We start from the raw sequence: 119,863 nt of genomic DNA, 5'->3' as shown, positions 1-119,863 counted from the left end.
GGAGACAAGACTCCGCCTCCTTGTTCTTTTTTTACTAAATTAATTAGATCCTCATTTAGGGCCGTAGTTTACCGTGACCAACTCAATGGGAGTCTCGGCTCGATTGATGTTGATGTGTTAGGATGTTCTGACAATGCAGGAGCCTTGTACGGACTCTTGAAGACACCTTAATTAGGCGGTTATAACGAATGGATTATTTACAGATATATTAGTCCAGTTCCTATTCTATCATCAAGCAAACTGTTGACCCAGCAGATAATCTCTCAAACAGGTTTCCAGCCAACTTTTTTTACACGAGTAAAGTAGTCAACTTGTCGGATAAAATGTCATGACGGGTCTGATGGAAACCGAAAAATGTATGGTAAACTTTCCAAATGTCGAGTATTTTGTTTTGTCGACAAGGTGGGATCTTTTTGTGTCGGTATAATTAATTATGGGAAAAATATTGATATAATTGCCATTATATTGAAGTAAATCAGGAAAGCATGCAGTTTATTAGGCTGCAGATTAAATACATTCTGAACTTCACAGGGTGGTGAAAGTGCCATGTGATGAGTTTGATACTCCTTTCCAATAAATATCGAGTCTTGTTCTAGTAACATGATCATCGATGCTTGGTTGCCGTTTGATAAATGCAAATAATCTCGCTCTTTAGTACATCATAAACTCATTATGTAGGCAAAATGTGCGCTGTTGGCTAGACCACATGTGCCAATACCGAAGTGTGAAAATAACTCAACGTGTTTTTTTTTTTTAAAACCATCAGCGTTGAAAATGCGATGTAAACCATTTCACTTTATTTTTTTGTGACCGCAAATGGTATTTTTATGTGCACTACGTCATCACACACAGTCTTAAATTCAACAAGTTAAATTAATCGAAACATCTCTGGTGGGATAATGCGGATATTGTTTTTAAGTTTATTTTAGAATAGTCGCATGAAAATCTGTCGCCAGTTGGATGGATACCTAGCTAACATTAAAGGCTGTGATTTGAATGCCGACTATAAATACACACATACATTGATTAGATAATGGGTTTCTTTAGCAGCCCAACCTGTAATACTGTAATACCAATGTTATGTTTAGCAGTTTTGCGTCATGTACTATTTTGCCTTGCCAAATAGTACATTTGGTCGAAAATGAGTTAATGTATTTTTTGTTACATTAAGTTGTATGCTTAATCATGTGGACAAGTATCCTGCCTCTATAGTGTTTTGGAGAAAATGGAGGTATCGTCCGACGAGGCCACAGTGTCTCCCGACCCCTCCTGTCTCAGCCTCCAGTATTTATGCTGCAATAGTTTATGAGTCGGGGGGCTAGAGTCAGTCTGTTATATCGGAATATTTCTCGTCTATCCGGTGTCCTGTGTGAATTTAAGTATGCTCTCTCTAATTCTCTCCTTTTCACTCTTTTTCTCTCTTTCTCTTTCTTTCTCTCTCTTGGAGGACCTGAGCCATTGGACCATGCCTCAGGACTACCTGGCCTGATGACTCCTTGCTGTCCCCAGTCCACCTGGTCGTGCTGCTGCTCCAGTTTCAACTGTTCTGCCTGCAGCTATGGAACCCTGACCTGTCCCAGACCTGCTGTTTTCAACTGTCTAGAGACCGCAGGAGCGGTAGAGATACTCTGAATGATCGGCTATGAAAAGCCAACTGACATTTACTCCTGAGGTGCTGACCTGTTGCACCCTCTACAAACACTGTCATTATTATTATTTGACCCTGCTGGTCATCTATGAACATTTGAATATCTTGGCCATGTTCTGTTATAATCTCCGCCCGGCACAGCCAGAAGAGGACTGGCCACCCCTCATAGCCTGGTTCCTCTCTAGGTTTCTTCCTATGTTCTGGCCTTTCTAGGGAGTTTTTCCTAGCCACCGTGCTTCTACACCTGCATTGCTTGCTGTTTGAGGTTTTAGGCTGGGTTTCTGTACAGCACTTTGTGACATCAGCTGATGTAAAAAGGGCTTTATAAATACATTTGATTGATGTTAGCAGTAACTGCATAAAGTTACTGTGAAACCAAGGTAAATAAAATCAATTTTTCTCAGTTCCACACTATGAGCAGTTACTGCCTTTTTCTTGGTAGGGCTGTATTGTGTTGTAACTCACTTGTAGTGTCTAGGATCTATACACATCCTGATCATTCTAGATACAGTGCCTTCTGAAAGTATTACACCCCTTGACTTTTTCCACAGTTGTGTTACAGCCTGAATCCAAAATTGATTAAATTGAGATGTTTGTGTTACTGGCTTACACACAATACCCCATAATGTCAAAGTGAAATTGTGTTTTTTGAAATTTGTACAAATTAAGTACTAATTAGGCAATAACGATTCCAACCCTTTGTTTTGCCAAGCCTAAATAAGTTCAGGAATAAAAATGTGCTTAACACGTACCCCACACATACAACTATCTGTAAGGACCCTCAATCGAGCAGTGAATTTCTAACACAGATTTAACCACAAAGACCTGGGAGGTTTTCCAATGCCTTGCAAAGAAGTTTCAAGTTATGTCATGTGCACAAGTACAATGAAATGCCTTGCAAGCTCTAAACCTAACTGTGCAGTCAACAATAACAATGTAATACTAAAAATACACAAGGTAGAACAAAAACACACAAAAAATAAAAATAAGAAGAACATGAGAAAGTTAGTAAGCATACTATATACAAGGTCAGTCAGATCCAGCACCATATTTACAATTTGCAGGGATACTGGAGTGATAGAGGGAGATATGTATAAGGGTAAGGTGACCTGGCATCAGGATATATGATAAGAGCACCTTTGGCAGATTGGTAAAAATGTTAAAAAGCAGACGTTGAATATCCCTTTGAGCATGGTGAAGTTATTAATTACACTTTGGATGGTTTATCAATACACCCAGTCACTAGAAAGATACAGGCGTCCTTCTTAACTCAGTTGCTGGAGAGGAAGGAAACCGTGTAGAGATTTCACCATGAGGCCAATGGTGACTTTAAAACAGTTACAGAGTTTAACTCTTGAGGATCGGACCTTTTTTTACAATTTTACTCTAAAATGACATACCCAAATCTAACTGCCTGTAGTTCAGGACCTGAAGCAAGGATATGCATGTTCTTGATACCATTTGAAAGGAAACACTTAGATGTTTGTGGAAATGTGAAATTAATGTAGGAGAATATAACACATTAGCTCTGGTAAAAGATAATCCAAAGAAAAAACTAGTTTTTTTTCATCATCTTTGAAATGCAAGAGAAAGACCATAATGTATCAGTCCAGGTTAGGCGCAATTTAGATTTTGGCCACTAGATGGCAGCAGTGTACGTGCAAAGTTTTAGTCTGATCCAATGAACCATTGCATTTCTGTTCAAAATGTATCAAGACTGCCCAAATGTGCCTAATTGGTTTATTAATACATTTTCACATTCACAATTGTGCACTCTCCTCAAACAATAGTATGGTATTCTTTCACTGTAACTTCTGTAAATTGGACAGTGCAGTTAGATTAACAAGAATTTTACCTTTATGCCCATATCAGATATGTCTATGTCCTGGGAAATGTTCTTGTTACTTACAACCTCATGCTAATCACATTAGCCTACATTAGCTCAACCATCCCGCAGGGGAGGGACACTGATCCTGTAGAGGTTTTTAATGGCTGTCAAATGAAAAAACTGCAACAACATTGTAATTTCTCCACAATATTAACCTAATTGACAGAGGGAAAAGAAGGAAGCCTGTACAGAATAAAAATATTCCAAAACATACATCCTATTTGCAACAAGGCTCTAAAGTAATACTGCAGAAAATGTGGCAAAGCAATTTACTTTTTTGTCCTGAATACGAAGTGTTATGTTTGGCGAAAATCCAATTAAACACCTTACTGAGTACCACTCTCCATATTTTCAAGCATAATGGTGGCTGCATCATGTTATGGGTATGCTTGTAATCATTAAGGACTGGGAGTTTTTCAGGAAAAAAAAGAAACAGGAGCTAAGCACAGGCGAAATTCTAGAGGAAAACCTGGTTCAGTCTGCTTTTCAACAGACACTGGAAGATGAATTCACCTTTCAGCAGGACAATAACCTACCAAATGTGCTTCTACAAAGTATTGACTCAAAGTATTGACTCAAGGGTGTGAATTCTTATGTAAATTAGATATTTCTGTATTTAATTTGCAAACATTTCTAATATGTTTTTATTATTGGGTATTGTGTGTGGATGGGTGAGAAAAAAAGTATATTTTGTCAATTTAGAATTCAGGCTGTAACACAACAAAATGTGGAATAAGTCAAGGGGTATGAATACTTTCTGAAGGCACTGTATATCCTGCATAGCTAGCTATAAGGAAGGAAGCACAGTTCCCGCTCAGCCCAGTCAAAACTGTTCGCTGCTCTGGCACCCCAATGGTGGAACAAGCTCCCTCATGACGCCAGGACAGCGGAGTCAATCACCACCTTCCGGAGACACCTGAAACCCCACCTCTTTAAGGAATACCTAGGATAGGATAAAGTAATCCTTCTAACCCCCCCCCCCCCCCTTAAAAGATTTAGATGCACTATTGTAAAGTGGTTGTTCCACTGGATATCATAAGGTGAATGCACCAATTTGTAAGTCGCTCTGGATAAGAGCGTCTGCTAAATGACTTAAATGTAAATTTGTAAATGTATAAGTATAGTGTGTTGTACTGCATGTTGGTGAGTCTCCACATGATCTGTGCTCTCATGGACACCACACATATTCTTCCACATGCTCTATCCCAACTGTTCTGGATGCATGGTAGGAGCACTGACACCGACAGTGTCCCCACGCCTATGGACTGGCAACCCTGAAGAGGAGGAGAAAGTCTTCCACTGCCATCCACGGTGTGGTGAGTAATTCAGCCGTAATCCCCCTTTCTCCTCCTTTCTCCCTCCCCCTCTCCCCCCTCTCTCCTGTGGTTCCATTCATATTCTAATCACAGCTTTCCCTTCTCCAGCTCACAGGCACTCCATCAGAGCCCCCAGCCTCAGGCTTTGCACTTTTACTTCCCCCCTTTGTGGCCAGCGCTCTCCTCCGAGGCTCACTAAAATAAGGTTGCCTCAAGGAGAGAGGGAGTATGGGGAAAACTGAAAAAAAATCATACTTGTGCTATTTATGACTAATTTCTAGTGTGTAGCTGATCAAATGTCGATGGTTTTCGGTAGGCGACTTTTTTGAGAAAAAAATAAAAAGGCATCTTAGCAAAGATGGGGGATTGAAATGAGAAAGTGATCGTAATGTGTGAAAAAATACAATCTAAAGTAGCACTCTCTGTAAGTAGTTTCCTAAAAATCTAATCCTGTGGGCATGTTGGAGTTCCCAGGGCCAGTGGAGGAAGACACAGATCAGAAAAGTTCTGAAACTGGCCAACAAGTGTTCATAGGAGCTGGGACTTTAAATAAGAGGGGTTAGAGGAGTGTGTGTGGGGCGGGGGGGGGGGGGGGGGGGGGGGTATAAAAACGTATTAAATGCTATAATGGAAGACGGGGAGGCCACAGTGCTAGGATTGCGTAGATCTAAGCCTCTTTTTTTCTTGGGGAGGGAGCCTTTCTTATTCAAAACAGCCCCACAAAAGGCTTCCAGTGAGCCTTGCCACATCCCCATCTGACTCGAGGCCATTCATCAGCCTTCCGAGCCTATCAATGACATGTCCCCATCAGGGCTGCTATAAAATCAGACCCTTTCCCATGAAACATCAGCAAACATTTTGACGGGTCTGGCTTTCCCCCCCGCTGGATTTCTGGAGTCTCTACCCTCCTCTCCTCTCACCACCTCCCCTCACCATCACTACTGACACCCACCCCTCTTTCGGCGGAGCCCAGACCCTCACCATCTCCTGCCACGGATAGGCAGTGGTCACGGGGAAGCGGAGCCAGACAAGGGAAGACCTACTGAGGAGGGGGAGCTGTACACAGAGCCATTTTCTTGGAGGAGCCAGTTTGCCATTGATGGGAAGAGGATGCATTGTGGGCTGCTGGAGGAGCCTGATATGGATTCCACAGGTTGGTCCTGCTGTCCTGCAACCCTGGTGCTTTGCCTTGACTTATCGGGATGCATGGGGAACCACTCTATGTTGTGGATCACTATAACTGGGCCCCTGGGAATTTGTGACTTTCTCTACAACCATTTTAGAGAACGTTTTTGAGTGAATTGTTGATGAATGCATTTGTTGTTATTGTGAGGGATTACTCACCATGGCATTGCATTTGTTCGATTTTGGTTTCTTCAGATGTCAACAAAGTGGCCTTGTGGATTTGTGCCATTAATTCATGATATATCTATACCAACAATAATACTATTTTGAGGGATGGTTTGATTATGTAAGGACATTAGGGCCTTTAATTTGTGCCACAATCTTGATTAAGGAGCAGTAATTTCATCTCTTAGACAGACCTACATTCAGCAATTTAATGCAATCTCTTTGGGGGGAAAACATCTTCCAAGCCTTCGAGGCGCATGTAGCCTGTGATGCACCTGCTTCTTGTAAACAACTTATTGGGGGAAATAAGCTGCCAGTCCACTGAGGTATGGTGCCCGGAGCAGGATAGAGTCGCATGGCATGACGCAAGAATTAGCCTAAAGTAAATTCAATTTAATATTAAAAACGATATGTTTACGGTAAAGTAATGAATGTTGCTGCTTTAGCTACGAGTTTTTCTACTTGGGCTCTCAATCTAACTTCCTACCGAATAACTTTATTATGGGCTCATTTATTTTACTTTATTGAATATTCATCAGGGAGTTTTTTCCCCTGATGTTTATACTAATTCACTGTCTGGTGTTGAGTTGGTTAACATGAAAGAGTGTAGTCCTTAAATACATTATCAGAGATCCGTTTCGTCCATTGATTGAATTTAATCCAGTTATTTAGAGCTCTATCTTATCTGTGCTCATGGCAAATGATTCAATTACAACCTAAGGATAAGTGCTACAATAGAGAATTATTGTCACCTCAGTGGACTAACTTCATCAATGACTGGGGAAACCAATTTGAAGTATCAGCTAGGCTAATGCACAAGACATTGAAATAAGTTACAAGTCTTCCTAATAATGTATTTCAATTAATTGTAATAATTGGTCTAATAATAATAATTAATTATGTTGATTATAAATAGGCCCATGATGATGATGATAATAATAATAATTTTAGTGTGTTAATTTGATAATACCGTTAAACTTAGGCCTATATGGAACTGATGACAGCGTGTTCTTTGGTCAACGATATTAGGTAGCCTTACCATAATTTTCTGTTCTTACAATTAAAACCTAATGCCTGGCCTTAGGCTATTGAATATAAGAAAGAGCCTTGCAAAGATCAGAGCAGATAAATTAGGCATAGGCTACACTTTTTATTTTATTAATGAGATAAAGCATTCTAGCCTACTTTTAGGCAATTTATTCTAACTGAGCATGTCACTCATCAGCCAAAAGGTGTCGAATATTCATTTATCCTAAAAGTTCGCAGTCTCTAAACTTTTCTATTTCCATGACCTCTTCTCTATCCCCTTCTGATGGGATGGAACCTGTATATCATTAGATGGAACAGGTTGCCTTGCCAACAGTCAATCCTGGCAACTGCTACTATGATTGTAGTCATGGCGGGAAACAGGATCTACAGGACTACGATAAATATAAGTTTTTCTGTCCCAAGAAAGGACACCAGTTGAGCTATTTCTAAGTAGAAATTCGAATGGGACAAAGGCTTCTGTGTCGCTCGCGAGGCTGCTCTAGCAATGAGCGCGGGCTGAATTGGGGCAAGTGTGCGCGCTTGTAGTCCCCCCAAGAACAATGAAGGATTCCTGCCGTTTTGGTGAAAACATTTCAAATAGAAACACAGCTGCGCTAACACCCCCACAATCGATTATAGTCCAATTGCCCTGTCACATATTTTTTTGCATTTGGCAACATTTGTCTCAAAATGTATTTATAAAAAAGACAGCTGTTGCAGATGCAGCTTGAGTAAAGTACACTTTTGATAAACCTATCCGAATATGATTGTTAGATCTAGTCAACCTTTGTATAATATAGGGCCCTATATTGATTAGGGCCAATAGAGTAACCAAATATTGGACAAATCATACCGTCGCCATATAGACCTTTAGCCAAATTAATAAATAGGCTATGCGAATTAATCTTTATGTGGGCCACAGAAATGAAACCTACAATTGTAAATTCCTGTAGGCTTTTCTCTGATGTGTGGGCCATCTTGCCTTTTTCTAGAGAGCTGGATTGAAAGATGCCTCAACGAGAGCGAGAGCAAGCGGTATTCCAGTCACACATCCCTGGGGAATACGTCCAATGACGAAAGTAAGCAGTGACCGTGTAACGCTTTAATGTTGTATTACTGCAAGTCATAAAGTAATGGATAAATATATGTTGAAATAATCTATTGTCATAGGCCTAAAATAAGACTGCTATTGATTAAAATAAATTGATATTTGCTATAATAAGGTGCGCTATAATAGGCTTGGTGCGCAAATTATGGCAACGTTAGTGTTTTTCACTTGTCGACTATGTTTGGAATTTGATCAAATAGAGCACACCTTTATTTACAAAACATCACAAAACATGTGTCAATAAGATGTCCCTGATAATCCACTGATTTACATTAATCATAATATTGTTGCACAATAGAATTGCTGGATAAAGAGAGAAATTATAATTGTTTTTGTGTGCTGCATCAAACTTCAACCTTTTTGAACCCTGTTCAGTTTAGATCAAAGATATCTGTTTTTTGATATTCACAGCAATTGATTATTTTTTATATATATTTTTATTGCCCATTACTTAATTGAAGATATTGATTTGAAATAGTTGACAAGTTTCTTTTTTGTCTATAAAAGATGAGGAGAAAGAGAACAACAGGGCTTCTAAACCCCATTCAACACCAGCTACCCTACAATGGTAAGTGTTGGTGTTAATTCACCTCTTTCCCAACTGTTTATATAATGTTGCATAATCCTAAAGCTCTTATTCTAGAGCTGTAATGCTGTAATTTAATGTTCTCAATGCATAAACTATACAACACATTTATTTTCTATTATTTGGGGCATTTACACTTGAGCTTTTTTTTGTTGATAAAGTTTACAAGTGCATTTCCCTATTTTGTTCTTATATTGTTTGCTGTTTAAGGATTGTATGCAGTCTTCTCATGTAGGGGCACATAATTTGATCATGTAAAGATGAAGGACAGAATTGTACCTTTGAGCAGCACCTTTTGAGAAGAGAACTGTCAACTTTAGCGAGCATCGTGAGGGTGCTTACAGTTTACATTTACAATATGACATGGCAGGCCGCTGTTGGGCTGGAAGGATAGTTTAGTATAAAGGCTTTTTCACCAAAATAGCAGTATCTGTTTACCTTCATAGAACCAGAGACCTGTGCATTTGCACCTGTTATGTTCAGAAGATAATAATATGTATTAGACTCAGTTAAAACAGGAAGCTGGCTATATCAATACATTATTTTTCTTTTAATCATTTGTTGTCTATATTTGATATTGCATTCCCTCTGGTGGAAATTCCACACTGGTGAAATACTTGATCAGTCTCTTCCTTGGAGACGTCATTTTTTGAAGGGTGACGATTGAGTTAGTGTTCTTTAGTCATTTTCATGTGACTTTCGTGGAGGCGCGTTGTTTTGTGTAGTGTTGTTGTCAGACACATATATTTCTATTTAAATACACATACCTGGTCTACATAGACAGTCTGAGTCCATGGGAATATTATGTAGAGTTGTGTTGTAGGTCCCCAGGGATTACACAGTCCTTCACACGTCAACAGCAGTAATGGAACTTCCCATTTTCAACTCACTTCTAAAATGGCCTGCTTTATTTTGGTGTATTGCTTGAGGCAGGTGTTCATGAGAAATAATGTTGAGGGTCCTTGTAAAATATTCATATTTTACGTTGCTCTGAAATTTGACAGATGAACAAACAGTCTTTTCTTTATTTTGCACTCAAAATACAGGTGTATTTAGAGTTATTGAGTAATACAGACATCACGTTTCTTTTTATGTTCACGAGATGTTCAAAATAGCTTTTCTTATCATACTACATTTGATAACATACTGTATGTATACTATTAAGGGTGCTTGATCACAACTTTATATTCCCAAATGTATCTATTTTCCATTTATTATGGGAGCAACTGATGTGTTTTCTAGCACTTTGAAGCTCCTCTCTCACATTGTAATGCTTCATTTTGTGAGGTATTTAGGCTATACAGTAGAGACATATTCACTGAACTGATGGTTGTAGTTCTGCCTTTCCCAGATGGTATAAAATAAATCCACATATGTACTTTCACATAGTAGCTCCTAATTTAGGTTAGATTATTTCTCTAATCTCGTCCACTAGTAAATAACCTGCCCTTGACTGAATAAGTACAGGAGTAAACTGGGTAACAGTTTATTTTGATACCGGTAGATACTGTAGATGCCAGTCTAGAGATGTCTTTGTGGTCTGTAAAGAGTCCATGTTATTCTATGGGGATTGATTGACAGGTCTGCTTTTCACCTACAGGCTGGAGGAGAACTATGAGATTGCAGAAGGGGTTTGTATCCCCCGCAGTGCTCTCTATATGCACTACCTGGACTTTTGTGAGAAGCACGACACACAGCCTGTCAACGCCGCCAGCTTTGGGAAGGTAGGACACAGTTACTGACCACTTTAACAGGACATTTAGGAGGGACTGTTTGATTGAGCCCAAACTAATTTTGTGAACATAATACTTCACAGAAAGAGTACATGAAATGGTCCCTTTGGTGGAGTAGGTTATACCTGCGTAGGAAGGTTACCATCTATCAGTATAGTAAAACATGAAAGGGAGAAATAAGTATAGCATTGAAAAAGTATGCTTACTGATGCATGTAGATCAGTCTCATGGCATGTTACGGTGTGTTTGAAAAGTAAAATCCATATGTAGTTATTGGGGAGCAACGGAACGGCCCACTGATGGTTCCCCTGAAAACCACTAGACGGGTTACACAGCTAGAAGAAACATGCTCGTCTCTGTTCCCACAACCCAGAAAAGCCCCTACCCACATACTCCCAGCCACCCCCCACACCCGGACCTAGCCCCCCCCCCCCCCCCCATCCGTCCTCCACACCACCCCTCCCCAGCTCCTGTCGGAGGATATTGAAAAAGAGAAGGGGCCTGGATTAATGTGTAATTAAAGAAAATTTGGAAGGGTGAGATGTTGCGGAATGTTAGATCAGTGGCTAGAGCAGTGTGGGGTGTCCTTTAGGAAGGCTTCATTGATTCGGGACAAAAAAACGAGTGAGGGCCCCGCCTGCCTCCCTGTCTGCTCATTTATCAAGCGGGGCCTGACAGAAACTTCACAGCTTGGCCTCTTTTTTCATCCCGCACAATGGAAAGCTCCACTGTTTGCTAAAGTTTCTGTACCAGGAGCTGGACCAAGGAGCCAATCTCATGGACAAAAAGAAAGAGAGAGAGAGACAGAGGGGAGGAAGGAGGAGAGGGAACAAGGGGGAGAGGGAGAGATTTTGGAGAGGTTTTTAATGTAGAAAAATAATATCCCTGAACGTGTCAAAAATGGATGGCTCCCAAAGCCTTTTTCTCCCACAGCCAGTGGAGACCTCCCTGGGGTTAAGGCTCTGGGAACTCAACAGCTCTTCACGTCTAGAATAGACCATACTTTCACTTGATTCATTGATATGTTCAATGTGGACTTTCATGTCATTCTGTATGAGCTGTACATGGTTAGAAATCATTCTGGATAGGGCAGTTACTTCAGCCGTTAGCTGAAATATTTGTGGACTTTTAAGTGTACAGTATCTCTTCCCTTACATCTACTGTATGATAGCACTGTCAAGAGTGAAAACACATTTTCATCAGGTGCTTTACATAGGGGATATACACATACAATTGCATGAAGAATCTCACAGAGAAAGAAATCACTGATATACTTATTCTAATTCTCGGATTCTAACAGATTATTAGACAACAGTTTCCACAACTGACCACAAGAAGACTGGGCACCAGGGGCCAGTCAAAGTAAGTCAAAGTTGTCTCCTACTTTTCTTTATTTCTTTCTGCACACTGGTTTTGATTTTTGTGTTCCACTATTGAAAGAGGAGTATCATTGTGTTAGTGGAGGGCCTGTTTTTAATGATTCTTCAAGCCAGTAATCTTCACCATGTCTATGATTTGAGGATGTTACCTCTCAAAATCACATGATGACAAGCCACTGTCTCACACCCTGATGAAGAGTCCTTAGCTGAAATGTTGGTTATCCCCTATAGGTACCACTACTATGGTATCGCTGTGAAGGAGAGCTCCCAGTACTACGATGTGATGTACTCCAAGAAGGGGGCGGCGTGGGTGAACGAGACAGGCAAGAAGGAGGTCATCAAGCAGACAGTGGCGTATTCACCACGCTCCAAACTGGGGACGCTCCTGCCAGAGTTTCCAAATGTCAAAGACTTAAATCTGCCCGCCAGTCTGCCAGAGGAGAAGGTAAACAGGACTCTAAAACGTTCCAGACCCACAACCCCCTCCTCCCTTATCCAACCAACCCCTCGCCCCTCTCGCCCCCTCTGGCTATCCCCTTTTATCTGCCCTGGACCTTCACTGACTCTGAGTTTAGAGAAGAAGGACCTTGAGGATTTATATGCTGCTGGCTCCTCACTAACTCTTAATCTTGTGGGGAGATAATAAGATCCAGTGCCAGACAAAGACAGCCACTAACTGTCTAGCTTTAAATGAGGGGGCCATGATTTTCAATGGTTGGTCAGTTGCTGAACTCTAAAGACGGTTTTATGTAGTTTTGGTGTGTGACCTGTTGCAGGTATTTATTGGTGCCGATGTTTTTGGATAAGATTTATTGTCTTGTTTTTCGTATCAATCCATTGATGTATGATATCACTTGAAAACACTAGCTACCAATTACACTGTGTGGTAGACAGTAGAACCCAGTTCTCAGATTAGAATGTGTCTTAACTGAAGCAGCATCCTGGTCATTCACTAAGAATATCACTAGGAAACAATATGTGCCTTTGATCGAGAGCTTGGTACTATGGATTCTATCTGCAAGAATATGATTCTGAGATAATTGGCTTTAACATTCGGAACACTCCTTGGTTTGAATGGTGGCAGTGATTTTTATCTTGTATTCTTTTGAACTTAACAACATGAATTGGGGTATTTAGAGTACTATATAGGTAGAGAACATTGAACAGAACAAGACTATGTCAATAGCTCAATTTTGACTAAAATGCAGATAGAACCTTATAGTCCCAAGCTCTCGAAGTAGCAGTGTGATACAGACTTGGACCTCGTTACTGCCGTTCATTTATACTCAGCCTTCTTTATGTTTTCCCACAGGTGTCAACGTTCATCATGATGTACAGAACTCACTGCCAGAGGATACTGGACACAGTAATACGTGCCAACTTTGACGAGGCAAGACACTTTTCATATCTGTCCATATTTTGCACCTTTATTTACCAGTCCCATTAAATGTGACAGGACTTTGTTTAGGATTTTTTTTTGACTGTAAAACTTAACTCTCTTGTTGAATGTGGTCACAAAAATGATTACGAGCTAAACGTTCTTGGACTTCTAAATAAAGATATCCCATTTTCATGAGAATCGGTTTAGTTCTTACCTAATCTCGGAACACGGAACCAAATGTGTTGTGCTACCAGTCTGCCACAATAAACCACTTCTAACCTAAATGTATCTCATTAGAAAAGTTGGGTTAGTGTCTTTAGTCTCTTAAGTTGTATTGTACGTGACGTTGAGAGAATGACCCTCCTCTCTTGGGTGTCTCCAGGTCCAGAGCTTCCTGCTGCACTTTTGGCAGGGCATGCCCCCCCACATGCTCCCTGTCCTGGGCTCCTCCACTGTGGTCAACATCGTGGGCGTCTGTGACTCCATTCTTTACAAGGCAATCTCTGGGGTTCTTATGCCCACCGTCCTGCAAGCACTCCCTGATAGGTGAGTGCGTGTTTAGTGTAGTGTAGCTCGCAAAAGCCACAATCCTGAGTTTTTGTTTCATTCCATTTCAAATTCATAGACATAGATATAAATGCAAAGACTGACAGTCCATGAGATCCACATAATTGTTCTAAACATATTTGACATGCATATTGTTTGTTTAAAAAGACTAAAACGACATGCACTGAGTTACAGCCTCTATAGAGAAAAAGGTCTATGAGGAAAGCTTGACTTTTACCTTTGTGTTATACAACCTTGGTTATTTGTGATGTAATGTAGATTTGTTCCAGTTTGACCCAGGTGATCCGGAAGTTTGCCAAACAGCTGGATGAGTGGCTTAAAGTAGCACTTCACGACCTGCCTGAAAACCTGAGGAATATCAAATTTGAATGTAGGAGTCTGCATTGAAAAATACAGTCATTACTCTCCTGGTTTTATAACAACGATGATATACTGAGTCTTGGAAAAAGGAGAATGCACCAATTTGAGGTTTTAACAGGTTTTAATAAGCAAATTTTATACTGTAGAAAACATAACAGTTAATATTTCCTCTCCCTTTTATCCACAGTATCTAGAAGATTTTCTCAAGTTCTCAAGAGGCAGACATCTTTGAACCATCTATGTCAGGTAGCTATTTCACTGTATAAATGTAATGAAATCCATATGAAAATATGACTGATAAAGGTATATGCGGTGTGTATCACTATCTAATAATGTGTGTGTTTGTTGATCTGTCTCTGGGCAGGCGTCACGGACGGTGATCCACAGTGCAGACATCACCTTTCAGATGATGGAGGACTGGAGGAACGTGGACCTGAACAGCATCACCAAGCAGACACTTTACACCATGGAGGACACATGGGAGGAGCACCGGCGGCTCATCATCCACTGTAAGGCCACAGACACGCACACACGTACGGATGCAGACACACAAATGTACACACACACACACACCACACACACACACACACACAATCCCTGTAGTAGCATTCACAGTAAGTTACGTTAAGTCCAAAAGCCTAGAATCCACATTCCAAAAAACCCTATTGTGCTCCAATACTTTTAACTTAAATTGCTTGCTCTCCTTCATAGCATTGTAGGAGAGAAATGCACTTCACACACAGCTGTCAATAACACACAGTAGATGTCAGCCATTGGACAATCATTCCCACGGCCAGGAAAGTCAAGCCTTAATGATGAAAGCTAAAAGGTTAAGCAAGATGACTCTTCTCTGAAACACCCTGTGGACCATTTCAAATTCATTTCAGCGTCAACACCCTCAAATGGCCGTGCTAGGGTCACAGTTCACAGATTGGCATAAAGAGGCCATTTCCACGTCCCACTCTCATTCTGTTCTATTAGACAGAGAGAAATTATGCACAATTTTTTAACATTTTATTTCACCTTTATTTAACCAGGTAGGCCAGTTGAGAACAAGTTCTCATTTACAACTGCGACATGGCCAAGATAAAGCAAAGCAGTGCGACAAAAACAGCAACACAGAGTTACACATTGGATAAACAAACATACAGTCAATAACACAATAGAAAATCTGTAAACAGTGTGTGCAAATGAAGTAAGGAGGTAAGGCAATAAATAGACCATAGTGGGGAAGTAATTACAATTTAGCAATTAACACTGGAGTGATAGATGTGCAGATGAGGATGTGCAAGTAGAAATACTGGTGTGCAAAAGAGCAGAAAAACAAAAAACAAATATGGGGATGAGGTAGTTAGATGGGCAATTTACAGATGGGCTGTTTACAGCTGCAGCGATCGGTGACTATGACAACAAATAAGACACAGCCTCATATACAAGACATACTGTATATGCTGCTGGTTTTGGTAGTTTGATTGATTTAAGTAAGGGTAGTTTAGGTCCATAGTCACACACGACAATTATTCAACCTTTTCATTTGATCCAAATTGCTATCTCCCAAGACTCTGATCTGTGTAGACAAGTATGGAGCTTTCTCCACCAGTTACAAATATATGTCCCCTGAAGGATGACATAGGCTATGTGTTGACAAACTGTGGCTAAATGCAGCTCTCGTCTCCTTCCTCTCTCAGTGTACCAGGAATTTGACCATCTGCTGGAGGAGCAGTCTCCTATAGAGGCCTACATCGAGTGGCTAGACTCCATGGTGGACCGCTGTGTTGTCAAGGTCAGTTGAGGATGTAAATACTTCATATAACTCAGCAAAAAAAGAAACGTCCCTTTTTCAGGACCCTGTCTTTCAAAGATAATTTGTAAAAATCCAAATAACTTCACAGGTTTTCATTGTAAAGGGTTTAAACACTATTTCCCGTGCTTGTTCAATGAACCATAAACAATTAATGAACATGCACCCGTGGAACAGTCGTTAAGACACTAACAGCTTACAGACGGTAGGCAATTAAGGTCACAGTTATGAAAACTTAGGACACTAAAGAGGCCTTTCTACTGACTCTGAAAAACACCAAAGGAAAGATGCCCAGGGTCCCTGCTCATCTGCGGGAACGTGCCTTAGACATGCTGCAAGGAGGCAGGAGGACTGCAGATGTGGCCAGGGCAATAAATTGCAATGTCCGTACTGTGAGACGCCTAAGACAGCGCTGCAGGAAGACAGGACGGACAGCTGATCGTCCTCGCAGTGGCAGACCACGTGTAACAATACATGCACAGGATCGGTACATCCGAACATCACATCTGCGGGACAGGTACAGGATGGCAACAACAACTGCCCGAGTTACACCAGGAAGCACAATCTCTTCATCAGTGCTCAGACTGTCTGCAATAGGCTGAGAGAGCCTGGACTGAGGGCCTGTAGGCCTGTTGTAAGGCAGGTCCTCACCAGACATCACCAGCAACAGTCACCTATGGGCACAAACCCTCCGTCGCTGGACCAGACAAGACTGGCAAAAAGTGCTCTTCACTGACGAGTCACGGTTTTGTCTCACCAGGGGTGATGGTCAGATTCGCATTTATCGTCGAAAGAATGAGCTTTACACCGAGGCCTGTACTCTGGAGTGGGATCGATTTGGAGGTGGAGGGTCCGTCATTGTCTGGGGCGTTGTGTCACAGCATCATCGGACTGAGCTTGTTGTTATTGCAGGCAATCTCAACGCTGTGCGTTACAGGGAAGACATCCTCCTCCCTCATGTGGTACCCTTCCAGCAAGCTCATCCTGACATGACCCTCCAGCATGACAATGCCACCAGCCATACTGCTCATTCTATGTGTGATTTCCTGCAAGACAGGAATGTCAGTGTTCTGCCATGGCCAGCGAAGAGCCCGGATCTCAATCCCATTGATCACGTCTGGGACCTATTGGATCGGAGGGTGAGGGCTAGGGCCATTCCCCCCAGAAATGTCCGGGAACTTGCAGGTGCCTTGGTGGAAGAGTGGGGTAAGATCTCACAGCAAGAACTGACAAATCTGGTGCAGTCCATGAGGAGGAGATGCACTTCAATACTTAATGCAGCTGGTGGCCACACCAGATACTGACTGTTACTTTTGATTTTGACCCCCCCTTTGTTCGGGTATACACTATTCCATTTCTGTTAGTCACATACAGTATCTGTGGAACTTGTTTAGTTTATGTCTCAGTTGTTGAATCTTGTTATGTTCATACAAATATTTACACATGTTAAGTTTGCTGAAAATAAACGCAGTTGACAGTGAGAGGACGTTTCTTTTTTTGCTGAGTTTATATAAAAATCAAATCAAAATCAAATCAAATTTTATTAGTCACATGCACCGAATACAACAGGTGCAGACCTTACAGTGAAATGCTTACTTACGAGCCCCTAACCGACAGTGCAAAGCCCTTTTAACATCTAGGATGTATCATTAGAAAACCTCCAGCCATCATCTTTAGGCATTTGCTTTCTACTATGGCTACAGTATGCTGTAGGCTAATCATAAGTGGAAACTATAGAAAATAATTTCTTCAATTGCACCCTAAAATGTTCCACAGTGATGTTTGTGTTGCATTTACTAAGGCCATACTGGACCGTTCGTGTGTTATTTTATTGTTGAAGTATATTTGTACAGAAAATCAGTAAGGATTTTGTCCCTGAAAAATAACCATGCATTTTAATGGCATCCGTCTCTCCATGACTTGCTGACGCAGAGCCACTCGAGCTGCCATCCTAGTTAATGCTGTCTTCATGGCTCCCATTTGCGGCCATTATGCTCCAGATATGGGCTTGTAAAATGTGGTTGCCCTGGCAACGTCACGGACTCCCCAGACAATGGTTCAATGAGAAGGTGTGTCCCCCGGGGCAAATGAAATAGTTGACTTGTTGACATGTTTTTCGTTCCTGAGGGTTAAGCCCCAATACGGACCCAGTGGTTAATTCTCTCCCCCCTCCCTCTCCAACTCTTCCCTTCCCCCTCTTTTCTCATGGAAATATCTCTTTAAGGTGGCAGGAAAGAGGCCCGGGTGCCTGAAGAAGGTGGCCCAACAGTTCCTGCTCATGTGGTCGTGCTTCGGGACCCGAGTCATCCGGGATATGACCCTCCACAGTGCACCTAGCTTCGGTGAGTGTTGAATCTAGCATTGGGCTGGGGCATGTATCAGCCAACACCAGGAAAGTTGTTTTTAGGGGGTTATGTAATGTTATTGAGCCATATTTCTGGTGTCACGAGTGTCAGACAGAAGTTGCCTAGTTCTAGTTTTGGTCCAAGTAACTAAAATAGTTTGTGAAGAACATTGCCCCAAAACTGCACCAAAACTTACTGAACTGAGTTATTTGAATATACTACTATGCATGTAGGTCCAAAAGTAGTTTAAGCCCCTCCCCCCATTTTGTGGAAATAGGAATGTTTTGCGCAGACTCAGCAGATAATTGCCTTCCGATGTTCTCCCAATCCAAAACGGGGAAAGCGTGGTGGTAAGATGGCTGCCTTGCTGGTATGGCCCCCCTAGCCTTTACTTTACTAGCTAGCGGTGCATGACCAAGGCACTGAAAGAGATAGGAGCTGTAAAAAAGAAAGAAAGTGACTTCCCTTCCCCCTCTTCTCCTCTCCCCTTCAGGCTTGTCTGTGAATATCAAAGCCACAGCTGGTTGCAATGTTTTGATAAAGCAGCTCTCTGTGCGAAAACAGCTAATTAACAATGGCTACCCCCCAGCCCTCTCTTCCCCAATGTTTTTTGTTGTTGTCTTTTCCAATTTATGACCAGGCAGTATTGCACTCCTCTGTTCCCTGAAAAGCCGCTGGTGTTTATTATGCACACGGTGGCTGGAGTGACCAGCACAATGTCATGATTGTGTCACGCTCCTTCCTTCTCCAGCCACAATCTCAGTCATCTCCCATACCCGACCCAGGGGTCGGCCGTCATATTTGGGGCAAGGACTTTGTACCAGGAAACAAGAAACAGCCCCCCTGTCTCTTTTAATGGCAATGGCCGCCCAGTCGTTCTGCTTCCTCACACTGCCTTTTGAGTTGAGTGTGCTGCTAGGAGGCAGTCTGTCAGATGTTTGGAAGGACTAGTAACCCTCTACAACCAGTGTGATTATTGTTATCTGACTCTGCTGGTCATCTATGAACGTTTGAACATCTTGGCCATGTTCTATTATAATCTCCACCCAGCACAGCCAGAAGAGGACTGGCCACCCCTCAGAGCCTGGTTCCTCTCTAGGTTTCTTCCTAGGTTCCTGCCTTTCTAGGGAGTTTTTCCTAGCCACCCTGCTTCGACATCTGCATTGCTTGCTGTTTGGGGTTTTAGGCTGGGTTTCTGTACAGCACTTTGTTACATCGGCTGATGTAAAAAGGGCTTTATAAATATATTTGATTGATTGATCAATGAAACACACAGTCTGATCTTTCAGGCTGTTTTGTAAACGGTGTTTTCAAATGTATAAGTGTATGTTCATAGCTTTGAATGGATGATTTCTAGGCCCACAACCACAGACAACACTCAAATACACTGCACATCTTAGAATCTTCATTTGAACTTTATATAGCTCATTACTTCCCTTTAAAATGATTAGACTTGTTGGTTGGATGATAGGGACACTGATCCATCCTGGCAAGGACTGTTTCCTTAGTTACTCTCTCGCTCTCTCTCGTTCTTTCTTTCTTTCTTTCTTTCTTTCTTTCTTTCTTTCTTTCTTTCTTTCTTTCTTTCTTTCTTTCTTTCTTTCTTTCTTTCTTTCTTTACTGGCATGGGAAACATATGTTTACATTGCCAAAGCAAGTGAAATGGATAAACAAAAGTGAAATAAACAATAAAATACATTTTACACTATAAAAATCAAAGACATTTCAAATATCATATTATGTCTACATACAGTCTTGTAACGATGTGCAAATAGTTAAAGTAAAAAAGGGAAAATAAATAAACATCAATATGGGTTGTTTTTACAATGGTGTTTGTTCTTCACTGGTTGCCCTTTTCTTGTGGCAACAGGTCACAAATATTGCTGTTGTGATTGCACACTGTGGTATTTCACCCAATAGATATGGGAGTTTATCAAAATTGGATTTGTTTTCAAATTATTTGTGGGTCTGTATAATCTGAGAGAAATATGTTTCTCTAATATAGTCATACATTTGACAGGAGGTTAGGAAGTGCAGCTCAGTTTCCACCTCATTTTGGGGGCAGTGTGCAGATAGCCTGTCTTCTCTTGAGAGCCAGGTCTGCCTACGGCGACCTTTCTCAATAGCAAGGCTATGCTCACTGAGTCTGTACATACTCAAAGCTTTCCTTAATTTTGGGTCAGTCACAGTGGTCAGGTATTCTGGCACTATGTACTTTCTGTTTAGGGCCTAATAGGATTCTGGTTTGCTCTGTTAAAAAAATATACATATTTCCAATGTGTCAAGTAATTATCTTTTTGTTTTCTCATGATTTGGTTGGGTCTAATTGTGTTGCTGTCCTAGGGCTCTGTCGGGTCTGTTTGTGTTTGTGAAGAGAGCCCCAGGACCAGCTTGCTTAGGGGACTCTTCTCCAGGTTCATCTCTCTGTAGGTGATTGCTTTGTTATGGAAAGTTTGGGAATCGCTTCCTTTCAGGTGGTTGTAGAATTTAACGTCTCTTTTCTGGATTTTGATAATTGGTCTCTCAGCTCGTTCACATCTTTTTGGAAGTTACCTGTGGCGCTGATGTTGAGGCCGAGGTATGTACATTTCTTTGTGTGCTCTAGGGCAACGGTGTTTGGATGGAATTTGTATTCGTTGTCCTGGCAACTGGGCCTTTTTTGGAACACCTTTATTTTTGTCTTACTGAGATTTACTGTCAGGGCCCAGGTCTGACAGAATCTGTGTAGAAGATCTAGGTGCTGCTGTAGGCCCTCCTTGGTTGGGGACAAAAGCATCAGCTCATCAGCAAACATTAGACATTTGACTTCAGGTTCTAGTAAGGTGAGGCCGGGTGCTATAGACTGTTCTGGTGCTATTGCCAGTTAGTTGATATATGTGTTGAAGAGGGTGGGGCTTAAGCTGCATCCCTGTCTCACCCCACGGCTTTGTGGAAAGAAATGTGTGTGTTTTTAGCTAATTTTAACCGCACACTTGTTGTTTGAGTACATGGATTTTATCATGTTTTCCCCCCAACACCACTTTCCATCAATTTGTATAGCAGACCCTCGTGCCAAATTGAGTCAAAAGCTTTTTTGAAGTCAACAAAGCATGAGAAGACTATGCTTTTGTTTTTTTTGTTTTTTTTTTGTTTGACAATTAGGGTGTGCAGGGTGAATACGTGGTCTGTCGTACAGTAATTTGATAAAAAGCCAATTTGACATTTGCTCCGTACATTGTTTTCACTGAGGAAATGTACGAGTCTGCTGCATATCCCACAGTAGTTAGTGGGGTCAAATTTGTCTCCACTTTTGTGTATTGGGTTATCAGTCCTTGGTTCCAAATATTATAAGATTCCAGAGTTGAGGATGATGTTAAAGAGTTTAAGTATAGCCATTTGGAATTTGTGGTCTGTATATTTTATAATTTGATGTAGGATATCATCAACACCACAGGACATTTTGGGTTGGAGGGTTTGTATTTTGTACTGTAGTTCATACAATGGAATTGGAGAATCCAGCGCATTCTGGTAGTCTTTAATAGCTGATTCTAAGATTTGTAATTTATCATACATATGTTTTTCCTGTTCATTCTTTGTTATAGAGCCAAAAAGATTGGAGAAGTGGTTTATCCACACATCTCTGTTTTGGATAGATAACTCTTCATGTTGTTGTTTGTTTAGTGTGTTCCAATTTTCCCAGAAGTGATTCGATTCTATGGATTCTTCAATTACATTGAACTGATTTCTGACGTGCTGTTCCTTTAATGTATTTCTACATTGTTTTAGTGATTCACCATAGTGAAGGCGTAGACTCAGGTTTTCTGGGTATCTATGTTTTTGGTTGGATAGGTATCTACATTTCTATCTTAGGTTTTTGCATTCTTCGTCAAACCTTTTGTTAATTTTCTTATGTTGTCTGCTTGAATTTTTTTTATTTGATAGGGAAGCTCAAAGGTCAAATATACTGTTTAGGCTTTCTACTGCCAAGTTTACACCTTCACTATTATGGTGAAATGTTTTGTCCAGGAAGTTGTCCAAATTGGATAGAATTTGTTGTTGCCTGATAATTTTTTGGCAGGTTTCTTCACTACTTTCCTTCCATCTATAGCACTTCTTAATATTGTGCAGTTCCTTTGGCTTTGATGCCTCATGATTGAGTATTGCTCTGTTCAGGTAGACTGATTTTACTGGGCTGACTGTGAATGCTCTGAGAGACTCTCTCTCTCTCTCTCTCTCTCGCTCACTCTCTCTTTATCTCTCTTCTTGTTTGTAGGCTCGTTCCACCTGATCCACCTGATGTTTGATGACTATGTGCTGTACCTGCTGGAGTCCCTGCACTGCCAGGAGAGGGCCAACGAGCTCATGAGGGCCATGAAGGCAGAGGGCAGCACAGGTTAGACCTCCACCCTTTCAACAACTACTACTGGAGCTGCTTTCAACACTGCTACTACAGCACTGCATTACTTCTGCAACTATTAGTATTACTACAATCACAACAACAACAATTCCTACTACTACGACTACTGCTACTACTACTAGGGTTGCAAAGGGTTGGAAACTTTCTGGTAAATTTCTGGAATTTTTCCATGGGAAGTTAAGCCCTGGAATTTGGGGAATTTTGCTTAAATTCATCAAAAAAGTTAGCTTATAACAGTGAACCTTTTTTTGTGGGATACACATAAGGCAATTCTAGGTCTTGTGGCATATTTTGATTAAACTATCCCCAATTCAATGAAATTGCAACCCTCTGCATGCACAGTGCATTCTTCCATCACATGTACAGCTGATTCTCAAGATCTTGCACACTACTACACTGTCTGAGCCAAGGACTACATGCTTTCTGGTAAGTTTTGATTACAATACTGGGTGGGGTGAATATATTGTATATGACATACATGATTTTTTGTTAACTAGTCAATAGTAGCCTACCGAAAAGTGTGTTTAAATAATTTCTAACTTGTTAACAATTTCTGCTAGTTAGTTTTTGTTACCATGTGGTTTTAGCTTGCTTGAACCTGCTAACTGAGGAGTGTTAATTCACCTGTTTCCATACATGTTTCATTTTAAAACATTTATCTTACAAAGGAGTTGTTTAATCTAACTGCTTAGCTATTTATCTGTACATGGAATTGTATTTGGTTATCTTTTACTCATTTTTTCCCTAATCTTTACAGGAAAATGCCATGGGTACTATTTGATGTGTGGAGACATTTCACTGCAGCTAATGTAGAAGGAAAAGCTGTGTACATTTGCAAATACTGTGCCAAATCATATGTGAAGAATGCAACAAAGATGCAGAATCATCTGGCCAAGTGCATAAAGTTCTCTCAGCGCTCACAACAAGCAACCTCTGCAAAGTCCCTTTACTTCTTTTCGAGGTGAAAATGAGGAATCATTTATATCGATAGCAACAGCTCATGGTCCTCCTGGAATCAGACATTTCTTTGACTCAATGGAGGAACGTAGTCAGAGAAATACTGATGAATGTCTTGCTCGAGCTGGTTCACCTCTGATGCTCACACCTCTGATGCTTCTTCGCCCAGCATACCCCCCTCAAACCAGACATGCTTTATCTACTAATTTTCTGGATGCCAAGTTCAACAGAGTTCAAGTGAAGGTCAAGCAAATTAAAGAGAAAGCAGACTGTATTGCAATTATCTCTGATGGGTGGTTGAATGTTCGTGGGCAAGGAATAATTAACTACATCATCTCCACCCCTCAACCAGTATTCTACAAGAGCACAGACACAAGGGACAACAGACACACCGGTCTCTACATTGCAGATGAGCTGAAGGCAGTCATCAATGACCTTGGACCACAGAAGGTATTTGCACTGGTGACAGACAATGCTACGAACAGGAAAGCTGCTTGGTCTAAAGTGGAGGAGTCCTACCCTCAATTCACACCCATTGGCTGTGCTGCTCATACATTGAATCTGCTCCTCAAGGACATCATGGCACTGAAAACAATGGATACACTCTACAAGAGAGCCAAGGAAATGGTTAGGTATGTGAAAGGTCATCAAGTTATAGCAGCAATCTACCTCACCAAGCAAAGTGGGAAGAATAAGAGCACCACATTGACGCTGCCCAGCAACACCCGTTGGGGTGGTGTTGTCATCATGTTTGACAGTCTCCTGGAGGGGAAGGAGTCTCTCTGCTGATATGGACAGCCCCATCAAGAGGACCCTACTGGATGATGTATTTTGGGAGAGAGTGGTAAACAGCCTGAAACTCCTGAAACCTATAGCAGTAGCCAATACACGGATTGAGGTAGACAATGCCATTCTGTCTGATGTTCAGACTTGCTTGCAGATGTAAGAGAAGAAATCCGTCCTCCCCTGCTCACTTCACTTTTGCTCCAAGCAGAGGAAACTGCAGTTCTGAAATACATTCAAAAGCTTGAATACTGCCTGAAGCCCATATACGATGCAGCGTACATGTTGGACCCCAAGTATGCTGGCAAGAGCATCCTGTCTGGTGCAGAGATCAACAAGGCCTATGGTGTCATCACTACCGTGTCTCGCCACCTTGGCCTGGATGAGGGCAAGGTTCTTGGCAGTCTGGTGAAGTACACTTCCAAGCAAGGGCTTTGGGATGGAGATGCAATATGGCAGTCGTGCCAACTTATCTCATCAGCCACCTGGTGGAAGGGACTTAGTGGATCTGAGGCTCCTTCCCCTGTTGCCTTCATCATCCTCCAAATCCCACCAACATCAGCCGCCTCAGAGCACAACTGGTCCTTGTTTGGGAACACACACACACCAAAGCACGCAACAGGCTGACCAATACAACAGTTGAAAAATTGGTGGCCAAATTTGAGGCTTTTTGAGCCTGACAATGAGCCATCCTCAACAAGGTTGGAAAGTGACAGTGAAGATGAGCCTCAGAGTCTGATGTTCAAGATGTGGACATTGAGGAGGTCCAGGGAGAAGACATGGAAGCCTGAGAGGAAGACAACCAAAGCTTTAGTTTGTAGACTATCATTTTACGGATGTATGTTGAAAATGTTTTTGGGAGATGCGATGGATCAATGGGGATGATTCAATATTTGTAAGGGTTATCGTCGGAAGAAGACCAAGGTGCAGCGGAGTTAGTGTTCATCTTGACATTTAATTCACTCAAAGAGAACACTATACAAAAAAAATTCGTTACAGTACCCCCCCCCCCCCCCCCCCCCAAGGTGCGGACTCCAGCCGCAAAACCTGACACTGAAGGGGAGGGTCCGGGTGGGCCTTCTTACGGCGGCGGCTCAGGTGCGGGACGTGGCCTCTGTTCCACCCTTGGCTTCGCCCTCTTAGGTGGCGCACCTGGCCGCGCCGAAGGTCTGGTGGGCAACCCTGACTGCGCCCGGCTGGCGGGCGGCGATGGCTGCGCCCGGCTGGCGGGCGGCGATGGCTGCGCCCGGCTGGCGGGCGACCCTGGCGGCTCCGGCGGCACTGACCCAGGATTCACCAGGCTGGGGAGATATGAAGGAGGCCCTGGGCGCAGGCACAGGACTCACCAATCTGGCGGGCGGCTCCGGCGGCTCTGGGCTGGCGGGCGGCTCTGGCCCAGGATTTACCAGGCTGGGGAGACATGAAGGAGGCCTGGCCCTGGGCACAGGCACAGGACTCACCAGGCTGGGGAGACATGAAAGAGGTCTGGCCCTAGGTGTAGGCACAGGACTCACCGGGCTGGCGAGCGGCTCTGACTGTTCCGGACAGGCGGGCGGCTCTGGCGGCTCCGGACAGGCGGGCGGCTCTGGCGGCTCCGAACTGGCGGCTCTGACGGCTCCTGACTGGCGGGCGGCTCTGACGGCTCCTGACTGGCGGGCGGCTCTGACGGCTCCTGACTGGCGGGCGGCTCTGACGGCTCCTGACTGGCGGGCGGCTCTGACGGCTCCTGACTGGCGGGCGGCTCTGACGGCTCCTGACTGGCGGGCGGCTCTGGCGGCTCCGGACTGGCGGGCGGCTCTGACGGCTCCTGACTGGCGGGCGGCTCTGACGGCTCCTGACTGGCGGGCGGCTCTGGCGGACCAGGATGGGGAGACCCACTGTAGGCCTGGTCCGAGGAGGCACAGGATAAACCGGGCTGTGGGGGAGCACTGGAGTTCTGGTACGGACGCCCTTTACCCACACTCCAGGCTGAATGCCCACTTTGGCCCGGCACGGGCGGAGAGCAGGCATTGGGCGAACTGGACCCTCCCAGCGCTCTGGAGACACAGTGCGCATCGCCGGCGCAGGATAACCTGGACCGAGGAGGCGCACTGGAGACCAGACGCGCTGAGCTGGCACCATCTGCCCTGGCTCGATGCCTGCACTCGCATGGCACTTGCGGGGGGCTGGTATGAATCGCACCGGGCTTTGAACGCGCACTGGGGACACCGTGCGCTCCACAGCATAACACGGTGTCTTACCAGTACCACGCTGCTTCCGGTAAGCACGGGGAGTTGGCTCAGGTCTACCGCCTGACGCCGCCAATCTCCCCGTGTGCCCCCCCAAAAAACATTTTTGGGGCTGCCTCTCGTGTCTGCTGCGCTCCCTTTCCTCATACCAACGCCTCTCAGCTCTCGCCGCCTCGATCTCCCACTGCGGGCGGCGATAATCCCCAGCTTGAGCCCATGGTCCACCTTCGTCCAGTAATTCCTCCCATCTCCAGGAATCCTGAACGATCCTCTCCATTTTCTCCAATGTCCATGAGTCTTTCTCCTGGTGCCTCTCCTTCCTCCTCTGCTTGGTCCGTTTTTGGTGGGTAATTCTGTAAGGGCTGTCGTCAGAAGAAGACCAAGGTGCAGCGGAGTTAGTGTTCATCTTGACATTTAATTCAAACAAAGAGAACACTATACAAAAAAACAGGAAAACCGACAGCCAAACAGTACTGACAGGAAACACACTGAACAGAAACAATTACCCACAAAACCCAAAGGAAAAACATGCTCCTTATGTGTGACTTCCAATCAGCAACAACGAGCTTCAGCTGTGCCTGATTGGGAGCCACACACGGCCCAAAACAAAGAAATACAAAAACATAGAAAAAGGAACATAGAACGCCCACCCAATGTAACACCCTGGCCTAACCAAAATAAAGAATAAAAACCCCTCTCTATGGCCAGGGCGTTACAATATTCCCTTTCTTTTGTTGTTCAGTGAAATCATCCTATGTGAAGAGTCAACTCATTTAATTAAAGTTCAATTCGTAACTACATTATTTTTTTCGATTGGAAGGATTTAATCATTTGCAATTATGTCTACTTATGATAAGGTAAAAGGTTTGTGTTTCTGTCTCCATATGGTATGGTAAATGTATCCAATGCCAAAAACATCTACATTTAAATGGTATTAATATGAATTTGCATATATTCCCATTAATTCCCATATATTAATAATTCCCATGGAAAGTTTCCACCTCTGAATATTTCCCAAAATGTGCAACCCTAACTACTACTACTACTACTACTACTATTACTACTACTTTATAAGACTTTGGAATAACCTTTCCTGCTGCCATCAGTATTGTTGCTGCAGCAACCACAAATGCATTTTAACAACAACAAAAAAATGTACAGTACCTGTCAAAAATTTGGACACACCTACTCATTCCAGAGTTTTTCTTTATTTTTTATATTTTCTACATTGTAGAATAATAGCGAAGACATCAAAACTATGAAATAACACATATGGAATCATGTAGGAACCAAAAAAGTGTTAAACAAATCAAAATAGATTTTCTATTTGAGATTCTTCAAAGTAGCCATCCTTTGCCTTGATGACAGCTTTGCACCCTCTCTATTGACAATACTAATATTGATTGCTGTTTAATACACTGACTCTTGAGGACATAAGAACCTGCTGTCTCTTTAATAGCTTATTGACCTGTGACTCCTTTAATAGCTGAACAAGAGGAAGAGATGATGCTGACGGAGACCACGCCCACCTCCACGTCCCCAGGGCCATTTTCCCCACCGAAGTCTGTCACCTCAGTTGGGGTCCCAGCCACCAGCTCCCCCACCGCTGCCCAGTCCCCAGAGTACACAGGGGCCACAGCCACCACAGGTGAGAGAGACAGACAGCAACACTGGGGGACTGGGGAGGGAACCTGTAAGTGGGGAGGGTTGCTTGGATATAGAGCTATTACTATACTGGAGCTACAATAGAAGCAATGTCACTCGTCAGTGGTCATGTTCTGTAGGTAATGTTATGATCATGTCCAACATAATATACATTAATTAATACATGACAGTTGAATTAAATGGTTAATTAGAATAGGCCTACCTTGCCTGTGCTCATGCATTGGGTTGGTTTCTAAGGGTCACGGCATGGTAAATTCCTCTGTGCCAATCCATTTGTCTCTGTCTGTGTATGTGTTACGTGTGTGTGCCAGGCGCTGTTCAGTCATATACCTGGTCCCTTACGTACACAGTGACAACGTCAGGCGGCACTCCTCCCGAGGGCGGACAGCAGCAGCCCTGCATGCGCAGCGGTGCACCCGTGCCCCCTCCCTCCTCCACCCATCGACTGCCAGTCTACGCCCACAGGGACGAGCACGGGTGAGCTCTCATAGGGGCGTTATGAGCTTACATAGAGGGGTTATGAGCTCTCATAGGGGGGTCATGAGCTCTCATAGAGGAATTATGAGCTGTCATATAGGGGTTATGAACTGTCATAGAGGAGTTATGAACTGTCATAGGGAGGTTTTAAACTCTCATAGCAGGGTTATGAACTCTCATAGGGGGTTATGAGCTGTCATGGGACTATGAGTTCTCATAGAGGATTTATGAGCTCTCATAGATGACTTATGAGCTGTCATAGGGTGGTTATGAGCTCTCATAGGGGGATTATGAGCTCTCACAGGGGAATTATAAGCTCTCACAGGGGAATGCTGAGCTCTCATAGAGGGGTTATAAACTCTCATTGAGATTTTCCGATCCTTCAGAAAGTACTCAAACCCCTTGACTTTTTCCAAATTTTGTTGTGTTACAACCTGAATTTAAAATGGATTAAAGTGAGATGTTGTTTCACTGGCCTACACACAATACCCCATAATGTCAAAGTAGTATTATGTTTGTAGAAATGTTTGCAAATTAATAAAAAATATAAAGCTGAAATGTCTTGAGGCAATAAGTATTCAATCCCTTTTTTATGGCAAGACTAAAGTTCAGGATTCACTCAGTGAGTTTAACATGATTTTTGAATGACTACACAAACAATTATCTGTAAGGTCCCTCAGTCTAGCAGTGAATTTCAAACACAGATTCAACCACAAAGACCAGGGATGTTTTCCAATGCCTCGCAAAGAAGGGCACCTACAGGTATATGGGAAAATATTTTTGAAAAAGCAGACATTGAATATTCATTTGAGCATGGTGAAGTTATTAATTCCAAATCCAAATCAAATGCAAACTTTATTTGTCACATGCGACGAATACAACAGGTGTACAACACCTTACCATGAATTCTTACTTACAAGCCCTTAACCAACAATGCAGTTCAAGAATTAGATTTACCAAATAAACTAAAGTAAAACATAATAAAAAGCAACACAATAAAATAACAATAACGAGACAATATACAGGGGGTACCGGTACCGAGTCAATGTGCGGGGGTACAGGTTAGTCGAGGTAATTTGTACAGTACTTGTAGGTAGGGGTAAAGTGACTATGCGTAGATAATAAACAGCGAGTAGCAGCAGTGTAAAAACAAATTGGGGGGGAGTTGTCAATGTAAATAGTCTGGGTGGCCATTTAGTTAATTGTTTAGCAGTCCTATGGCCTGGGAGTAGAAGCTGTTAAGGAGCCTTTTGGTCCTTGACTTGGTGCTCTGGTACCGCTTGCCGTGCGATAGCAGAGAACAGTCTATGACTTGGGGACTGGAGTCTTTGATAATTTTTTGGGCTTTCCTCTGACACTAGTATATACAGTTGAAGTCGGAAGTTTACATACACCTTAGCCAAATACATTTAAACTCAGTTTCACAATTCCTGACATTTAATCCTAGTAAAAATGCCCTGTCTTAGGTAAGTTAGGATCACCACTTTATTTTAAGAATGTGAAATGTCAGAATAATAGTAGAGAATTATTTATTTCAGCTTTTATTTCTTTCATCACATTCCCAGTGGGTCAGAAGTTTACATACACTCAATTAGTATTTGGTAGCATTGCCTTTAAATTGTTTAACTTGGGTCAAATGTTTGGGTAGCCTTACACAAGCTTCCCACAATCAGTTGGGTGCATTTTGGCCCATTCCACCTGACAGAGCTGGTGTAACTGAATCAAGTTTGTAGGCCTCCTTGCTCGCACACGCTTTTTCAGTTCTGCCCACAAATTTTCTATAGGATTGAGGTCAGGGCTTTGTGATGGCCACTCCAATACCTTGACTTTGTTGTCCTTAAGCTATTTTTCCACAACTTTGGAACTGTGCTTGGGGTCATTGTCCATTTGGAAGACCCATTTGCGACCAAGCTTTAATTTCCTGACTGATGTCTTGAGATGTTGCTTCAATATATCCACAGAATTTTCTTTTTTATGGCAGTTTTGGAGCAGTGGCTTCTTCCTTGCTGAGCGGCCTTTCAGGTTATATCGATATATGACTCGTTTTACTGTGGATATAGATACTTTTGTACCTGTTTCCTCCAGCATCTTCACTAGGTCCTTTGCTATTGTTCTGGGATTGATTTGCACTTTTCGCGTACTATTGTTTGTACAGATGAACATGGTACCTTCAGGCATTTGGAAAGTGCTCCCAAGGATGAACCAGACTTGTGATGGTCTACAATTCTTTTTCTGAGGTCTTGGCTGATATCTTTTGATTTTCACATGATGTCAAGCAAAGAGGCACTTAGTTTGAAGGTAGGCCTTGAAATACATCCACAGGTACACCTCCAATTGACTGAAATGATGTCAATTAGCCTATCAGAAGCTTCTAAAGCCATGACATCATTTAAAGGCACAGTCAACTTAGTGTATGTAAGCTTCTGACCCACTGGAATTGTGATACAGTGAATTATAGGTGAAATAATCTGTCTGTAAACAATAGTTGGAAAAATTACTTGTGTCATGAACAAGGTAGATGTCCTAACCGACTTGCCAAAACTATAGTTTGTTAACAAGAAATTTGTGAAGTGGTTGAAAAACACGTTTTAATGACTCCAACCAAAGTGTATGTAAACTTCTGACTTCAACTGTAGGTCCTGGATGGCAGGAAGCTTGGCCCCAGTGATGTACTGTGCCGCACGCACCACACTGACAGGTCTCTGACCTCCTCCCTATAGGCTGTCTCATCGTTGTCGGTAATCAGGCCTACCGCTGTTGTGTCATCAGCAAACTTAATGATGGTGCTGGAGTCATGGGTGAACAGGGAGTACAGGAGGGGACTTAGCACGCACCCCTGTGGGGCCCCAGTGTTGAGGAATAGCGTGGCAGACGTGATGTTGACTACTATTACCACCTGGGGGCGGCCCGTCAGGATCCAGTTGCATCGGGAGGTGTTTAGTCCCTGGGTCCTTAGCTTAGTGATGAGCTTTGCTGGCTCTATGGTGTTGAATGCTGAGCTGTAGTCAATGAACAGCATTCTCACATAGGTGTTCCTTTTGTCCAGGTGGGAAACGGCAGTGTGGAGTGCGATTGAGATTGCGTCATTTGTGGATCTGTTGGGGTGGATTACTTATTGGAGTGGGTCTAGGATGCTGTTGATGTGAACCATGACCAGCCTTTCAAAGCACCTCATGGCTACCGACGTGAGTTCTACGAGGCAGTAATCATTTAGGCAGGTTACCTTCGCTTCCTTGGTCATAGGGACTATGGTGGTCTGCTTGAAACATGTAGGTATTACAGACTCGGTCAGGGAGAGGTTGAAAATGTCAGTGAAGATACTTGCCAGTTGGTCCGCGAATGCTTTGAGTACACGTCCTGGTAATCCGTCTGGCCCCGCGGCTTTGTGAATGTTGACCTGTTTAACCTGTTGAGGACAGATGTTCCGCTAGCGGAACCCCGTTCCGCCTGCGGAACCCCTAGCCAACAGCCAATGGCATCGCACGGCGCGAAATACAAAACCAACTAAAATACCACAATTCAATTTTCTCAAACAATCGACTATTTTACACCATTTTAAAGATAAGACTCTCGTTAATCTAACCACATTGTCCGATTTCAAAAAGGCTTTACAGCGAAAGCAAAACATTAGATTATGTTAGGAGAGTACATAGACACAAATAATCACACAGCCATTTTCCAAGCAAGCATATATGTCACATAAACCCAAACCACAGCTAAATGCAGCACTAACCTTTGATGATCTTCATCAGATGACACTCCTAGGACATTATGTTATACAATACATGCATGTTTTGTTCAATCAAGTTCATATTTATATCAAAAAACAGCTTTTTACATTAGCATGTGATGTTCAGAACTAGCATACCCACCGAAAACTTCCAGTGAATTTACTAAATTACTCATGATAAACGTTGACAAAATACATAACAATTATTTTAAGAATTATAGATACAGAACACCTTTATGCAATCGCTACGCCCGATTTTCAAATAGCTTTTCGGCGAAAGCACATTTTGCAATATTCTGAGTACATAGCTCGGCCATCACAGGCTAGCTAATTTGACACCCACCAAGTTTGGGGCTCACTAAACTCAGAATTACTATTAGAAAATTTGGATTACCTTTGCTGTTCTTTGTCAGAATGCACTCCCAGGACTTCTACTTTAACAACAAATAATCCATAGTTATATCCAAATACCGCCGTTTTGTTCGTGCGTTCAGGTCACTATCCGAAGGGTAACGCGCGAGCGCATTTCGTGACAAAAAATGTCAAAATATTCCATTACCGTACTTAGAAGCATGTCAAACGCTGTTTAAAATCAATTTTTATGCTATTTTTCTCATAAAATAGCGATAATATTCCAACTGGTTAACGTTGTATTCATTCAAAGGCTGAATGAAAAAAAATGGAGAAGTCTCGTGAACGCGCATCTCAGTCTCACTGTCCCCAGGCTGACCACTTACAAACAGAGCTGTTGTACTTTGCCCAGAGACAGCAGACACCCCATTCCACTTTCTGGTGGCTTTAGAGAGCTAATGGAAGCCTTAGAAAGTGTCACGTTACAGCACAGATGCTGTAATGTCGATAGAGATGCAACAGAAGGACAACAAATTGTCAGAGAGGGCACTTCCTGTATTGAATCTTCTCAGGTTTTGGCCTGCCATATGAGTTATGTTATATTCACAGACACCATTCAAACTGTTTTAGAAACTTTAGAGTGTGTTCTATCCAAATCTACTAATTATATGAATATTCTAGTTTCTCGGCAGGAGTAGTAACCAGATTAAATTGTGTATGTTTTTTATCCGGCCGTGAAAATACTGCCCCCTATCTCAAAGAAGTTAAAGGTTTTGCACACATCGACTACCGAGAGCATTATCACACAGTCGTCTGGATCAGCTGGTGCTCTCATGCATGCTTCAGTGTTGCTTGCCTCTAATCGAGCATAGAAAGCGTTTAGTTTGTCTGGTAGGCTCGCGTCACTGGGCAGCTCGCGGCTGGGTTTCCCTATGTAGTCCGTAATCGTATTCAAGCCCTGCCACATCCGATGAGCATCAGAGCTGGTGTAGTAGGATTCAATCTTAATCCTGTATTGACACTTTGCCTGTTTTATGGTTCGTCTGAGGGCGTAGCGGGATTTCTTATAAGCGTACCGATTAGTGTCCCGCTCCTAGAAAGCACTAGCTCTAGCCTTTAGCTCGATGCTGATTTTGCCTGTAATCCATGGCTTCTGGTTGGGATATGTACGTACGGTCACTGTGGGGACGACGCCGTCGATGCACTTATTGATGAAGCCAATGACTGATGTGGTATACTCCTCAATGCCATTGGATGAATCCCGGAGCATATTCCAGTCTGTGCTAGCAAAACAGTCTTGTAGCGTAGCATCCACGTCATCTGACCAGTTCCGTATTGAGCGTGTCACTGGTACTTCCTGCTTTAGTTTTTGCTTGTAAACAGGAATCAGGAGGATGGAATTAGGGTCAGATTTGCCAAATGGAGGGCGAGGGGGAGCTTTGTATGCGTCTCTGTGTGTGTAGTAAAGGTGGTCTAGAGCTTTTTTTCCTCTGGTTGCACATGTGACATGCTGGTAGAAATGAGGTAAAACAGATTTAAGTTTGCCTGCATTAAAGTCCCCATTCACTAGGAGCGCCACTTCTGGATTAACAGTTTCTTGTTTGCTGAACTGACCAGGTAAAAATCTGGTGTTCTGCCCCTGAACAACTGTTCCTAGGCCGTCATTGTAAATAAGAATTTGTTCTTAACTGACTTACCTAGTTAAATTAAGGTTAAAAAAAATCTATTAAAAACATTATGGCCTTATACAGCTCGTTGAGTATGGTCTTAGTGCCAGCATCGGTTTGTGGTGGTAAATAGATGGCTACGAATAATATACGCACACTGAAGTTGCTTACCAAGACAACAGTGAATGTTCCTGAGTGGCCTAGTTACAGTTTTGACTTAAACTGGTTTGAAAATCTATGGCAACAACCATATTGACAGAGTCTGAAGATTAAAAAAATTATAATAATCTGTTAATATGTTACAATCTTGGTGTGTAAAGTTCTTAGAGATTTACCCAGAAAGGCTCACAGCTGTATTTGCTGCCAAAGGTGATTCTAACATATATTGACTCAGGGGTGTGAATACTTATGTAAATTAGATATTTTTGTATTTTTTTTTATTTTTTAATTGCTAACATTTCTACAAACATGTTTTTTTCACTTTGTCATTATGGGGTATTTTGTGTAGATTGTAGAGAAAAAAATATGTTTAATACATTTTGAATTCAGGCTGTAACACTGTGGAATAAGTCAAGGGGTATGAATACTTTCTGTAGGCACTATATCTGATTTCTTACTCAAAAATATACAGAAGACATTTAAAGTACTACATTAAAATTGTTGTCATCTTATCCAGAGTGACTTACAGTAGTGAGTGCATACATTTTTATACTGGTCCCCCGTAGGATTTGAACTCACAACTCTGGCATTGCAAGCATCATGCTCTACCAACTGAGCCACATTGAACACATGATGTTGACCTGTTTTTGTGTACTCTCTCCAGGTTTACTGGGAGCTATAACTACGGGAGTTACTCTAACCAGCACCCCCACTCCATCCAGAGCCAGTACCCCAGTCTGGCCCACGAACCTGGCATCCCTGCCCCCCTCCACTATCCCGCATACCACCGCACCTCTGCACAGGTCAGTCCCAACTTGGACTCCCAATCACAAATCAGGCCATAGCACCTACTGTACATTCACCTGAGGATTTACTAACAGTGTACTTAATGGAATCACAGTGGAGATAATTCAGTGACATTATACTACGCACATCCATTATACTACTCACGTCCATTATACTAGGCACGTCCATTATCCACTAACCTTTTACAATCTCCATCAGATGACACTCCTAGGACATTATGTTAGACAATGCATGCATTTTTAGTTCTATCAAGTTCATATTTATATCCAAAAACAGCGTTTTACTATGGCATTGATGTTGAGGAAATCGTTTCCCTCCAATAACCGGCAGTCAAGTCAGCACCACTAATTAAATAATTAAAATTAGAAAACATTGGTAAAATATTATATTGTCATTTAAAGAATTATAGATTTACATCTCTTGAACGCAATCAACTTGCCAGATTTAAAAATAACCTTACTGGGAAATCACACTTTGCAATAATCTGAGCACTGCGCCCAGAAAAATACGCGTTGCGATACAGACTAGACGTCATGTTGGGGAGATCTAAAATCGAAAATACTATGTAAATAATCCATTACCTTTGATTCTCTTCATCAGATGTCACTTCCAGGTATCACAGGTCCATAACGAATGTAGTTTTGTTCAAAAAAGCTCATCATTTATGTCCAAAAATCTCTGTCTTGTTAGCACATGATCTAAGCCAGCCGGACTTCTCGTCATGAACAAGGGGAAAAAATATATTTAGGTTCGTTCAAACATGTCAAACGTTGTATAGCATAAATCATTAGGGCCTTTTTTAACCAGAACATGAATAATATTCAAGGTGGACGAATGCATACTCTTTTATAACGTATTGGAACGAGGGTACCCAACATGAACTCGCGCGCCAGGTGTCTAATGGGCCATCATCGTTCCATGGCTCTTGTTCGGTCAGATCTCCCTCCAGAAGACTCAAAACACTTTGTAAAGGCTGGTGACATCTAGTGGAAGCAATAGGAAGTGCCAAAATATTCCTCAGCCCCTGTGTTTTTCAATGGGATAGGTTTAAAGGTAATACAACACATCAGGTATCCACTTCCTGTCAGAAAATGTCTCAGGGTTTTGCCTGACAAATGAGTTCTGTTATACTCACAGACACCATTCAAACAGTTTTAGAAAATTTAGGGTGTTTTCTATCCATATGTAATAAGTATATGCATATTCTAGTTACTGGGTAGGAGTGGTAACCAGATTAAATCGGGTATGTTTTTTTATCCAGCCGTGTCAATACTGCCCCCTAGCCCTAACAGGACTAGGCACGTCCATTATACTAGGCACGTCCATTTACTAGGCACGTCCTTTATACTACGCACATCCATTATACTAGGCCCGTCCTTTATACTACACACGTCCATTATACTACACATGTCCATTATACTACGCACGTCCATTATACTACGCACATCAATTATACTACGCACGTCCATTATACTACGCACGTCCATTATACTACGCTCGTCCATTATACTACGCACATCAATTATACTAAACATGTCCATTATACTACACACATCCATAATACTACTCACGTCCTTAATACTACGCACGTCCATTATAATACGCACATCAATTATACTACACATGTCCATTATACTACGCACGTCCATTATACTACGCGCGTCCATTATACTACGCACGTCCATTATACTACGCACGTCCATTATACTACGCACGTCCATTATACTACGCACGTCCATTATACTACGCACCTCAATTATACTACGCACGTCCATTATACTACGCACGTCCATTATACTACGCACGTCCATTATATTACGCACGTCCATTATACTACGCACGTCCATTATACTACGCTCGTCCATTATACTACGCACCTCAATTATACTACGCACGTCCATTATACTACGCACGTCCATTATACTACGCACGTCCATTATACTACGCACGTCCATTATACTACGCACGTCCATTATACTACGCACATCCATTATACTACGCTCGTCCATTATACTACGCTCCTCAATTATACTACGCAGGTCCATTATACTACGCACGTCCATTATACTACGCACGTCCATTATACTACGCACGTCCATTATACTACGCACGTCCATTATACTAAACATGTCCATTATACTACACACGTCCATAATACTACTCACGTCCATAATACTACGCACGTCCATTATAATACGCACATCAATTATACTACACATGTCCATTATAATACGCACGTCCATTATACTACGCACGTCCATTATACTAAACATGTCCATTATACTACACATGTCCATAATACTACTCACGTCCATAATACTACTCACGTCCATAATACTACGCACGTCCATTATAATACGCACGTCCATTATAATACGCACATCAATTATACTACACATGTCCATTATACTACGCACGTCCATTATACTACACACGTCCATTATACTACGCACATCCATTATACTACGCACATCCATTATACTACGCACGTCCATTATACTACGCACCTACATGTCCATTATACTACACACGTCCATAATACTACTCACGTCCATAATACTACGCACGTCCATTATAATACGCACATCAATTATACTACACATGTCCATTATAATACGCACGTCCATTATACTACGCACGTCCATTATACTAAACATGTCCATTATACTACACATGTCCATAATACTACTCACGTCCATAATACTACTCACGTCCATAATACTACGCACGTCCATTATAATACGCACGTCCATTATAATACGCACATCAATTATACTACACATGTCCATTATACTACGCACGTCCATTATACTACACACGTCCATTATACTACGCACATCCATTATACTACGCACATCCATTATACTACGCACGTCCATTATACTACGCACCTCAATTATACTACGCACCTCAATTATACTACGCACATCAATTATACTACGCACGTCCATTATACTATGCACGTCCATTATACTATGCACGTCCTTGATACTACTCAAGCCCATTATACTACGCACGTCCATTATACTACGCACATCCATTATACTACGCACATAGCCTTATATAAGTCTCCCAGAGCACACACGAGATTTGGTTCTGGGTGCCGAGATTGGCTTTATATTTACTCAACACATTAAGACCCTTTGTCAAACTTCCAACATACTGTATATCTTTATGGCCTGTTTGATGATGGTGACATTTAGCCACAGAGTCTACAATTCCTGCTTTTTTACACTGTTCACCACACCTGCAAGACTTTGTTGGTGGCAATAGTTGTTCTTGGCTTGGGTCCTGGAGTGGACTCCATGGTATTTAATTGACGTCAGAGCAGAGCAGGAAGAAAGGCAGTGCAACACTGTATCAAATCCATTACAAAGAGACTGTTGAAAATGAGGCTGTTTGCTGGGTTATTTGTGTTATAGAAAAGCCTGGAAATCACCTAATCACCATAGTACATCATTACAGAGGCGCAAGAACCACTGAAATATTAGGCATTGAATCAAGCAGAATGAATCAGAAGTCATGCTAAGTTATGAACATTTTTAACGTTGATTCTTGTTTATTTTTCTTCAACATGCCATTATAATGACCTCCCTCTCATATCTATCCACTTATATCTATCCACCTCCCTATATAATACCGAAGAGTGATAGTTTATTCCCGGTTGGGTTGTAGGCGGGACATAAATTCCATCCTAGCTTTTGTAAGGTTGAATTTTTCACAGGCAGTAAATCAGAGAGGAATGTTAATATGAACAGGAAGTGAAAAGGAGAACGGGGCTTGTTAGTATGCAAAACACATTTTATAGCGTTGGTGCCAACAGTGTGGCATGCTCTGGGGATAGACAGACAGAGAGAGAGAGAGGGAAAGAGAGAGTTAGAACTGGTGTGGCACCAAGAGTGGTTAGTTAGAGCCAGGAGAACATTTACCCTGGTGCGGGTGAGAGAATGAGAATGAGAATGAGAATGAGAAAGAAAGAAAGAGAGAGAGAGAGAGAGAGAGAGAGAGAGAGAGAGAGAGAGAGAGAGAGAGAGAGAGAGAGAGAGAGAGAGAGAGAGAGAGGAGAGAGAGAGAGAGAGAGAGAGAGAGAGAGAGGAGAGAGAGAGAGAGAGAGAGAGAGAGAGAGAGAGAGAGAGGAGAGGAGAGAGAGAGAGAGAGAGAGAGAGAGAGAGAGAGAGAGAGAGAGGAGAGAGAGAGAAGGTCAACAGAAGAAAAAAGAAGAGTAAGAGCAGGCGAGAGGTGGAGGGGTGCAGCAGCAGAGTGGTGGTGGAGCTCATACACTGTTAGCCACAGCAGCAAATGGTGTGAGTTGACCCTTCTGATGGTAATTTCCTTTAAAGGGCCCTCCAGCCTCCCTGTCTTTGTAGTGGGAGGAGATCCGCTGGGCCTCAGCAGTCTGAATCCTCCTCTCCTCTCCTCACCAGCGGAAGCAGCAGACAGTGGGAGGTGATCTGGCTGGGGGCCCGGGACCCAGCCCAGAGGGGCCCAGCTCTGTGCTCCACTGTGCGTCCCCTTCCCACCACTCAATAGTCTCTTCATCTCTCTGAGCCAGTGGCCATAGAACTCATAGACCAGGGCAGAGGGGGCGTTTATTAAAATATTGTTTTTCAATGGTCTCTTTTCTGCGCGTGAACAAGAGGTCGCTGAACCACCCATCCTTCTCCCTGACCTGTGATGACGGCCTCTTTCCATGCCACCATCCCTCATAATAGAACTGACTGTTGCCTGTGTGTTTATATTTAGTGGAATAAAGAGGAAATACTTTTACTTCCACTTTTTTCCACCCTGCTCTGAACTTAAATCGGGCACAATGTGTGTGCTTTGTGTAAGAGGGTCTAAGAGGGTCTCTCAAGAGGAAGGGAAGGAGATGACACGAAAGGAACACTTTGTTGGATTTCCCGACCAGTCCCAAATATTTTGTAAGAGGAGCTGATTCTGTCCTCGCTGTTAGTCGTCGGTCACCCTGGGCAACGAAAATACTACCGGCTGACCACTTATCCTAGTCCAACAGTTCCAGGAAGTGTCTTATTTATGTCTACCATTTACAACATGCATTGTGGACTACAGGAAAAGGAGGACCGAGCACGCCCCCATTCTCATCGATGGGGCTGCAGTGGAGCAGGTTGAGAGCTTCAAGTTCCTTGGTGTCCACATCACCAACAAACTAACATGGTCCAAGCACACCAAGACAGTCGTGAAGAGGGCACGACAAAAACCTATTCCCCTTCAGGAGACTGAAAAGATTTGGCATGGGTCCTCAGATCCTCAAAAGGTTTTACAGCTGCACCATCGAGAGCATCCTGACCGGTTGCATCACTGCCTGGTATGGCAACTGCTCGGCCTCCGACCGCAAGGCACTACAGAGGGTAGTGTGTACGGCCCAGCACATCACCGGGGTCAAGCTTCCTGCCATCCAGGACCTCTATACCAGGCGGTGTCAAAGGAAGGCCCTACAAATTGTCAAAGACTCCAGCCACCCTAGTCATAGACTTTTCTCTCTGCTACCGCACGGCAAGCGGTACCGGAGCACCAAGTCTAGGTCCAAGAGTCTTCTGAACAGCTTCTACCCCCAAGCCATAAGACTCCTGGACATCTAATCAAATGGCTACCCAGACTATTTGTATTGCCCCCCCCCCCCCCCCCTCCCCCGCTCTTCTACGCTACTGCTACTCTCTGTTATTATCTATGCATAATCACTTTAATAACTCTTCCTACATGTACATATTACCTCAATTACACCGGTGCCCCCGCACATTGACTCTGTACTGGTGCCTCCTGTATATAGCCCCGCTATTGTTATTTTACATCTGTTCTTTATTTATTTGTTATTTTTATCTCTTACTTTTTTAGGTATTTTCTTAAAACTGCATTGTTGGTTAAGGGCTTGTAAGCAAGCATTTCACTGTAAGATAAAATTGTATTTTATTTGATTCATTGTGAATTATAAACATCATAGTGTTACAGAGAAAGTAAGGATGTGTTATTATGTTTCACATCAATTATTACATCAGGGCCAGGAGTTTTGCCTGGTAATTTTACGTGACCAGGAAAATCTCTGGAGTTCAGCTATAGCCTAACTAGGGGCTGGTGTTTCTCCTGTCAGGTCATGGATTCAGGGAAAAGCCCAGCCCTAGATATGATACATACATGTTACATATCACCCTAAAACCCAATATTCTCTTCTGTTCGGCAGTACCCGCTCAACAGCCAGATGTCCCGGATGGAGCCCTGCTTGATGGGAGGTGCTCCTCGGCTGCACCCTACGCCCGTGGCCCCACGGTGGGCGGATGTCTCCCCAGCCAACAGCTGTTACACCAGTCCCCCTATGCACTCCTCCCGCTACGCCGCCTCTGGAGACATGTACTCCCCCCTGGCCCCTCGCAGGAACTCTGAGTACGAACACTCACAACACTTTCCTGGCTTCGCTTACATCAATGGAGAGGCCACCACAGGCTGGGCCAAGTAGGCTTCCTATTCAGCCCTCAGAGAGCGGAGCTGTCCTGGGCACAGTCATGCCCATGCAGCCTGCCAAGCCTATAGATGCAAACGTCCCACTGCCTTTCCCCAACACGACCCAGAGGCACCTAATCAGGAGTATCAGTGTAATGGTAGGGGACAGATGCTGGAGAGTAGCAAAACTGGGTAACCTTGTTAACTTGACCCGCAGGCCACAGCACAGACAAACAAGATTCAGGACTTCTTCTCACATTACACAATCAGAATATTGTGGCGTAGGCCTAGTCTGTTGAGGGCAATAATCGCCTCAATGGTGGTGCTGTTTGTTGTTTGCAGAAAATGGCTGTGCAAACCCTTTGGGATTATAGAAACAGAGGCAGTCGGAAGAATCTCACATGTGGAAGTGTGCAGTGTGAGACTGCCCAGCTGTGCCTTTTCAATTAATGAACACCCATCCCTGCCTGGCAACCTGCCAAGTCAACAAACACTGATCATCACCCCTCCCTCCCTGTACTGGGACACTAATGTACGCAACTCTGTTTACATTGTATACTGTGGCTGACGTCAGTACAGTATCTTAACGATGCACACCATTTTCTCTTGGTCAACACTTACTCAGAGTAGGCCTCTGAGACGTTGTCCAGAAGACATGCTAGCCTGCTGCAGAACCAGGGTCATATTCATTAGGGCACACCGTAGCAATACATTTTGGAACGGAAAATGAACATGAATGTTTCTTATGTGATAAGTTAAGGTTGTCGCTCCCTGTTTGTCTGTTTTCTTCCGTTTGGTGCCTAATGAATACAACCCAGGATGGATTGCCTTAATGTTTCACCACTGGAGCCCATTCGTCAATTGGCATACAGCCAAAAATCTATGAGAGAAGTTTATGGCTGAGACAAAGCTAAACATGTGGAGAGCCTTTATTAGCTTGTCAGTTTCACATGAATAGTTTTTTTTAATGATCAAGTGCTGTGCCTCAGCCAGATTATTTGTGTGCTGTGTCACAAACTCTGTTGCTGTATTTGTGGGAGGAGGAAAACACTATAGATATATTCTCTGTAACTTTGTAACATTGTGCTCTGTTTTGTTTTCTGTGTTACAGTTGGTATTTTGTTTTGGTTTTTTTATGGATATAGTGAAGGAAACATTAACCTAGTTGTGTGTGTTTTATAATGCACTCAAAGCTACTGTGGACCTATTACCCTATGGGTAGGAATAAAAAGGAACAAATATCAAAGTGTAACACACATGAACTATAGTCACTTTTTTCTGTAAATACAAGCACTCGACAACTTCAGTGGTGACAACTGTTACAGTTTAAACTGATATGCATGTGGAATTATTTGTTGCCACATAAATAATTTCTAAAACCCCAATGCAAATGTGAATTGTGTTCTCATTTCTTTCTTCTTTTCTCTTCTCTCAAACACATACCATTGGTAATGAATATTTCACTGTTCTGAAGTCCGTTTGTGTATAGCCTACAAACCTTGTTCAACCTCATAGTTTTGGCCAGGCTAGTTTCTTTCACTGAAATTCTCCAATGTAACTTGTCTGACTGATAAACTGTCACTGTTATTTATTGATATTGATGATACACAGATCATTCTTTGGAAATATTGATCAATACATTTTCAGGGGAGTGTTCACTATTAAAATGCAATGACACACCACACACCTTAAATGACTTGCAGTTTGGCTTGTGTGAAAGGATCACCACATCGTAGCTCTTGGTTGAATGTTTGGCGTTGTATATCTGGCGTTGTATATCATTGCACAACTCCCCCTGCCTTAAAACCCAATTTGAGTTTGATGTTGACAAAGGAGACCAAATCTTTTCAAATCCTCTGAGCTGATTTTTTACTCCAATCACTTGCCAGCATTGGGAAGACTGGGAACCCAGTGGGGGCTGGGCGAGAAGCGAGAGCCACACTGCGGAAAGAATTACATTTCTATAAAGAGCAGCTCCTGCTGGGGTGTGGTCATCACACGTCAGTCCCGTAACCTTTGACCTTCAAGTTTTCTTACATTTTTTGGAATGCAGATCCCCTGTGCTGTGAGCCCATTTTCCTGGACACCATAAAAGTTCACAACCAAGGCTCTGCATGCTGGAGGCCCGTTCGGTACAATGGTTACAAATGCAATGAACATGGGAAAAGCACACTGTCCTGAAAGACTATAGGCCTTATCACAAACACTTGACACCAGCTTAGAGCAGTCTGGGCCATTGGGGAGGTGTCAGAATGCAGATGAGAACCAGAACTATAATATCATACCCCCTTGGCACTTGCTTACCATATCTAAAATCCTTTGCCCCTTGTAGGGGATGAGTTAATTTAGAAAATTTCAAATTCAAGAGCTATGAGAATGTCAATTTCCAGTTCCATAATGGGGTTTGAATTCATGAATGACTAGCTTGCCGGTAGGGCGCAAGGGAAGGATAAAGACACCCTCCATCCAGTAGCGGTGTGTGGGTAAAATCACTGGGGAAGCCAAGCCCCCCCCCAAAAAAACATATTACAACCTATGTGTTGTGATAATTGTGCTGTTTGCTCTATAACCGGTTAGTTCATATGCCTTGACACCGTGATATATAGGCCCAAGGCAGAGGCAATAAGAAAACAGAATAAATTCACCCACAAATTTGTTTCATTACAAAACCAGAAATCAATATCTGTCCGGTTAAGTCCACAAAACATATTGCATGTAACAAACAGTTACATTACCTACAGCATGGTCAAGCAAGGTAATATCTCAGACATTTTTGAACTACTAAAAAACAATTGATTTAGAACCACGGAGAGTTACCGCAAGTTGTAAAGAAAACAGGAGCTGCCTCCAGTATTCCAGCACCATTTCAACTTCAAAAGAATCTAATCAGCTATGCTTAGTCTAATACAGTGTCAACTAAAAGATACCAAAAATGATTTAGTCCAATCAACATAAGCTAAATATGATGTGGCTGTCCATGGTACTGATTTCTGTGTGTGTGTGTTTGTGTGTGTGATGTGCAAGTAGAAAAAACATGTTGACTCATCCTACTCGTAGAGAAATGCCAATGCCATCCTCCTGTTCATGTTGCCTAAATGTTCTATGACTGTTATACAATACACATTTTTAGTTTTTGATTGTCCTAGGCTACCTGGCTAAAATACTTGCTTGCTAGCCTAACTTTCTTTCATGGGAAACATTACACCAGGCCAGCTCGTAAACATTAGCATACTACATCTAGCTACATGTTGAACTTCTATCCTCTCAGGCCAGGGGAACAATATGAACTCATTGTTGGATTTTAGCTAGCTAGCTAGGCACCAGAGGACAACGACACAACAAGATGCAACAATTCAAGTTTTTTTCTGTCAATGATGTTTGGCTTCTGATGTAATTGGTCTGAAGCCAAATCCAAACTGACAGCGCTTGCCACTTTGTTTTGGTGCACTAGGACTATTTACAGCTGAGCTCTCTCAGTTTAGCTCAATGGTGATTGGCTATTATGAAATTATAATTTTTTATCAAGGGAGGCCAAATGCTACAATGTCATACTCTTTTAGACCAGACAGCATCAGATAGATAGGCTACACATACCGAGACTGGGGGGGGGGGGGGGGCGCTATTTCATTCGCTCGGATGCTTTCTCTGGTAAGATACATTCGGCCTGATGCAAATCGAAGGAAATGTATGAAACACAGAGAGACGAAAGATGCATGATTTTGTATGTTTTTTTCTTTTTTCTTGGTCAATTTTTTGGGGAAGCCTGGCTTCCCTTGGCATCCATGAATACACACCACTGCCTCCATCATAAAAACTAATATGAAGCTGTAATTAATTACAGATGATGTACTGGCATTACATAGTCCTGGCACAAACCGTTATCAATCAAATGTATTTTATAAAGCCCTTTTTACATCAGCAGATGACAAAAAGTGCTATACAGAAACCCAGCTTAAAATCCCAAACAGAAAGCAATGCAGATGTAGAAGAATGGTGGCTAGGAAAAACTCCTTAGAAAGGCAGGAACCTAGGAAGAAACCTAGAGAGGAACCAGGCTCTGAGGGGTGGCCAGTCCTCTTCTGGCGGTGCCATGTGGAGATTATAAGAGTACATGGCCATTTAGAGCTAGATTGTTCTTCAAGATGTTCAAACGTTCACAGATGACCAGCAGGGTTATAGAAGGTGCAACAGGTCAGTACCTCAGTAGTAAATGTCAGTTGGCTTTTCATAGCCAAGCATTCAGAGGTCGAGACAGCAGGTGCGGTAGAGAGAGAGAGAGTCGAAAAACAGCAGGCCCAGGAAAAGGTAACACGTCCAGTGAACAGGTCAGGCAGGGTTCCTTAGCCACAGGCAGAACAATTGAAATTGGAGCAGCAGCACGAATAGGTGGACTAGGGACAGCCAGGAGTCATCAGGCCAGGTAGTCCAAAGGCATGATCCTAGGGCTCAGGTCCTCTGGGAGAGGAGGGAGAGAGAGAATTAGAGGGAGCATACTTAAATTCACACAGGACACTAGATATGACAGGAGAATTACACCAGATGTAACAGACTGGCCCTAGCCCCTGGCACATAGACTATTGCAGCATAGATAGTGGAGACTGAGACAGAGGTGGGTCGGGGGACACTGTATCCCTGTCCGACGATAACCCCGGGTAGGGCCAACCAGGCAGGATATATCTCCACCCACTTTGCCAAAGCACAGCCCCAACACCACTAGAGGGATATCAACAGACCACCAACTTACTACCCTGAGACAAGGCTGAGTATAGCCCACAAAGACTTCCCCCACGGCACGAACCCGAGGGGGGTTACCAACCTGGACAGGAAGATCACGTCAGTGACTCAACCCACTCAAGTGACACACCCCTCCTAGGGACAGTATGGAAGCACTAATAAGCCATTGACTCAACTAATAGGGTCAAAGGGAGAGAATCACAGTAGAAAGATGGGAGCCGGCCAGGCAGAAAAAGCAAAAGCAGTTCGTCGCTACAGTGCCTTGCCGTTCACCATCGCACGCCTGGGCCAGACTACACTCAATCATAGGACCTACTGAAGAGATGAATCTTCATTAAAGACCTAAAGGTCGAGACCGAGTCTGCGTCTCTCACATGGGTAGGCAGATCATTCCATAAAAACTGAGCTCTATTGGAGAAAGCCCTGCCTCCAGCTGTTTGCTTAGAAAATCTAGTGACAATAAGGAGGCCTGCGTTTTGTGACCGTAGTGTATGTGTAGGTATGTACGGCAGGACCAAATCGGAGAGATAGGTAGGAGCAAATCCATGTAATGCTTTGTAGGTTAGCAGTAAAACCTTAAAATCAGCCCTATCCTTAACAGGAAGCCAATGTAGAGAGGCTAGCACTGGAGTAATATGAATTTTTTATATACATTTTTGGGGGTTCTAGTCAGGATTCTAGCAGCCGTGTTTAGCACTAACTGAAGTTTATTTAGTGCTTTATCCGAGTAGACGGAGAGTAAAGTATTGCAGTAATCTAATCTAGAAGTGACAAAAGCATGGATTCGTTTGTCTGCATCATTATTGGACAAAAAGATTCAGATTTTTGCAATGTTACGAAGATGGAATAAAGCGGTCCTTGAAATATTCTTGATAAGTTTGTCAAAAGAGAGATCATGCTTGCCTTCCTATCCTGAACAACGCAACAATTTATTTGTTATTTTTATATTTTGGCAACTCCATTGCAATTCCCCGGGTCTCGACCCCGACTTTGAATACTATGAATTAGGCTATGAATGATTTGTGATGCCATTTATATGACCATGTTATGCCCTTGATTCTGTGATCTACTGGCCAGTATTGAAAATGCCTGGAGTGTAGACAAAGACAATTGAACATGAGCAGATCTGATTATCCGGTGTCCTGTGTGAATTTAAATATGCTCTCTCTAATTCTCTCTTTCTGTCTTTCTCTCGGAGGACCTGAGCCCTAGGACCATGCCTCAGGACTACCTGGCATGATGACTCCTTGCTGTCCCAAGTCCACCTGGCCGTGCTGCTGCTCCAGTTTCAACTGTTCTGCCTGCGGCTATGGAACCCTGAGCTGTTCACCAGACGTGCTTGTTGCACCCTCGACAACTACTATGATTATTATTATCTGACCATGCTGGTCATTTATGAACATTTTAACATCTTGACCATGTTCTGTTATAATATCCACCCTGCACAGCCAGAAGAGGACAGGCCACCCCTCATAGCCTGGTTCCTCTCTAGGTTTCTTCCTAGGTTTTTGGCCTTTCTAGGGAGTTTTTCCTAGGGAGTTTTTCCTAGCCACCGTGCTTCTTTCACATGCATTGCTTGCTGTTTGGGGTTTTAGGCTGGGTTTCTGTACAGCACTTTGAGATATCAGCTGATGTACGAAGGGCTATATAAATACATTTGATTTGATTAGGCCTACAGTGAACATAGATACGGATAACAGGAGACAGGAAATGCTGAAATAATTCATAGACATACATGAGAGACAATCGCTGCCTATTCTACATAATGATGACAAGCGCGTGCATAGACCTTTTCATATCAAAGTCTGTCGGCAGCATGGTTAGAAGGGCAAAGAAGACAAGACAAAACCCCATTAAAATAAAAATGTAGTAATATTGACGCACTTTTACTGCACATCATTGCACATCTTGAACGCCGCGTGCACTCGTTCGATGAGAATGTGACGTTTACAGGTGAAAGTTGAAACACGAAAGAGGGGTGTAGCTAGCCCATAGAGAATGATAGAGGCCTCTAGTGGCCAAACATTGTGGGCGTCCACCATGCTTCTGCTATTTTAAAGTAGTCAAAGTAGTCAACAGTGTGAGGATTCCTATGGGTTGTAGACTCAATGGTGAGTCATGGGTAATTGCATACATGGAGTGTGTCTGAAAGTAGGTGTGGCAAAAGAAGAGGGTGGATCTACCAAATCCACTAATTGGGCAGATTTGTTTCCGCTCAGGAATGTTTAACCTGGCTTATTGGGCTGCAATGACGAGTTGATTGTTGACAATTGTAGAATGTTAGCAAAGTCTAACCCTTTTGTTATTAGTAAGCATTTTACGGTAAGGTTGTATTTATTTATTTATTTATATTTAACCTTTATTTAATTTAACTAGGCTTGTCAGTTAAGAACAAATTCTTATTTACAATGACGGCCAAACCCTAACCCGGATGACGCTGGGCCAATTGTGTGCAACCCTATGGGACTCCCAATAACGGCCGGTTGTAATACAGCCTGGAATCGAACCAGGGTCTGTAGTGACGCCTCCTGCACTGAGATGCAGTACCTTAGACCGCAGCGCCACTCGGCGCATGTGACAAATAAAATTTGATTTTTCTAAACTTATCCTCATTCTCCTAACCTGCCACTTTAATTTAGCTAACCTGCTGCATTAGTTCTCCTAACCTGCCACGTTAATTATCCTAACCTGCTACATTAGCTCTCTTAACCTGCTATGTAATCATTAAGCTGACCGGCAGTGCCCTTGGCTATGGCCGGTCTAACCAATAACAGAGCGCTGATGTTACATTACATCCACCACTGTTGATCCACCCACTTCTTTTGCAACGCCCACTTCAGACACAGTCCAAGCATGCATTTAACCATACTTTCAATGGCCTACCCATGCTGTCACATGCGCTATTGTGGCACAGATATAAACATGAGTCCTCTATCTATCTCTATGAGCTAGCCTAACCGGAGCCAGCTGTGTCAGATGAATAGAGAGAAATAGGTTGTCATTTGTTCAGAAACTTACTCTGACGTTACAATTATTGAATTGTCATCGAAATATTTGAATAATGGATTTAAACAGTGTCCTGTTGCAGCTTGAAACTGACAATGAAGAGGACATTGAAAGGCTTTTGCACCAGTACAACGGAGAGGTGGGTGGATTCTCCTCGCTTTGACGTTTACCAAAACAAAGGCATTAGCTAGCTAATTTAACGTGCTAGCTAGCCATCTAAAAACATTTACAGAATCATAGCTGCTAAAATGAGTACTAAAACGATATGTCTAGCTAGAACTTGCATTTCCACTCTGCATGGAATCAACGAGTTTAATGCCCATTGCTGTGTTGCAGGAAGTGATTAACATATTTTCATCGTGGCTTGGTTGCTGCTGGTTGATTGGGTGGTGTTGTCCAAATATTGCAGGGTATCTCTTGCTAACCATGTGTGCATGCAATGACAGCATGCTTAATGTTATTTGGTAGCTAGTTAACTTTACAGTTTAATTATTTTGTGTATCTAGCTCCCATTTAGTAACAGCTGTTGCAGCTCTTCCTGCTGTAACTTGAGCTTGGTAGCCAACGCGGTTGGTGGCTGTCACTTATACCCAGAACAGAGGTTGCTGATGGAAGGAGCTATAGGAGGATGGGCTCATTGTAATGGCTGGAATGGAATAAATGGACCGGTATCAAACAAATGGAAACCATTTTAGACTCCGTTCCAATTTATTATATTCCAGCCATTACAAACAGCTCTTCCCACCATCCTCTGACCAAGAGTGTCTGATAGGATATAATTTGCATTACGATCTTATAGGTCATGCACTTGTAGTTCTGATCAGTTTGCACATCTCTAGTTATCAATGACCAGCAGCCTCTTCTGCTTATCTGTTACTGTATTTTAGAAGCACATTTATTCCAGATAACATTACTGAGAATATGCTACTTTCTTCATGCACTGTTGCATAGATGAAGGTGACAAAGCACATTTAGCAAAGGAATATGCATTTGACTTTTGTCTCATTGGGCATTGTTTTGTATTTTCAGAATAATCTCACATTCACCTTTGACCCAAAAGGGGAGGATCTACGAAGTGTAAGTAAACGCTCTTTGCGTTGTCTGATGCTTTACTTTCACTTATAGGCTGATGCTTCTACTCCCTTGTGTGTTTGATGGTGAACCAACAGTCTCTCTCTCCCTGTGCAGAGGCTGTGTCAGGGCCTACTGACTGTGCTGGGGAGGCAGTTTGGGCCCCGCTGTCAGAGTACCTGCCTGGAGACCCTCCGCATTCTGTCCCGAGACAAGCGGGTCCTGGGCCCTGTGGGAACCCGGGAGGGTATGCTGGTCCTGGCCGGGCTGGCCCGGTTGCGGGGGGGAGTGGAAGGGGGTGACAGCCTGCAGGGGGAGGTCCAGATAGAGGAGAAAGAGAGGGTAGTGGTGGAGGCCCTCAAGTGCCTGTGTAATGTGGTGTTCAACAGCGCAGCGGCGCAGCAGGTGGGCGCCGATGTGCAGCTGGCACGGGGTCTGTGTGCCCGCCTGCACGCCACCCGCACTGGGCGCCACGAGGTGGGCCTGTTCTCTCTGCGCCTGCTCTTCCTCCTCTCGGCGCTGCGACCAGACGTCCGGGGGGCACTCCGGAGGGAGCTGCGTGCCGTGGGGCTCCTCACAGAGGTGCTGGAGTGTACCCTGGATGTACGCTGGGTGGGCCCCTACGAGGCGGCCCCTCCGGACCCCCAGGCCCTGCCCATCCCTGCTGAAGACAATGAGAGGGCCATGGAGGCCCTGAAAGCCCTGTTCAACCTCACGCTGTCTGACACTAGCGACGAGGTGAGTTTACACGGTTACACTCACTGTCTGTTAAACATTGATTTTCTGCTTTGTAGTTGTTTCATTTTTAAAGAGGATATGTACTCAGTGTTTGTAATGTACGCTCGCCGGACAGTTTATTAGGTTCACGAAAATGGATCACGTGGCCGTGGCTTGCTATGTAAAGCAGGCATTGAGGCATTCAGTTACTGTTCGATTGAACGTTAGAATGGGCCAAACAAGTGACATAAGTGACTTTGAGCGTGGTATGATCATCGGTCCAGGTGCGGCAGATCCAGTGTCTCAGAAACGGACGCCCTCTGGGCTTTTCACGCACGACAGTGTCTAGGGTTTACAGAGAATCATGCGACAAACAAAACATCCAGTCAGCAGCAGTCCTGTGGGTGAAAACAGCTCGTTGATGAGAGGTCGAAGGAGAATGGCAAGAATCGTGCAAGCTAACAAACCACAAACAGACAAATAATGGTGCAGTACAGTGGTGTGCAGAACGGCATCTTAGAACGCACAACACGTCGATCCTTGTCACAGATGGGCTATTGCAGCAGACGACCACACCGGGTTTTACTCCTATCAGCTAAAACAAGAAGAAGCTGCTCCAGTGGGCACGCCATCACCAACACTGGACAATAGAGTGGAAAAACATTGCCTGGTCTGATGAATCCTGGTTCCTGTTGCGTCATGCTGATGGCAGAGTCAGGATTTGGTACAGGCTGTGGTGTACTGGTGTTGGAATGTTTTCCACGCACACTTTAGGTCCCTTGATACCAATTGAGCAACAAATGTTTCTGACACCTTGTACAATCCATGCCCAAAGAATTCAGGCTGGTCTGGAGGCAAAGGGGGGTTTGAGCTGGTACTAGATGGGTGTACCTAATAAACTGTGTGTATTCAGAGCTCACAGAAGGCTAGACACTGCAGCCATGAGCACAGTGCATGTGTTTAGAGATACTGCATGAACATAAATGCATTGCATCACCTTGGCTGTGGATGGACACATCTCCCCTGTGAATATTTAGAATTCAGCATTGAAGCCACCAAACTTCGCATGCTTTGGTTGAAGGCTACTATTTAACAATGGTGTATCAACAAGACTTGGCTTTGTTGAGTGACTGTTGATGCTAGCTCATGGGAACAGACAGCTTCTCTATCCCTTAATGGAAAGACCTAACTAAACCTATGCAGCAATATGAGGTTTATCAGCGATCTGACCTCCCTTAAGCCACTTTGGCACCTTCACAACTTTCTCGATTAGCCATGGGGGGCTAGTGAAATTCTTATGTCACTCAGCCCCTTCAGCATTCGCTCAACCTATAGCATCACAGAATGAACACGTCCCCCTGCTAAATTAAACCTGTTATGGCTAGGGGGCAGTATTTTCACGGCTGGATAAAAAACGTACCCGATTTAATCTGGTTACTACTCCTGCCCAGTAACTAGAATATGCATATAATTATTGGCTTTGGATAGAAAACACTCCAAAGTTTCTAAAACTGTTTGAATGGTGTCTGTGAGTATAACAGAACTCAAATGGCAGGTCAAAACCTGAGAGATTCCTTTACAGGAAGTGGCCTGTCTGACCATTTCTTGAACTTCTTTGCCATCTCTATCTTTTACAAAGGATCTCTGCTCTAACGTGACACTTCCTACGTCTTCCATGGGCGCTCAGAGCCCGGGAAAAACCTGAATGTCGTCATCCCAGACCCAGGCTGAAACACATTATCGCCTTTCTCAAGTGGCCGATCAAGGGACTGTGGGCTTAGGCGCGTGCCCTGGCCGCCCCCGTCTTTGTGATTTTTTTTTTCCCTCTGTTTGCCGAAAAGAAGATTCCCGGTCGGAATATTATCGCTTTTTTACGAGATAAATTGATTTTAAACAGCGGTTGACATGCTTCGAAGTACGGTAATGGAATATTTAGAATTTTTTTGTCACGAATTGCGCCATGCGTGCGACCCTGACTTACCATTTCGGATAGTGTCAAAACGCCGCTATTCGGATATAACGATGGATTATTTTGGACCAAACCAACATTTGTTATTGAAGTAGCAGTCCTGGGAGTGCATTCTGATGAAGACAACAAAAGGTAATCAAACTTTTATAATAGTAAATCTGATATTGGTGAGTGCTAAACTTGCCGGGTGTCTAAATAGCTAGCCCGTGATGGCTGGGCTATGTACTTAGAATATTGAAAAATGTGCTTTCACCAAAAAGCTATTTTAAAATCGGACATATCGAGTGCATAGAGGAGTTCTGTATCTATAATTCTTAAAATAATTGTTATGCTTTTTGTGAACGTTTATCGTGAGTAATTTAGTAAATTGTTAGCAAATTCCCCGGAAGTTTGCGGGGGGTATGCTAGTTCTGAACGTCACATGCTAATGTAAAAAGCTGTTTTTTTATATAAATATGAACTTGATTGAACAAAACATGCATGTATTGTATAACATAATGTCCTAGGTGTGTCATCTGATGAAGATCATCAAAGGTTAGTGCTGCATTTAGCTGTCTTCTGGGTTTTTGTGACATTATATGCTTGCTTGAAAAATGGGTGTCTGATTATTTCTGGCTTGGTACTCTGCTGACATAATCTAATGTTTTGCTTTCGCTGTAAAGCCTTTTTGAAATCGGACAGTGTGGTTAGATAAAGGAGAGTCTTGTCTTTAAAATGCTGTGAAATAGTCATATGTTTGAAAAATTGACGTTTTTGTATTTTTGAGGAATTTGTAATTCGCGCCACGCCTATCATTGGATATTGGAGCAGGTGTTCCGCTAGCGGAACGTCTGGATGTAAGAGGTTTTAAGATATGAATCTGTTGGATCTGGTAATGAATGTCTCAGTGATATGACATGCCAATCGTGTCTTTTGATATTTATTTATTTGAGTATAGTTCTCTAATTCAGGCTGGTTAGGAGAGCTGTCTGCTTTAACTGCTAGCTCGTATTGTGCTTCAAAATGTTATTTGTCCAAATACATTTTCTCCATTCTTGCCTCTCACCATTGTAGCTGACATCTTGTTGAGTCCCTCCCACCTCAGCATTAATCAGAATAGCCCTGTGTTCACCTCAAAAGTCAATCCTGCATGTGATTCAGGTTTTTAGGTCTGACCTCAATCTCCATAGTAAGTCTCTCTTTTTCTTCTTTTTGAGATGACCCCTTCCCACTTCTCCCACAGCAAATTTTATCCTGCTTACCCCTACTTGCTTAGACCCTCCCCTCCTTTTGTTTTAACCAATGAAATGCTTCTGTGAGGATCATGCTGTTGTACATCCTTCATTTGATAGGATGGTGACCACCAGCTCCGCCTCATCACCGCCATCATGCGCCATCTATTGATGCTAAAGACTCAAACAGAGGACAAAACAGAGGAAGCACACAGGTTGGAAACCCTTCTGCTCATTGCTCTCCACACAACAGAGCTAAACTGCATCCTTAAAGTATCAAAAGATATTCAAGTTAGGGGAGTTCGTATCCTTGCTTGTTTTTAAGACTCTGATTGACAACACTTTTTTGTGATAGCTGCAGTTGTTTCTAATCTTCAAATGTATCTAACTTGTGACTGTCTTGTGTGTTTTTTGTATTTTTTGTCTTGTAATATTTTATGTATACACTGCTATTTCTCTGTTTTGCCTTCTTGCCAGGTCGCCCTCACAAAATAGGTTTTTATCCTCCAATGGGTCTTACCTGGTTAAATAAAGGTTAAAATAAAGTACACATTCATCAGATGGTTTGTGAGAATTAGGCTAATTAATTACCATCCAATGATTACTCTTGATTATTCGGGGCGGCAGCGTAGCCTAGTGGTTGCGTTGGACTAGTAACCGAAAGGTTGCAAGATCGAATCCCTGAGCTGACAAAGTACAAATCTGTCATTCTGCCCCTGAACAAGGCAACCCACTGTTCCTATGACGTCATTGAAAATAAGAATTTGTTCTTAACTGACTTGCCTAGTTAAATAAAGGAAAAAAATAAATTACTCTCTGTAGTCAAGTGACAGAATCCAGTTCATGAGAAAGTATAAACATTTCAAGCAAGACTGTTTTTAGAAGTAATGTACGCTGAGTGCACAAAACATTAAGAACACTTGCCTAATATTGAGTTGCAACCTCCCCCACCCCCCTTTTGCCCTCAGAACAGCCTCAATTCATCAGGGCATGAACTCTGCAAGGTGTCGACGCGTTCCACAGGGATGCTGGCCCATGTTGACTCCAATTCTTCCCACAGTTTTGTCAAGTTGGCTGGAGGTCCTTTGGGTGGTGGACAATTCTTGATACACACAGGAAACTGTTGTGAAAACCCAGCAGCGTTGCAGTTCTTGACACAAACCGGTGCGCCTGGCACATACTACCATACCCCGTTTGGCACTTAAATATTTTGTCTTGCCACTTCTCCCTCTGAATGGCACACATACACAATCCATGTCTCAAGGCTTAAAAATCTTTCTTTAACCTGTCTCCTCCCCTTCATCTATACTGATTGAAGTGGATTTAACAAGTAACATCAATAAGAGATCATAGCTTTCACCTGGTCAGTCTATGTCAGGTGTTTTTAATGTTTTGTAAACTCAGTGTATATGGCATTGTCTTATCTGGACATCTCGTTGATGGGAATTAATGACACAGCTTTCTTTAGAAGGATATACGAGAATGTTTGGCTAGATAGTGGCACTGAAGGAGTGTCATGTAGAAGTGATTGATACACCCTGTGGCCCTATGGATTCTGTTGTGTCCCTCTGGTCACGGGGGTTTAGCCCATTGTCCAGACTCCAGAGCAGACCTTTAGTACTAGTCTGTTTATACTGAGGAATTAGGTAACCATTTCTTAATGACCATTCATAATAACCAGTACATTAACCACTTTCCTTCCTTCTCCTCCAGCCACGCAATCAATTTGCTTAGTAACCTGCCTGTGTCTTGTCTGGATGTGCTGATTGATGTGCCCGTCCAGGGGGGCCAGGAGGAGTACAGCGGGAAGAACATGGACGTTGTGCAGGTGCTACTGGACTTCATGGAGAAGAGGATAGACAAGGTAAGAACAGGTGGACCAGAGACATTGTTGCCTATTTGAGATCGACTACATTGTGGTCAGCAAATTAAAAGATGTGGAAATCCTGGCCATCCTATTAGTAGCTGTCCCCACACCATAGAAATAGAATTGCTTTAATTCCTGAATAATTAGTATTTCTATGAACCACACCACTTCTACAGTGCCTCTGTGGGAATGCTCGTCGTCACATGCCTCATGTGTGCCCCATTCCAAGCAGGGCGCCAACTACAAAGAGGGGCTGACCCCAGTTCTCAGCCTGCTGACCGAGGGCTCCAGGTACCACAGGGAGATCCGCAGATACATCAAGACACAGGTGCTGGAGTGGGAGTGGCCTCAGGCAAACGTACTTTCTGTGTATTTTGTAATCTGTCCTGATCCTGACACACAAAGTGATGCCAAATTAAGATCTTTAAAACCTCTTATTGAGTGGGATTTGAAATGCATATTGATGACAGATCTTGGTGACATTTCATATTGATATTGTAAAAACATGTCTTCTAACTAAATCCAGCTGTGACACATCATGCGCTGGCCTGATCACTCCGTTCAGAAGTCTAGTGTACTACCGTGTTAGTTTTCATTGTGGCTCAGCCGCCGTTGGCTGTGTGTGTTTCCAGGTGCTGCCCCCTCTGAAGGAGGTCAAGGTCCGGCCGGAGATCGGGTCCACCGTCAGGAACAAGCTGGTGCGTCTCATGACCCACGTGGACATGGGTGTGAAGCAGAGCGCAGCAGAGTTCCTATTTGTCCTCTGCAAAGAGAACGGTGAGAAAGCGAAAGAGGGAGATGGAGCACGCTGTATGAGTTGGCGAAGTTGAGTTTCACACTGAAATGTGTTAATGTCAATGCAACCCTGATGTATAAATCCTACATACAGTAGTGTTGTACTGATCCCCTGCCCCCCTCTATTCTTCCAGTGAACAACCTGTTGAAGTACACAGGGTATGGTAACGCAGCAGGACTCCTGGTGGCTCGAGGCCTGCTGGCAGGGGGGCGAGGAGAGACAAAGTATTCAGATGACGAAGACTCCGACACTGAAGAGTACAAATCGGCTAAACCTTTGTGAGTAGGCAGGAGCTTTAAATGTAGGACCATAGACACGCATGCATTGATTTGAATCGCTAAATGTAGGGATGAAATGTTGGGTTGGCTTTAGGGTGTGTCATTGAAGTGACCAGTATATTGATTTACTTTTAAATACAGCATAATCCATAGGGCCAAGGGGTGTATCATCAATCACTTTTACATGACACCCCTTCTGTGACACACTCAATCTAAAACATTCAGGACAGCCTAGCATTGGGTCATAATCACTGAAGTCTTCCCTGTCTTATCTGTTCTGTTGTCTCTCTTTCTGTCTCAGCATCAACCCCATCACGGGCCACGTGGAGGAACCCATGCCTAACCCCATAGAAGAGATGACTGAGGAGCAGAAGGAGTACGAGGCCCAGGAACTAGTCAACATGTTCGACAAGTTGTCAAGGTAAGCCAACCACCATACAACCTCATCATGTATGAATGCAACAACAACCGCTTTGTTTGCCATAGTAACTCATTGTAACACTCTATGCCAGATGATTAACCTCTCTGGACTATACAGCTGTGTATCCTGTTTGAATGATCCCCTATGGCTTATTATTTATCCCCCTGAACGTCTGCGGTCTTCATTCACACTGACCTTTCCTTAGCGAACAGAACCTAGCGCTAGTCAAAGAATGATGCGGATGAGAGGCTGAGCGACACTGAGTGCGCTCCCTGCCAACCAGTTCATTAGAGAAAGAATCTCCTGCCGTTAGCCCTGGTGCACAATTAGGCCCCGGCCTTAACGCCGCCTCCGTCCCTGCATTCAGCTGGAGTCGATGGAAGCCGTCGGCATGTCGCTGCAGCATCATTACCAGCACGCCATTAATTAGTGTCCTAATTAGACCACACAGTGGGGTCGGCAGCCATCGGCTCCTTTCTACTCCTTTGTGTGGCGCTTTGTCAGGGTTTATAATAACATATACGTGTCTACCTCCCTTTATTCAGCTTTCTCATTCAGCCCAGGAGCCAAACATTGTCTGCTAACTGACAGGGGAGTGGGACTGAGACATAGGTACAATTATAGAGGGAGGCATGGGGGTGGAGGGCTGAATACATTTACAGGCACAAGAAAAGCTGACATTGTCATTGTTCAGCAACAGAGTGGGGGTTGAGTCGTAATGAGACGCGTGTGCCTGTCTACAAGAGGCAGATTCCTTTCCTCTGAAGCCAGATCCATCCTCCTCTTGTATCTCTATTCTGCTGTGTTTCGGTCGGTGTCAAGGAGACATGGCGAAGAGGGAGAGGTTCATGACAGGTTGCATCCCAAATGGCACCCTATTCCCTATATAGTGCACTACTTTTGACCAGGGCTAAGACTATATAGGGATTAAGGTGCCATTTGGGATGCACCCACAGTGGCCAGCCACTGCCCTACCTACCCAACATCCCACGATGGGCTCTCAGGAGATGGCTCAGGGCCCCGTAAGAATGTGCTTTCTGTCGCTGCTTAACTGCTCCTACAATTAGCACATGCTCGGAGTCTGACCCCCTACACACGCACCCTCCCTCATAGTTACATCTGCTGGCCTGTGTCCTCAGTGCAGAGTGGGGAACAGGATGGGATGCACCATGGGTCCTGGATGGCAGGGAGCTTGGCCCCAGTGATTTACTGGACTGTACACACTATCCTCTATAGCGCCTTGCGTTCGGATGCCAAGCAGTTGCAATACCAAGGAGTGATGCAGCCAGTCAAGATGCTCTCAATAGTGCAGCTGTAGAACTCTGAGGCGTTGTTGTGCCTTCTTCTTCGTGACTGTGTTGGTGTATATGGACCATGATAATTCCTTAGTGATGTGTACACAGAGGAACTTGATGCTCTCGACCCACACCACTACAGCCCTGTCGTTGTGGATTGGGGCGTGCTCGTTCATCTGTTTCTTGTAGTCCACAATCAGCTCCTTTGTCTTGATGACATGGAGGGAGAGATTGTTGTTCTGGCACCACCCTGCAAGGTCACTGACCTCCTCCCTATAGGCTGTCTCATCACTGTCGGTGATCATCAGCTAACTTAATTATGGTGTTGGAGTCGTGCGAGGCCACAAAGTTGTGGGTGAACTGGGAGTACAGGAGGGGACTAAGCACTCACCCCTGAGGGGCCCCCATGTTGAGGGTCAGCGTGGTGGATGTGTTGTTGCCTACCCTCACCACCTGGAGCCGACCAGTCAGAAAGTCCAGCATCCAGTTGCAGAGGGAGGTGTTCAGTCCCAGGGTCCTGAGCTTACTGATGAGCTTGGATGGCACTATGGTGTTGAATGCTGATCTATCGTCAATGATTAGCATTCTCATGTAGGTGTTCCTCTTAACCAGTTGGGAGTGGGCAGTGGGCAGTGTGGGCAATCGAGGTTGTGCAATCTGTGGATCTGTTGGGGCGGTATGTGAATTGAAGTGGGTCTTGGATGATGGTGTTGTGAGCCATGACCAGCCTTTCAAAGCATTTCATTGCTACAGGGACTATGGTCGTCTGCTTGAAACATGTAGGTATTAGACTGGGTCAGGGAGAGGTTGAATATGTCAGTGAAGACACTTGCCAGCTGGTCAGCGCATGATTTGAATACAAGTCCTGGTAATCTGTCTGTAAACTATGTGGCCTCGACAACGGTGCCAGATCAGTCGCCAGGAACAGCTGGTGCTCTCAGGCATGGTTCTGTGTTGCTTGCCTCGAAGCGAGCATAGAAGGAATTTAGCTTGTCTGGTAAGCTCGCGTCACTGAGCAGCTCCCTGCTAGATTTCCCTTTGTAATCCGTGATAGTTTGCAACCCCTGCCACATCCGACAAGCGTCTGAGTCGGTGTAGTAGTATTCCATCTTAGTCCTGTATTGATGTTTTGACTGTTTGGTGGCTCGTCAGAAGTCGTAGCGGGATTTATAATAAGGGTCCGGATTAGTGTCCCAATCCTTGAAAGCGGCAGCTCTAGCCTTTAGCGCATGTAATCCTTGGCTTCTGGTTGGGATATGTTCATACGTACGTACGCTCACTGTGGGGATGACATCGTCGATGCACTTATTAATGAAGCCGGTGACTAATGTGGTAAACTCCTCAATGTTATCGGATGAATCCTGGAACATATTCCAGTCCGTGCTCGCAAAACAGTCCTGTAGCTTAGCATCCCTTTCATCGGACCACTTCTGTATTGAGCGCGTCACTGATACTTTTTGTTTGAGTTTTAGCTTGTAAGCAGGAATCGGGAGGATAGAGTTATGGACAGATTTGCCAAATGGAGGGCGAGGGAGTGCTTTGTATGCATTTATGTGTGTAAAGTAAAGGTGATCTAGTTGCACAGGTGACATGCTATTAAAAATTAGGTAAGACAGATGTTTCCCTGCGTTAAAATCACTGCTGCCTCTGGATGAGCATTTTCTTGTTTGCATATGGCCCTATACAGCTCGTTGAGTGCAATCTTAGTGTCAAAATCGCTTTGTGGTGGTAAATAGACAGCTACAAAAAATCTTGGTAAATAGTATGTTCTGCAGTTTATCTTGAGGTATTCTAACTCAGGCAAGCAAAACCTTGAGACTTCATTCAGATTAGAGATTCCACACCAGCTGTTGTTAACAAAGAGACCCACACACCTCCCCCTTAACCTTACCCAAAGCTGCCGTTTGGTCTCAACGATGCATATAAAAACCAGCTAGATGAATATTTTCTATGTCCTTGTTCAGCCACGACTCCAAGAAACATAGGCTATTACAGTTATTCAGGTTCTGTTGATAGGATAGTCTCGAACGGAGCTTGTCCAGTTTGTTCTCTATTGATTGTACGTTCGCCAGTAGAATTCGGTCTGAGAGATGCTGAAGTGTTCTTGGGAACCGTTTGGTTGTTACTGTTTTCAATGCGTCTGTTTTTCTAAAGTAGGCTAAACTTCGAAGACAAAAGGCATTAGATAACATTTCCTTTGTTCTGTATTCATACCACACAAACAAAATATTACTTGGCTCCCCTCCCAGTCTTACCAAGACTTCTTTATCATAGTCCTCCTGAGCTTTACTGTTTTTGGGGGAATGATATGTTCATTTGTGTTTGAATAGTGCAAATGGGGCCTTGGTTTTAAGGCTTTGATTGGCTAATTCTGTGACTGATATCACATCTGAGAGGGAGCTGGTGGCACACAGTGCAGATATAATTGGATTAGGATAGAGGGCCTGGTGTGGCTTTGAGGAGATCAGACAGCACACTGATCCTGTAATTAAACTGATCCGCAGAAGAGGGGGGGGGGGAAAGGGAGATGACCAACAAGTGTGTGTTTGAGTGAATTAAGGAGGGAAGGGTCGTCATCCAGAGTTCTTGAGTGCCGGATGTAAGAGAAAAGAGATGTACCACTCAACAATGGGCCTGTTTAGAAAGTGCAGAATACTTACCACAAAAGGTGTTGGGGTTCAAAGCAGCACAGGTGGATTTTGGCAACAGATTGGTCCACCAAATTAAACAAGTGGGCGTTGGACACTCCATTGTGTCATGTGGAAGAGGATGATGCCTGAATCCACACCTGGGACTAAGCGTCTGCTGAATGACTAAACATGTATATATTTGTGGAATGTCCCAATTCCCTGTAAGTGTCTTTGTATGGTTCCATAGCTCTTGTTTTCGGCATCATTTTAAGAAGACTGGCCTTTACATACAGCAGCAGAGTTTTGCTGTATTTGTTATGTAGTAGCGAAGCTGTAGAAACTGCATCCTCTTCTCAGCCATGAGTGACTAGTCTGACACTGTTTTCTCTGCACTCCCCCTCTGTTTGTTAGAAGTGTAACGATCAGCTCCACAGTGAATATTTGTTTTCTCCTGCAGTGGTTTCCAAACTGTCTGTGAATCACAGTCATATCATATTCTTATGACCCCGCAAATGGACCCAAACATATTTCTAATCACCATCAAACACTGTCGTGTTCATTTTGAAACCTCAACTTCAGGTAGTCCCGGCCTGCTTGTCTGTTTTGTTCCGTTTGGTGCCTAGAGAATAGTGTTTGTAATGTTTGTGTTTCTGTGCTCCACAGGCAGCAGCTGATTAGGCCCATGGGGGTGAGGCGGGATGGCTCACTGGCGCCCCTAGAGGAGGCTCTGAGACAGCCCACGACTGACAGCTGCAGCTCAGACTCAGACTAGAGGCACTACCACCCCAGACCCCATATACCTATAATAGGCTGTGTCCAACACAGTTCCCCTTTCCTCACACCCCTGTCTGTCTGTCGTCCTCTGTCTGTCAGACTGAAGGGGCCTTGCCCCGGCCTTTCCCCATAGCCTGTTCTGTTCTCTAAAGCTGACTTATGCCTGACTTGATACGACACAGGAAAGGACAGGATTAAGGTCGAGCACATGTTCCAACCACACCATTGTTACTACTTAAACGTTTATTTATTTGATGTACCATTTCTCTGCTCAGTGTCCTCAAATTTGATAGAATGGAAGATTAGCTCTTAATCAAATTGTACTGTAAGCTGTATAGATGTGAATCACTGAAAGCATGGTAGCCGGGGTGGGGTTTGACCAAATTGTACTTTGATAAGAAATCATTCCTTAGATATAATTATGTTGATTTTGTTCTTTATATGTTGAAAGTGTCAATATTTATAAGGATGAGAAGTGTTTTCATTTTTTTCTAATTAATTTTGTAATTTTTATTGTTTTGTTGTTGGTAACATCAAGTGCCACGATGATCAGAGCAGTAGCCACTGGTTTTACAGTACCAGTCAAAAGTTTGGACACACCTTCAAGGGCTTTTCTTTATTTTTACTATATTCTACATTGTAGAATAATAGAAGACATCAAAATTATGGAATCCTGTAGTAACCAAAAAGTGTTAAACAAATCAAAATATATTTTAGATTCTTCAAGGTAGCCACCCTTTGCCTTGATGACAGCTTTGCATACTCTTGGCATTCTCTCAACCAGCTTCACCTGGAATGCTTTTCCAACAGTCTTGAAAGAGTTCCCACATATGCTGAGCACTTGTTGGCTGCTTTTCCTTCACTCTGCGGACCAACTCATCCCAAACCATCTCAATTGGGTTGATGTCGGGTGATTGTGGAGGCCAGGTCATCAGATGCAGCACTCCGTCACTTTCCTTCTTGGTCAAATAGCCCTTACACTTCCAGGCTGTGTGTTTTGGGTTATTGTCCTTTTGAAAAACAAATGATAGTCCCACTAAGTGCAAACTAGATGGGATGGCCTATTGCTGCAGAATGCTGTGGTAGCCATGCTGGTTAAGTGTGCCTTGAATTCTAAATAAATCACGGTGTTACCAGCAAAGCCCCCCCCCCCCCACACACACACACACACACACACACTATCGCACCTTCTCCTCCATGCTTCACGGTGGGAACCACACATGCGGAGATAATCCATTCACCTTCTCTGCGTCTCACAAAGACATGGTGGTAGGAACCAAAAACCTCAAATTTGGACTCAAAGGACAGATTTCCACCGGTCTAATCTCCGTTGCTTGTCTTTCTTGGCCTAAGCAAGTCTCTTTTTCTTATTGGTGTCCTTTTAGTAGTGGTTTCTTTGCAGCAATTTGACCATGAGGGCCTGATTCATGCAGACTCTTCTGAACAGTTGATGTTGAGATGTGTTACTTGAACTCTGTGAAGCATTTATTTGGGCTGCAATCTGAGGTGCAGTTAACTCTAATGAACTTATCCTCTGCAGCAGAGGTAACTCTGGGTCTTCCTTTCCTGTGGCGGTCCTCATGAGAGCCAGTTTCATCATAGCGCTTTATGGTTTTTGTGACTGCACTTGAAGAACTTTCAAAGTTCTTGAAATGTTTACATTTTAGTCATTTAGCAGATGCTCTTATCCAGAGCGACTTACAGTATACATTTCATACATGTTTTTCCCGTAAATGTTCTGTATTGACTGACGTTAATGTCATAAAGTAATGGACTGTCGTTTTCTCTTTCCTTGCCATAATATGGACTTGGTCTTTTACCAAATAGGGCTATCTTTTGTACCTTGTCACAACACAACTGTTTGGCTCAAACGCATTAAGAAGGAGAGAAATTCCACAAATTAACTTTTTAACAAGGCACACCTGTTAGTTGAAATGCATTCCTGGTGACTACCTCATGAAGCTGGTTTAGAGAATGCCAAGATTTGTGCAAAGCTGTCAAGGCAAACGGTGGCTACTTTGAAGAATCTAAAATATATTTTGATTTGTTAAACACTTATTTTTTATTTTTTTTGGTTACACATTATTCCACAGTTCTGATGTCTTCACTATTATTCTACAATGTAAAAATGAAGAAAAACCCTTGAATGAGTAGGTATGTCCAAAAATTTTTTGACTGGTACTGTCCATGGGAGTGTCTGAAGTCAATGGAGAGAAATCATGCATCTCATTAAGTCGGCAGTAATTTAGCCACCAGTACGATATGTAAGCTTCTGAAACAGTACACGCAAAGGAATTATTATTATTATTTTATATCAGTGGACATGTATCACAGCTGTATACGGTTTATTTTAAACCTGAACTTTAGATGTTGCAATTTCTTCAAGTGTGTCATTTACTTGATAAGCACACTCAAGACCCAAGGACTAGTCAAAGTTAAAGGGAAAAACTGCAACATATTCCAATTTCCTATGGTGGCTGATTTAGTATTTGGATGGTTTCTGCCTTACCCATTGGGGACTCTTGACATTCAGAAATGTGTGTTAAAATAACTGTTTTCTAAATGTAACTTTTCATTTGCCAAATTCTGCATGGTGTTAAAATAATAGTTCAAAATCTGTATGATTTTTCTATTTTGAAGATGCCATTGATTTTATATATGTATAATCTACTGGTGTGTATATAGATAGTTACATTTCCTTGAATATTATATATTGCTGCATATCGAATAGATGCATAGGCCTTCTGTACAGGTTGAGTTTATAACATTGTTGACCATCTCTCCATTTGAAGAAAATGGGATGGTTGAGGTATGGTTCTTTGGTTAGTGCACAGTACCGCTGTCTCAAGTGTGTCCCTTAGATTTTATCTGGCAGTCACCACTTAATTTTTTTCTTATATATCTGTTCAGTCAGTAATTGACTACAACCATTGCGTCAACCAAAGGTTTTGCGCCACCTCATCGACTTTGCAGTCAGGCACCAAATTCCTATCATATGACGTGGTTATCTATGTTAAACACCTATCCAAGCATTGTGAGATCTGGCAGGCATCTGCAATGTATTCGGGCAAGAATGCCACCAAAGTCAGATTATGGGCTCTTCAATCTGCATACTAGGTTTGGTTTGCTCCTAGCGCAACTCGACAAGGCGAAGTGAGCACCTGTGCCTCGCATATTTCCTTAAAAGACCTTCGCAATAGCACTGTTTGTCCCTCTTGAGACGCCGTAGCCAGTATATATGTCCTCAATAGTCTGAATTAATCTAAAATGACTCAAATGTTAGTAATTTTGACATTTTTGCCTAGGAGATCTTAGTCACGCAATTTTACATCGAACTACTGTTAGGTTCAGTATTTCAAGTGAAAATTAATTGAAGAATCCCTACTGTTGACCAATCACCGACAAAGGGGTGTGAATTTAGGCTTGCCTCAAGAAAAAATGTGGATGAACAATGTCGTCATATATGCACAAACTGTTTCAGATGAGAAGCATGCGGACGCCTTTACGCGCTAGAAATGTAAAGGTCATTTTCGATTGAGCCAACATATGCAGCGTTAACCGTGATTGCAGTCTCCACGAGTGCGGGAACATTGCATTTAACTTCCACAATACAGATTGAATAGAGCCCTAGAAATGTACTAAGTACACTACAATTAATGTCTCATTCCAAAATCATGGGCGTTAAATATGGAATTGGTCCCCCCTTTTGCTATAACAGCCTCCACTCTTCTGGAAGGCTTTTCACTAGATGTTGGAACATTGCGGCGGGGACTTGCTTCCATTCAGCCACAAGAGCATTAGTGAGGTCGGGCACTGATGTTGGGCGATTAGGCCTGGCTTGCAGTCGGCGTTCTAATTCATCCCAAAGGTGTTCGATGGGGTTGAGGTCAGGGCTCTGTGCAGGCCAGTCAAGTTCTTCCACATCGATCTCGACAAACCATTTCTGTATGGAACTCACTTTGTGCATTGTCATGCTGAAGCAGGAAAGAGCCTTCCCCAAACTGCACAGAATCGTCTAGAATGTCATTTAAGATTTCCCTTCACTGGAACTAAGGGGCCTCGCCGGAACCATAAAAGACACCCCCAAACCAGTATTATTCCTCCACCAAACTTTTTACAGTTGGCCCACCTTCCTTCGGGCAGGTAGCGTTCTCCTGGCATCCGCCAAACCCAGATTCATCACTCCAGAGAACGCCTTTTCACTGCTTCAGAGTCCAATGGCGGTGAGCTTTACACCACTCCAGCCGACATTGTGCATGGTGATCTTAGGCTGCTCGACCATGGAAACCCATTTCATGAAGCTCCCGACGACCAGTTCTTGTGCTGATGTTGCTTCCAGAGGCAGTTTAACTCAGTGAGTGTTGCAATAGAGGACAAACGCACTACAGTACTCGGCGGTCCCGGTCTGTTAGCGGCTGAGCTGTTGTTGCTCCTAGATGTTTCCAATTCGCAATAACAACACTTACAGTTGACTGAGGTAGCTCTAGCAGGGCAGGAATTTGACACTGACTTATTAGACTGGTGGCATACTATGACAGTGCAGTGTTGAAAGTCACAGCTCTTCAGTAAGGCCATTCTACTGCCAATGTTTGTCTATGGAGATTGCATGGCTGTGTGCTTGATTTTATACACCTGTCAGCAATGAGTGTGGCTGAAATAGCCAAATCCACTAATTTGAAGGGGTGTCCACATACTTTTGTGTGTATATATAGTGTATGTTGGGTAGGCTGTTAAACAAAAAACACACTGGGATTTGAACTGGGAACCTTGTGTTGCAACCCACATTTTAACGCCCTCCAATCTACCTATCTGCAAGCCTTTTCTTTATTTCACTCTCACCTACTGACCTTTCACGAAGATCTGCTCACTGAGCTTTCATCCACCAATCAGTCCCGGCTACCTCCGGAGGTGGTCGGAATTATTTGATCATAATCCGTTTTTTTATGTCTACTGTTCTAAAAATGTGGGCACAATCAGAATGTGGGAAAGGACACCGGACCAATGTTGGCCCCGGGTGGTAAACAGGGCTCATGAGGAAAGAAAGTGTTAAATTAAATAGTTATTCTCACTCTGTAATAATTCAGTTAATGAGAACAGAGATTTGAAAATGGTTTTCCTTGGCAAATTACCACTACTACCTGCTCACTCTAGCTAGAACATAATGAACTTGTCAAATAATATTGTAACTATACTCCTTGTCAGTTGTTGCCTGGCTACCCAAACTCCTTTCTGCTGCCAAACACAACGCCACGACCATGGACATTAGTTTCTTCTCCGCCATGAGTCTGGATCTGATGCTGTGTTCAAAACAACTGGGAACTCAAATCGCTGACTTCCGAGTGAAAAAACAGATTGGGGGGAAAAAAGTTTTTGAACGGTCATCCTAGTTGGAAACTCTGGCATCTTTCTAGAGCTCAGACTTTCTGACCAGAAGAACACTGACATGATTTGACTTAGTTTTTTTCAGTTCCCAGTTTTGAAAGCACCAAGACAACCCTCCAAGATGTTTTTAGGAGAGAACTTTCTGATTGGGTTGGGTTAGTGTGAGAACACACATGGGTAAAGCAGAGGTTTGAAAATGTGTCATTGGCTTTGCTACTCTGATTGGTTAGAGATGATCCAATCAATTATAACTTTTTGTACAATATCCCTAAAATGTTTGTCACTACAAACAACTTCAGTGATGGCAGTCTCAGACTGAATTATGTAGCGAACGATAGCACAGCGGAAGAATTTATTTTGAGTCGGGCAATGTCAGTTGCACAAAAAAACAATGGAGCACACACACGATCACTTGGGTTCCCGTTTGGAAGGAAAAAAATGTATGTATATTTAATGTGGCTTTTTATATATATATATATATATATAAAGTCAGGCCTCTTTCAAAGTCATTAAAATATGAACAATCCTGAATTGTATTTTTTTAACAGATTTTATGTACCAATCACAGAAATAGACATGAGATAGGACTTTGCATTTTTAGCACAATCATTTCTCAGTTGAATACAACACAGAAGACAAACGCAAGGCTAAGTTTAATTTATTAAATGTCTTTTTTTGTACAATTAATATAACAATACAGTCCTGTCCAAAATAAATCTAACCAAATGGAATACATGAAGTATACAGTTAAAACCACATATGAATTTGAAGGACAACCCTTATCCTGGCATTGAAGTTGTAAACTTCTGAACATTTCATGAGGATGATGAAAAAGGAAACAGCCCTACTTAGGCCATTCATAAGTCAAAACATTTAAAAAAGGATCATTAAGTCATTTAACTTTTGTCTTGAAAATATAAGTGCTCAACGGTCTTTAATTCAAAATGTGAAGTGTTGAATCCCAGAGGGGTACTGCCTAGACGGGTGTACAATTGACCTGTGGAGAACAGTGTGCAATGAGTTTGTGCAAAATGGAACACTTGCATTAGGCCAACATTGACAGAGCATGGAACCTGTCTCTCAGAGCAAACTCTGCATACGTTTCAAATGCGCACATACACAGATATTGGGTCCTTGACTCCTTTGTTGAGAGGCAAAGACATTTATGAGTTTTGGATGGAGCCCCCCACTCGGTGGCAGCGGTGTCTGAATACACACAGCGGGACACTGCAAACTCGGGAGGTCACGTCTCCCTTGGTAATTTACCACTGTCCTCTACGAGCTGGGCATAAGCACAAGTTCCTGCCCCAAGCCTGAATACCCATTTACACCCCCCCTCCACCCCATTTAGACAAACCCCTGAATCCTCACTTTGCCCGCCATTTCAGACAACGAGGAGGTTCCCTTATGTGCTGAAAATTTCAATTTGCATTGATTTGAAACATTCATACTGTACACATCAGCAGACGATGACAAACTTTTTCCCAGTATTTCCTCGACCAATTGAAATGAGTGTATTTTTGGGCGGGGGCCCAGGGGACATGTTCAGTTTCATTTACTTGGGCTGGATGAAACTATGCTCTTGCTGTCTGACTCGGAGTCGCTCTCACTGCTGCCGTTGGTGGGGCCCCGGGCCCCTGGCCTGGACTTAGGGGGCAACCTTCCTCGGGGCTCCGACGCCCCTCTCCTCCCCAGGCCAGTGGCTTTAGTCTGGGTGGGCCCTTCTCGGCCCCTTCCTGATGAAACATTGCTTACTGGAACACTGCTTACCAGAGTAGGGATGGTCTGCAGAGAAATGACACAACCAGGTTTGTTCACAACACATACAAATACTAATCTAAACCCATGACAAACCAAGAGAGCAAGCTAGTCCAAACAGCCTATATTTTAAGCAGATGCCACTAGAAATAACACTGGCCTAAACTGAATAGATATAGAAAGTGTTGCATTGTACATACCCCATTTTCCTGACTGGTCATCAGGTCTTGGATCTCGGAATGCCACCCTAGGAATTCAGCAAACCTCCTGACCGTGTCCACCAGGTCCCCCAGCTCTATGTAGTCGCCCCTCCTCAGGGGCACCTTCTGAAAGGGACCCACTGCGTCCCGGTTCAGGAGCAGCCGCGGAACCGTGGACCTCACTGTGTTCACCAGGCTGGCAAAGGGCTCGATCTGGCAGAAACCACATAATGTGAGACAGTGAGTCAGATCCACAGAAAGAACGCTGATGTTATGACATTGGTTCACTATTTTGTGCTTATTTTCAAGTCTTATGGTGTTGTTGTTTCATCACAACTGTTTTTAAGTTTGTAATCTGGTTAAGATCAGCTAAAATAAAAAGTGAACCAACACTTTTAGGCAACTGAAGTCAAGTTACAAATAGTGTGGAGTAGTTGGCCGTGTGGTGCGGTACTGTGTTAGTATCCAATATAACATTTCTGTAGCCGCTTAACAGTTTTGAGGGTTCACCTGTAAAGACGTGCCCATGATGATGAGCAGGTCAGCTTTAGGGAAGTCTTTAGAATGCAGGAAGTACTTCTCAGGAAGGTCCTCTCCAAAGAACACTATGTCCGGTTTGACCGTGGCCTGGCAGAACGTACAGACCGGGACCTTGTCACTCATTATGGCACTCTGGAAGAGACGGCCATCCAAGAGAAGTTGGTCAAAGATTTACCAGGACTACTTTAGGCTGTTTAGCTCCTGCATTTGAATGTCTTGAATATTCTTAAAAGCAAACCCTGAATCAAGTCCATATTCATCTGTGTTACAAACTGGTGGCTTATTATTGCCATCTCTTTGTGGGTTTTGTGAATTAAGTTATTTTCATTTCTGATATTTTGCTGACCACCTGTGATTGGCATGGGTTGGTGACCTTTGTCCCGGTTTACCTTGGCCTCCTGGGCAGGGAATGGGGTGTAGCACAGGTGACAGGAAGCAGTCGCAAAACTCCCATGAGCCTCCACCAGCTTCTCGTCTGGGATGCCACTTACTGTTAAGGGGAGAGGAGGGGTCAGTTTCAATGACATTCACTAACATGGATTGTGATGTCCTTTCTCACGTCTTAATGTCAGTTGTTTGAGATGATTCTGCCTGTTTAAGTTTCCCCTGCCCCTGTTCTGTCACTATGAATGGCATGCTGAAATTCTGTGCAGCACTGAAACCCTGTGCTTTCTTTCTGTTTTCTACCACACATTTTATTGAAGGACGAGTAGACTTCAAATATAGCTAATGTCCTTATAAACTTAGATATGAGCAGATTCACTTTCCCAAAAGAGCCACCCAGTCCCTCCCCCCACACCCACTCTTCTCCAGGCCGTCAATGTTCTGGGTGTACATGCGGAGCAGCAGGCCCTTGTGGTGCAGCATGTGGATGAAGTAGTGGATGTAGTTGGGTCGGTGGCTGCCTGGGTACAACTCCTTGGCCAGGGAGAAGAAGGGCCGAGGGTCGTTGGAGAAGTACTCGATGTTGAAGATGGCCTCCGGGTAGGGGATGTTGTACTTGGCCAAGTTGGCGTACAGCCCTGTGCCCGGGGTCCTAGTGGGAGGGAGGATAGAAACACAAATTGGAGTGAGACAAAAATGAGAGCGAGAGAAAGGGAGCAAGTATACTCTAGAACCCATAGGACTTGCACCCTCAACCCCACCTAAAGTCTGGGATACCGCTGGCCGTACTGATGCCTGCGCCGGCCACCACCACCACGTTCTTACAGCGGCCCAGTTTCACCAGTCGAGACACAGCAGCCAGGCCTCCCCGGGGAGAGGGATTCATTGCCGGCCCAGAGGGGGAGCTCTGTGTGTGCTTAGAGCCAGAGGACGACGGACCCCCCTGGATGGGGCCACTGCTGCCCTTAGACACCCTCCCTTTCCTGAAACACAAAGTTAGAAAATCATTATTCAATCTTATTGTCACATCTGTGACCCCACAATCTCCAATTTTTTGTTTTGATGTTCTCAATTTTACAAAAGATATTTGCTGTGAAATGGAATAGAAAGCAGAATACATCTTCAATTCAGTTCTTCCCAAATGCAAGAGGTACAAGTATCCATCCAACTGGATTACTGAAAATATGCTTCTTGACTGATGTAACTGGAATTACCGTGGTAGTGAGGTGTCCTGTCCACTCACACTCATTTGACTGAGGTCCTGGGCCAGAGGTAGGGCTGAGTCTGTCTGCTTCCTCTGCTGGGTCCCATGTGGGCCAGGCCCAGAGTCCTGGGGCTGGGGTGGCTCTGTGTGCCAGGCCTGGGGGGTGGAGCTACGGGTCACCCTGGTGAGAGCAGGCCCCTGGGGGTCCCTCTTGTCCCAGCTGGATCTGGCCTTGCTCATATCGCCACCTGCCAATGGAAATGCAGGACCATCCAAATGTCTTGATACTTCGGTCAGAAGCTAGCTCACATTTTCATCTGAAAATCAAATAGTCTTTACCACTATGGGATGTGTTGGATGAAAAACATTTGGAAATTAGGGGGGAAAAAAATCTGAATTTAGGTGAAATATCATGCACTTGTTTGTTCAGCCACTTATTTTTTTAAATGTTACATTTCTTAATCCATTGACTCCTTTTTTTCTATTAAAGGGTTTCTTAAATTGTAATATTTTCTAAATTGTATCTATGAAATAATACATATAGAATCATATAGTAACCAAAGAAAAGTGTTAAATCAAAATATATGTTAGATTTAAGATTTCTTCAAAGTAGCCACCCTTTGCCTTGACAGCTTTGCACAATCTTGGCATTCTCTAAACCAGAATCATGAGGTAGTCACCTGGAATGCATTTCAATTAACAGGTGTGCCTTGTTACAAGTTAAATAGTGGAATTTCTTCCCTTCTTAATGCATTTGAGCCAATCAGTTGTGTTGTGACAAGGTAGGGGTGGTATACAGAAGATAGGGCTATTTGGTAAAAGACCAAGTCCATATTATGGCAAGAACAGCTCAAAGCAAAGAGAAACGACAGTCCATCATTACTTTAAGACATTAAAGTCAGTCAATGCAGAACATTAATAACTTTGAAAGTTCTTCAAGTGCAGTCACAAACAATCAAGCGCTATGATGAAACTGGCTCTTATGAGGACCGCCACAGGAAAGGAAGACCCAGAGTTACCTCTGCTGCAGAGGATAAGGTCATTAGAATTACCAGCCTCAGAAATTGCAGCCCAAATAAATGCATCACAGAGTTCAAGTAACAGACACATCTCAACATCAACTGTTCAGAAGAGTCTGCATGAATCAGGCCCTCATGGTCGAATTGCTGCAAAGAAACCACTACTAAAAGGACACCAATAAGAAAAAGAGACTTGCTTGGGCCAAGAAAACACGAGCCATGGACAATAGACCGGTGGAAATCTGTCCTTTGGTCTGATTTGACATTTTTGGATCCAACCTCCATGTCTTTGTGAGATGCAGCGTAGGTGAACGGATGATCTCCGCATGTGTGGTTCCCACCGTGAAGCATGGAGGAGGTGGTGTGGGGTGCTTTGCTGGTGACACTGTCAGTGATTTATTTAGAATTCAAGGCACACTTAACCAGCATGGCTACCACAGCATTCTGCAGCAATACGCCATCCCATCTGGTTTGCGCTTAGTGGGACTATCATTTGTTTTTCAACAGGACAATGACCCAACTCACCTCCAGGCTGTGTAAGGGCTATTTGACCAAGAAGGAGAGTGATAGAGTGCTGCATCAGATATGCCTGGCCTCCACCCAATTGAGATGGTTTGGGATGAGTTGGACCGCAGAGTGAAGGAAAAGCAGCCAACAAGTACTCAGCATATGTGGGAACTCCTTCAAGACTGTTGGAAAAGCATTCCAGGTGAAGCTGGTTGAGAGAATGCCAAGAGTGTGCAAAGCTGTCATCAAGGCAAAGGGTGGCTACCTTGAAGAATCTAAAATATATTTAGATTTGTTTAACACTTTTTTGGTTACTACATGATTCCACGTGTTATTTCATAGTTTTGATGTCTTAACTATTCTACAATGTAGAACATTTTAAAAAATAATGAAAAAACCTTGAATGAGTAGGTGTGTTCAAACTTTTGACTGGTACTGTATAACAAACGACTTAATTGTTTTTAGCTCCAACAGGTTTCACACAGCCTTACGCGCTCTGAACCCCCTCCCTCTGAATTACACTAGCTTTCTGAGCCATATTTAAAAATCAGGTTCAATAGAATCATAGTGGCGCTCCTTTGTGCTCCCTCCCTTGAAGGCCCAGTGAAAAGCTGAAATGTTTTAAAAACTGTCACCGCTCAAACAAAAGGTAATGGCTGTAATATATTTAGCACCCCCCTCTTCAGCGGCTATGCTAATACAGTCCACAGCTGTGGCAGCTTTCATGTTCTGAGAGAGAAGAGAGGGGTCGAGGAGAGGTGGGGTGAGGGGGACGAGGGTAAAAAGCGGGGTGGTGGACAGGGGTGAAAGAGAACCCTAGATTGACTGTGTGTCAACAAACCCAGCTGGGAGAGAAAGGAGGATGCCCCTTCCAGGCCCCCTCAAAACAGAGGAGAAAAGGAGAGGGGGTGCAGAGAAATGATATGGAGGGAACGAAGGAGAAGAGAACGGAAAGGAGGGAAGGAGGGTGTGTGTGTCTTTTGCAAACCTTTTCTGGGCCTTCAAAGAACTTGCATGGGCAATGAGTGAGTGAGAGTGATCAGGGGAGAGAGAGAGAAAGAGAGGAGACAAAAGAGCTACTACCCATAAAGCAGGGCCAGCGTCAGAGCATGGGGTGGAGATAAGACCAGGCTTTTCACTAGGGCTCCTTATCGGCCTCAGGAGGTGGTGACATGGGGGGTCTCAATGTAAGCAGTTCACATGACAATGATGTAATACACAACAAAGCTATAAAAACATTTAGGCTACTGACTGATGGAAGGGGGAGATGAGAGCTCTGTTCTAAGTGTCTCTATGGTGGGTAGCTAGCATCGACATGGTAGAAAGAAAATCTTGTAGGCCTACTCTTAAAGATATTGAACAGGATCTTAAGCACTTACAAATTCTTAACATGTTGTACAATTGGAATTGGTAACATATCTTTTTTTTTTCAGGACGTAAGATATCATACGAAATGGATGACGTACAGAATTTTCAGGGACCCGTTTAGACTTGCGAGCGCCACTTTCAAAACTACTGGCTAAAATGATTTAAAACATCTGTAGCATAACTTTAACTCTTTAAGACAAACGCATCAAAAAGGAACTGCAACTTGACTTTCAGATCATATTTTTTAGCCAAGAAAACTATGAGCTCATTTTCTGGACATTTAATCTTTTTAACCACCAGACCAGTGGCATCTTGTCCTGAAAGGCTTCAGCCCCCACATCACCACTGCTTCCATGCATGTTCCTGCAGTTCTATTAAAAAACACAGGGGGGGGGGTATTGACCACCCGTTACGCGAGCGCAGCAAGGAGCCAAGGTAAAATGCGAGCTAGCATTAAACTTATCTTATAAAAAACAATCAAATCTTAACATAATCACTAGTTAATTACACATGGTTCATGATATTACTAGTTTAACCAGCTAGTCCTGCGTTGCATATAATTAATTTATCATCGAATCACAGCCTACTTCGCCAAACAGGTGATGATTTAACAAAAGCACAATCGTTGCACCAATGTACCTAACCATACACATCAATGCCTTTCTTAAAATCAATACACAAGTATATATTTTTAAACCTGCATATTTAGTTAAAAGAAATTCATGTTAGCAGGCAATATTAACTAGAGAAATTGTGTCACTTCTCTTGCGTTCTGTGCAAACAGAGTCAGGGTATATGCAGCAGCTTGGGCCACCTGGCTCGTTGAGAACTGTGTGAAGACCATTTCTTCCTAACAAAAGACTGTAATTTGCCAGAATTTTACATAATTATGACATAACATTGAAGGTTGTGCAATGTAACAGCAATATTTAGACTTAGGGTTGCCACCCATTCGATAAAATACAGAATGGTTCCGTATTTCACTGAAAGAATAAAACGTTTTGTTTTAGAAATTATAGTTTCCGGATTTTACCATATTAATGACCTAAGGCTCGTATTTCTGTATGTTTATTATATTATAATTAAGTCTATGATTTGATAGAGTAGTCTAACTGAGCGGTGGTAGGCAGCAGCAGGCTTGTAAGCATTCATTCAAACAGCACTTTCCTGCGTTTGCCAGCAGCTATTCGCAATGCTTAAAGGACAGCGCTGTTTGACTTCAAGCCTATCAACTCCCGAGATTAGGCTGGCAATACTATAGTGCCTATAAGAACATCCAATAGTCAAAGGTATATGAAATACAAATGGTATAGAGAGAAATAGTCCTATAATTCCTACAACCTAAAACTTCTTACCTGGGAATTTTGAAGACTCATGTTAAAAGGAACCACCAGCTTTCATATGTTCATGTTCTTAGCTTTTTTACATGGCACATATTGTACTTTTAGGTTTCTTCTCCAACACTGTGTTTTTGCATTATTTAAACCAAATTGAACATGTTTTATTATATTAAGTTAAAATAAAAGTGTATTGTTGCTATTGTCATTATTACATACATACATACATACATACATACATACATACATACAATTGTTAGATTAATCGGTATCGGCTTTTTTTGGTGCTCCAATAAATCGGTATCGGCTTTTTTTGGTGCTCCAATAAATCGGTATCGGCGTTGAAAAATCATAAATCGGTCAACCTCTAGTGTCAACGTTTATGATCACTATGTTTGATGTAGTTACAAGATGACATGGCGTTATACCCTGGGTTGTCCTGAACAATCAAGCATTTCACTACACCCGCAATAACATCTGCTAAATATGTGTAGGTGACCAATAGCATTTGATTTGAATTGCGTTGTGAAAGCCCAACACTAAGATCGTATTTTATACTTTAGCTAGTCATGTCGGCAATAGAACATGCCTTCAAATGATGCTCACCTGACCCAGATTGTGATTTACAAGGGACTGTATTTGGATTGGGTAAACAAAAGTAATTGTGGACGCAGGGTTGTGTCGTCAAAACAAAAACTACACGTGTGCTTGCTATAGTTCCTCAACGACACAGCTAGGAAAGCACCTTCTAGTTGAAAACTCTTCTTTGAGTCAGAAAAGTACATTGAAATTACTTAGGAACTGTGCACACTTTGGAGGTGTGTGGCCACGTGGAAACACAAGTTACTCCTCTCACTCAAACCCTTGTAATTTTTTTTGTCTTATGTTGGACCTACCAAACATTGTCCAATAATATTCTTATGTTACTGAATGTATCCAGAGTATTTTCAGATTTCGTTGTCATCAAATGTGGCAAAAAGTGCAATAAAATGTCAAATGCACATAAAATCAACAGTGTAATGTTTGGATTCAATCTTGTATCAGGTGAACTGTTGTGTCCTCACCTTTAGTCTAATAATTTTCCAACAATATCCAAACTGTTCCCTTTTAACTGCTACCATGTTCATTCATGTTTCCATATTTCTTCTGTAAGAAACATTTACATTTAGCCCCATCCATATAGGCCAATTCCCACGAGTGTAAGGGTTTAAGAATGGTTGAGTCTGAAGTTAAGTATGAATCAAATAAAACAAAAACTGTATTTGTCACATGCGCCGAATACAACAGGTGTAGACCTTACCGTGAAATGCTTACTTGCGAGCCCTTAACCTGTTTGGGATAGGGGGCAGTATTTTCACAGCCGGATAAGAAACGTAACCGATATAATCTGGTTACTACTCCTGCCCAGAAACGAGAATATGCATATAATTAGTAGATTTGGATAGAAAACACTCCAGTTTCTAAAACTGTTTGAATGGTGTCTGTGAGTATAACAGAACTCATATGGCAGGCCAAAACCTGAGAAGATTCCATACAGGAAGTGCCCTGTCTGACAATTTGTTCTCCTTCTGTGGCATCTCTATCGAAAATACAGCATCTCTGCTGTAACGTGACATTTTCTAAGGCTTCCATTGGCTCTCAGAAGGCGCCAGAAAGTGGAATGACGTCTCTGCAGTCTCTGGGCGAAAAACAGCAGGAGTTTTTGTGAGTGGTCTGGCTGAGAACAGTGACACTGGAGATGCGCGTCCACGAGGCGACTCCATTTTTTCCTTTCAGTCTTTGAATGAATACAACGTCGCCCGGTTGGAATATTAATCGCTATTTAACGAGAAAAATAGCATAAAAATTGATTTTAAACAGCGTTTGACACGCTTCGAAGTACGGTAATGGAATATTTTGACATTTTTTGTCACGAAATGCGCTCGCGCGTCACCCTTCGGATAGTGACTTGAACGCACACACAAAACGGAGGTATTTGAATATAACTATGGATTATTTGGAACCAAAACAACATTTGTTGTTGAAGTAGAAGTCCTGGGAGTGCATTCTGACGAAGAACAGCAAAGGTTATCCAATTTTTCTTATAGTAAATCTGAGTTTGGTGAGGGCCAAACTTGGTGGGTGTCAAATTAGCTAGCCATGATGGCCGGGCTATGTACTCAGAATATTGCAAAATGTGCTTTCGCCGAAAAGCTATTTTAAAATCTGATACAGAACTCCTTTATGCAATCGAGGTATCTATAATTCTTAAAATAATTGTTATGTTTCTTGTCAACGTTTATGAGTAATTTAGTAAATTCACAGGAAGTTTGCGGTGGGTATGCTAGTTCTGAACATCACATGCTAATGTAAAAAGCAGTTTTTTGATATAAATATGAACTTGATTGAACAAAACATGCATGTATTGTATAACATAAGGTCCTAGGAGTGTCATCTGATGAAGATCAAAGGTTAGTGCTGCATTTAGCTGTGGTTTTGGTTTTTGTGACATATATGCTTGCTTTGAAAATGGCTGTGTGATTATTTTTGGCAGGGTACTCTCCTGACATAACCTAATGTTTTGCTTTCGCTGTAAAGCCTTTTTGAAATCGGACAATGTGGTTAGATTAACGAGAGTCTTGTCTTTAAAATGGTTTAAAATAGTCATATGTTTGAGAAATTGAAGTTATAGCATTTGAGGTATTTGTATTTCGCGCCACGCTCTACCATTGGATATTTGTAGCGGAACGTCTGTCCCTAACAGGTTTTAACCAACAATCAAGAGTTGGATTTTTTTTGGAAAATGTTGCTAAATAAACTAAAGGAAAAATAGTAACACAATAAAATAACAATAACAAGGATAGATACAAGGGGTACCGGCGGTACAGAGTCAATGTGCAGGTGTATGGGATAGTTGAGGTAATATTATCCACATTGTTACGCTACAGCCTTATTCTATAATGGATTAAATAAAAACATTTCCTCAATCTACACAGAACACCCCAGAAAGTTTTGCAACTTTATATTTAAAAAAAAGTTGTATCAAGTTACAGAAGTATTCAAACCCTTTGCTATGAGACTCAAAATTGAGCTCAGGTGCATCCTGTTTCCATTGATCATCCTTGAAATGTTTCTAAAACTTGGAGTCCACCTGTGGTAAATTCAATTGACTAGACGTTATTGGGAAAGGTACACACCTGTCTATATAAGGTCCCACAAATGACAGTGCATGTCAGAGCAAATACCAACTCATGAGGTCGAAGGAATTGTCCGTAGAGCTTCGAGACAGGATTGTGTCGAGGCACAGATCTGGGGAAGGGTACCAAAACATTTCTGCAGCATTGAAGCTCCCAAGAACATAGTGGCCTCCATCAGTCTTAAATAGAAGAAGTTTGGAATCACCAAAACTCTTCCTAGAGCTGACCACCCGGCCAAACTGAGCAGTCGGGGGAGAAGGGCCTTGGTCAGGGAGGTGACCAAGAACCCAATGGTCACTCTGACAGAGCTCCAGATGTCCTCTGTGGAGATGAGAGAACCTTCCAGAAGGATAACCATCTCTGCAGCACTCCACCAATCAGGACTTTATGGTAGAGTGACCAGACAGAAGTCACTCCTCAGTAAAAAAGGCACATGACAGCCCGCTTGGAGTTTGCCAAAAGGCACCTAAAGGACTCTCAGACCATGATAAACAAGATTCTCTGGTCTGATGAAACCAAGATTTAACTCTTTGGCCTGAATGCCAAGCGTCACGTCTGGAAGAAACCTGGCACCACCCCTGTGGTGAAGCATGGTGGTGGCAGCATCATGCTGTGGGGATGTTTTTCAGCAGCAGGGACTGGGAGACTATTCAGGATCGAGAGAAAGATGAACGGAACAAAGTACAGAGAGATCCTTAATGAAAATCTTCTCCAGAGCCCTCCGGGCTTTAGACTGGGAGTAAAGGTTCACCTTCCAACAGGACAATGACCCTAAGCACACAGCCAAGACAACGCATGACTGGTTTTGGGACAAGTCTCTGAATGTCCTTGAGTGGCCCAGCCAGAGCCCAGACTTGAACCCGATCGAACATCTCTGGAGAGCCTGAATATAGCTGTGCAGGGACGCTCCCCGTCCAACCTGAGACCTTAAGAAAATCTTCAGAGAAGAATGGGAGAAAGTCCCCAAATACAGGTGTGCCAAGCTTGTAGCGTCATACCCAAGAAGTCTCGAAGTTGAAATCGCTGCCAAAGGTGCTTCAACAAAGTACTGAGTAAAGGGTCTGCATACTGTAATTGTGATATGTTTTTTTATTTTGAATAAATTTGCAAAAAACTTAAGAAACCTGTTTTTGCTTTGTCATTATGGGGTAACGTGTGTAGATTGATGAGGAAAAGAAACAATTGAACTCCTTTTAGAATAAGGCTGTAACGTAACAAAATGTGGAAAAAGTGAAGGGGTTTGAATACTTTCCGAATGCACTGTACAGGTAGGGGTAAAGTGACTATGCATAGATAAACAGAGAGTAGCAGAAGCGTATGTGAAGATTGAAGGAATGTGTGTGTCATCAATATGCATGTGCGTCATCAATATGTGTGCGTGTTGGAGTGTCAGTGTAGTATTTGTGACAGGGTGGTTAGAATCCAGTAAGTGTACATCAAGCCTGTGCAAGAGAGTCAGTGCAAAAAATAAGAATAAATACAAATAAAATAAGGGGGTCAATGTAAATAGTCCTGGTAGCCATTTGATTCACTTTTCAGCAATCTTGTGACTTGAGGGTAGAAGCTGTTAAGGAGCCTTTTGGTCCCAGACTTGGCTCTCTGTACTGCTTGCCGTGCGGAAGCAGAGAGAACAGTCTATGACTTGGGTGGCTGGAGTCTTTGACAATTTTTAGGGTCTTCCTCCTATTTCTCCTCCCACTTTAGCACAGGTTAGCCTAATAAATTCTAAAGTAGAGCAGAAAACAACTGCTGCAGTGGAAGGGTAATGTCCAGCTGATATGTGCTCCAGAGGTCAGCTCCATTGTGAGTGAGGGGGGAGAAAGTTGTCTTGCGCTAAAGAGAGACTTAACAAGCCTGAACATGGGGGCTTAACGCCAAAGGGGAGGGCAAAAACCAACATGATCGCCGGGGTTGGAGGAAACCATGGTGAGGAGGCTAGCAACGGCCTCTCAGTAATGGAATGAGCAGCCTGACAGGAGCTGTCGGTAGCTAGCCACTGGGGGAAATACACAGAGTTAAGTCAACAGAAGAGAGAGAGAGGGGGAATCTTCGTTCAGCGACTTGTGTTGACAAATGTATTGCAATTAGTTTACTATGGGCCTGAATGGCAGCACAAGTGCAGTTGGTGAAGTCCAATTCACCGTGTTCAGTGGATGTAACCATCCATAACACCTCTTAATATCAATGTATGTGCAAGTCCCATACAACATTTTGTGGAAAATATATAGCCCCAGTTTGGAAAATATATCATTACCCAGTGCAACAATGAATGGCCAGAGAGGGTTTGTATTTTTTTCTATAATAAAAAAAACTATTCTTATACGCAATTATGCTACTTGATGCTGCTCTGATACCATGATTGTTCTTTAATGACAAATAAATCCCTGTATAAATGATAAAAGATTGAGAGGATTTAAGAGCCCTCCCCTCGACATGGCCTTTGAGTTGGGGCAGCTCTCCCACCTCTCCCCAACCAAAAACTCAGTCCCCGCAGTCCAAATCCTCTCCCCAGTGCCCTGGCCCTGCCTCAGCGTTGGGATGGGGTGCAAGGACCACCAGGTGTGAGGTGGCCCCACGTATGAGGGTTACAGTAATCTAATTAGAGCTGTCCCTCAACTCTGCTCACCAGCCTTACCCTGCCTCACCCCCCCAAAACAGCCCAGCTCTATAATCATTTTACAACTCAGAGACCAACATCTCCTGTAGATCCATCCAGAATCCCACCACACACGTCTCCTAAACATAGCCTTCACCTGCTACTCTGCAAGAGGTCCCAAGAGAAAAATTAGGCTTATGTGAAAAAGAAGTGGCACACTAACTAGTACCAATGCTGGAGCTGAACACCGTGTTCTACCATGGACACCGTTTGAAGCTGTGTCTTTAATAACCTCAAGGCTACAGTTACTGAGAGAGAGTGAGCCCTGCAGAATCCTAGTGGGTTTTAACAGCTACTCAGCCTGATACACAATCTGAGACAAAGAGACAGGCAGTAAAACGTTTAACTTAAAAGTATTAACCCTCTGCTTGCTGCCAAACTCTACTTTTCCCCTTGGTCCACCTGTCGATCAATGCTGCCCCTCTATGGCAAGGATTGGAATTGACAGGCAGCTGAGTCACCATGGAGACCTCTTGAAGACTTCTGAAGAGGCAAAAGTGTCTGTTCTTTCCCCCCACCCCTGCACTAATGACATTTCACTTAGTGTTGCATCTTTGTTGGATTCTCAATTGGCACAAAGCAACTAATTTGTGTTGGGTATATATTGTTTGCTCAAAGAGAGAGTGAGAGAGAGAGACAGGGGGGGGGGGGGGGGGTCGAGCCTTGTTGCTTAGTAGTGTGATTTCCAAGTCAACACAAATGACTACATTTACATTTTTTACATTTTAGTCATTTAGCAGACGCTCTTATCCAGAGCGACTTACAGTAGTGAATGCATACATTTCATACAATTTCATACATTTTTTTCTGTGCTGGCCCCCCGTGGGAATCGAACCCACAACCCTGGTGTTACAACTAATGACTCGTCAAGTTACTTTTTCTAATGAAGTACTGCCAGCAGAATTATTCAAAGCATGCATTTTCTTCCTCTCTAGGTAAATGACAGAAAAGAGCAGTAAAATGTAGGCAACACTCAAATCTTAATGAGATTGGACAGAGGAAATGGAGGTTCAAAGTGTAAGATTAAGTAAGATTGTCATTGGTCATCTGTTTATGCTCGTCTCAATATGGTAAACTCCTTTGGAAAATCTTTTTAAAAATGCTCAAACTACTACATGAATTATTCAACCACCAAATCTAAATCACACTAGCTACACGTCATATGCTACTGGATACTACCAATGACTTAAATATACACTAGTTTTTATTTAACTAGGCAAGTCAGTTAAGAACAAATTCTAAGAGGGTTTTATAAATAAGCATCAACCAGTGGGTCTTGTGACGGGTATACAGAGATGACCAGTTTACAGAGTAGTATAGAGTGCAACGATGTGTCCTATAAGGAGCATTGGTGGCAAATCTGATGGCCGAATGGTAAAGAACATCTAGCCGCTCGAGAGCACCCTTACCTGCCGATCTATAAATTACGTCTCCGTAGTCTAGCATGGGTAGCATGGTCATCTGAATCAGGGTTAGTTTGGCAGCTGGGGTGAAAGAGGAGCGATTACGATAGACAAAATCAAATCTACATTTAACCTTAGCCTGCGGCTTTGATATGTGCTGGAAGAAGGACAGTGTACCATTTTTCTAAAAATTTTTTTTTATCTAACCTTAAATTTAACTAGGCATGTCAGTTAAGAACAAATTCTTATTTACAATGACAGCCTACCTCAGCCAAACCCTAACAACGCTGGGCCAATTGTGCACCACCCTATGGGACTCCCAATCACGGCCGGTTGTGATACAGCCTGGAATCGAACCAGGGTCTGTAGTGATGCCTCTTGCACTGAGATGCAGTGCCTTAGACCACTGCGCCACTTGGGAGCCAGAATCCCACCATCTGGCCACACTCCCAAGTACTTGTATGAGGTGACTACCTCAAGCTCTAAACCCTCAGAGGTAGTAATCACACCGGTGGGGAGAGGGGCTTTCTTCTTAACAAACCACAAACTTGTTCTGAACACCTCCAAAACAAAGGTTAAGGGCAGAGAATGCTTGTTGGATACTAAGAAAGCTTTGTTGTAGAGCGTTTAACACAAAATCCGGGGAGGGGCCAGCTGAGTATAAGACTATAATCTGCATATAAATGGATGAGAGAGCTTCCTAATGCTTGAGCTATGTTGTTGATGTGAATTGAGAAGAGCATGGGACACAGGATCGAGCCTTGGGGTACAGGCAGTGGCTGAGACAGCAGATGTCAGATGTTCTGACTGCACTCTCAGAGGTAGTTAGCAAACCAGGCCAAAGACCCCTCAGAGACACCAATACTCCTTAGCCGGCCCACAAGAATGGAATGGTCTACCATATCAAAAGCTTTGGCCAAGTCAATAAAAATAGCAGCACAACATTGCTTAGAATCAAGGGCAATGGTGACATCATTGAGGACCTTTAAGGTTGCAGTGATACATCCATAACCTGTTAACAATACCACTGAAAAAAAATATATATATAAGATTCAAGTGTCTTCGACAGAGGATCAAGCTGATTCTATACCAATTTACAGAGGCCAGGTCATTAAAGTTTTTTAGCAAGCGTCTATGACAAATCAGGACAGGTTGTTTCACTGAGCACCAATTACGAACACAGGCTGTAAAACAGTGATCACTAAGGTCATTACAGAAAACACCAGACTGATACCTATCAGGATTATTTGTAAGGATAACATCAACAAGAATAGCCTTTTCTGGGTGTTTGGAGTCATATCTTGTGGGATTGGTAATAATCTGAGAAAGATTTAGGAAGTCTAATTGCTTTAGGACTTGGTCAGGTGGTTTAAGCATGTCCCAGTTTAGGTCACCTAGCAGGCCAAATTCAGACTTCGTATAAGGAGCCAGGAGAGAGCTTAGGGCAGGTAGGGTACAGGCCGGTGCTGAAGGTGGCCAATAACACCCAGCAACAGTCAACAAAGAGTTACTTGAAAGTTCAATGCGTAAAACCAGCAAATCGAATTGTTTGGGAACAGACTTGGTGGAGACGACCGAGCACTGAAGGTGTTCCTTGGTAAAGACTGCCACTCCACCACCTTTGGAAGATCAGTCTTGCCTAAAAAGGTTATAACCAGAAATGTTAACATCAGGTGTTCAAAACACTCTTCCTTAACCACGTCTCAGGATGTGGTTAAGACACATCTGGATTGGAGCTGTGAACCCACACTTTCAATTGATCCATTTTAGGTAATAAGCTTCTAGTGTTAACGTGCAGAAAACCCATGAGAGCAGAAATCAGTGAAGCAGATTTTTTTTTACTATTCTTTTTTTAAATTATGTTTACCTTTATTTAACTAGGCAAGTCAGTTAAGAACAAATTCTTATTTTCAATACGGCCTAGGAACAGATTTTTACCATGTCAGCTAGAGGATTCGATCCTGCAGCCTTTTGGTTACTAGTCCAACGCTCTAACCACTAGGCTACCTGCCGCCCCAAATATGAGAGCACAAAATCAGAATTGGGGCAAGCAACAGTCGATGGGCAAAGGTGTACATGTACATTTCCAGATATAATCAGCAGTAGTACAATCAGGGCACGGCAGAAGACAGGGGGAGCTCTGCAGTGTTGATTTATAACATTTGAATGTGCATTAGATGGCAACAAGATCATATTGTACAGCAATTTCATCAGGTAACATGAATAAAAAGCCAGTGAGAGGTGGTTAGAATAGTTTGGGAGACCAAGAGTCCATGTAACCAATAGTGAGTCAGAGTTCCGATTATGGGAACAAATAGTCTGTCCCACAGTTGGGTAAACAAGCAAGTTCATAGTCAACAAAGCACGCAGGAGTCATGAGGCAAATAGCATAAAGCACAAGAGCAAAATAATGCATACTTTAAAATATGAGCTAAACATACAAATAAAAAATGTATAAAAAAAGCTTTAAAAACCTGAAATGTGTAACTTTTTAGGTGACCCAACCAAATTCACATAGAAATGTGAGTTAAAGATCTGTCACTCAAAGGCAAATATAAGAAGCGATAGAGCACATAAATCTGTTCTATGTCTATGCTTCCCATTCTTAAGTTTCGTTTTTGCATCTTTTACATTCGGTTTTGTACACCAACTTCAAACATCTAGAAATACAATATTGCTGGTTATTGAAAAGTTATTTCACAGAGGTTTAGATGATTCAATGATTCTCTAAACAGCTTGTTTTGTCAAAAACTGAAATTGGTGCAGCTGGCTTCTGGGTTAAGTGAGCAGTGTGTCAAGAAGCAGTGCGGCTTGGCAGGGTCGTGTTTCAGAGGATGCATGGCTCTCGACGTTCGCCTCTCCCAATGAGTTGTTATTTATGATGCAAGGTGATTTGTATATCAGTCATTAGGCAGTTGCCTACACTGTCGAATAAGCCCTTAGCTGATAACAGAGGCTGGACTCTTAGGCTGCACTGCCATCTACTGGCTTCCTAAGATATTACCGGTGAAGCTGTAGATATTGAGTATGAAGATGGCTAGCGCAGATGTAAACTCAGCAAAAAAAAGAACCGTCCCTTTTTCAGGACCCTGTCTTTCAAAGATAATTCGTCAAAATCCAAATAACTTCACAGATCTTCATTATAAAGGGTTTAAACACCGTTTCCCATGCTTGTTCAATGAACCATAAACAAGTAATGAACATGCACCTGTGGAACGGTCGTTAAGACACTAACAGTTTGTTAGACGGTAGGCAATTAAGGTCACAGTTATGGAAACTTAGGACACTAAAGAGGCCTTTCTACTGAATCTGAAAAAACACCAAAAAGAAAGATGCCCAGGGTCCTTGCAGCATGCCTATGTGGCCAGGGCAATAAATTGCAATGTCCGTACTGTGAGATGCCTAAGACAGCACTACAGGGAGACAGGACGGACAGCTGATCGTCCTCGCAGTGGCAGACCCCGTGTAACAACACCTGCACAGGATCGGTACATCCGAACATCACACCTGCGGGACAGGTACAGGATGGCAACAACAACTGCCCGAGTTACACCAGGAACGCACAATCCCTCGATCAGTGCTCAGACTGTCTGCAATAGGCTAGACTGAGGGCTTGTAGCCCTGTTCTCACCAGACATCACCGGCAACAACATCACAGGACTGGCAAAAAGTGCTCTTCAGTGATGAGTCGCGGTTTTGTCTCACCAGGGTTGATGGTCGGATTCGCGTTTATCGTCGAAGGAATGAGCGTTACTCCGAGGCCTGTACTCTGGAGCAGGATCGATTTGGAGGTGGAAGGTCCGTCATGGTCTGGGGTGGTGTGTCACAGCATCATCGGACTGAGCTTGTTGTCATTGTAGGCAATCTCAACGCTGTGCATTACAGGGAAGACATCCTCCTCCCTCAGGTGTTACCATTCCTGCAGGCTCATCCTGACATGACCCTCCAGCATGACAATGCCACCTGCAATACTGCTCGTTCTGTGCGTGATTTCCTGCAAGACAGGAATGTCAGTGTTCTGCCATGGCCAGCGAAGAGCCCGGATCGCAATCCCAATTGAGCACGTTTGGGACCTGTTGGATCGGAGGGTGAGAGCTAGGGCCATTCCCCCCAGAAATGTCCGGGAACTTGCAGGTGCTTTGGTGGAAGAGTGGGGTAAGATCTCACAGCAAGAACTGGCAAATCTGGTGCAGTCCATGAGGAGGTGATGCACTGCAGTACTTCATGCAGCTGGTGGCCACACCAGATACTGACTGTTACTTTTGATTTTGACCCCACCCCCTTTGTTCAGGGACACATTATTCCATTTCTGTTAGTCACATGTCTGTGGAACTTGTTCAGTTTGTCTCAGTTGTTGAATCTTGATGTTCATACAAATATTTACACATGTTAAGTTTGCTGAAAATAAACACAGTTGACAGTGAGAGGACATTTATTTTTTTGATGAGTTTACATCACAGGAGGATGGTGGCACCTTATTTGGGGGAGAACAGGCTCCTGGTAACGACTGGAGAGGAATGAGTGGAATGGTATCAAATACAAAACACATGGTTTCCATGCGTTTGATGCCCTTCCGTTCGCTCCGTTCCAGCCATTATTATGAGCCGTCATCCCCTCGCAGCCTCCACTGCTGTACATTAGTATTATTGGTGTGACAGTCATTTTATCTGGCTGTGGAAAACCATCTCCCATGAACTCCCAGCTTCCTTCATTTGTTTTTGTTTGTTTTTTTAAAAGCAACAGATCCGTACGGGAGTTACAGCGATGGGACAAGACTGCAACTTCCAATTGGATATCACGAAATTGGGGTAAAATTATTATTATTATTTTTTTACCTGTTGGGGCTACAGGTTAGCAATGAACCCCGAGACGGGATTGCTAACAAGGCTGGAAATTCAAAACATCAAAAATCTAATAATTTCAATTCCTCAAACAATCAACTATTTTACACCATTTAAAAGATAAACATCTCCTTATTCCAACCACATTGTTCGATTTTCAAAGAGGCTTTACGGCAAAAGCATAAAGTTAGATTATGTTAGGACAGTACATAGCCACAAAAGTACAAACATCCATTTTCAATTCAAGGTCAGGTGTCACCAAAAGCAGAAACCAGCTAAAATTATGCACCAACCTTTGGCAATCTCCATCAGATGACACTCCTAGGACATTATGTTATACAATACATGCATTTTTTGTTCCATCAAGTTCATATTTATATCCAAAAACAGCATTTTACAGTAGCGGTGAAATTCAGATTTTTTTTCTTCTCTGAAATGCTTCCGTTGAACAACGTTACAATTTACAAAATTACTATTCGAAAACATTGGTAAATTATAATATTGTCATTCAAATAATTATATTTGAACATTTCGTAAATGCTACTGTATTGCCAGATTTCAAAATAACTTTACTGGGAAATCACAAGTTGCAATAAACCGGGTGCTGTGCTAAGAACAATAGGCTAGGCTATATAGGTTAGCATCATCTTGTAACCATCTAATATCAATAATACTATCGTCAATAATCCCTTACCTTTGATTATCTTCATCCATTGGCACTTCCAGGAATCCCAGGTCCACTACAAATGTGGTTTCTTTTGACAAAGTTCATAATTGATGTCCAAATAACTCCAAGTTGTTCCATGTTGTTAGCGCTTCGGTGGCTACTCAAAAGTAGCGCGGGCGGGGGGGGGGGGAGTCACGGCGAAAAGTTTAAAAAGTTTAAAAAATAATCTATTTACGTTCGTTCAAACATGTCAAACGTTGTTTACCATCAATCTTTAGAGCCATTTTTAACGTGAAACATCAGTAATGTTTCAACCCGACCGCTCCTGTGTCTAGAAAAACGTTTTTGAAAATTGTCTCGCGTCACATGATTGAGCAGGTGCAGGCAATAATGGAAGTGACGACATCCCAGGGAGGTCAACTTCCCTTCCTTGTCATCCGGTCTCTGTTGACCATTGACGTTTCAAACAACTTTATAAAGATCGCTGACATCTAGTGGAAGCCGTAGGAGTTGCGAAATGAATCCTTTCTCACTGTGGTATCTATTAAACAATGATAAAAAAAAATAGTACAGCCACAAAATTCTTTTTTTCTCTCAGGTTTTCTCAGGTTTTTGCCTGCCATATGAGTTTTGTTATACTTACAGACACCATTCAAACAGTTTTAGAAAATTCAGAGTGTTTTCTATCCAAATCTGGTAATAATATGCATATCCTAGCTTCTGAGTTGGTGTAGGTGGCAGTTAAAAATGGGCACATATTTTTTTCAAAATTCTCAATACTGCCCCCTAGCCCCAATAATAATTAGAAATTGTGTTTAAAAAAATGTTTTACATTGTGTAAAAGTACTGACTCAGAGCTAGAAAATGGTATTTCATACACTGCTGTTGAGGAACAATGGGAAAGTGATTCTGCTTTGAAAAAGTTGATCAACTTGTAACCCCACTTTGGAGAAAATGGCCCATGAATGTTTTGGTGCACTTCCTGGAGAGCTCTTCTTTGTCTACACCCATTCAGCACCGTTCACAGCCTCTTAAGCCTTAGCCCCACCCATGTCTTTAAGAATTCACATGTGAGGCCATGTGCTAAACAGTGTGAGTAAGGCACTGTAGTAAACAACCAAAGATTAAGACTAAAAGTGGTGAAAGTAGTAGCGAAAATACACACTAGGCCTTGGCCTATATCCTAATCTGACTTTGGTGCAGGATATGTTGTTCTTAACATTATTGTCTCTGGTAAACACACACACACTATATCAATAAAATCGAAGTTTGTCACATACACAGGATACAGAAGTGAAACGGTACAGTGAAATAATTACTTGCAAATTTGCAATATTATTGCACCTTTAACGTATACTTTTTGTTGAGATAAGTAATGTTTCTGTCCCCACTTCAACTAAAAAAATAAATGTAACTTTGTCCATGAAATCTTTAATTGAAATGCTATAGAATTCCATTCATTCCTATGGAGGACTGTTCCTTCTGGGGAGTGCCAATTAGGGTTCGGTGATATTTGGGGAGACCTCTTTGTCGATATGCTACTCCAAATATCGTGATATCCGTCAGAATTGGTTCGCACCGTTAATGACTAGACAATTACAGACCTCAATTTGTGCTTATTTACGATATTATAGTCACATTTTAATTAAAATAACCTTAGTATGGCAAAACATAAGGCTTATTATTTTCATTTAGACTTACTTTTCAACATATTGATACAGCTTATCTGATAAAACTGCCCTGTTTTGAATTGAAAAATTCAAATAGAGTATAGTGTTGCACATCATGATATATCGTTTTGTGAGTCACGATGTATCGTCAATGTCAAATATCACGATATTCGATTTAATCATATATCGGCCCAACCCTAGTGCCAATATGTCGACCGGTGGCTTCAAAGCCTCTCAATGGCCAATACATAGCATCATCAATCCAGGGTTTATATACATCCTTGGATACTACTCACTGGACAGGTATGTAAACTGTGTGGAACTGTGAACTTGAGGTTTTACTGCTACCCAGTGGAGAACGCTTGCCCCTCTCATTGAAGCCAAGGCGGTTCAAGGTCAACCGCGGTACTGCAGGCATCGTTATCAGAAAACAGGATCCACCATTATAGTAAATGGAAAAATCTTCATGGTCAATCTTCATCTAAGTAAAATAAACATTCTAAGACAATCACGTTACCAATAATTGCTTCTTATACACCAGACATACGTCCTTGAACCAATTATTTAATTAAAATAAAATAATTTGCACACAGAAGTTAAGGATCATTTAGTTGCTAATGGCAGCCTGCAGGGCCCCACGGTCGGCCTTCAACTTGAGTTACTCAATGAGAGGGGCAGCACTGAGCTACCCTGCAAAGTCACTTCCTGGAGTAGCTCAAACTGTGCATGTTATGTCTCTATGAGACGCCATCTTAACAGATTTCATTTGGCTTCAATGCATTATTACATAGGGATGAATGGTGTCATTGGAAGTGTTAGAGAGCGTCAAAACCATGATGTAAATTGTGACTGACTGATCTACAAATAATATTAACAATAATAATAAGTTGTTATTTATGATGCAAGGTGATTTGTAGTTCAGTCTTTAGGCAGTTGCCTGCACTGTCGAACAAGCCCATATCTGATAACAGAGGCTGGACTCTTAGGCTGCACTGCCATCTACTGGCTTCCTAAGATTTTACAGGTGAAGCTGCAGATATTGAGTATGAAGATGGCTAGTGCCAATGTAAACTCAGGAGGATGGTGGCTCCTTAATTGGGGAGGATGGGCTCCTGGTAACAGCTGGAGAGGAATGAGTAAAATGGTATCAAATAGAAAACACATGGTTTCCATGTGTTTGATGCCATTCGCGCCGTTCCAGCCATTATTATGAGCCGTCCTCCCCTGCTGTACATTAGTATTATTGGTGTGAGTCATTTTATCTGGCTGTGGAAAACCATCTCTCATGAACTGCCAGCTTCATTCATATGTTTTTGTTTGTTTTTTAAAAGCAAAAGATTCTGTATGAAAAGCACTATATAAAATACATCTATTATGTAAGGGATCAAGGGGATTGGATGCATGTTTTAAAGAAACGCTCCTCAAGATTAGAGTGGCGCTGAATGGAGAGAATGTTTTCCACTGAGTTTATAAAACTACAAATAGCAGCACAGTAAGATGTTTTATGTAAAATATTGTCAATAAAATTAGGTTAATGTTATTCCCGTCCATATTGCAGAATGCATTTGGCTGTTTTGGCTGCCAGAGCCAGTCTACCTCTGAAAATAACATAAGGTCCTTGGACCTTAAGGAGTAATGGTAACATTAGGCTCCTTAAGAGTACATCTTGGGCTAGCTATCACTAATCCTCCCAGTGATTCCCAATACTATTAGCCTGGTCACCCAGATCTGTAGCGTTTTACATTATATTAGTTCATTCCTGACTCTAAATCAATACTATTAGCCTGGTCACCCAGATCTGTAGCGTTTTACATTATATTAGTTCATTCCTGACTCTAAATCAAGATGGCGTTTCTTTTGGAATTCCACACACACACACACACACACACACACACACACACACACACACACACACACACACACACACACACACACACACACACACACACACACACACACACACACACACACACACACACACACACACACACACACACACACACACACACACACACACACACACACACACACACACACACACACACACACACAGCGAGAGAGAAGTATGGACACCCCTTCAAATTAGTGGATTTGGCGACACCCGTTGCTGACAGATTTACACAATCGAGCACACAGCCATGCAATCTCCATAGACAAACATTGGCAGTAGAATGGCCTTACTGAAGAGCTCAGTGACATTCAATGTGGCACCGTCACAGGATCAGTTCAAGTCAGTTCGTAAAATTTCTACCCTGCTAGAGCTGCCCCAGTGAACTGTAAGTATTGTTATTGTAAAGTGGAAACGTCTAGGAGCAACAACGACTCAGCCACAAAGTGGTAGGCCACACAAGCTCACAGAACGGGACCACCAAGTGCTGAAGCATATAAAAATCGTCTGTCCTCTGTTGCAACACCCACTACCAAGTTCCAAACTGCCTCTGGAAGCAATGTCAGCACAATAACTGTTCGTCAGGAGCTTCATGAAATGGGTTTCCATGGCCGAGCAGCCTCAAACAAGCATAAGATCGCCACGTGCAATGCCAAGCGTTGGCTAGAGTGGTGTAAAGCTCGCCACCATTGGACACTGGAGCAGTGGAAACGCGTTCTCTGGAGTGACTAATCACGCTTCACCATCTGGCAGTCCGACGGACGAATCTGGGTTTGGCGGATGCCAGGAGAATGCTACCTGCACCAATGCATAGTGCCAACTGTAAAGTTTGGTGGAGGAGAAATAATGGTCTGGGGCTGTTTTTCATGGATTAGGTTCCTTAGTTCCAGTGAAGGGAAATCTTAATGCTACATCATACAATGACATTCTCAACAATTCTGTGCTACCAACTTTGTGGCAACAGTTTGGGGAAGGCCTTTTCCTGTTTCAGCATGACAATGCCCCTGTGCACAAAGCGAGGTCCATACGGAGATGGTGTGTCAAGATCGATGTGGAAGAACTTGACTGGCCTGCACAGAGCCCTGACCTCAACCCCATCTTTACAGGAAAAAAAATATATAAAAAAAATGAAAATAAAAGCTGAAACACTTACTACAAAAAAATTATTATAATACCATTTTTTAAAAAGACTGACAAACTGAATAACTAAAAAGCACCGTAAGGAAAAACAAACCTAAAAAGATGTATTTTAAGATCTCTTAAATATGTCCACAGTTTCATCCCCCCTCAGGATCTCTGGCAGGCTATTCCAGAGGCTCAGGCATAGTAACTAAAGGCTGCCTCTCCATGCCTCTAGGCTTTGGGATAGTTAAAAGGCAGTGCCGGAGAACCTGAGGGACATACTGGGTACACAACTTAAAAGCATGCTTGACATGTATTGGGGTGCACAATCGTAGATTAACTTAGAAACCAATAGAAGAATCTTAAAATGAATTCTAAAACTCACAGGCAGCCAGTGCAGAGACCTTAAAACCGGTGTAATGTGTGCTCTCCGTCTGGTCTTGGTCAGTACCCGTGCTGCAGCATTCTGGATGTTTTGCAGTTGACCAATGACTTTATTGGGTAGACCAGACATGAGAGCATTACATTAGTCAAGCCTGCTTGTAATAAAAGCATGGATGTCTCTTTGCATCAGCCTGAGAGAGAAACGGCCGCACCTTGGCAATGTTCCTCGGGTGGTAAAAAGCTATTTTGGTGACATTCCTAATGTGTGATTCGAAATTTAGTTCAGAATAAATCATTACACCTAGGTTTTTTATCTTTATTGCCTGTGAATTAAAATGTGCGGCTAGAGTCTCTCTCTGTGCTTTGGCTCCAATAATAAGTACCTTGGTCTTGTTTTGATTTAGCTGGAAGAAGTTGTGAGCCATCCAAGTATTTAAACCACGAATACAGTCTAACAATTTATCCGTGGAGCTAAAATTGAACCTTGTGGAACGCCACTCTCAACCAGAGAGGACCAATAGGTCCTAAACCAATTTAAAACTGGACCGGAGATAACAACCCACTCTCTAGCATGTCCAGAAGGACATCATGGTCAACAGTGTCGAATGCAGCACTTAAATCTAAGATTACAAGAACAGAGAGCTGTTTGGCATCTGTGTTGGCTCTAAGGTAATTTACCACTTTAACTAAGGCTGTCTCTGTGCTGTGGTGGGCATGAAAACCAGATTGGAATATTTCAGAAATATAGTTGGCACTTAAATTATTTAGCTGTTTGAAAACCAATTTATCCAGAATTTTTCTTAAGAATGGAAGGCTGGAGATTGGCCTGAAAATCTCTCAAATATATATATCTCTAAAATATGCTGCCAACCCATCACATTTAGATGTGGAGGAAAGTTCCCATAGGCTTGCAGGGGTAGGATTAATCAAGCCATCCATGGTCGAGAAGAGCACTCTCAAATTATTCAGATTAATAGTGATCATGTTAGAAAAATGAGCCAGTCTGTCATTTCTAATTGCCTTGTTATACATGGCAAGTTTCTCTCTCATAATATCATAATGGCCCTACCAACTTCGACTCTCTCTGCTTCTGCTGTCTTTCTGAAACGTATCTTTAATTGACTAGTTTCGTCACTCCGTTTGGATGTGGCCTTTTCAACTTTACTGGAGCTATGGCATTAATGGTTGCGCTTAATTTGCTATTAAAGTCATCAACTAAATCCTCACAAGAGGAAGGCAGAATAGGTGGTGGAGTATTGTTCATACACAATAAAATCTGTAGCAACTTCAGAGGTAAGATAGCGTTTCTTAATAACGCGTTGGGCAACAAGGTAGTAAAAAATGCACAGATCAGAAAGTAACAACAATTTAGGAGGATATGTCAATAGAAAGTGCATTGGTAACCAGGTCAAGAGTATGGCTGCGGTTATCAAAACACTGAACAAACAGACAGGCTAGCTAAATAGAATAGATGTCGAATACAGAATTTAGGCTTTCAAGGCAGGATTGTAGGCTCTGCTGTCAATGCTTTTGTAAGAGACTAACGTTATTCCTTATCTTGCACAAAATGCAAGTTAAGTTACGAAGTAGGCTAATTTTTATGATTTTATCAACACGCAAACTGAAGGCAATGTTCGATAAACATGTAAAATTACCTGTCTTTCCAGAGGGCGGAACTTTAGAAAGCTGATGGGATGGAAGGCGCGCGTTGAAGTTGTTGCGCAACAAGAGACGTTCTACATCAACATGCAGACTGTGACGCGTGCAACATAGTGACAACTTCTACTTGGCCAGCTCCGAAGAAAGTTTGAATTGCACCTGTTTAGATTTCTGTGTTGCTGTATTTCTCCGCTGGCATCTGTCGAATGCGGCACCATTTCCCGCGAAGGAAGTACGTCACTTCCAGCTTTCAGTGCGGGAAAATCCATCTCTGTGCATATGCGATTTGAAATGGTTTGCCCTCTCCCGCCAAAATTCTGAAATTTAGAAACGGCATAGACTTGTCGATGTTTTATTTATTATACAGTGGGCCTACTTGCATTTGAGTACCAAAACATGGTCTATTTTGAATAAGGCCTAGGCATTTATAAATATGTTAGTGTAACTGTCCAATGAAAATCTCACTTTTAAAAATTACTATCCTACGATTTTAGCATGTCAATCTTGCTGGGGCAAACTCAAAAAAAATTCTATGCATGCCAGCAAAGCCACAACACTAAACAATACATTCATTGCACTATAAAGGTGACAAACGGTGCCCACAAACTGTTAGGGACTACATAAAGCTGTCCCAACAGCAGGGCTTTCTTTTCAGCACCATGGAGGGAATCCTTAACACGGTCACACCTGGCTATCAGCGGAGCTTTGTCTGGCAGCAAAAAAAGTTAATTCAGCCTCATTTATTGTCTTTTTAAACAAATGTGTTTTTTACTGACAACTGAAATGTACAAACTATGGCATAAGAGAATGATGAGAATAAGAGGCTGAAGAGTGAGGTAAAACAGACGTAGTCAATATAACTATTTGTTCAGCACTTTTGAAATGTACAGTGACAGAATTCAGAACATGGGCCGTTCTTACAGTGTTCTCCCTGTACACCAAGTCAGAACTGTAGGATAAATAAAGGGGGCATATGAGCAGACAATGAAAGCTCTTAAAATATTCAATGACTACATTTGTCTAAAACAGGCTATAGGCCACATGTCCACCACCAGGTCAGAACAGTAGGCTAAGTTATAAGGGGGAAAGGGACCAAATTATTAGGGTGAGGAACATGGGCTACTAAGAGCTTACTACACAACATACACTTAGTATTACTTTCTTAGCTACATTATACATATCTCCCTGGCATATTACATCATTTATGCAGCGGCATACAAAACATTTTTGGACTCACCTTGTTGTGCTGTGCTCACTTGAACAGGAAGGTGGCGCTGCAGTCCTTCTTGTGGGCAAATTTTGTCATCAATGTCTGGCAATCTCTGGATTTATGGTGCTTTCAAGACAACTGGGAACTCTGAAAAAAACGAGGTCGGATCATGATGTCAGTGATCTTCAGGTCGGGACTCTGGAAAGAGGCCTGAGTTTTTGACATGGAATTCCAAGTTGGATGAACATTCAAAATGCATTTTCCCAGTCGAAGCCAGTTTTTTTTCAGAGTTCCCAGTTGTCTTGAACTCACTGAAGTTTGAGATTTCCCAGTTCCGAGTTTTCTGTTGTTTTTAACGCGGCAGAAGTCATGCTGGATTGACAGCATGGCCAATGTATTCAACCTTTCCTGGCCCATGGTGTTGCATGTGAATGTTTATCCTTTTAAGCTTGGAAAAGAGACCTTTAAACCAAGAATTGGACCACACACCCTCTCCACTGAATAGCAGGCTAGTGATTGCTTTGCAATGCTTTCAATTAGCCACTGATTCCTTCCAAACCACTCATTGTTGAATTTGCCATTTCCAACGTGTTATGTAATGTTTATGTCCAATGGCCGATGAGCACCGATGCGTTTTATCTGTAATTTTGCTTCATATGACAAGGAATGAAAAGGATTTGCCAGTAGATTGTCGACTTGATTCATGGTGATGATTGTTTGTCTAGCTTGCTAGCTAAGATTTTGAAAGTAGCTACGGTAGATAGCTACGGTAGGTATAATGATATTTGATGTCATTTTATCTATGGCCAATGACCTTGAGCCTTCTTGGATGGGCACTTCTAATGTAAATCTATGGCAGCACCCAAGGGGCTTGAATTTTCGAGTTCTCCCTGTAGATTTTTTGGTGACGTAGTTTCACCATGAGTGACAGAACACTGAGCCAATCACAGCGCAACTAGAGAACATTACCATCTCCTACACTTGTTATTTTCCACTGGCTGCCCCACCACCACAGAAAGCAGCACACCATATGTGAATTGATTGCCCCCCATCTATCGTCAGAGTTCATATTGCTAGGTGACCTAAATCGGGATATACTTAACACCCCGGCCGTCCTACAATCTAAGCTAGATGCCCTCAATCCCACACAAATTATCAAAGAACCTACCAGGTACAACCCCAAATCCGTAAACATGGGCACCCTCGTAGATATAATCCTGACCAACTTGCCCTCTAAATACACCTCTGCTGTTTTCAACCAGGATCTCAGCGATCACTCCCTCATTGCCTGACGTCCGTTATGGGTCCCCGGTCAAACAACCACCCCTCATCACTGTCAAACGCTCCCTAAAACACTTCTGAGAGCAGGTCTTTGTAATCAACCTGGCCCGGGTATCCTGGAAGGATATTGACCTCATCCCGTCAGTAGAGGATGCCTGGTTGTTCTTTAAATGTGCTTTCCTCACCATCTTAAATAAGCATGCCCCGTTCAAAAAATGTTGAACTAAGAACAGATATAGCCTTTGGTTCACTCCAGACTTGACTGCCCTTGACCAGCACAGAAACACCCTGTGGCATACGGCACTAGCATCGAATAGTCCCCGCGATATGCAACTTTTCAGGGAAGTCAGGAACCAATACACACAGTCAGTTAGGAAAGCAAAGGCTAGCTTTTTCAAACAGAAATTTGCAACCTGCAGCACTAATTCCAAAAAGTTTTGGGACACTGTAAAGTCCATGGGACACTGTAAAGAATAAGAGTACCTCCTCCCAGCTGCCCACTGGACTGAGACTAGGAAACACTGTTACCACTGATAAATCCACGATAATCGAGAATTTCAATAAGTATTTCTCTACGGCTGGCCTTGCTTTCCACCTGGCAACCCCAACCCCAGCCAACAGCTCTGCACCCCCCGCAGCAACTTGCCCAAGCCAAATCCAGACAGCTGATGTTCTGAAAGAGCTGTAAAATCTGAATCCCTACAAATCAGCTGGGCTAGACAATCAGGACCCTGTCTTCCTAAAATTACCCTCACTAACTTTAAGCGTCAGCTGTCAGAGCAGCTTTCCGATCGCTGCAGCTGTACACAGCCCATTTGTAAATAGCCCATCCAACCAACTTCCTACCTCATCCCCATATTTGTTTTTCTGCTCTTTTGCACACCAGTATTTCTACTTGCACATCCTCATCTGCACATATATCACTCCAGTGTAAATTGATAAATTGTAATTACTTCGCCACTATTGGCCTATTTATTGCCTCCTGTTTGATCATCTCTTTCATCATACCCATCAATGGAGACCGCTTCATGGCCAAGTATTCGCACCAACTGATTGTAGAACTTGTCCATTTGCACACACTGTATACAGATTTTTCCATTGTGTTATTGACTTGTTTGTTTATCCCATGTGTAACTCTGTGTTGTTGTTTTTGTTGCACTGCTTTGCTTTATCTTGGTCAGGTCGCAGTTGTAAATGAGAACTTGTTCTCAACTGGCCTACCTGGTTAAATAAAGGTGAAATAAAACATTTTTAAAAGCACTGAGCTAGGCTGAAACACCTCACTCAAGAAAGCGAAAAAGAGACCATGTTTGAATGCGGCTTAATTAACTTTTACATTGTTTTCAAACTGATATGTGACACGTATTAATGCCAAAATAACATGGAAAACAGACAACAAAAAAGAATACAACATTTGATATATATTTTTTGCTAAACAGGTAGGGCTGAAAACAGGTGAGGCTGAAAACAGGTGGGGCTGAAAACAGGTGGGGCTCTGCCTGAATGACGGGTCAACACTGGTTAACTCATACCCAGATAATGTTGTATATTCATGTTTTTGGCCAAAGCATAAATTGGAGAGAAAAAAAAAACACTTCAAAAACCTCACCTCAAACAGATGTTTTAAAAATGCCTTTTCATCATAGAGGATGTCATCTTGAGGAGGATGAGCTGGCCAATCAACAGTCTACTTGTATGAATATTGTTAATAACCAGTAAGTGCCCATTCTTTTGTTGTGGTAAGTCCACACCATTCCAACACAGAAAAGCTGATTTTCAACATACTTAATTACCATTTGTTGGAAGGAAAACTATTACACTCATATTGTAATGAATTATAGGTCATATTTAATAGAAATCAGGAAACACTGGACAGTTACTTTAAAGGGTAAATGACAGAAAAATGTAATAGTAGCATATACTAACCAATGGCATAAGTAGGCTAGCCTATTCATAACTGGCTGATCATGACTGCACATATAGAGAATGCAATAATACATTGACCAACGTTTGACTCGGTAATGCACATTTTATTACAGTATGGGCTACTCGTTGCATGAGCGCATTTGGAAAATGGTAGAATGACTTGTATTGAAATAATTATTGTGCCTTGACATAAGCACTTATAAAACCCTACACATTGGCCAAGCAGGTGTCCAGATGGGCAGTGCATGTTGGGAAGGGCCATATTTACAGAATGCTTAATTTAGACTATGACATGGCTTATAAACAAATGATATAAATGGTTTATTTAAATGAGGCACGACATGTGCAGTTTCCATTACAATGACTCACTGCTGTTGTGCTGTTGAAATCAGACAGCGAGTTAAACTTTCTTTCTTCTTCTGAAACATGTTCTTTACCTTAACTTTTCAACTTGTAGGAAAACATCAGACTTTACAACACAAGTCCATGGTTTTATATCTTACACATGTATGCCCTGAGTATCAGATGTGTCCATTTATGTTTGTTCCTGTTGTGCAGAGAGATTACACAGTGCAGTCAGCTAAAGAAAGGTTATGTGACGTAGGCCTAATTGTGAAGCAAACTGGCCTGGTTAAATGCCCAGTCCAAAACAGTGTATGTGTGTGTGTGTGTGTGTGTGTGTGTGTGTGTGTGTGGTGTGTGTGTGTGTGTGTGTGGTGTGTGTGTGTGTGGTGTGTGTGTGTGTGTGTGTGTGTGCATAGTCTTATTCATAAATCTATGCTTGTGTGCGTGTGTTTGATGCCTCCAACTACAGGTGCCTGTTGTTGCTGCTAAGCAGTTTGGGGTAGGCCGTCCCAATGGAGCGCCCGTGCCTGACCACCACCACCTCCAGCTGACATTCGTCAATGTTGACCACCACTGTGGTGCTCCGATGTGTGTTGGCGAGGAAGATGATGGTGTAGAGGGCCATCTCAAACTCCGGACTGGCCCCCACGAAGGCACTGCCCACCGGCTTCACCAAACCGTGCCAGCTGAACTGGAGGTTCAGGACGTGGTCATCTTGGTCAGGCTGTGCGTGTGTGAGTAAGTGAGAAAGAGTGGGGGACATCTTTGTTAGACAAAAGTAAATTCATAAAATTGGTCTGTGTTGGTTGGGAACAGGCAAATTTGACATGTGTTCGACATGTTTAAAGCTGCAGTGAAAGTGAAGGTTTTGATATCCTGTCAAAGTAAAGGTAATTTTGATCAATGTTACATGTTTGAAAAGGGCTGCTAGGACTCTTACTATGTCATGGTCCCTGGCTTTGTATCCCTTGTAGTCCAAATTCCTGCTCTTCTCCTGCAGATAGAACTGGACCCAGTTATGGAAACCAGCAATCTCATTTCCGAATTTAGTCTCTCCAACAAACACATGCTCAAATCCGCACGAGTCCTTACTGTCAAATGAACAACAGTCTGGGATAAGACACATTTCACACAAAGTAACAAACAAAAATGTGGCCGCAATTCCAATGTTATTTCAAACTCCAGAAATTGTGGTCAAAATGTTCCTCAACAAACAGCCGAACTGCTGGAGAGAAGCAGTGAACAAGTGACAGGATATGGACCACATCTTCTGGACATAGAAAAAATACTGGTGAGCTGGAATTACACCAATAAACAGGTCATTAAATATATAATTAGATAAGGACCCACTATGTATCATAGAGCAATATCAGAACGTTTCCTCAGTGGTGGACAATGTAAAAAGTGGCTTATTACCTGACTCTTCACTACAAATCAACACATGTAGGATCTAGTGAGCAAAATTAAGTTGAAAAAATGTCTAAAATACACATTTTCTGGATGTTAAAATCTGGTTCATTTTCGGTTCTTAATGAAAGTTGAAATATGTACTTTCCGGATGTTGAAAATACGTATTTTCAGGGTGTAATTGTTTCTATGGACAAATTTCAACTGTATATAATGTATCTACATGTCAACGAAGAAAGCATTATATCACATTCAAAATAGTTATTTCCAATTAAAGTAAGAATCATTTCTATAACTAAAGATTGCAGTATGGAATATTTATTACTCTCCCCATCTTTCACTTGCGCTTACTTTAGCCTTTTTAAAAGCTTTAAAAGTCTTCTGTCAAAACCAACAGAACACTTCAACTACAACAACATTCTCAGTAACGGTTACAGAAATGTTTTACTTGCTATGAACCTAATATGTGGTTATTTATCTACCTTAGTTGAATGAAAGTTGAATGTAAGTTGCTCTGGATAAGTGCGTCTGCTAAATAACCAAAATGTAACTGTAAATGTAAAAATGAACACTTGCAAAGCACACTTATTCTAACGAGCTCCGCACCCAAACAATACCAAATTTGGTCAGTCCGGACCAGACAAAATCTAAACCAACCATAGATGTCTATGTTTCACAAGTTTGGATAGCAGAGTACAGTCCTGTACAGTACAGTAAAGTACAGTAAAGTTCAGTACAGTAGGCTACAGTACAGTACAAAAGAGTATAGTCAAGTACAGTATAGTATAGGGGTGTGAACATTTAAATGTTAAAATTGTTAAACAAAATTGGGATCCTTAACATTAACAAAAATCCCAAACCGAAATGATATTTAACAATGTTATTTTTTTATTTATTTAATTACCCCACAACATTAAATCACAGTGCAATTATCACAAAACATATTATTAACTGTGCTATATATTCAATAGGCTATAAAGGCCTGGGGAAAGTTGTATAATATAAATAAAACCCTCCTCTCTCCCTCGCGCTGGATCGCCTGGGGGTGAATTCATTATGCCGATTCAGTTGCAAAACGTTTCTAACATGGAACGGGAAGGGACCTACCTGAATTTGTCCAATAGAAACTCTTAGCTAATGATGTGAGTGTGTGTTCCGTCTTCAGTCTGTTGTGTGTAGAATATCCTAGCATATTCATTGATGATAGGCCCTGCTACGGGGAAAACACCCTATTCATTACCAGTGTTGGGGAAGCTACTCTGAAAATATAGTTTACGAAGCTACTAATTACTTCACACTGGAAGAAGTTAAGCTACACCAAAGCTACCCTTAAAAAAACATAGTTTACTTAACCGTCGCGGACACAGACATCTTGCTTCCGGACAAGCTAAACACCTTCTTCGCCCGCTTTGAGGATAACACAGTGCCACCGACGCAGCACGCTACCAAGGACTGTGGGCTCTCCTTCTCCATGGCCGAGGTGAGTAAGACATTTAAGTGTGTTAACCCTCGCAAAGCTGCTGGCCCAGATGGCATCCCTAGCCGCGTCCTCAGAGCATGCACAGACCAGCTGGCTAGAATGTTTATGGACATATTCAATCTCTCCCTATCCCAGTCTGCTGTCCCCACATGCTTCAAGATGCCCACCATTGTTTCTGTACCCAAGAAATCAAAGGTAACTGAACTAAATGACTATCGCCCTGTAGCACTCACTTCTGTCATCATGAAGTGCTTTGAGAGACTAGTCAAGGATCATATCACCTCTACCTTACCTGACACACTTCAATTTACTTACCGCCCAATATAACCACAGACGATGCAATCGCCATCGCACTGCACACTGCCCTATCCCATCTGGACAAGAGGAATAACTATGTAAGAATGCTGTTCATTGACTATAGCTCAGCATTCAACCATATAGTACCCTCCAAGCTCATCATTAAGCTCGGAGTCCTGAGTCTCAACCCCGCCCTGTGCAACTAGGTCCTGGACTTCCTGATGGGCCATCCCCAGGTGGTGAAGGTAGGAAACAACACCTCCACTTCACTGAACTTCAACACAGGGGCCCCACAAGGGTGTGTGCTCAGCCCCCTCCTGTTTGCAGACGACACAACAGTAGTAGGCCTGATTACTAACAATGACGAGATAGCCTACAGGGAGGAGGTGAGGGCCCTGGAAGTATGGTGCCAGAAAAAAAATCTCTCACTCAACGTCGACAAAACAAAGGAGCTGATTCGTGGACTTCAGGAAACAGCACAGGGAGCACCCCACTATCTACATCGACGGGACCGCAGTGGAGAAGGTGGAAAGCTTCAAGTTCCTTTGCATCACTGACAAACTGAAATGGTCCACCCACACAGACAGTGTGGTGAAGAACTCAAACTCAGGATGCTGAAGAAATTTGGCTTGGCACCTAAAATCCTCACAAACTTTTACAGATGCACAATTGAGAGCATTCTGTCAGGCTGTATCACCGCCTGGTACGGAAACTGCACCGCCCACAACCGCAGGGCTCTCCAGAGGGTGGTGCAGTCTGCCCATCGCATCACCGGATCAAACTACTTACCCTCCAGGACACCTACAGCACCCAATGTCACAGGAAGGCTAGAATGATCATCAAGGACAACAACCACCCAAGCCACTGCCTGTTCACCCTGCTATCATCCAGAAGGCGAGCATCAGAACAGGTGCATCAAAGCTGGGACCAAGAGACTGAAAAACAGCTTCTATCTCAAGGCCATCAGACTGTTAAATAGCCATCAGTAGCACCTTAGAGGAAGCTGCCCTCTATACATAGACTTGAAATCACTGGCCACTTTAATAATGGAACACTGGTCGCTTTAAGAATGTTTACATATTTTGCATTACTCATCTCATATGTATATACTGTATTCTATTCTATTATACTGTATCTTAGTCCATGCCGCTCCAACATTGCTCGTCCATATATTTATATATTCTTAATTCCATTCCTTTACTCTGGATTTGTGTGTATTGTGTGTATTGTTGTGAAATTGTTAGATATTACTTGTTAGATATTACTGCACTGTTGGAGCTAGAAACACAAGCATTTCACCACACCCACAATAGCATCTGCAAAACACGTATATGTAATCAATAAAATTGTATTTTATTTTATTTAAAGTTACTCTGAAAAAAGTTGTTCACTACATCCAAACTACTTTGTGGTAAAATATCATATCTGAAATCTAAAATGTCTTAGACTACAAATTGCAAGAACAGATCACTCTGAAGTCAGATGTTAACAGAATGTGTAATTTAGCCTATTAAACACAAAAACTATAGTTCAAGTGAGAATAAGGTAGGTTTCACACCAAAAAATAAAGGACATTTTTGCCTTCAAAAAACGTAGTGTGTAGTTCCAGTTGTTAACTCCACTACTACAAGGCAGAAATGTAACTACTGAAAACAAGATTTGAATTTAGTTCATCTACCACCAAGCTACTGCAAAATGTAGAAGAATTACTAGTTGAAATACATGTAGTTCACTACTCCCCAACACCGTTCCTTACAAAAACCTTGATGTATTTGGAGACTTCCCAGTTCAGATCAGTGCAGATGAATGTCTACACTTTCTCCTGGGACACTGTGTTTCAAATAAAGAGTGTTAGCTGAACAAATCCTGCGTTCAACACAAGTTTCCGGGATGGACATGATTGCAGCAAAAGTGAGTTTGGGTTGTTTGATGAACGTTTGAAACCCTGTAGATTATGTGAATTCTTTAATTGTTATCTTAATGCATATGTGAAATGTCAGAACTCGTCTTCTCTCCTTTGACAAATTATTTGCTTTTTGACATTCTGTTTGCCATGAGCACTTGTTCACTGTGTACCATGTCATATTTAATTATCCTTTGTGCATTCCTTTGATAGTATGTTGTTTATTGCAGAACTAGCAACTAGTAACAATTGCAACATGTTTTCTTTTGCAAAATGTTTCACTATGATGTGCACTAATGAATACTCCCCAATTCTTACCTTCCACTTCTGTAGTAGAGGTCGAACCAGATGGTGTACAGCTGACGCTTGAACGTCCTCAGGTCTGATTGGGAGTGGCCCTTGCTAACCAGATACCTGTGGGCACGCTGTGGGAAAAACATACATAAATAAATTCACCAGGTGGCACACACCAAACTCCTCTCTGTCCATATTGTCAATGTCAGATGTCGAAATGACTAATAGTCTTATGCATAAGAGGGTAAAACACAATTTGACAGAAATTGTGTTTTACTTGCCTGTTATAATTTTCTTAGAAATGTTCATCTCAAAATGATAAGTTGTATTAAACACATTTTGAACATGTGTCCCCACAGGCTGTAAGGTTTTTATTTGAGAAAGAGGCCCCAGCCAAGACAGCGTGCCAAGACTCCCCAGATGTTTTAGATGTACTGCATTGTTCCCTGTGTTTTTCTCCTAACATCGTGGCCATGAGCATCCAAGAACAGAGCGTGACAGGAAGAGCCAATACTCCCTCTGGAGTTTGGTTTCAGAGTAGCTACTGACCTTGAGTAGAGCATGGGAGTCCACTCACAAACACTATTTTCAGGCAAACCCAAAAGCACTTATGCATATAGCTTAGGGCTGGGAATTGCCAGGGACCTCACAATACTTTGGTGCCGATATGATTTGTATTGCGATTCTGTATCACAATTCTTTATGTATCACAATTCTATATGTATTGCAATTTGATACTGCAATTTTATTGTGATCCGATGTTCCAAACATATTGCTCACTATATGTCTGCTGCAGAAGAACAAGTAATAATGTCTACATATTTTGCATTACCCATCTCATATGTATATACTGTATCCTATACTATTCTACTGTATCTTATTCTATGCCGCTCTGACGTTGCTCGTCCATATATTTTTATATTCTTAATTTCATTCCTTTACTAGATTTGTGTGTATTGGTATAAGTTGTGTAATTTTTAGATATTCCTTGTTAGATATTACTGCACTGTTGGAGCTAGAAGCACAAGCATTTCGCTACACCCGCAATAACATCTGCTAAACATGTGTATGTAACCAATCGAATTTGAATTGATTTGAAGAGAGAGTTTTTGAGAAAAAAGTGTTCAAAACATGTTTTATTTGTTTTTACAAATCGATACTTGGAAGTCACAGTATCGATATGAAATCGGCGAAAATAATACAATACTTCTGAAGTGAACCTCAGCCAAGCTCATAACAACTGAGCCACACAGGACCACTATACCAATTGTAGGCAATTTAGGTGACAAGGTGACGTGTTCTGCTGTACCTTCATGACCTCTGTGTTCAGAACGGCATCCAGGAAGAGATTGTTCTCTGTGACCTCCTCTCGGCTGACATGCTCTGCCACGCCTGTTGACCTCTCATAGTTGTCCAGGAGCTTCATGAAGCCTGCAGCAGAATGTCGTTGAAGACATCAAAGAAGAGATTTAAAGTCACAGAAAGCCATTAGAAAGGCATTTGAAACTAACAGAAAGTAATTAAGTAATTCTAAAGTCTCAGAAAAACACTAACAAGTGTAGTCTATTTGAGACTACTTCAGTTCACTACTAAATTCAGTTCATATAGTCTATAACAATTTGTTTGCCAATTTTGATGTGGTCACAGATACTTACGGGAGAAGGTAGTAATGGTCTTCAGTTTGTTCTCATTGACATTGGAGAAGAGAGGCGATGAGGCATGGTCCCTGGCATGGTTACTGCCTTGAGAGACATAGCCAGCTTTGCCCTGGAGTGGACGACACATACAGATACACCAACAACTAAACATTTCTCTCATGTCAAAATAACATATGCTAGGTTTTCTTCTTATGAGACGTATTTCAGTATAAGGACAGGAGTTTTTCTTGAGCAAGCCTACATCTTAGGGAGTGGTATTTTAGTAGGGACAGGAATTTTTCCTGAACAGGCCATTTTAGGAGGGACATTTCAGGGGTTTTCCTGTACAGGAGGCCTACTTATGAGGGGTAAATTAGGGCCAGGAGTTTGTTCCTGTCCAGCTCCTAATTATAGCCTGTAACTAATAATGGAATGTGTGTCAGGTAAGGTGGTCAGGGAAAACTCTAGTCATGGGGGCCCTAGTCAGGTCGCAATTGTAAATGAGAACTTGTTCTCAACTTGCCTACCTGGTTAAATAAAGGTGAAATTAAAAAAAATTAAAAAAAATGTCCCACCTGCACAGAGATGGTATAGTCAGTCCCAGGCTTCATGCGGTTCACATCCAGCTTCCAGAGCTCATTGAAGAGGTCTGACAACTCTTGGTTTATTGCCTTACTACAACAACAGGAGAGCAAAACATGTTTTATAATAAAGTGTAATAATTATGTTAGAAGTATATAATAATCAAGTATAGAAATATTGTAATAACCAGATCAGTAATGTCCATGTAAAGAATAGTTATTAAGGCTTTTAAATCCATGTTGAACCCATCATGATTCTGAATGAAGCACTGAGTGAACTGTGATCTTTACTCTACCCCAGGTTTGTTTTGTTTTCCTTAAAATTGCCTATTGTAAAAGCATTTTGGTGTCTGAGAAAAGCACTATTAAAATACTATGTATTATTTGTACATTTGTAAAAACGCCGACTCTTGAAAGTAGTCATGAACCAGTATTGTTTGTCTATTCATTGGATTTGCTTTTAATTATTTTGATTTCTGTTATTATTGTATAATACAGAATATCTCGTGAATATTTTAGGAATATCCACATTCATACAATAATAACAGTAAATGCAATGAAATCGGGTGGTTTAAACTAAAGGCTACATTGGACTGGATTATGTGCTAGATTATCAAAAACACAGATGAACAGTAGAGTGAGCAAACGTCATCTCCAGTGATTGATATACCTTGCTGCATCCAGAGGGGGGAACACCACTGCCAGCAAAATGACAAGGAATCCACAGCCAAGCAGAGCAGACCTGTAGATTACACAACATAATATTATGGTAACAGATTTCCATAGAAAGGTTTTAAAACATGGATGCACGCAATTCCTTTAATAAATCGAAAAAGTAAAAAAAAAGTAAAAAAAATAACGAACTGATTGACTCCATGGTCAATCCATAAACTATTGACAATCACTATTGAAAGATGTTGGTTATGCATGTAGTGCATGTTTTGGACTTTTCTCACTACTCTATGGCAATAACACACATAACAACATTACAACATTCTTCATAAATTACGCAATGGAGAACAGAACAGAGTGCAAACACAGGCAAAATTCTCAACTTGTTCAGACATGGTTCAGTCAGTGATGTTTTTAAATCAATGCAGTGTAAATTATGCTGTGATTCTAAAGTTTCAGAGTAAAAACCTTTATGTAAACCTTTATGTAAAATAAAACGTTATCTTACCGTGGTGCCATAGTACCTCCAAATGTAGGCTTTGGTAGTTTACAATTTTCGAGGTCCAAAGGTATGCTGTGTTCAAAGTTGTCTTGAACGATTGCAACAATAACTCTGCCACTCCACCCGAAACACTGTATATACAGTTGACAAAAAATACATCGTCACAAACCGCGCGTGCGCATAGAGGAACAAACTGTGTAGCAAATGGCTGTGATAGTAAGAAGGCTACCCAAAGCACTCTTGCATTTCTGTCGAAAATCGTCACAACAGCTAATTATTTTGGCGGACTGGTCATTCATTTTTATTCAAATAACAGGTCTCTTAAAGATGCCCTATCCAGAAATCGCTCCGCCATTTCCTGGTTGCTAAACTTCGAATTGTTCGCCTAATTTCAGTGTATGTGACAAAACAAGCAACTAACGTTATAGTGTAGACAATGACCGTACCATCTAAAGCGCTGTGAAATATCTTTACCATAACCAAAAATATATTATGTTCAACTGTTTGAAGCTGGTGTACAAAACCAAAAAGGTAAAAGACGCAAAAACAGCGCTCGTAGTGGCCAGGGACTTTAAAACCTCCACAGGATGGGAGTCCCTTTACCGGGACAGTTGAGCTAACGTACGCTAATGTGATTAGCATGACAGTTGTAAGTAACAGCAAACTTTCCAGGACATAGACATGTCTTATATGGGCAGAAAGCTTAAATTCTCGTGAATCTAACTGCACTGTCCAATTTACAGTAGCTACTACAGTAAAAAATACCATGCTATTGTTTGAGGAGAGTTCTGAGCTCTGATCTGTCATCCTGGGGGCACCAGAGGTAAAACGTAGCATAGTTTTGTTTGATAAAAATCTATTTTTATATTCAAATATAGGAACTGGGTTCTACAGTTTGAACCCCTGCTGTCTCTGGCTCCACACCCATCCTGCCCGGGCCATCTAGATGTATAAGCTAATGATCCATCATGTATGACATTTCTGGGACTGTTTAAACTTCAATTTTGTATTACCATATCATTTTTGTATGTTCTCTATAGTTACGTAGTTGAAATGTATCAATTGATCAATTCAGCACATTTGGGAAGACTTGATACAAAATATTGTCCAGTATTGCCATGCTTCACTGGATCAATCTGAAACTTTGCAAACACACTGCTATCATCTAGTGGCCAAAATCTAAATTGCGCCTAAACTGCAATAATACATTATGGTATTTCTCTTGAATTTCAAAGATGATGGAACAAAAAAGAACATTATTATGTATTATCTTTTACCAGATCTAATGTGTTATATTCTCCTACATTAATTTCACATTTCCACAAACTTCAAGGTGTTTCCTTTCAAATAGATATGCATATCCTTGCTTCAGGTCCTGAGCTACAGACAGATACATTTGGGTGTCATTTTAGGCGAAAATTGAAAAAAAGGGTACGATCGTTAAGTGTTAGTGCAGGCAAACTTAAATCCTTTAGACCTAATTTCTACCAGCATATCACATGTGCAACCAGAGGAAAAAAACTCTAGACCATCTTTACTCCACACACAGAGACGCGTACAACTCTCGCCCTCCATTTGGAAAATCTGACCATAATTCTATCCTCCTGATTCCTGCCTACAAGCAAAAACTAAAGCAGGAAGCACCAGTGACTCGCTGACTACAGAACTGGTCAGATGACGCGGATGCTATGCTACAGGACTGTGCTAGTACAGACTGGAATATGTTCCAGGATTCATCCAATGGCATCGAGGAGTATACCACCTCAGTCACCGACTTCATCAATAAGTGCTTCAACGACGTCATCCCGACAGTGAGCGTACGTACATATCCCAACCAGAAGCCATGGATTACAGGCAACATCCGCACCGAGCGAAAGGCTAGAGCTGCTGCTTTCAAGGAGCGGGACACTAATCTGGATGCTTATAAGAAATCCCGCAATGCCCTCCGACAAACATCAAACAGGCAAAGCGTCAATACAGGACTAAGATTGAATCCTACTACACCGGCTCTGACGATCGTCGGATGTGGCAGGACTTGAAAACTATTACGGACTATAAAGGGAAACACAGACGTGAGCTGCCCAGTTATGTGAGCCTACCAGACGGGCTAAATGCCTTCTATGCTCGCTTCGAGGCAAGCAAAACTGAAACATGCATGAGAGCACCAACTGTTCCGGATGACTGTTTGATTACGCTCTCCGTAGGCGATGTGAGCAAGACTTTTAAACAGGTCAGCATTCACAAGGCCGCGGGGCCAGACGGATTACCATTACATGTACTCAGAGCATGCGTGGACCAACTGGCAAGTGTCTTCACTGACATTTTCAACCTCTCCCTGACCGAATCTGTAATTCCTACATATTTCAAACAGACCACCATAGTCCCTGCGCCCAAGAAAGTGAAGGTAACCTTCCTAAATGACTACCGCCCCGTAACACTCATGTCGGTAGCTGTGAAGTGCTTTGAAAGGCTGGTCATGGCTCACATCAACACCATCATCCTGGAAACCCTAGACCCACTCCAACTCGCATACCACCCCAACAGTTCCACAGATGACACAATCTCAATCGCACTCCACACGGCCCTTTCCCACTTGGACAAAAGGAACACCTATGTGAGAATGCTGTTCATTGCCTACAGCTCAGCATTCAACACCATAGTGCCCACAAAGCTCATCACTAAGCTAAGGACCCTGGGACAAAACATCTCCCTCTGAAACTGGATCCTGGACTTCCTGACGGGCCGCCCCCAGGTGGTAAGGGTAGGCAACAACATCTGCCACACTGATCCTCAACACGGGGGCCCCTCAGGGGTGCGTGCTTAGTCCCTGTTCACCCACGACTGCGTGGCCAATCACGACTCCAGCACCATCATTAAGTTTGCTGACGACACAACGGTGGTAGACCTGATCACCGACAACGATGAGACAACCTATAGGGAGGAGTCAGAGACCTGGCAGTGTGGTGCCTGGACAACAACCTCTCCCTCAAGATGAGCAAGGCAAAGGAGATGATCATGGACTACAGGAAAAGGAGGGCCGAACACGCTGTAGTGGAGCGGGTCGAGAGTTTCAAGTTCCTTGGTGTCCACCTCACCAACAAACTATCATGGTCCAAACACACCAAGAAAGTTGTGAAGAGGGCACAGCAACACCTTTCCCCCCTCAGGCGACTGAAACGATTTGGCATGGGTCCCCAGATCCTCAAAAAGTTCAACAGCTGCACCATCGAGAGCATCCTGACCGGTTGCATCTCCTTCTGGTATGGCAACTGCTCAGCATCCGACCATAAGGCGCTACAGAGGGTAGTGTGTACGGCCCAGTTCATCACTTGGGCCAAGCTTCCTGTCATCCAGGACCTATATACTAGGCTGTGTCAGAGGAAGGTCCAAAAAATGGTCAAAGACTCTAGTCAACCAAGTCATGGACTGTTCTCTCTGCTACCGTACGGCAAGAGGTACCAGAGCTACCCCCATGCCATAAGAAGGCTGAACAATTAATCAAATGGGCACCCGGACTATTTGCATTGATACCCCCCTTTGTTTTTACACTGCTGCTATTCGCTGTTTATTATCTATGCATAGTCACTTCAACCGTACCTACAAATTACCTCGAATAACCTGTACACCCGCACATTGACTCGGTACCATTACCCCCTGTCACGTCTTGACCCTAGTAAGATGTCATTTTCTATAGTAGTGTAGGGCAGGGCATGACAGGGGGTGTTTTTGGGCTAATCTATGTTTTCTATTTCTATGTTTAGCTTCTAGTTTGTCTATTTCTATGTTGGGATTGTTTGGGGTTGATCTCTAATTGGAGGCAGCTGATCCTCATTGCCTCTGATTAGAGATCATATTTAAGTAGGGGGATTTCTCATTGTGGTTTGTGGGTTATTGTCTTTTGAGTAGTGTGTTGTCCTCTCTGCGTCACGGTTTGTTGTTTTGTATTTTCAAGTATTTCAGTGTATTGCATTCAGTTTCACTTTTAATAAATATGTGGAACTACGAACACGCTGCATCTTGGTCCGCTCCTTCAAACAGCCGTGACACCCCCTGTACATACAATACCGGTCAAAAGCTTAATAACAGCTACTCATTTCATTTTGACTATTTTCTACATTGTAGAGTAATGGTGAAGACATCAAAAATATGAAATGCCACATATGGAATCATGTAGTAACCAAGAAAGTGTTAAACAAATCAAAATATATATTTCAGATTCTTCAAATAGCCACCCTTTGCCTTGATGACAGCTTTGCACACTCTTGGCATTCTCTCAACCAGCTTCACTTGGAATGCTTTTCCAACAGTCTTAAAGGCGTTCCCACATATGCTGAGCATTTGTTGGTTGCTTTTCCTTCTCTCTGCGGTCCGACTCATCCCAAACCATCTCAATTTAGTTGAGGTCAGGAGATTGTGGAGGCCAGGTCATCAGATTTAGCACTCCTTCTCAATCTCTCTCCTTCTTGGTAAAATAGCCCTTACAGGGTCTGAAGTTGTGCTGGGTCATTGTCCGGTTGAAAAACAAATGATAGTCCCACTAAGCCCAAATCAGATGGGATTGCTGTGGTAGCCATGCTGGTTAAGTGTGCCTTGAATTCTAAATAAATTAGTGTCATCAGCAAAGCACCCCCACACCATCACACCTCCTCCTCCATGCTTTACGGTGGGAAATACACATGCAGAGATCATCCATTCACCCACACGACGTCTCACAATGCGCGGGGGAACAAGTCTCCAATTTGGACTCCAGACCAAAGGACAAATTTCCACTTGTCTAATGTTTCTTGGACCAAGGAAGTATATTCTTCTTATTGGTGTCCTTTGGTAGTGGTTTCTTTGCAGCAAATCGACCATGAAGGTCTGATTCGCACAGCCTCGTCTGAACAGTTGATGTTGAGATGTGTCTACTTGAACTCTGTGGAGCATTTATTTGGGCTGCAATTTCTGAGGCTGGTAATTCTAATGAACTTATCCTCTGCAGCAGAGGTAACTCTGGGTCTTCTTTTCCTGTGGCGACCTCATGAGAGCCAGTTTCATCATAGCGCTTTATAGTTTTTGCACTTGAAGAAACTTTCAAAGTTCTTGAAATGTTCCGTGTTGTCTGACCTTCATGTCTTAAAGTAATGATGGACTGTCGTTTCTCTTTGCTTATTTGAGCTGTTCTTGCCATAATATGGACTTGGTCTTTTACCAAGTAGGGCTATCTTCTGTATACCCCCACTACCTTGTCACAACTGATTGGCACAAATGCATTAAGGAAAGAAATTCCACAAATGAACTTTTAAGGCACACCTGTTAATTGAAATGCATTCCAGGTGACTACCTCATGAAGCTGGTTGAGAAAATGGCAAGAGTGTGCAAAGTTGTCATCAAGGCAAAGCGTGGCTATTTGAAGAATCTTAAATATATACACTGACACTTTTTTGATTACTACATGATTTCATAGTTTTGATGTCTTCACCATTATTCTGCAATGTAAAAAAAATAGTAAAAATAAAGAAAAACCCCCGAGTGAGTAGGTGTTCTAAAACTTTTGACCGGTAATGTAGCTTCATAATTGTTATATTTTTAAAAATTATAATTGTATTATTTTTTACTTTAGTTTATTTAGTAAATATTTTCTTAACTCTTATTTCTTAAAACTGAATTGTTGGTTAAGGGCTTGTAAGTAAGCAATTCACAGTAAGCTCTACACCTGTTGTATTCGGCGGGTGTGACATATACAATTTTATTTTATTTCAGGTTGCCCAAAAAGTGACTTATTGCAGCTTTAATGTATTCTGTACAAAGTAGGGACATCATACATTGAATCAGATCATATTACAAGTGAATTGAATAATAATAACACATCAACTACAGTAAATTAAATAGTCAACAACTGTTCAAATGGGTGCCTGATCTCCACCACTAAATTACAATACAGGTATAAATCCTGGTCATTGACATTTTTATCCTTAGCCCTTGCATTCCACTATTGCCAAATTAAATAAATGAGAGGACAGACCACTCAAACATTAATTTAATAAATCAATGTTAAACGTCTGTTTTTCTGTTGAAACATTTTAATATACATTTTATCCAAAGTATTTCAAATGAGATATCAAAAGGAAGAATAGTTACTTATGGTACATGTTAGCATCGGTCAAAGGCACGATCAGACTGCTCCTGCATAAATCTAATGTAAACATTCCCTACATCTCTCTTGTCCATGCTGTAACAATGGCCGTCGTATGAAGTAGACCAAGGCGCAGTGGGTTGAGTGCTCATTTTAACGTTTTATTTTAATAAACTTGAACACTTAACAAAACGAACGACAGCTAAACAGTTTTGCAGGCTAACCCTAGCAGTGCAAAAACTTCCCACAAAATCCCTTGACAAAAACACCCCTCTTAAATAAGACCTTCAATTAGAAGCAATGAAGAGCAGCTGCTTCCAATTGAAGGTCAACCCCATCAACTAAACATAGAAATACAAAGACTAAACTAGAATATAGAAATATACTAACATAGAACATTAACCAAAATCCGGAACACTCTAAAACACCCCTCTACATTAACACATAGCCCAACAAACCCCGAACCACATAAAACAAACACCCTCTGCCACGTCCTGACCAAACTACAATAACAAATAACCCCTTTACTGGTCAGAACATGACAGTACCCCCCCCCCCCCCCCCCAGACCCCGGATGCACCTAAACAAAAAACACAAAAATAACCCCCCCCCCCAAAAAAATCCCAAACTAAAGGGAGGGAAGGGAGGGTGGCCACCGTCACTGACGGTTCTTGTGCTACACCCCCCCTCCCCAACCCACCTACTATGGAGGTGGCTCAGGCTCCGGCCTTACTCCCCCACCTAACCTGTCCACCCCCGCTAAATAATTATTAAATGTTACCCTTCCCGAAGTCTCTGGGCTATGGCGCATCACTGAAGACCTCGGGCTGATGTGCGTTGTTGGAGACCTCAAGCTGATGTGCATCGCTGGAGACCTCGGGCTGAAGGGCGACTCTGGCTGCGCCGATTCCGGACTGTAGGGCGACTCTCGCTGCGCCGGTTCCGGACTGTAGGGCGTCTCTCTCGGCTCCGGACTGTGGGCCGTCTCTCTCGGCTCCGGACTGTGGGCCGTCTCTCTCGGCTCCGGACTGTGGGCCGTCTCTCTCGGCTCCGGACTGTGGGCCGTCTCTCTCGGCTCCGGACTGTGGGCCGTCTCTCTATGGGGCACTGTCGCCGGAAGCTCTGGATGGGGCACTGTCGCCGGAAGCTCTGGACGGGGCACTGTCGCCGGAAGCTCTGGACGAGGCACTGTTGCCAGAAGCTCTGGACGAGGCACTGTCTCCGGAAGCTCTGGACGAGCGGAGTGCTGGCACAGGGCGAACTGGGCTGTGCAGAGGCCTGATTGTTGCCGAGGATCCTTGCTCCTCCTGGGCCCGCTGCTTGATCCGTTGGTGGTGGGAAGTTCTGTAACGGCCGTCGTATGAAGTAGACTAAGGTGCAGCGGGTTGAGTGCTCATTTTAACGTTTTATTTTAATAAACTTGAACACTTAACAAAAATAACAAAACGAACGACAGCTAAACAGTTTTGCAGGCTAACCCTAGCAGTGCAAAAACAACTTCCCACAAAATCCCATGACAAAAACACCCCTCTTAAATAACACCTTCAATTAGAAGCAATGAAGAGCAGCTGCTTCCAATTGAAGGTCAACCCCATCAACTAAACATAGAAATAGAAAGACTAAACTAGAACATAGATATATACTAACATAGAACATTAACCAAAACCCCAGAACAAACAAACACCCCTCTACATAAACACATAGCCACCCTTTCCCTGGTGCTCCTCCCCAGCCTCTCAGCCTTCAACCAGGCCTCTGAAAGCATGGACCTTGCCTGGTCTGACAGCTGCCAGGTCTACACTGGGAACTGGACTAGGCAGCCCCCAGCACCACTCCCATTCCCCAGGTGCTCTCATTTGTTGACTTCTGTAACCGTAAAAGCCTTGGGTTCATGCCTGTTAACATCATAAGTCTCCTCCCTAAGTTTGTTTTATTCACTGCTTTAGCACACTCCGCCAACCCTGATGTCCTAGCCGTGTCGGAGTCCTGGCTTAGGAAGGCCACCAAAAATCCTGACATTTCCATCCCCAACTACAACATCTTCCAACAAGATAGAACTGCCAAAAGGTGCGGAGTTGCAATCTACTGCAGAGATAGCCTGCAGAGTTCTGTCATACTATCCAGGTCTGTGCCCAAACAATTCGAGCTTATACTTTTAAAAATCCACCTTTCCAGAAACAAGTCTCTCACCGTTGCTGCTCGTTATAGACCCCCCTCAGCCCACAGCTGTGCCCTGGACACCATATGTGAATTGATTGCCCCCCATCTATCTTCATAGTTCATACTGTTAACTGGGATATGGTTAACACCCTGGACGTCCTACAATCTAAGCTAGATGCCCTCAATCTCACACAAATTATCAAGGAACCTACCAGGTACAACCCTAAATCCGTTACCATGGGCACCCTCTTAGATATCATTCTGACCAACTTGCCCTCTAAATACACCTCTGCTGTCTTCAACCAGGATCTCAGAGATCACTGCCTCATTGCCTGTGTCTGTAATGGGTCCCCAGTCAAACAACCACCCCTCATCACTGTCAAACGCTCCCTAAAACACTTCAGCGAGCAAGCCTTTCTAATCAACCTGGCCCGGGTATCCTGGAAGGATATTGACCTCATCCCGTCAGTAGAGGATGCCTGGATGCTCTTTAAAAGTGCTTTCCTCACCATCTTAAATACGCATGCCCATTTAAAAAAATGTAGAACTAAGAACAGATATAGCCCTTGGATCACCCCAGACTTGACTGCCCTTGACCAGCACAACAACATCCTGTGGCGTTCTGCATTAGCATCGAATAGCCCCTGCGATATGTAACTTTTCAGGGAAATCAGGAACCAATATACACAGTCAGTTAGGAAAGCTAAGGCTAGCTTTTTCAAACAGAAATTTGCATCCTGTAGCACTAATTCCAAAAAGTTTTGGGACACTGTAAAGTCCATGGAGAATAAGAGCACCTCCTTCCAGCTGCCCACTGCACTAAGGCTAGGAAACACTGTCACCACCGATAAATCTACGATAATCGAGAATTTCAATAAGAATTTTTCAACGGCTGGCCATGCTTTCCACCTGGCTACCCCTACCCCGGCCAACAGCTCTGCACCCCCTGCAGCAATTTGCCCAAGCCACCTCCGCTTCTCCTTCACCCAAATCCAGACAGCTGATGTTCTGAAAGAGATGCAAAATCTGGATCCCTACAAATCAGCTGGACTAGACAATCTGGACCCTCTCTTTCTAAAATGATCAGCCAAAATATTTACAACCCCTATTACTAGCCTGTTCAACCTCTCTTTCGTATTGTCTGAGATCCCCAAAGATTGGAAAGCTGCCGCGGTCATCCCTCTTCAAAGGGGGAGACACTCTAGACCCAAACTGTTATAGACCTATATCCATCCTGCCATGCCTTTCTAAAATCTTCGAAAGCCAAGTGAACAAACAGATCACCAACAATTTCGAATCCCACCGTACCTTCTCCACTATGCAATCTGGTTTCCGAGCTGGTCACGGGTGCACCTCAGCCACGCTCAAGGTCCTAAACGATATCATTACCACCATCGATAAAAGACAGTACTGTGCAGCCGTCTTCATCGACCTGGCCAATACTTTCGACTGACAATCACCGCATTCTTATCTCTATGGGGGTGCCACAAGGTTCAATTCTCAGGCCGACTCTTTTCTCTTTATATATCAATGATGTCGATCTTGCTGCTGGTGATTCTCTGATCCACCTCTACGCAGATGACACCATTCTGTATACATCTGGACCTTCTTTGGACACTGTGCTAACAAACCTCCAAACAAGCTTCAATGCCATGCAACACTCCTTCAGTGGCCTCCAACTGCTTTTAAATGCATGTAAAACTAAATGCATGCTTTTCTTCCGATTGCTGCCCACACCGCCCGCCTGACTAGCATCACTACTCTGGCCGGTTCTGACTTAGAATATGTGGACAACTACAAATACCTAGGTGCCTGGTTAGACTGTAAACTCTCCTTCCAGACTTACATTAAGCATCTCCAATCCAAAATTAAATCAAGAATCGGCTTCCTATTTCGCAACAAAGCCTCCTTCACTCATGCTGCCAAACATACCCTCGTAAAACTGACCATCCTACCGA

The 119,863-nt window shown here is 42.7% G+C and overlaps 4 protein-coding genes and 1 long non-coding RNA gene across 8 annotated transcripts; 2 read left to right on the top strand and 3 right to left on the bottom strand.

Moving 5' to 3' along the window:
- The first annotated feature begins 5,611 nt into the window (after positions 1-5,611).
- Positions 5,612-43,546, top strand: LOC106561413 (transcription factor RFX4). 3 transcript variants are annotated; one of them, XM_014125361.3, is made up of 18 exons: positions 5,612-6,005; positions 8,224-8,310; positions 8,847-8,907; positions 10,526-10,649; positions 11,959-12,020; positions 12,269-12,482; positions 13,350-13,427; positions 13,801-13,964; positions 14,255-14,355; positions 14,533-14,591; positions 14,710-14,854; positions 16,034-16,128; positions 18,371-18,488; positions 22,744-22,863; positions 28,342-28,503; positions 28,871-28,997; positions 35,569-35,707; positions 41,905-43,546. In XM_014125361.3, exons 1-18 carry the CDS (start codon positions 5,963-5,965, stop codon positions 42,175-42,177), a joined length of 2,172 nt encoding a protein of 723 aa, XP_013980836.1. In that variant the 5' UTR covers positions 5,612-5,962; the 3' UTR covers positions 42,178-43,546. The 3 variants fall into 3 exon arrangements, with proteins under 3 accessions (XP_013980836.1, XP_013980835.1, XP_013980837.1); XM_014125360.3 differs by having other exon boundaries at positions 28,832-28,997; XM_014125362.3 differs by lacking the exon at positions 8,224-8,310 and having other exon boundaries at positions 28,832-28,997.
- A 1,251-nt stretch (positions 43,547-44,797) lies between these two features.
- Positions 44,798-48,858, bottom strand: LOC145858640 (uncharacterized). Its single transcript, XR_014379116.1, has 2 exons — positions 48,780-48,858; positions 44,798-46,616 (listed from the first exon to the last, which is right to left on the bottom strand). It is a non-coding gene; the product is annotated as an uncharacterized LOC145858640 (long non-coding RNA).
- A 966-nt stretch (positions 48,859-49,824) lies between these two features.
- LOC106561414 (chaperone Ric-8B) lies at positions 49,825-68,001 on the top strand. Of its 2 annotated transcripts, none has more exons than XM_014125364.3 (10): positions 49,825-50,040; positions 50,931-50,978; positions 51,090-51,710; positions 54,990-55,084; positions 56,583-56,733; positions 56,969-57,064; positions 57,369-57,513; positions 57,666-57,810; positions 58,112-58,231; positions 62,820-68,001. In XM_014125364.3, the coding sequence occupies exons 1-10, from the start codon at positions 49,957-49,959 to the stop codon at positions 62,926-62,928; spliced, it is 1,614 nt and encodes a 537-aa protein (XP_013980839.3). In that variant the 5' UTR covers positions 49,825-49,956; the 3' UTR covers positions 62,929-68,001. The 2 variants fall into 2 exon arrangements, with proteins under 2 accessions (XP_013980839.3, XP_082813434.1); XM_082957308.1 differs by having other exon boundaries at positions 56,966-57,064.
- A 953-nt stretch (positions 68,002-68,954) lies between these two features.
- On the bottom strand, positions 68,955-96,349 carry si:dkey-103i16.6 (NAD-dependent protein deacetylase sirtuin-3). The gene is made up of 8 exons (XM_014125365.3): positions 96,092-96,349; positions 72,409-72,646; positions 71,956-72,177; positions 71,614-71,846; positions 71,200-71,300; positions 70,781-70,942; positions 70,271-70,483; positions 68,955-70,097 (listed from the first exon to the last, which is right to left on the bottom strand). The coding sequence occupies exons 2-8, from the start codon at positions 72,636-72,638 to the stop codon at positions 69,864-69,866; spliced, it is 1,395 nt and encodes a 464-aa protein (XP_013980840.3). The 5' UTR covers positions 72,639-72,646; positions 96,092-96,349; the 3' UTR covers positions 68,955-69,863.
- Positions 96,350-100,411: 4,062 nt separating this feature from the next.
- endouc (endonuclease, polyU-specific C) lies at positions 100,412-109,788 on the bottom strand. The gene is made up of 8 exons (XM_014125366.3): positions 109,637-109,788; positions 109,127-109,198; positions 108,451-108,550; positions 107,894-108,005; positions 107,548-107,669; positions 106,263-106,369; positions 101,798-101,948; positions 100,412-101,581 (listed from the first exon to the last, which is right to left on the bottom strand). Exons 1-8 carry the CDS (start codon positions 109,645-109,647, stop codon positions 101,321-101,323), a joined length of 936 nt encoding a protein of 311 aa, XP_013980841.1. The 5' UTR covers positions 109,648-109,788; the 3' UTR covers positions 100,412-101,320.
- Positions 109,789-119,863: the final 10,075 nt, after the last annotated feature.

This window comes from Salmo salar, chromosome 10, assembly GCF_965601325.2.
Source record: "Salmo salar chromosome 10, fSalSal1, whole genome shotgun sequence".
Taxonomy (NCBI): Eukaryota; Metazoa; Chordata; class Actinopteri; order Salmoniformes; family Salmonidae; genus Salmo; species Salmo salar.
Note: the sequence above shows the minus strand (reverse complement) of the source record. Positions and strands in the feature narration are given on the sequence as shown.

Coding starts and splice junctions, on each gene's coding strand:
- LOC106561413 (XM_014125360.3), top strand. CDS start 5,963: ATGCATTGTGGGCTGCTGGAGGAGCCTGATATGGATTCCACAG. Junction 14,356..14,532: donor GAGGAATATCAAATTTGAAT/GTAGGAGTCTGC, acceptor TTTTATCCACAG/TATCTAGAAGATTTTCTCAA. Junction 14,592..14,709: donor CTTTGAACCATCTATGTCAG/GTAGCTATTTCA, acceptor GTCTCTGGGCAG/GCGTCACGGACGGTGATCCA.
- LOC106561414 (XM_082957308.1), top strand. CDS start 49,957: ATGGATTTAAACAGTGTCCTGTTGCAGCTTGAAACTGACAATGAAGAG. Junction 55,085..56,582: donor AAAACAGAGGAAGCACACAG/GTTGGAAACCCT, acceptor CTTCTCCTCCAG/CCACGCAATCAATTTGCTTA. Junction 56,734..56,965: donor TGGAGAAGAGGATAGACAAG/GTAAGAACAGGT, acceptor CCCCATTCCAAG/CAGGGCGCCAACTACAAAGA.
- si:dkey-103i16.6 (XM_014125365.3), bottom strand. CDS start 72,638: ATGAGCAAGGCCAGATCCAGCTGGGACAAGAGGGACCCCCAGGGGCCT. Junction 72,178..72,408: donor CAGGACACCTCACTACCACG/GTAATTCCAGTT, acceptor TTTGTGTTTCAG/GAAAGGGAGGGTGTCTAAGG. Junction 70,943..71,199: donor TCCCTGCCCAGGAGGCCAAG/GTAAACCGGGAC, acceptor CGTCTCTTCCAG/AGTGCCATAATGAGTGACAA.
- endouc (XM_014125366.3), bottom strand. Junction 108,551..109,126: donor CCCCCTCTGGATGCAGCAAG/GTATATCAATCA, acceptor CTGTTGTTGTAG/TAAGGCAATAAACCAAGAGT. Junction 106,370..107,547: donor TGAACACAGAGGTCATGAAG/GTACAGCAGAAC, acceptor TTTTTCCCACAG/CGTGCCCACAGGTATCTGGT.